Source organism: Antedon bifida, chromosome 10, assembly GCF_963402885.1.
Source record: "Antedon bifida chromosome 10, ecAntBifi1.1, whole genome shotgun sequence".
NCBI classification, from domain to species: domain Eukaryota; kingdom Metazoa; phylum Echinodermata; class Crinoidea; order Comatulida; family Antedonidae; genus Antedon; species Antedon bifida.
In genome coordinates this window covers 4092864-4226258 of record NC_136235.1, presented here as the reverse complement: position 1 = coordinate 4226258, position 133395 = coordinate 4092864, and the positions used below count along the sequence as shown (strand labels likewise).

The 133395-nt window shown below is 32.9% G+C and overlaps 9 protein-coding genes across 16 annotated transcripts; 5 read left to right on the top strand and 4 right to left on the bottom strand.

Moving 5' to 3' along the window:
* Nucleotides 1-316: 316 nt before the first annotated feature.
* On the bottom strand, nucleotides 317-44189 carry LOC144853948 (putative E3 ubiquitin-protein ligase HERC1). 4 transcript variants are annotated; one of them, XM_078711816.1, is made up of 71 exons: nucleotides 44168-44189; nucleotides 42308-43268; nucleotides 41954-42040; nucleotides 41269-41457; nucleotides 40632-40799; nucleotides 39819-40056; nucleotides 39506-39649; nucleotides 38912-39039; nucleotides 37240-37384; nucleotides 36792-36963; nucleotides 35936-36070; nucleotides 35686-35851; nucleotides 35331-35456; nucleotides 34200-34400; nucleotides 33926-34078; nucleotides 33364-33694; nucleotides 32964-33173; nucleotides 32403-32576; nucleotides 32086-32203; nucleotides 31188-31402; nucleotides 30754-31005; nucleotides 30266-30348; nucleotides 29986-30091; nucleotides 29525-29661; nucleotides 29132-29350; nucleotides 28507-28627; nucleotides 28014-28248; nucleotides 27634-27803; nucleotides 27067-27234; nucleotides 26337-26440; nucleotides 25849-26142; nucleotides 25460-25699; nucleotides 24732-25194; nucleotides 24274-24460; nucleotides 21744-22930; nucleotides 21260-21526; nucleotides 20809-20976; nucleotides 20398-20626; nucleotides 18886-19013; nucleotides 18556-18716; nucleotides 18059-18353; nucleotides 17729-17917; nucleotides 17390-17558; nucleotides 16837-17113; nucleotides 16329-16506; nucleotides 15859-16156; nucleotides 15391-15602; nucleotides 14805-15008; nucleotides 14383-14513; nucleotides 14056-14258; nucleotides 12867-12969; nucleotides 12435-12593; nucleotides 11710-11982; nucleotides 11212-11571; nucleotides 10850-10975; nucleotides 10472-10610; nucleotides 9805-9986; nucleotides 8623-8778; nucleotides 8362-8484; nucleotides 8013-8115; nucleotides 7518-7762; nucleotides 7125-7212; nucleotides 6725-6867; nucleotides 6338-6507; nucleotides 5958-6200; nucleotides 5461-5632; nucleotides 4874-4954; nucleotides 4628-4780; nucleotides 4334-4467; nucleotides 3873-4044; nucleotides 317-3632 (listed from the first exon to the last, which is right to left on the bottom strand). In XM_078711816.1, the coding sequence occupies exons 2-71, from the start codon at nucleotides 43247-43249 to the stop codon at nucleotides 3450-3452; spliced, it is 14625 nt and encodes a 4874-aa protein (XP_078567942.1). In that variant the 5' UTR covers nucleotides 43250-43268; nucleotides 44168-44189; the 3' UTR covers nucleotides 317-3449. The 4 variants fall into 4 exon arrangements, with proteins under 4 accessions (XP_078567942.1, XP_078567944.1, XP_078567945.1 ...); XM_078711818.1 differs by having other exon boundaries at nucleotides 17390-17555; XM_078711819.1 differs by having other exon boundaries at nucleotides 20398-20614.
* A 349-nt stretch (nucleotides 44190-44538) lies between these two features.
* Nucleotides 44539-48678, bottom strand: LOC144853954 (protein ABHD8-like). Of its 2 annotated transcripts, none has more exons than XM_078711831.1 (5): nucleotides 48548-48678; nucleotides 47232-47874; nucleotides 46924-47094; nucleotides 46075-46285; nucleotides 44539-45706 (listed from the first exon to the last, which is right to left on the bottom strand). In XM_078711831.1, exons 2-5 carry the CDS (start codon nucleotides 47795-47797, stop codon nucleotides 45563-45565), a joined length of 1092 nt encoding a protein of 363 aa, XP_078567957.1. In that variant the 5' UTR covers nucleotides 47798-47874; nucleotides 48548-48678; the 3' UTR covers nucleotides 44539-45562. The 2 variants fall into 2 exon arrangements, with proteins under 2 accessions (XP_078567957.1, XP_078567958.1); XM_078711832.1 differs by having other exon boundaries at nucleotides 48598-48663.
* A 585-nt stretch (nucleotides 48679-49263) lies between these two features.
* LOC144853932 (uncharacterized) lies at nucleotides 49264-64926 on the bottom strand. Its single transcript, XM_078711801.1, has 12 exons — nucleotides 64791-64926; nucleotides 61383-61466; nucleotides 59920-61080; nucleotides 59411-59508; nucleotides 58614-58829; nucleotides 57055-57142; nucleotides 55943-56064; nucleotides 55088-55193; nucleotides 54411-54592; nucleotides 52117-54129; nucleotides 51244-51343; nucleotides 49264-50608 (listed from the first exon to the last, which is right to left on the bottom strand). Exons 3-12 carry the CDS (start codon nucleotides 60877-60879, stop codon nucleotides 50441-50443), a joined length of 4053 nt encoding a protein of 1350 aa, XP_078567927.1. The 5' UTR covers nucleotides 60880-61080; nucleotides 61383-61466; nucleotides 64791-64926; the 3' UTR covers nucleotides 49264-50440.
* A 266-nt stretch (nucleotides 64927-65192) lies between these two features.
* Nucleotides 65193-68183, top strand: LOC144853962 (bis(5'-nucleosyl)-tetraphosphatase [asymmetrical]-like). The gene is made up of 2 exons (XM_078711841.1): nucleotides 65193-65637; nucleotides 65853-68183. The coding sequence occupies exons 1-2, from the start codon at nucleotides 65529-65531 to the stop codon at nucleotides 66158-66160; spliced, it is 417 nt and encodes a 138-aa protein (XP_078567967.1). The 5' UTR covers nucleotides 65193-65528; the 3' UTR covers nucleotides 66161-68183.
* A 3724-nt stretch (nucleotides 68184-71907) lies between these two features.
* On the top strand, nucleotides 71908-81313 carry LOC144853951 (basigin-like). Of its 2 annotated transcripts, XM_078711824.1 has the most exons (7): nucleotides 71908-72048; nucleotides 72651-72950; nucleotides 73496-73645; nucleotides 77104-77379; nucleotides 77822-78130; nucleotides 78335-78470; nucleotides 79621-81313. In XM_078711824.1, the coding sequence occupies exons 1-7, from the start codon at nucleotides 71970-71972 to the stop codon at nucleotides 79676-79678; spliced, it is 1308 nt and encodes a 435-aa protein (XP_078567950.1). In that variant the 5' UTR covers nucleotides 71908-71969; the 3' UTR covers nucleotides 79679-81313. The 2 variants fall into 2 exon arrangements, with proteins under 2 accessions (XP_078567950.1, XP_078567951.1); XM_078711825.1 differs by lacking the exon at nucleotides 73496-73645.
* Nucleotides 81314-83551: 2238 nt separating this feature from the next.
* Nucleotides 83552-96781, top strand: LOC144853953 (muscle, skeletal receptor tyrosine-protein kinase-like). 2 transcript variants are annotated; one of them, XM_078711829.1, is made up of 7 exons: nucleotides 83552-83699; nucleotides 86525-86833; nucleotides 87116-87391; nucleotides 88059-88346; nucleotides 88699-88722; nucleotides 91168-91300; nucleotides 91586-96781. In XM_078711829.1, the coding sequence occupies exons 1-7, from the start codon at nucleotides 83645-83647 to the stop codon at nucleotides 91641-91643; spliced, it is 1143 nt and encodes a 380-aa protein (XP_078567955.1). In that variant the 5' UTR covers nucleotides 83552-83644; the 3' UTR covers nucleotides 91644-96781. The 2 variants fall into 2 exon arrangements, with proteins under 2 accessions (XP_078567955.1, XP_078567956.1); XM_078711830.1 differs by lacking the exon at nucleotides 88699-88722.
* An 814-nt stretch (nucleotides 96782-97595) lies between these two features.
* LOC144854798 (potassium/sodium hyperpolarization-activated cyclic nucleotide-gated channel 2-like) lies at nucleotides 97596-102305 on the bottom strand. The gene is made up of 9 exons (XM_078712783.1): nucleotides 101763-102305; nucleotides 101281-101476; nucleotides 100584-100814; nucleotides 100133-100282; nucleotides 99647-99865; nucleotides 99192-99338; nucleotides 98756-98999; nucleotides 98128-98383; nucleotides 97596-97753 (listed from the first exon to the last, which is right to left on the bottom strand). The coding sequence occupies exons 1-9, from the start codon at nucleotides 102245-102247 to the stop codon at nucleotides 97678-97680; spliced, it is 2004 nt and encodes a 667-aa protein (XP_078568909.1). The 5' UTR covers nucleotides 102248-102305; the 3' UTR covers nucleotides 97596-97677.
* A 532-nt stretch (nucleotides 102306-102837) lies between these two features.
* On the top strand, nucleotides 102838-108500 carry LOC144854799 (hydroxylysine kinase-like). 2 transcript variants are annotated; one of them, XM_078712785.1, is made up of 5 exons: nucleotides 102838-102900; nucleotides 105570-105884; nucleotides 106482-106618; nucleotides 106965-107148; nucleotides 107509-108500. In XM_078712785.1, exons 1-5 carry the CDS (start codon nucleotides 102888-102890, stop codon nucleotides 107973-107975), a joined length of 1116 nt encoding a protein of 371 aa, XP_078568911.1. In that variant the 5' UTR covers nucleotides 102838-102887; the 3' UTR covers nucleotides 107976-108500. The 2 variants fall into 2 exon arrangements, with proteins under 2 accessions (XP_078568911.1, XP_078568910.1); XM_078712784.1 differs by lacking the exon at nucleotides 102838-102900 and adding an exon at nucleotides 104326-104342.
* Nucleotides 108501-109926: 1426 nt separating this feature from the next.
* Nucleotides 109927-130762, top strand: LOC144853961 (GTP-binding protein Rit1-like). The gene is made up of 5 exons (XM_078711840.1): nucleotides 109927-110158; nucleotides 113184-113240; nucleotides 122459-122532; nucleotides 129929-130120; nucleotides 130352-130762. Exons 1-5 carry the CDS (start codon nucleotides 110077-110079, stop codon nucleotides 130586-130588), a joined length of 642 nt encoding a protein of 213 aa, XP_078567966.1. The 5' UTR covers nucleotides 109927-110076; the 3' UTR covers nucleotides 130589-130762.
* The last annotated feature ends 2633 nt before the right edge of the window (nucleotides 130763-133395 follow it).

The window sequence follows — 133395 nt, the reverse complement described above, 5'->3', positions numbered from 1 at the left end:
GCTAAAAGTACAAACCCCAAAGCATGTCTGGGAGAAGAGAGTCTATGAAAAAATTTTCTGATATAATACAGTATTATAGATGCATGTAATCTGTAAAATCTTGTTCAATAAATAATGACTTTGTTCTTGCTGTCAACATAGGCCAGTATTCACTGTCAAATAATCAAAACATTATTTGTGGTATTTACAAGTCCCATTTGACTGTCAATCTAGACCGATATTATAATACTGTAATTCGCTGTCAGATAATAATTTGGTAGAGATCTTGAAATAACTTTTTGAATAATCCCGCTAACAACAGACAGACAACACACGTGATCGACATCCTTGGTGGAGCTAATGACAACTACAGTACTACAGTTTTTACTCTATTAAATGAAACATGAATCATTTGCACAAAAACTGTTTATTTGAATAATATGCTCATTGATATAATAATAAATATCACTAATTGCACCAATACAAAAATAATTGACATTAAATAATAACAAGGGAACTTAATGAATGGAAGCAGGGTATAAAGCAGAAAGGATAGAATTGTCTCCATTTCGTAGGGACAGAATGTTAACAACTAAACAATCATTGTATTGTATTCATTAATAATAAAAAACATTTGTTATAATTTATATTAACAAATTGCACCTTCATAGAAATGCATTCTTCACTTGATATTAAAGAATAATTGCACATCAAAGGCTCAAATATAAACATCCTTATAGTCAATTTAATAAAATCATTAAAAAATATCAATATTAAACAAATTTTTATTGATTCTTTAAATGATACATTTTATTTATACAGTATATATTTTTGGAAAAGTAAAATTAGTTTTGTTTCTAAAGTTTTATTATTACAATAATCATTAAATATCGGTTTTTATACAACTATGTTCTTCATCAAAATTTTCCTCTAAATAAAATTTTTTTTTTTCTGTATAAGACTTTTAAAACTAAGGAAAACCACCTTTTTTTCTTTAAAAAAAAACAGAATCAAACTAAACAAGTTTAAAAATTCAAAATGTATAATGGTACTATTAATGGCAATTAAGAATGTTTCATATTCATTCGGTATAAAAATACAGTAGAACCAATTGGGTTATTTCATCGAACATCTATTAAGGGGACAGGTTCCTGTGAAATGAACAGGGAGGGAAGCAGGGACAGTGGAACCTTTTGGCCACTACCGCCAACCTTTACTTAGGCAACACCCCTATAAAAGGAACACTACTATTAAGAGTAATACTGTACCTTAAAAAATACTACAGTCCCACCTTAAAACTTTACTTAAATAAAATATAGTAACTTTCATATATTATTATGCATATTGTAGAGTGGGAAGCTTGTAGTAATGTAAGTTTTGGAAGAGATTCTTGTGTCTTCTAGTTTCTTTTGGGTCAATTGCCAGTATAAATAAACTACTTTATATATTAACAATAAAGATATAAGCTATTTTACATCAGAATTAACATTTCATTGCAAAATGCACTAAAAAGCCAACAGACAAATACCGTTTTTTTATTTCACAATATAAAAATACTTTTTTTTGGCAGTTTTAACATATTCAAAGGTGATGTATGTTTTGTTATTGATCACATTTATAGCATAAATAGTATATCAAGTTTTCTGGTAGCAGACACAAGCCATACAATAGTCTACTTACTTTACTTATTTAGGGATACACAGGTACTTACAGTAATACAAAACTAGGGCGAGCCAATTGGTAGAAATATATATGTATATTTTGTTAGCACTTGCATTACTCACTAAACATTTTAGTTGCCACACCCTTTTTATACATACATACTGCTCTCGTTTTCAGGCAAACTACTAGTTGCCTCAGCCAGCTCTTAAACTGGACATAGAATAACATGCGATAACAATCAATGGAATAAAATGCCTAGAAGCTGAACCATTTTAATGTCGATAAAGTAATTCTTAGGGTTTTTTATAATTCCTTTATTGAGAACGTTTTAACTTTTTCCTTTATATGCTGGTTTTTTAGTCTTAGGGTCAAAGAGAAAAACTCACTACAAAGAATTGTTAACTTAAGTTCTAAATTAATAGGTTGTCAACTTCGTAGTTTATCTTCTTTCTGTGACATGCAAACTCTAGAAAAAAGTAGAGCTATTCTAAAAAATATTAACCATGCCTTGTTCAGTGATTTCGAGCTCATGCCTCATGGGCGTCGCTTTCGATGCCCGGCATGTAGAACAAACCGGAAAAGGAATTCGTTTTTGCCAGTGGCTATTCGACTCTTAAATTCTTGAACCTTGACTCTTTTTTTTTTTCTATTTTGTACTGTGTATTGTGATATTTTGTATATTTTGTAAGATCATTTTAATCCAGACCTTTTTATTTGAATTGCCCCGTGTGGGATGATTAAAGAATTTTGAATTGAATTGAATTGAATTGAATTGAATTGAATTGAATTGAATTGAATTGAATAGACAGCATGACAATTCTACATTTACTCATACCATTTCTCCTATAGACAGCAATACAATTATTAAATCAGAAGCAGGCATAGTAACACCACAGTACCCTTTATGTAACAATACTTAATCAACACTTTTGATCAATTATTTCTAGTTAACATACAACCTAACGTCTGAAATATACTCAAAATAATGGAAACACGCATTTACTATATTCATTAAATAGTAGTAGTGGAGTATAGTTTGGTTTGATCTAAAAAATGTTCATATTACATAAATATAAAATAAACATATGTCAGCCAATATTTATCAAATTTTTTCTCAAAGCAAGTCGCACCATTACACATGTTTTAAAATGAAAGATGATAGTACATATCATCGATGCAAAGGAAGGGCATGAACGCTACAGTTTTACGTAGAAGGTGATAACACAGTTGTGCACAGACGTAGAAGTGGAAGAAATCTGGTCCCATGAATAATGTATGAGCAAAATTATGCCCATAGTTACACACATCATAGCTTTGGTTTGGTTTCATCAAATTGCCAACACATTCTCTCTTTCTAATAAACTCCTGAGGCATGCCCTGATTCTGTGATGCATGACACAGCATACTGGTGATGACACATCTTGTCAGACACATCCTCGTCCCAGTTAGTTGCCAATGCAATGATTGATGCCACAACTTCTGTGCTATCCCATTACTCACTAAGTCAATATTTGTCTTCATCTTTTTCTTTGAAATCTTTTAATTGTCCATGTCAACTTTGTGAGTAATTTGCATCTAGGTCTATAGTCTAAATACTGTCCCTTTTTATGTGACCATGTTAGCAGCAGACACATGGGCTATGTTCAGTTACAGCACACAAACAGTCAGATGGTTTTCAGACATAACTGTAAATGTAAATTACACCACATTAGAGAAAACCTGATTCACTTACCTCCCTCCCCTGATGTAAGCAATTATTAGCATACATTAACATTGCCAAAATCTATGTCAGCAGAGATATCACCTCTCTAGTCATCTTCAGACAAATGGCCCGAGTCTGTGTTTCTTGACAACATATAATTGTCCATGTCAATTGATCTGCAGTTATTGATGGCGTAACGCATCTTTTCTGCCATCATGGCTTGGCTTGAATATGGTGGAATACGTAGTTGGAAGAAGCATGTTTGTGCTGTTGGCAGACCATCGGCACCCTGAAGAAAAACACAACGAAAATAAATTAACACCTGAGTGTATGCTTGCCATTCGACTGCTTAATTACACTATTTGGTAATAGTTCTACTAAACGGACAAAATGAATGAATCTACATGCTTGTTCGACCTTTTTGTAAACATTTTGAGAAGGTGGAGCGCTGCCTTTTAAAAATATTCTCACCATTCAACTCAAACATTCTTTATTTGTATACTGATCAATGTGTCAACAAGATTCTTACCCTATCGACACGCATGATTTGAAATCTCTGTGATATATCTGCTATATTACTTGGTAGTCTTGACCTTCCAGATACAAATCTCATGAACAGAATACGCTCTTCATTGCTAAATTCTTCTAATGTTTTCCACAACCATTTGATGAGGTGATGATTCTCGTCTAATTCACGATATCTTTGTTTAATGTAAATGAAGGAATATTAATGAAAAGTAGAATATTTAGGTATACAAAAATAAAAAATACAAAAGATTAAATGCATTAAGTATTTGAGATGCATATAATACCACTTCCACATCGACTAGTAAATCTTTTTACACACATTGGGCCGTCAAAACAGAGTTTTGTATGATGTGCACCCTAGTGATTTCATGGGATTACCTACTTTTATAGCTCTACTGTAATGGCCATCATATTAACTGTTAGGAACCTTCTCTGTTTTATAATAAATAAATTTGACTTTACCTGACCACTCTTTTCAGCATAGGAATGGCAATATCTGGCATGCCACATACCATTGAGTCAAGTTGTACTGGTGTCAGCAGCGATAACAATGGAACTGGTATGATGTATGACATTCCTTCACGTACTGCATTTATCTACATTAAAAAAGCATATAACATAATCTCTTAAAGACTCGTTTCTTGTGAGTGAATTTGTTGGTGTTCTGACATAACTTATTGTATAAAGTGACTATTCATCATGTGGTTTAAGAGATAAAGACAATACCAAAACAAGTAAAGAACTCTTGTTGTTTACCTGTCGATCAACTTCATGAAGCCTGTATGCTAGTGCTCTCTCTACATATTCTTTCCTGTTTGCATATGTTAGGGGTATGCCACGCCCTCCACTTATGACTGGAACAAACCGCCCATCCGAACTTTGGCATTCAAACCAATACAATGGGATAACCTAAGAAAATACAGAGAATTAATTATTACAGTAGAAGCCTCCTGATAGAAATTACAAAATGAATCAACTTGTAAATTAATTGAATATTCTTACCTCATGGAAGTTCTCCTCAGATATGCCACTTTTATCAATATCTTTAATGTTTTTCAGTGCTTGCATAAAGAATACATCAACCTGGAAAAGAAATGTTGTTAAATACATTTTTTAAAGGAATCTATTATACACAGAATGATTTCCATTGTTATTAAAAAAAAAATAGTACTGTTAATGTTACATTTAGTTATTTAACACATCCAAAAGTTTAGAAAATATGTATCTATGTATCAAAGAGTTGTAGAGGCAATTGTACTATTTGCATATCAATTAGCAGGTGTTACATACAGCATTCTTAGAAAACCTTTTTTCTTTGTCTGGCTCTCTCTACTACGGACCGTTGAGCGAGCAGGACGTACTGTTACTATTACCGTATACTACATTGTTTGTTAACTTAACAAGAAACTTTGCATATCCTATACATGTACATAGAAGAAATAATATTAGTGAAATATATATGTATATAGTTACGGAGCCAAGTAAGAAGATACTGACGAGTTTTGAGCCCAACACAATACAGTAACAGTGGGTAAGTCATAACTCACTTAAGAGTTAAGATATGAATTATAAATTGTCTTAATATTTACCTCTTCAAGATCCTGAGGTACCAGAGGCATACCAACAAGCTGCTTCCAGACGATGGGTGCAAGGTGGAGATCAAGTGGTTTCTTAGTTCTGATGGCAACTCCAAGTAAAATTCCCAGGAATTTAAATAATTCAAGGTAATCTTTACACCAAGGAAGAGGATTTAAAAGGAATCTGTAAACATAAATATAAAGTAAGGTCCACTACAACGTCAGGACTTTTTCATTTCTTTTTGAGGGGTGTCAATATTCTGGGAATAATTGTTGTGTCTGTACATGTAAAGGAACTGAAATGACTCAACACAAACTTGTGTTTGTTTTATTGCATTAAATAAACATAACAAAGCAACTTTGTAAGGATTGAGTTCACACATAGATTTTCAGCAGACATTTTTCTTTGTATATTCTAAATTATTTCCTTTGTGTTTATACCTAATACACAGTAGCCACCATGTAAACTATGAAGATCATGCTCACTATTTTTTAAAATTTTAACTAACCTATCTCGATTCTGTCCAGCATCTGACGAGGAATTCGGTGTTGGTATTAAAATAGGTACAATCCCAGTCTCAAGCTCCTGACACATTTCAGTAATGGTATCATCAAATACACCTCCAGCATCATCAGCCCCTTCCCCTATTAATTTGACCTTCCACGCTCTTGATGGTAGTCTGAGATCAGCTGGGCGTATTTTGACAACCTGTTTGGCTATCTGAGTGAAGATTGGCTTAGACTTACGACCACTTAAAAAAAGATAGAAATACTAAATTACTATATAAATCAAGATAATTTTTACAAAATGAGTAATGCAATATTAAAGCAAGAACTACACAATACTTTTAAAATAGATACTGAGGTTTTTCATGGTGTTTGCACTTACCGTGTGGCTAGTCTCTTTACTGTTATCTGGGGTCCATAGTTCTTTCCTTGCACCATAGTCCTACCAATGGATCTTACCATTGGCAAGGTATACACCCTTGGGGCAAGCAATGGGCGTAAATGACCATCTAGTAGGCCGTTTGTACCAATATTATACGTCTTCAATTTGACCTATAAAAGAATAAAGTTGTAATATTGATTATATAATAATAAACACAATGAAAGTTGAATTCAGTTCAGTTTCAGATTTTATTTCACACATAAATATAATACAATACATACATTTTTCTTTTTTTATATATAAATGAGAGTAAGTAAGTAACAACAACTAATACTTCATTGACTCATCTGAATAGGGTGTTAATAATAAAACAGAACAATGGATCACCTGTTGTGGGTTGAGATGTAGAAGCCTCCAAGATGTATACATAAGATCTGAGAAGTGATGTAAAATTCTAAGCCTAGCTCTGACAGACAACGGTGAGCAATCACGCAATGTATTAAACCGAGCTGGTATACTATCAGGGTAACCTAAGAAGAATAAGAATATAAATATTAATATATATTCTAGACAAACTGAAATTTATGATTATAAATTTATGATTATGGTATAATTAAGTGTCTAAAGCTTTCGATTATTGGTTAGACCTCCTTAGGAAGAACAGTTTGCTTCCTTAAAATTAAATTTTAATAAAAAGTCCACCAGCTTTATTCTGATGATCAAGGCTGGTTATAATAATATCATTATTGGAAAAGAAGAGGATAATGTATGGTAAAGAAGTGAGTACCTAGCTGTAGTTGTGTGGCACTACCTGGTGTACGTTGTGGTACAGCAGGAGAGGTCCAAGCAGCAGAATGGTTACGCCCTGCCGAAATCTGTAATAATACAAACAATTTGTAAAAATAATAATTTAAATTCCACAGTAAAATATATTTTAATATTACAATTAATAAAGTACTATGAACTATTTTTGCATTATTGGATTTATTGATTGATTGATTCAAGCCTGTGACCTCTCAATTACAGAGCACATACTAGGTCACCTTAATGATGGTCATGATGATGTCATACCACATTTGGGCACATCACACTTTTTTATTCAACTAGTTGGATAGTGTAGACAGAGCTTAACAAATAGAAATGTATATACATAATATCAAACTCAAAACAACAATATTACCTGTTTGATATTTTTACCCTGTAAAACAGTTACCAATACTGGTTCTCGGACTGTATTAGTGTGTCCTAGGCCTAACTGGCCCTCTGAGTTAGATCCCCATGCCCACACATCACCAGTACTAGTCAGGGCTAAAGAGTGTTCAGAACCCACAGCAATGTCCTCTATAAAGTACCCAGCCAAAGCTGACACCGCCTGGGGTCGGTTAGTAGGACGTGCTCTACTGTCAGGGAGACCTAGTAGACGATCTAAATAAAATAATTTAAATGATAAATGAAACATAAATAAAATAGTAGTGTAATGCGAAAAGTAGGTAAGTAACAATCCTTACCTTGGAATTATATCTATAAAGATCTTTGACAATGTTTTAATTTGTTTCAAAGTTGATGAGGCTGTCACAACAATAAACAGTGTTTATGAATATCTATCAAAAGCTTGCTAAATAATTACACAAACAAGTTAAGGAGTAAACAAGTTACTGAGATGCTAATAACCAACCTTGTCCAAATGTAAGAACTCTTCCATCTTTAGTAAGCACCATTGAAAACTGTGTTCCACAACAAACCTTCTTTATTCCTACATTGTTGAAACTTTCAATTTTCTTGAAAAAGAAGAAATATTCATCATTTTCATTGGCTGCATGATTTAATCAATTTAAAATTCATAATATTAACCAAAAAGCAATGTATTGAAAAATGGCAATTCTCTACGCTTACAACTGGTATCACAAACAACCCATATAAATCTTATACAATATAATGGTTACAATAATTTTTTTACATATAACATTTACAGTGTTCTTTATGAGAATAAACAATTAACAATAATACTTAATATTGTAGTGTACCTGAGGAGTTGACTTAGCGGTACAGTTACCAAGTCCTAACTTGCCATAGTCACCATCTCCAAAAGCCCAAACAGTGTTCCCGTCTGCTGATACACATATTGTGTGGTTTAGACCGCAAGATACCTAACAATCATGTCATTTGTTGATTAAAAAACATAATATAAAGAGAATAATGTTAAGTATGGTTCACATGCTTCGATTATGATGATTAGAAATGTTTGATAATTATGCATAAAGCAGGAATCTTCAAAACATTCTTACCTGTCCTATGGCATACTGCTCAAGTGCCGTTACTCTTTCTGGGAATTTCTTGTTCGATGTATTACCATGTCCTAACCTTCCATAATCCCCATTTCCAAATGTAAATAGTTTACCATCAGCTGTTACTACAGTAGAGTGTTTAAATCCACATGCCATCTAACAAAACGATAAATATTTGCAACTGTTTTTATTATATAAATATACAATAAAATTTGCTTTTAATTTAGCGAATTAATATCTACAATATACATAATTCAATATAATGTGTCTGGTAAATTAAATTACACAAACCAACAGTGGTGGTGGTAGTGAGATACCTACCTATCTGCATACACACTACAAATATCATTATTCTCAATAAAACATCCCTCATAAGAAAACTGTTCATGTAACAGTCAATGTACGTCAGTACCGTAAATCTAATCTAATTGTAACCCTGGGTTATTATTCTTTGATCGTTTTTAGGGTGGTACTATTAGAGTAGTGGGTTACTATTACTAATCTTAAATTAGGTACCTGAAAATTAGTAACCCACCCCCAACTTTTCCGGTCAGCAACTCATAGTAAAATAATAAAACAAATTTGGTTGAACTCTAACTTTATTTAAAAAAAAAAAAAAAACACCCAATCCTCCCCGACTCCCAAGATCAACATGCATTATCTCCTTATTTTCAAAATACGGCTGCATCATAAACGACCAGTGTTCATAATGAAAAATATAAAATAAACAAATTTCTATATAAAAGTGGAAGTAATGAGGAAAAGAGTCCGCGAACATGGTGGTCCTGGTCGCTACTTGTGGCTGAAAACAGAACAAGGGTTGTATTCAAATATCCTTATTTTGAACTGGAACAATAATCGAGGCATAATAAGCTGGAGTACGTACAAATAAGGATCATCGACACTATCACATTGTGAAAAATGCCTATTTTAAGGAATACATCGTGTTAAAAGCAACAAAAATGTTTATGTTAGTGTCATTTTCTCAATAGTTTTTGTGACACTAATAGTAACCCCCATGGGTTACTATTACAGTAGTGGGTTGTTATTATTATAGATTGACTTATAAGGTGGGTTACAATTAGAAGGGGCCGGTTACTATTTAGAGTGTGGGTTACTATTAGAAGATTTACGGTATGCTACAAACTTACTTACTTATGATAAAAACTATTCACTTAATACCTGTACTACTTCTTCGCCTTGTAACGATTCAATCTGTCTTGGGCGTCGTTGACGGTCGCTATTACCATGACCTAGCTTGCCATAGTCGCCGTCACCCCAACTAAACACTTCTCCACTTTCAGTTAGTGCCATGGAATGTCCGTCAGAACCGCAAGAGGTGACAAGGTGAGTCACAACAAATCCTACAAAAAAAATAAAATCAACAATCTGCATAGACAGACAAGATACAACAGAAAGGACTCCTAGTCTTGTTTTATAGTGTTCCATAATGTTGTAACAAGTACAAGATATGTTACAATGAACTAGGCCTAACAGAGTATAGTTATCATAGGTTTATTCTACCATGTGTATTGATATCTTAGCATTAGTGAGAACTTACTGTTTACCTAAGAGCGTGTAGCGCAATATGTTGGACGTTCAACTACTGATCGTGAGATCGAGGTTCGAATCAAACTCTCGCAGCATTACTTGTATCCTTAGGCAAGATACTTGCCTTTGTCTCTCTCCACCCAGGTGCATAAATGAACTTTGCGCTGATTACTAGCTGCATTAAAGGAGTATGTTTCCATACGTGTTTGATCCAAAAAATGACTGGGGTAATAATGTTAGCGCTTAGAGGTTTTACAACATTAGGCGCTATATAAATCCAGGATATTATTATAATTACCTTGAATGGCAGAAATGACGGTAATAGTATGCAGGTCATCTGAGTTTCCTTGGCCAAGTCTACCGTAGCTTCCCTCTCCACATGCTGACACTGTTCCATTTGGGTGAATTACAAACGTACAGTTTTGACCACAGACAATCTGTATAAGAAAACAGAGTGTGTAGATTTCTAAAGTTTGTTTCTCAAAAATTAGAAAATTAAATAAACAACAAATAAATGAACAACATTGTAAAAAATAGTTTTGTTAATAATAAAGGTTATATAGAATAAAGATGTTTAGCTATAGTAGTTTAAAATCTTTTAGTATATTTTCAGTATATGAATTTAATATGACATACGGCTCATAAAAGATAATGAAAAATAAATATATAGTTATACCTGCTGAGAATGACTAAATGATGGAGTGAGCGATGGTAGAAAGGTACTACGACCAGATTCAGCTAGTTGCCCATGACGACCACTGCCCCATAGGTATGCATCACATTTACCGCCAAGCTGCCAATCCTGAAAAAAAAAATCGCTTGGACTTTAACACACACAGCCCTCGTTGGCTCCATTCACAAGACATAAATGTAGATTTAGGCTGCTATTCACAATGAGCTTGAGAGGTTGAAAATGTTATTATTTTTCTTTATTTTGTAAATATACATCATTTATGTAAATTATTTATGAAATAAAGTCGATTGTTATCATCATACATGCTAATCAATATATCAGTGTCAAAATAAAGAGCATTTTACCTCAGGTTGTTGTGTAGCCCACATCATAATTTGTTCATCCATATCCAACGACCAAGCTGAATTATCAGTTGCTATGTTACCATCTGAACCCAATCTACTGCTCTCGTCATCTGATGGAGCTGCAAATTCATTTGGGAACTTACTACGCTTCATCAATGCTTCCATGGACCTGATTACGGTGCAGTATGAAGCCAGCCAGCTCCATTCTGAATTGGTGGTTGATGTTGTGATAGATGGTTTGTGATGAGGTGGTGTTGGTACATGATACAAGACAGCATCTAGGTTTAAAGCTACTGCTAATGTACAAAGATACTGCAGAAAACGACTATGAACTAACTGCTCGCCACAAACAACATACATCTGAGAAGATTAAGAAAATTAATTAATTAAGAAGATAATTATATATCAGTATTGCACAACCTAATGTTTAAAAAACAAAAAATACAAAAAATGTTTATATTGGAAAATATATCCACAACCAAGATAAATGTAATATACCTTCTCATAATTATATTGTTCTTGTAATATCCTTGGCAACATTTTAATCAGCGCTGCCAGACACGGAGCTTGATGCAATCCCACAATGCCTTGCTTCAGCAGTGCCATACAAGACGCAGCATATACATGATGCTTTGTGTAAGATTCTTGGTTGTAGTTGATCAGGATGACATCTTTGGAATGTGCAAAGGAAGCTGCAATACCTGAAGCCCCACACCAGTTGATGCTCTGGACTGCACCTGGCCCACAGTATGACTGCAGTACAGCTCCAGTCTGTTGAAACATTTAAACAAAGATCAATTTATTTATTTTACAGAATAGGTAATATTGTACTTTCATCTTTACCAGGAACACTACACTGTATAATACAGTATTTCTAGAGTCTCACGATTTATTTATTTATTCACAATATTTTACCAGGGCACCCCAATCATTTAAAAAGACTAGTCTCGCCATTGGGATAAATAAAATAAAAGTAACAAACATGATACACAACTTAAACTAATATTAAAGCTACTTTAAACAAAAAGTAAGTGAGGCTAGTATAGTACTGGTTCTGGTTATGCGACAGAGACATGGATTTAACCCCAAACAACACTATACAACATTTATTTTCTAGAAGAATATATAAATATAACTAACTACAATGATATAAAATGTTAGAATGTAAACATTAAATATAATTTGTTTTTCTGAGGACACATTGTGTAATTGTGATTGCTTACTTGAAGAGACCAGATAATGACTTGTCCCTTTGCACAGCCACTTGTCACCATAAGACCATCTAGACTGAAACTTAGTGACTTGATCCTCTTCAAATGACTATGTGTTTGAAGCACACATTTGGCACATGGTTCAGGAGTTAAGAAGGAATCATTAAGAGTCTGAAATATTTAAAAAATATGGTCATAATATAAGGTAATGGACTGAAATGACAGTACAGAGAAGTCGGTAATGATGCCCTTTTTGTGTGATTTGTTGGTTTTACTTGGTAGTCAACAATGTATGTAGGATGGATCCTTAAAGTTTAAATAGCTTTTTAAAATGGGTCACATATACAAGAAATTAAAGTTACACAAAACAATAGCAAGAACAACAATGTTATAATGTTATGTTAGAGCATTGATTTATTTGATTAAAGTAGATTTTTGACTGACCTGTTGCTCATGGCTTAGTCTTGGTTTCATGGTGTTGAGGAATTTAGATGTGTTACCTGCTGTTGGTACAATCCACACAGAAAGAGAACCATCTTCACCTCCACTACAATATATCAAAATAAACTATATTTAATTCGTCACTATGACGAATTATAGGTTATATGCATTGATTTAAATAAAGATAATTGATTTTCAACAGATATATTGATTTTGTCAGAATCTTTAATTATTTATAATATATGAAAGATAGGAGCTTGATAATGCAAATACAATAGGCGGTATCACAATCCGATCAAAGATCCCTGTGTGTATAATGTCATAAACCACTATGTTACATAGTAATAAAGACATAAGTTACCTTTTCTCTAGATTTCATTATAAATCCTGCGTATAATCATGGAGTAATAATTAGATTACTCCATGGTATAATCTATACACTAAGAAATAAAATTGAACAAACAATACGGATAAAAAAAATCTTGTTTTGTTTCGTTTCCTCGATCTTGGTACCTTGAATGCTAAAGACGCGAGTTCAGACCACCGAGCCTTACACAACTGACTCCTCCGTGTATTTACTATGTAGTAACCACTTTGGTAGTTTATTAAATACCGCAATGAATCATAATTTTTTACTATGATGAAATCTTTAAACATTAACACAAAATTATGCACTGTCAAAGTATATACTTTTAACTTTAATATATGAACAATTTAAATAAGAAGGTTAATGTTAAGTTTGTTATTTTGGTCCAAAAAATGTCAGTTTGTTTGATTGTCGAAATTAAACATTTTTTATTTAATATGCAATTAATGATGACGTAATCAACCTTTTTTTCTCTTAATTTCATAATAAATCATACATATGATACATACATTTTAAGAAAATGAAATGCAAAATAGTGGTTCCCGAGCATTCTGACGATCTATATTAATTTTAAAATTTAACATATTTTCACCATTTTAACTTACATGTGCGTTTTGACATGCTCGTATAACATGGTTTCAAGTAGAAAAGTGAATAAAATATGATGAAATTACTAAAGAAAGGCTGTAAAACAGAAATCGGCAAAAAGAGTGCTAAGGAAAGAATAAATAAATAAAGATTCTGACATAGTTATACGTGCAAATCATTAAAACTTTGATAGGATTATATCCCATGTATTGCAGTAAGGCACACGCAACAACTTACATTGCTAACATAAGATGAGGATTGTTACACATGGCTGGTAGTTGGCACCACTGAAATGCTGTGACACTAGAGGAATGTTGTAGACTCCAGTCCAGATTGTAACCACCACTAACCTCCTGCCAGATCTTAACAGTGTCATCATCAATGGCACTGCTGGCTAAAAGGTGGCCTGTTACATCCCATGATAGACAGCTAATTGAAGTCTAAAGAAGATAAATATGATTAGAATCAGATAGAATCTCTTCCAAAATCTGGACTGCTTGTTTTGTAAGATAGTTACACAGTTAGTGAAAAACTAAAGCTTTATTTATCAAACAAATGACTTACTTTGTGAGCTTGTATAGGTCTACTAGGATCACATTCAAATGAATCTCTACTACACATATGTATCATACCATCCTTATAACCGACTGCAAATCTTTGATCTTCATCATACCATGCTAAACAGCACACAGCAACTACATAATACCAACAGAAATTAGTTTTAGAAGAAATATACATTAGTTCTTTGGGATTACCCCCATTAAGGGGCAAAACAGACAATGGGAAATATATGTTTTAACACTACAGCGAACCCCTTTTCAGGGGACACTCCAATAAATAACCGTACCTGATACAAATACATTAAGAAAATGGTTTGACTTTAATGACAGAATATATGGCAAATTGGAAGGAATTTTAAGTTGTTTTGTCTTCTTATATGCTAGTACATAATAAACATTATTATCAAGAATGTGCAGGAAACTAACCATCATCCCTGTAGCATTGCTCTAGCTCAGTTCTGTGAAATGTTGAATGATCAATAACCTCAATGACAGCAACTGACCCGTCTAGTCTGCCTACCAGCAGTGTATCAGTGCACATGCCAACTCTACCGTCCAAAAGGCCTTTCTCCTGTGGCCAGGTCACTGCTGTCACTATATTGCACTGGACATCAAGGTACCCACGGTTTACTGAAGTTGAAAATGTTACAATTTATTCCCTTTTGAAGTACAAGTTACATACAAGTACAAGAATTAAAAACAAAGAAAGCAATTAATGAAAATTAAGCAATTAATGAAAATGGACCAGAAAAACTATTTTCAAAAGATGCACTGGGTTCTTTTAACTTTACTAACTTGACTACTTTATTGTTGAAAAATAAGCTAAGCTTATATGTCCATCAATATCTTAGGTCAGGTCATATTGCAGACAAATTGATCAATAATGGATGATTACTGTGACCTTTTGCAAGACCCACAGTCAATTCCACAGAGGCATATCGTTCAACTTTTTACCCAAATATCAAGTTTTCGACAGGAGCTAGCTCAGATAAACTGAAAGAACACTACTTACCACTAACAAACCAAATATTCAGCATGTTATCCAGTGTTCCAGCTACAATCTTTCCATTTGAGTTGATACATAAATTGGCTATATCTTGGCCTTCATAATCATCCAAAGAGTATTGACTGTAATCAGAACTTTTACTAAATATACAGGTTTGTTGTAGGACATAGGAGGCTTTACCAGACAGCTTCCATAGGCGCACTGTGCCATCATATCCACTGTAACAAAAGAAAGCGCAAGGTAAAATGTCAACTGGATCTTCTGACCATTGTGAAGAAAAATTAACAAAATTAGTTGACATAAATATTGGTACTACTACTCCTTGGAGAATTACAGCTTAAAAGCTGGGTGAAAATTTAGGGCTGTCCTGTGCGTAGCTGTCCTGAGAGGAGTTATGTAATCTGGGCAGTATTTGTAACGAAATTCTATGTTACTGAATGAAATACAGTATAATAATATATAAAATTGTGTTACCTCGTTGCAAGCAGACCTTTCTTGTCATTCCACACACATTTTGTGACTCTGTTTTGATGAGCATCAAGCCTGCTGACATGAGCTGTAGGGAGACTGCTTGGGATGTCAACAAGCATCCTCACATCCTCATGAAATCCCTTAGACTGTACAGCTAAGCTCTTAACAAGTTGTTCTGCTGCCCACTGCTTATACTGAGCTGCTAGCCTAGCTGACAGGCAGCATGCAGCTAGGGCATTAGTTAGATGAAGGGGTCCGAGCTTTGATTGCAAGTTTTCTTTATTGCACAATTCTGGTTTATCTCCTTAAAATCAGATTATTAGACATTATCAATTAATTATTAATTCAGCTACAGAAAGTGTTAAAAGACAAGGGTGCCAGTATGTGGACTAGGATTGGAGACTTCAATGAGGTTAATTTATGGTTCCTGCTGGTGACAATAATAATATTACAATATTAAACAAAAGATATACCTTGTGATATGCTGTGTAAGGTATTTGTTTCAGCAAGGAGGCCCACAAGAGCTTGAGTGACAGCAAAGCTTGGTGATGTCAGGGCTTTCTGGTCAGATGTCGAAGCAGCTTGCCGTGAGGTATTTCTACCAGTGTTGATGGCAGAGGTGTTTAATCCACATGCAGCCATCATCAAATCCTAACGTTTAAAATACAATATATAGTCAACAATTATGTATGTTTTTCTGTGTATTTTGATAATTATGTGGACATTTCATAGCTAATCATACTTAAGGGTTACACTTTGTTGGGTCCCAAGGGTGTCCCTTAAATAGGGATTCTACTGTATCGATCATCAGATGTTATGTTTTAAGCATATTTATTCACTTATTAAATATTTCATTATAAAATTTCTTATAAGCTTTTTTTTTTAATACTAAGATTACAAAATCACTGAGATTTGACAATCATTTCCTGTGATGTCTGTTCCCTACAACAATAGTCATGTGACATCTTTGGTGTAGAATACCTGTGTGCACAACTGAATAAGGATTTTAGATGCATTCTGGTTACATGAACACAAGAGACCAATCACAGAGCTTAAGCAAGATAAACTTGATGCTGATCTTGATACACCATCCTGTATACTGTCATTAATGCTCATGTTCTCTGGGATTCCTGGCATGTTTGAGATGACATTCAGTTCAGTTCTACCAGCTGCAGCTAAGCACATCAACCGGACAACTAGACGGATGTCAGCTAGGCCTAGCAACTCTAAATTCTTTGTCTGATCACTTGTTGACCAACTGAAAACAAATGTTTACGAAATGGAGGTCTACAATTATAAATATATTTATAGTTTACAAGATTCAACACACGCTTTCCAATATCATTTTAGTCTACTAGCACATCTGTACTTTCACCTAGCCGATCACCTGAAGACGTATGGTGATTAAGCCTATTAACAGTTGCAGCTCTATTCAAGGGTGACGTTAAGTTTTTAAAACGTTCTTCAATCATTTTATTTTTAGAACTCGTTAAAAGCACTATATAAATATGACAATATCAACATTAGTTCTTACCTGACTGAGAGTACAGATAGTGCCCTGATGATAATAGCTCTTGCTAGTAGTACCTGCATTGTAGCAGCTGTTTTTTTCAATGCTACAGTTCTGTCTTGAGCATTGGTTAACACAGCCACCTGCTCACCCAGACTCACTCGCCAAACTCCAGCCTCTCGTCTGTTTCCTGCTTTGGATGAAAACATAATGATACAATAGTGTCAATCAATGTTTATGAAATATACATTTTTTGATTTTTAATTTGAATTACTTTTCCTTTATAATAAAATTCAATGGAATGGCAAAAAAGATCAATAAACCTTTGATTTACCACTCTAACAACTAACAACTCTTACTTACCTGCATTATCTGCTTGTGGTACTGGGTATTCGGAATGTATCGTTTTAGCACCAAGGGGGTCATTTTCAGTAAATTGCACAGGATCAGCAACTTGGTGGTTGGAAGACAGGCCTAACCTCTCCATAATATTCTCAAATTGCTCTAAACCTGATATAGGATCTTCATCGACAGCTGTTGTTTCAAAATCATCTAAGAAAAAAATTATTTAAAAAAAAATTGTACGTAAATATATTCAAGTAAATACATATTACTAATGATGTAGCTTTTAATTATTTAATTGCCTTAGTTTTTTGTTCTCAAATTAAGAATAATTTATAAATTACAACTTACCATCAATTGTTCCTTCTGGGGAAATGTTAAAATCAAACATAATTTTCTTTGGTAATCTGCGTCCAAGGTAACTTTCACGACAATCACGGCACATCAAGTAATACGGGCAACCTGTACCGCAAGCGCCACCAAACCAACCACCAACATAACAACCGTTACCACGGTATCCCATCTGACCGCAAGCCTGGCCACAGCCTGCATGATGTATTTTCATATGACGGTTGAAATACATGGTAGTTGTTCCACAGAGTTCGCATGTCACACTTGTTTCTCCCTCCTCCCCATCATTGCTTCGCTAAAATATAATCATTATGAATAATTACTTTTATGACATATATTACATCTCAAGAAACATGTAGCCATCCATAGTTGTATTAGTGAACCAGTAAAGATTCAAGAATGTAATATTTAAGGGGTTACAGCATAACCCTATAACTAGCCAAATGTTGTACCTAAACCATTCTCTTTATATACAAGTCTGTAATCGAGAGAGTTACCTCTGGGTCCCACAGGCCTTGTAATTCTTGATCTAAGGATGAGAAATCTGCAGAGTACAAATCACGCATAATATCCTCATCTAGGTCCATATCCTCATCTTCAAACATCATGTCTTGCTGGAAATGATCTTGAAGTGATGTAACAAGATTTCTGGTTTGTGCTGCAAAAAAATTATTTCCTTTACTTATCTTTATTCGCCATTGCGATTAAGTTGCTTAGAATGGAACACCTAGAAAACTCTAAAGCGTTTTGTTTTGCTAGGCAATGTCAAAGGGGTATTACCACAACATGACGATTTGAGTGGGTTTTTAAGGGGGGTTCACACTCACCAATGTGTCTTCCTCTCCTTATCATTACACTAATTGTTAATGGATGCGAGTTATCAAGAAAAGGCACACGACCAGCTCGCCCCGCTGCTGTCTCATGGTTGCCTGGATAATATTCTTCACGATCACTCCTTAAAGAAATCAATTTCAATGCAATGTTTGTAAAGTTGATATTTTATAAGATTTAATTAGCTGCTGATGCTATTTTTATACCGAAATAAGTGATGTTTGCATCCATGAGATTTTAATTGAGTTCTTGGCAGATTTATTTTAAAACTTTAAAAGGTATTACTATTACAAATACTGATTCAAGTTCAATCCACTCTCTTAGTCTTAAATTGTGTTGGATAAAACGGTACCTGGATAATGGGGATGCAAAATGGAAAGTTTTTTTAACCACAGAGTTGGAGGCCATTGGTGAGAAAAAGATATTCACTTCTAATTTTTCTAAAAAATCTCCTCTGCTTACAAAATTCTCTGAATTTTATAGAGATATACTGCTAGCCTGGATTGTATAGCATTATTCACCAAATCCAGGTACAGCAAATGAAATATGTAGTCAGGTACTTTGGAACAATTGCTGCTTGCTTAAGTTAAGAGAACCTTTAATATCCAAAACTTGTGGTGGAATGCAGGTATCCGTACTATTAAAGATATAACTAATTCCAAAAGATCTTTCCTTAAAATTGATGTTCTTTTGTATGGTACGATTCTGCATTTTATCCCAATGAACTGGAAGGTAATTCTCAATGAAAACCAAGAAATACTTCACATGTTTGTGTATTGTAACATGTGCTGTCCTTTATGGATATTTGTTGAAAGCCTGAACTAACAGGAAATTTAATTAATAATAATTAATTTGGGGACAAAGGCTTGCCAAGTATTGCAAATTCTTTTATTTTTTTAACAAAATATTATATTTATGCTTGCAGAATAAAAAATAATGCACCTTATTTTATATTAAACAGATTTTAAGTTTATATTAAACAGATTTTAAGTTTATATTAAACAGATTTTAAGTTTATATTAAACAGATTTTAAGTTTATATTAAACAGATTTTAAGTTTATATTAAACAGATTTAAGAAAATTATAGATCTTGCTAAAGTGTGTAGAGGGTTATAGGTGCTTTATTATTTTCTTACTTTACTTATTTTAATTGTAATTTTGCTTTTGTTTAAATGTGTTTTTTGTATCTATAAAAGATGTGGAACACATTCCAATTGGGGCTATTTTTTTATTTCAACCCCAAGATGGCCATCATGTTGGATTTCAAAATAGTTGGTATTTTGGAACATAAACCTCATAATAACTGCAATTTTGGACCACGTAGAAAAATTATTTTGGTAAAATATCATGACATATAGATCCGATGGTACAATTTGTATTACTAGTATATGGTGGCCATATTAGATTCATTAAAATGGCATAGTTGATGTATTTTATGTATTTGTCAAATAGTTTGTTTGTCCTTAGTTTGTATTAGGTTGAATTAATAGATAGAATATGTACTTACTCCTCCCAGCCAATGGCTGAACTCTCACGTTCTGCAATTGGTGCAATAGGTAGCGGGTCTGATCTGTCCGATTGCAAACTGGCAGCAAGAGACGGAGGTGGAGTTGTAAAATCTGGGCCATCCCCAACCTCTACACCATCTTCATCATTGTATGGGTGTTCCACCATCCATGATACAAGTGCATTGATGCGTTCAATATCACCATCTCCAGTAGAACCTTGAAGAATAACTGAGCATGATACACCTTATATTTATTATGGATTTATTAAAGTGTAAATCTGTTTGCGAGTTGTGTTGTTGTTGTGTTGTGAAAACTCAAAGCAACTCAAAATTGACTGAAAAACAGGATATAATATATATAATACATTGTAATTATGAGACATAATATTAAGATTAGCAAATAGAACATACCGTTAGCTAGCAATGCTTGTTGTATGTGATTCATTGTAAAGCCCATATCGAGTAAAGATCTACTAATATTAGGTGGTGAGTTCATTAATATAGACTTTGTACTTGAACTCCTTACTCCTCCTGGGGTTAATGGTCCTCTTGCTGGGCTTGGTAGAGGGGCAGCAACACCTACATAAATAATAAAGATAATTCATGTAAAATACTATTACTAAAGATGAGAAATCTGTTAGTGAAAAAAGTCAGCCATATTTTAACACACACAACCATAATAGCAATAAAAATGACAGCTTTGCATCAGGAAACTTTGTATTACTCGCTTTTTCCTTGGGTCCCACTTGAGAATTACTTCTCAAATGCAAGTATTAAGTACAATTTACATCAAAGTAATAACAAAAACATAAATAAAAACGTAAATAAAATTGTAAATAAAAATGTACAAATAAATACTTACCAGCATCCAATTCCAAAGGAGATATAGGTGGAGAGCCTGGGGGAGTAGGCAGTGGTCGGTTGGCTCTTCTGAGCAATGAGCTCAATGAGGCTGATGCATTGGTCCTAGACAAGCGTCTGACGTGTCGCATAGGCCCAGTAGTAGAACTTGCTAGTTTTGAAATGTTAAACGATGAAGGACCCTCTGTCTGTGCTGTTGGGTTCTGGCTTAATTTATTATCTTTGGTATAATCACTTGAACTACTACTGCTACATACATCATTACCAACTACACAATAAAAATTAATATACAATTTCATTGAACTGAAAATTAAAGTACAATAAGCTTGATGATGTATTGCCGTTTAATTCTAAAATATTTGGATTTATCTGGCTTGAGCAACAAAACACTTTTAGGCACTTTTAAATTCACTACACTAAATTGACATATTATCATTTCTAAAAGTGTCAAAGGGTGTGAAAATGGTGTTATAAATGCTACTGACCTAATTTTGACTCTCCTTCCTCAGAATGTAAATAAGGACCTTCGGCAGCCATCTTCAACAAAACTGAGTGTGCTCTCTCTAGTTCGGCTAAGCTGACAATTCTCTTGATGGGTGCTGGCATGACCGCTCTTTTCACCATGTGTCGCATGATTGAACGTAGAGTCTCTTGAATATCCACTGAAGATACCTCTTCCTTTTTCTTTGTCTTTCCTTCATCTGATTCTTCATCCTTTTTTTCTTTCTTTTCACTTGATTTTGGCATTAGTAAGACTTCAGCAAATTTACCTGAGCCTATGATAACACTTAAACATTTCAAAGCAGCGACCTGAATAAATGCCTTTTTGACAGCTAGCATTTCGTTCTCAGCTTGTCCAGTTCGTTCATTCAATTCAAAACTTGTTAATCCAGGTATTTCTTTAGTTACTTTATCTTTCATTTTATCCCCAGATGTAACGTTTTCAACACAAACACATAATGGTTCTTTAACTAAAGTGTTCTGTGAAGATGATGGCGATTCATTAATTTTTTTTTCTTCTCCAGTTTTTAAAACCTGGTTCTCCTCATTCACTGAAATGGTATTTAGTAGTTCTGTCTTGACATTATGGTACACAGCTTCAGCAATTTGGCTTGTGACACTCCGTACCATCTCATGACTTTCCAAAGCAGACGTCGTACCAATTGCTTCCGTTCTTTCGTAAGCACTCACTACCTCAGCAATGTTATGGTCAGATTCACTACACAAAGATAAAGACTTTGCAAATGATAAACCCTGCAAATCCTTTGATTCACACCCTTCAACAGAATCAGTTTCCGTTGCGAATCCAGAACTCTGGGATCCATCAGAAGTTACTGATATGGAAACATCAGAGAATTTCTGAGAAAGTTGAGCACCAAGATTTGTTGATGGTGGTCTTACGAATTCCTGTTTAACATTTTCCGATTCCAATGCTGAAGCTATTTCCGAATCTAAAGATTTTTCCATCTCATCTTGTTCTTTGTGTCGTTTTGCTCGCTGTTTTACTAATTTTGCTTGTGTTTGTGATTGTTTCTTCTCAATTTTGATGTTTTCATCAACAATTCCACATAACAATAAAAGGTTTGACATGATTTCTGCATTAAGGCCTTTAAAAGTTGATGCATCAAATCCAACAGACTCAATAGGTTCTAGTCCTGAGATTGGTGTATCACTGAAAAGACACCAATAACAGTTAGCCTAACAAGTTTATTTAAATTTTAAAATATTATTATTATTATGTAAAACGCACTAAAAATTACTTTTTGTAATTCTCCGTCAACACCAAGATACTATTATAGGACATTTGTCACGTCGTACATCAAAACTCAATAATGTTGGGATATGTTTGGACATAGAAAATAATCAGTATTTTTTTTGTGGAAAAGTTCTTGTAAGTTGGAAATCTTAGACTTTTTTGAAGTTCAGTTTTAATCCTAGTGTTTTGACAAACCTATGTTTAAAGTTGTGCAAATGCACCACCTTTCGTGAAACGACCAATTTTCAAACACAGCCGTCTCGTAAGTGACCACCTCCCTAAATCGACCATACATCGTAAGCAACCACCCTCATAGTGACAACCTCTCTTAAGGGACTGCTTCTCATAATCAAACACCTCATAATGAATACTACCTCTTGTAAGGGACTGCTTCTCATAATTGACCAGCTCTGGCAAGCGACCATCTCTCTTAAATGACCACTATGGTCCCTTACGAGGTGGTCCTTTAGAAGTGGTGGTCGATTATGACAAGCTTTCCCTTATGAGAGGATATGGTCGCTTAAGAGAGTGGTCCTTTAAAAGAGGTGGTCACTTACGAGAGGTAGTGGTCGTTAAGAGAAGCTGTTCCTTAGGAGAAGTCACTAACGAGAAATGGTCAATTATAAGATGCGGTTCCTAAACGAGAGGTGGTCGATTATGAGAAGCTGTCCCTTAAGAGAGACATAAAACATTGCAGGATAAACAGACAAACTTTGTCAATATATTGGCCAAAAAAATGTTAAAGATTTTAGTTATGGTTAATTTAGTTAAATGTAACACCATTATTTATCCAGTTAAAGAGAGCTGATGAACAAACAGACAAACAGGACTGAACTCAATTCCAAGATTTCCAACTTTCAAAACAAAAAATATGACAAAGAGTCTAAGATTTCTGAACGTTTTCTCTTGTTGTTACGTTAGTGGTTAAAGTTTGTTACGTTAGTGGTTAATGTAGTTTGTTACGTTAGTGGTTAAACTATTGTTACATTAGTGGTTAATGGATTGTTACATTAGTGGTTAATGGATTGTTACATTAGTGGTTAATGGATTGTTACATTAGTGGTTAATGTTACATTAGTGGTTGATTTTTGTTACGTTAGTGGTTACTGTTACATTAGTGGTTGATTGTTACACTAGTGGGTGATACAGACCACCCACCCTTGGATCCGCGCCTTGCTGAAATGGGCCAGAACACCAAGTTAAAAAAAATGGTGCCAAAATCAAAGCAAAGAAATTAAAATCAAACAATCTTTATTTACCTTACGGTTGCATCTGTGTCTTCCCATTGTACCTTTGCCGATGTCCCTCCTTCTTTCAGTACCCCTAACAATGTGGCTTCTCTTGATGTTTGTTTGTGAATGCATCTACCTCCCATTCTAAGACCTTGATCAACTCCACCTATTACTGCTAATACTGGCCACAAACTATTGCATAATGTGTTTAAATCTGTATTGGTGAAGAAAGAATACAAAATGTAAATAATAATGATTGTTTGTTTCACAGGAAATTTAGTGTCCCCTAAATAGAGGTGTCCCAAAAGAAAGATTTTACTTTATTTTAAATGGTGGCACAACGGTCAAAATTGCATGCAATATCACTTTAAAAGAGGTTAATAGAAATAGAACCAAAAGTAGCACCAGTAAGTGAAGAGATAGGAACAGCCAAGCATGAAGGGAGAAAAAAAAAACAATTACAATATATGAAAATTTAACTTCACCTTCAACTACTTTTTTATCTTCTTCATCATCATCCTTTGATTGTTCATTTTCATTTTTACTTATTATGTCTGACATTTCTGCATCTGATTTCTTAATTCCTTGTTTATCTTCCGACTCAGGTTTTCGTTCATTCAGTTCTACCTTTCTTGTACCTTTTTCACTGTCGTCATCCTTAATAGCGGCATACAAATGCCCCAAGTTACTCAGTCGGGAAATAATCATAGAGTTAACCACTCTAGACCAGTTGCTGTTCCGTTGTAGAGTTCGTATCAAAGATATATTTGCTTCTGCCATAGCACACGCACTCGGGGCACAGAAGGGATCACCTGGACGCAGGTCTCGTGGAGCCCCTCGCACTTGCATGTCGCATACTTTAACCTTTTCTCCTGGGTTTGTGCTATAGAAGACAACCACTGGAAAGAGTTCACTGGCATCTACATCCTCAAATGCTAATCTTGGCTCCTATAAAGAAAGAACAACTATCATTTTTCTTTCAAACTGGGTTTGTATGATGATAAATTGGAAAATGACTCTGACATATGACAATCAGTGTGCATGTTAATGTGTTATAAGAGCAGGAATTGCCAAAACAATTATTTGACTGAAAGCTTTGCTCAATGGCATGGCACTTAAAGAAACTACTTGATTTGAAAAATATTTCATAAACGTATATCTGTCTGAACGTGTAAAAAGTAACACAAAAAACCTGTTCAACAGGCAGGCCTACCTCTCCATTCTTGCCAAATGATACAGTCCTTGCTTCCATGTCTAGCACACATGTTATGGTGTCTCCTTGTGTGAAGCCAGGGAATGTGATAGAGTGTTCCCCATTGTGGTACAGGTTACCACTGTAAGCCCTGTATAACCACATGTCACCAGTGTTGCGATGGCTAAAGTCACGCACAGGATACTTGGACACTCCTACGCATGTTCCCTCATTTCCCTTGTTTTCCTTCACAATTACAAACTAGAAAAAGGTAATATAATGTAGTAGGGTAAACTCTAACACCATTAAACGATGGAAAAGTCTCATCATCTCAGTTACAAGTTACAACCCTAGCACTAGGTCAGGATTGAACCCTGGAAGACAATGCATGGTACATACAAGTTCCTCACCTTCCATTGGTAGCAGCCACTAGTTATACCCGTTACAGCTAAACCATAGCCCCTTCCTCCAGAACCATGCACCAGTGTGTTCCCTTCTTCAACGGTGCAACAGACAGCCTTTTCTGTATCAAAGAGAACATCTTGCATTGACTGACTACAAGGGTCTTCCTCTTGAACATCTGGGCTAACAGACTTTGCTACTTGTTCTGGCTTCTGCATCTCTTTAAGAAATTTTTTCTTGGCAGTGGCAATAGGTGTGGTCCACATGGTCGCTGAGATATTTGCCAACAACTCCTCAATCATCTGGTAATAAAGAACAGGGTCAATTACTCATACATTTTTATTTTATTTACCTTGTTCTAGGGTTTATATAATTGTTTCTTGAACAAAATAATAGTAGTAGTTTATATATACCTTTTTATTAATTCAATAAATGTTATTCTCCTTTGCATTCATAAGTAAATTATCTAAAATACATGGCAGAAATAAAAAGTTACCTTTGATTGCTGAATCTTGTTTAAACCAGCAGAATTGGATAATATATAATTCAACAGGTGTAGAGCTAGTAGTCTTGTTCTAAGGTTTTGAATGTGAGGTAAAGCTGAAACAGCAAATATTTAATTGTGATTGAATATGACTATGCTAAATGACAACAGAAGATATAGAATGTCATGGAATGGATAGGTCTGAAAAGCTTGAGATGAATGGTGGAAAAGAATGAAGATGACTTGCTTGGGAGTAGAAGAGTAAGAGGACAACCAGAGATGACATGTAATGAAAGAAAGTATGCTAAAGAAAGAACATATGACCAGCATAAAAATGAATGACAGCAACCCCTTATAAAATAGTGAACAATGATAAGTTGTACAAAATCATTAAAAATCTAATGTTTTATATATATATATATAACACCTAAATAAATTCCTTTCATTTGAATGGATAATTGTGGGTCACATGGTATGCAATAGTACGCACTATTAAACGATCATTTGATTGTACCTTTTTTCGTGTACGAAAAAAAAATCTGTTAGAGTTTGGAAAATATTTTTTTTATACTATTGCTTTTGAAATACAACAGCGCCACCGCCTCGTTGAAATATAACTTTTCATCATTCACCTCATGCCAGTATTTGTACCATTACACTCATAAACATTCATTATTTGTTTACTATCATATATATTTAGAAAGATGAATAACTTGTTATGTTGAAGAATAGATAAATGTACCTGTGATCTTATCCTGTCCAGTAATATGGAGCAGTAGGGTGAGCCATTCACTACAAGCCATCTTATTGGTCAAAGTTAATGATGACGATGACACACGATGTAGGAATACCAAAAGGTCACCTAATGATGACTCGGCCATACTCTTCATTTTCTTGCTAACATGAACACCTAAAATCAAATATGCTTGTTTTTTATTCTTAGAAAATAAAATGCTTGAATTCGTAAAAATAAATACAATAGAAGCGGTCATTTTAGGGGACACTTTTCTGTTTTCAAATGAGGGGCAATATATGTTAACACTACAGCTAGCCACTAGGGGTTCTACTGTATGCTAACAACTTCAAAATGTTTTGATAATTATTGTTCTTTTTATTTTGTGACTAGAGGGCCAAGGGTTTACTGATTTATATTACTGATCCAGGCTTCCCTCTTTAAAGAAGACTAAATAGATATAATTTAGTTAATGGAAAAACCATTTTGTGACTATAAAGTAATATAAAAAATTCTCTGTATATCCTACGTTGAATTTATAACAATGTTACTATAGTTAATACAAATAAAGTGTACCTTTCTTGCTTGTATTCTCTTTGGTACCATCTTGAGAAGATGATGTGTCCCTAACTTTGTCTTCTAATATGTAGGTCCTGGAAGCCATCTTTACTAATCGTATCAATTGGTTGTAGAGCAGTTCTACCACTGCATTTATCACATGTTTTTCCAGCTTTTTATCATGAATTCTGGAAAAATAAAATGGGAAGTGAAAAAAAAACCTGAAAAAAGGCCTCATTAATGTTTCTCAAAGACCTGAGGCATTGTGGCAGTGGGATGGTTAATATAGGTCTTGGTGTTAACATTCTTCTTCAATTCAGATAAATAAGTAATTCATTTAGTTTAGTGTGTTTTTCAGTGAAAAATGATTGGGTATCATAAAATAACCAAATAATTACTCTGTGCTAATAGCAATAATCTGTAGCAATCTGGTACTAGCCACATGTACAATTGTAGAGATGTGAGACATAGAGGCATCAGAAGAAGACACTGGTCTGAGGTTAGATGTCTGTTGATCACACAGTTGTGATAGTATCATTAATACGCCACTGGTTACTGCAACAGTGATATCTGCAGGCTGGTATTGGACACTAAGAGCACAGAGTGTTAGAAGTATTTGCTTCTGACGAGCACCTGGAAATATAATTAAAGGTTTCTTTACCTAACTTTCATTTCATTTTTATAAATATATTATATGTATATTGAAAAATAACTTTAAATTCAAAGGACTGGAATATTATTTGTTGTCTATCTATGCTGTTTGGTAAAATAGATTTGTTGAAAAACATAGCACGGATCTATTATATGTAATAGTTACCTAAATAGGAAACACAAAATGTTACAAAAGCATTAGCTTTACACATATAGAAATAAAGAAGAAGAACTAAATACCTTTACCAGCTTTGATGTCTTGTTCTTTAGATGCTAATGTAAGAGCCAGATGTTCATAAATATGGTGTGCTACTTCTTGTATTTCTTGCTGTACAGAGGAATTAGCAGAGTGTATACCATCCTATATACAACAGAAACAATAGTATTAGCAACTAATATCAAGTGTCCCCTTAATAGAGGTGAATCCTGAATATGGTTGGCTGTAGCATTAATAAACCTATATTGTCTATCATTCGATACACATGAATGTGTCCCCTTGATAGGAGAGTCCTCTGAATAGGGGTGTCCCAATGGAGGGCTTCTATTTCTATAGCTAAAATTGTACATTTGAACAGTGTCACATGACATATCTACCAGGCATGACTGCACATCAATACATGATTATATGGATTATGGCAATTTAATAAAAGGCATTAAGAAGGTAGTTTGGTTGAATCAAACAGAAACATACTGGCTTTCCCACTGAATATATGGAAACCTTAGCTATGGTGAGCTAATTGTTGCACTGACATTTTATTCATGATGGCTGTAAGGATTTGAGTAAAATCATTTACGAATTTATCCAGACATTTTATTTTTCAGTTATGTGGTGTGTTACTGCAGTAATACTACTAAATAAACAAACCTGATAATGATATAGCTGATTCGATTCAGGTGTAGATTCCAAAGGCAGTCCAAACTCAAAGCAGCCGCTAAGAAACTGTAAATATACAGTGCTGAGAAGGGGCATGGAACTGAACGTAGGTGTGAAGCTACTAAATAGGCCTGGAAGAACATCCTTTGCTTTAGTACTTTCACCACCATGAAGCAACGCATATATCTGATGCAGAGAATCTAGACGAATCTAAATATACAGAATTTAAAACCATGACCATTTATATGTAAGTATAATTAGACTAACTTGGACAAAAGATATTGGCAAATCATTAATGCAATCTACGGTAATTAAGGTACTTAAATACATATATCATCATTGCAAAATGTTGCTCTTATTTGATATAAACATTTTAATAATTACCTCAGCTCTACTTTGCTGTCTCTGCATGGCTGTGATAATCAACTTGGGGTCAGTACACGACCCCTCTTCTTCAAACTTGGCTGATGATGAAAACTCACTACAAACAAACTCACATATTTCTGAACAAATGTCATTAACTGAAATATTAGAAAGGAGGTTGTATGCAAAGTAATTGAAAAAAATAATTGGTTGATTGTTTTATTTCATATGTTAAAATATCAAACTTGGACAACTCAAAAAGAGAAAAAAATGGAACAGTCCACACTTGACCATGGTACTATACTCAAATCATTATCAGATTATTTTCAAAGTATGCCCTTACAATAGCTAAAATGCAGTGTACTCGCCCATTGATTCTTTACATTTAAACAGTTGGCAAGCTAGTTTATCATTTGTCAGCCAATTCATCCTTATCATTTACAACTTATATCAAGTTATATAATTACAAATTCAAACCCTACCTTGCTGCACATGTTTCAAGTCGCACTTTTCTGATCGACCTTGTACCGTATTACTTTTTTCAGACTTGTACTGAGGTTGGCTATGATCACTTTTTGAAACTGTTGCCTATAAATAAATAGAAAGCAGTTCAGTTAGGAAAGCATTTATTTAGCAAATTTCAGGGTACAATGCGACTTCAATATTTTTTTATTTAATTGGCGCAATATAACTGTTTGATTATTATTATACAAAAGAGCACCACATTCAAATTTCAAGTAAAATTTATTAATTTACATTTACCAATTGTTGCTCATTATTCTCGTCATATTGCTCTTCCGTTTCCAGTTCTGAATCACTAAGTGAGTAATGCACATCTGCTTGGTCTACAGATAAAACACATAAACATTAATAATATCTTATTCTAAAGGTATTAACCATTGGTACAAACTATATTTCTCTATATAAAAATAGATAATTATTTATTTACTTTATAATTGCAAAGTGCGACAAAACATAAATTTTTAAATTATCAGTTTTTGAAGGTGCAAGTCAACTAAAGTCCATAAGTCATAGTAGTCAAAGTTCAAAATTGACCAATTATAACAATGTATTATAAATGTATTACTCCTATATACTGTACAGTATATATGTATTATAACCAATTTATTGAAGCAGTCAAATTAGTTTATTCTCCTGGCATCATAAACACCTGCTAAATCTGAACAGGTTATGCAACGAAAATTAAAGAGGAATGTTCCGATTTGTGAATTGGTTAATGTATTACTAACCTTTGCTTTTTTTTGTTTGGTTGTCTTGGTTACTAGCCCCACTATCATCTTTCTGAATATTAGTTTTAGGGATAGACGAATTGACAGCCAATAAAAGAAATGCTGCACGTTCTATTACACATTTACAAGCCTCGGAGAAGTTACAGCTATCTTCGTCATTTTCCTCGTTCACTTTCTCTTCCTTTGGTGGCGGTTCCTCCTCCCGATTTTGTAGCTCAAGGGCCAACGCATGTTGCTTTTCTGCAATTGACTCTAAATATATTGGGCGAGAATTAAGTAATGCTGAATTTTTTTTGGAACAGCTATAATTATGTGTAAATTGTATGTATATTGTTATAATAAAAATATTGCTAGATTTAAAAAAATAATTGGTATTATATATATATATTGATTGGAGTGGTGTGTAAGAGTGTCAGTACCATTATAAAACTTACTAAACATTTGTTTTATTTTAAGTTGTCCTTTTGGTCTGGCTTCACCTTCCTTTTCCTGTTCACTACACTTTGCACTGCTAGCTGTGTCAGACTGCTGTAATGTCTTGCTGTATGTTGCTCCCCTCTTGTCATGCATTCTTGTAGTGACCAGAATTCTACGCACTTTGTATACAGTCCAATATATCTCAACCAGGGCACTGGAAGGAGCTTGCTTGCTGTTTACATTCAAAAACAAATTAATTCAAACTAGAATTTAATTCGTCAAATCATGCTCTAAATTTATCAAAATGTCATTTTAAATTTTTAACACGCAATTTTTGGGCATGACCTTGTGTATGCGTACGTTTTATAATATTTTTACCCTTGACCTGAAGTTTATGTATAGTTAATTTGATTGATTTGTGAGGACGAATTATGAAGATATGATTGATAATGTGATTTCACAAAACAGCATATAATTGACCTCACAGACGAGTGATCACGCTGAAAAGCTTATTAGGATTAAGTTCCATTATTTGAAAGATATTGTGACATTTTGATAATTGACATTTAACTTTTTGAGATAATTGTTACACAAAATAGTGTAGAGAAATAAGCAAAGAAGGTGATAAATAAGGTGATCAATAACAATAGGTGATCATTTTATGCTAACTGATCACCTAATAATTGTTAAGTTGTATACAAATGTTTATAAAATTGCCTATCATGTTAAAAATAATGTAGAAATAGCAAGATAAAATTGAACATATATTCACATAATAACACATATAAAGAATATTGAAGCTGTGGTATGAATATTCTTCAAACAATAACATTCATTCTACAGCACACAGCATTTTAGACTTAAATAATCAACTTTAAAACAATACAATAATATACAGCATAGATATCACTTTACCTTGAAGATATATCAAGAATCGGCTGTCGACAATGTTTGAGAAGACAGGCTAGCAAGCATTGTGATGCGCGGTCTAATAGAGCATGCTCAATGTTCTCCCCTTCACTACAATCCCAATCTGAATGTATAAATTATCGATAAAACAACATTAAAAAATTAAATTATCAAAAAAAGAATCAAATATTAAATATTAAAAAAGCAGCTAAAATATATGTATTTTAATTCAGCAGCAATGAAATGACAACAATTTTTAATGGTAGCTTGTCACTAATAATATATCACCAGACATAGGCACCTATTTATATATTATATTTTACCTTTAGATTTTGCATATGAATGCATCTCTGTAAACATTGTATTGCCAGGCTCTCCAATCTTGCCAACAGCGAGATCAAGTAACTTCATCAAATCAGGTGCTACTTCAAATTCAGAGGAATCATAATCATCGTCACCACTGATTACTGCTTCACACACATGACTCACCATTTTCTCTGTACATTTGAAGAAAAAAACAAAAACAAATATGAGGACACGATTTACAATATCTGAAAAGTAGGTTTAAACGTAAACAAGATCTAAGCTTGATTAATCAGATGGGTGAATTGTTTGGGCTCATAATAGGGATGCTTGTTAAAATGGTGGTTATTTCAACATTTGAATTATTTACATTTAAATGTAATGTTATGAGAAGATAATAGTAATAAAAGTGTTATGTAGGCATAGGAATAAAGAACAGGTCAGAAGGCAATTATTCCATACCCATACTTCATATTTTTCAGCACATTACAACCTTTCTCCTAACTTTTCTTGAAACAAATATTTTGATAAAGAATTTAAAATATATATTCTTTCTGTCAACACACTATATTTGCACATACCTAACTCCTTATTACTGGATGATTCTAGGCCATCTGAGAATAGTTTACTCTTGAGCCAAGTAGTCGTCTTTCTTTCCTCCTTAGAAGTTGGCATCCACACCAACATTCCTCCAAGACATCTTCCAATCACCAAACTACATGTACGCTCAAGATCCACTAACCACACCCATGATTTGAAGGGCTGTTGAACACTGGTGCTTGATGGATTACCTAATTTGTAGAATCCATGATTTGGTTACATTTAAACATATGATATATAACTGGAGGGAAATATCAAGTTGTACATAAGGGAAAGCCTCATTAGTGTGTAAAGAAAAGCAAAGGCAAACACAATCTGACGGATTATCTGACCATATTACTTCCTAATTTGACTCTATAGCTTCTTAGGAATCACATTTACCTTGCATTGGCCATTCCAACTCCTGCTCTTCCAACACAGCAGCTGCTGGCAGTGATCTATTCAGATGGTCAAGTTCAGGGAGTAAGCACAACAGATGGATTAGCAAAGGTCGCGTCACAGTCACAGGAAGCAAGAGAAGTGAATGGAGTATTAGTGACAACATTGCACCAGCAGCAGAATTAAAGAGAACATCTTGTAACTTCTCTCTGAGGGCATAAGATACTTGACAGTGGTTCTGTTGTAGTAAAGCTATAGACCTCTGCAGGACCTCGACAGCATGAGGTAGTAGAAGAGACAGGTGCTGCTGAAGGAGTCCAACACAAGAGGCAACCTATACAAAACCATATTCAATTAATTGGTAGCTTACCTAAACAATACTTATAATACATATATGTTTCGGTATTCTCATACATCATCACTGAATAAACTGATTAGCTAAACACAAGATTTATTTATACAAAATAACACATATAATTTCATTTTGTGCCTTTGTGCATGTATTATTGACTTGAGCATCAGTTGTTGTCAGTACAAGATATCTGATAAAATACATTAAACCTACCCCTTCTCCTGTGCTGTTGTAACAATAAGCCAACAGGTGTTTTTGAAGTGATGATAGAAGTTCTCGCAGGTGTGATGGAGGGGCATACTCTTCATGTCGTACCTGCTTTTGACTTTTATCACTGTTCTTCTCCAATTCACCAAAAGCTTGCTCCTAAAAATTGTGTTTCCAACATTTTAGAAATTAAATTGTCACTAATCATATTTTTTTTTAAAATGTTAATCTTAATCGTATTTACAATACTACAGTGCCATAAACACTATTAAATACTTACAGTGTGATAGCCAACATTTCTTAGCAGTGTCTTCATAAGTACTTCTGCTAGATGTGTGTCTTGTCCATCCATTAGCTGATAAGAAGCATCGGTGCTATAAGATGCATCTACCTCAAGGTCAGTAGGAGATGTGAAGCCGAGTAAAGATGCTACATGTATATTCTCTTGAAGACTAGTTAATATGATACCAAGCTGCATCCTCTAGTTAAACAAAAATTGATTGAAAATAGTAAGAAACTTACAAGTTACTTACTCTTTCAGTATCAAGGTATCTATCTTTTAGTTTTAAAATAGGATTTATTTATTCCATGGATGTAAGAGTGTTGGGCGGGGGACACTTACAGCAGAATCTTTCACCGTAAAGTTTATATTCTTCCACCCAGCTTAATGTAAACACAGCAATCACCCAAGAAAACTCTGGGTAAAGAAATATACTGTTTTTACCAACTTTTATTAATTTATAACCCTAGATTTCTTTAGACAGTGCTCTCAGAACCGCCTGCCAGACGTCCCGGGGCAATTAAAAAATCATGTCAGGCATTTAGAATTTCTCTACCCATGTCCCAAAGGGAAACCTAAAGTATTTTTCCAGACATCAACAAAAAGTACGTGAATAGAAATTTCCCACTACTTCAAATATAAATAGAATTTTTCAACGATGAAAGAGGCACCGGTGAACTACTAGTCTTCTAATTACAGTAACAACGTTCGTCTGTTGATCGTACTAAGGATGACGACCGAAATCAAAGTTTGAAATATGCAATTGTAAATCATAATAATGTATCTCTATAATTGTCATGGCTACTGTAACTAATTAAAACTCCAATTATTAATGTTCAAAATCTAGATATTGGTATAAAAAAAATTAATTAAATGAAATGTGGGCAAGTTAAATTATTGTCGGGACAACATTGTACAATTCTGCGAGGCCTGTTGGATACATTTCCAGTCTGTAGATAGGAAGAGGATAGAATGAGACAAGAGAGTCCTTAGAATATAATTCTGACATTTACAGGGAAGTAAATCTACGTTTTATAAATTAATTGTTGTTATGAGACCACCAGATTGCAAGGCAAAAGGTGAAACCATGTAAATTCCTGCGGGTAGAATAAATTAAAGAAATTTAGTTACCTGTCCTCTAGATAAACTATCCCATCTATCAGGTCCTTGAGGTAGCAGAGTATGAAGAAGCTCCATTCTCTCTCTAAGGGGTGGAAGCAATAAAGGTGCTCCTATAGATAGCGTTTCATTTACAGCCTGCAGAAAAAAAAAAGAATATAAATACTCTTTTAATTAAAAAATAGTAATTCTGAAATAAACTATGGTGCTTCTATAGGTTTAAAATTAACAAACATTAGTTTAAGTTTAATAACTGGTCAACGGAAAGTTTTAAAAATATTTTATCATCCAGAATTCAAGGTCTTATTTTCTTACACAATTCATTAAAGTAGTAATACATTATTAATAGATCATAACAAACTTTTACCTTCTGAACACAACCTGGGGTACTTGAATCCATTAGCCTAAACAGAAGATGTCTAAGTGGTCTGGCTTGGTTACCAAGGATACTAGCTGCAACACCACCTGCTTGTGCCAATTGGAGATGAGTACACAGTAATTTTAGGCAGAGCATTACAAAATGATGATGTTCCCTAAAAAACAAACAATAACAAGTTAAAAGCTAATATAAATTCATTTAATAATAATTTTAAATTGTTGTCAGTGGTTTAGTTTACCTTGGAGTGGGAAATGGAACTGGTGGATGTGTTTGGTCAAAGCCATCGCAGTATCTTTCAAGGAATGACCGTAGATGACTGAATGTCCCTTCTTGAAGATCTACACAAAACGGCCTATGCCATGCTACAACTTGTCTAGAATAAAAATCAAACACACAAATCCTTTGAGAGATAATGATCATTATAAACTAGACGAATTATAGGTTATATGTATTGATTTATATCAAGATAATTGATTTTAAAAAGATATGATTGATTGATTTTGTCAGAATCTTAAATTATTTATAATATATATGAAAGATAGGATCTTGGTAACGCAAATACAACAGCATGTGAAAAAATGAACGTCAAAATAAAATAGCCAACATAACGTCTTCACCGAGTCTGATTGTATTGAGTTGCATATTAAACGAAGCCAATGAACCATTCTATATGTTGACGCGAACATTTACAGGGCTTACTATATTGAAAATTTGAGTATTTTGAGGTTAAAAATGACGTTTTGAAATGAAAATGAAGCACGAGAAGTCGTCTGTGCTGTGCTTGATGATGATGGCTCGGATATTGATGTCGATTACGATGTAGGCCTAGCTAGCTAGCTCGAAAGAAATTGATGAAGGCCAAGGCAGCCAAGGTGGTATGGACGTGGACTCCTCAAAGTATCTATGCCTAGGTCTAGTAGGTCAGCGCTAGGCTACTACTACTATATTAGCTAGTTTGTTTATTCTCGCGTTGATAAAAAAAGAGCTGGCAAGCAGGAAATACCTCACTGAAATGTACTGGCAGTACAGAACAATGGGCCAATAAACATCCGGCAATCAATGGGTTAAAGTAGTTTTTAACATAGAAGACTTACCTATCTGTTGGAAGTGCTGTCCAAACAATACTATGCGATGTACCTGCTGATATCTGATGAACTGTTACACCTTCTAAACCTACCACTTTCTTGGGACGTGTGATTGGACTAGTAGTGTGACTTTGTCCACATTGACCCATTGCATTGTTACCCCATGCATATACTTCATTATCTATTAAAGAAATTATGTCACAAGATTAATAATAATCAAATAACCTATACAAAAATTATTGCCATATCATTTGATAGCAAGCTTTTGATTTTGGATTAAAAACATTCTAATTTGAATGCAACGAATATGGTTGTACTTTGTGTTTGATTTGATACCAGATTGAGGATGACAGTTTTAGGTACAGCACCCCTATTAGGGAACAATTTGGTGGCTCCTGAAGGTGTCCCTTTAATAGTGATTCTACCATAAGTCACATACAATTAAAAGCACACATACCGTGGCTAAGAGCAAGACAATGGCTATCTCCCATTGATATATCAACAATCCTAATTGACTGGAGATCTTCAATGACCTTAGGTCTAAGGATAGTGACCTCTGATGATCCACACCCTAATGTTGCACCATGCCCCCACGCATATACCTAAAAGACACAAAAATAATTAGAATAGTGTATACCAATACATTAAAGATGTGTGTGCATTATGCATGATGCTAATTAGGATTGTTTACAACTCGTCACGGTTGAGAAGGTGTTTTCACACAGATCGCGAGGAAGTTTTACAATTATGCATACAGAGTAGCCAAACAATATGTGTAATGTAACAATATGTGGTCAAGGACCACTTCATTAAACTTTGGAGGCAATCCGGACCACGGTCCCAATTCTGGACCACTTTTTAGTATCATTTTCAGACCTGCTAGTGCTAAAAGATAGAGAGAATTTTCAAAAGCCAGCGAGCAGTCTTAAAGTAACAAGTAAACTGAAATTGCATTTTCTTGAGAAATACTTGTCCAAAAAACTTCATTTTTGTACAAAAGACAGAGTTATAATTTGTGATTTGTAATTTTAAAACATAATTTGATTTAATGTACAGGTTTAAAAAACTTATTTCTTTTCAAATTCACCCGTTTGTTTTTGGCGTACCTGTTCTATTGTTAGTCAACTGAAACTATTGTTAGTTGAAAGGCTTGTTACATAACCATTACACCAAACTCGCATACACATACTTGTAGTGAAATTAGCCTAAATCACATACAGCATTAAGACACACACACATATATATATATTAGATGTTTCACCGTTGTATACTAATATCCCTTACGAAGAAGGAGCCGACGCATGCATTTTAAATTATGGTCAATCTTTGTTCAAGTACTTTCACTTTGTTGCCCGAACGCTCTGCTAACTTTTCTGGCTGTTTTACACTATTGTTTTGATAGCTTTTCGCTTTTTTTTGTATCTTCATTGAGATCCAGCCACTGATACCCACAGCTTAGTCATTTTTTTTTCCTGAAAAAATTTATGTAGAATTTTACAGTAGACGGAGGTATGCATTCTCGGAGTGCATTCCTAGTTTTATGTTGAATTGCATACATTGGCTATTCTTCCAATATGACAAAATGCTCGAAGCGTGGTAGAAATACGAACACGTTATTCAAACAAGCTCTCGATAATGTTGGAATGGCCAGACAAGCCTTCATTAACAACTCCCGCTTGTTTTGAATCGGCATTTATTTATTATATGCCATCTAGAACACTCAGAGTTACAGATTAAATTTTTATATTATGTATTAGGTTTTGACAAAAGGTCAAAATACAAAGCTTTATAAAATCAAATTCTGCATACTGTAATAATAATTCTTATTTTTCAAATTTCTTCAGAGATAACCTTTGAATTACAAGGTTAGATGTATAAACAGTATTAAGTTTTAAGTGCATGTGAGTTAAAGTTCAATACCATATTAAATATAAGAATGAATCAATCAAATATAAAACAAATATTTTTTAATTGTCTAATCGTGACCCTGGATAATATATAGACAAACAAATAAGCTTAACAAGAGAAAGAAAAAACAAACAAAAAAAGTTAACACAAAATAAATGTAAGACTAATTAAAAGTCTTGTGAAACTGAAAACTACTCTTTTATGTACTCTATAAAACTAACCTGCCCTGATGCTGTGAGGGCCAGTGAGGATTGGCTACCGCAGCTAACTTTGCGTATGAACATTCCAAGCAATGCTTCAATCACCTTGGGTTTGTACACTCTAATGGTATCACCATGTCCAAGCTTACCTGAAATGATGCAATCAGTATATTTGTATTACAAATCTCCCTGTAATCTCCAAAATAAATGGAAGAATCTTAACTTTTCAGTGAAATACTGGGTTCCCCCCAATTTGTTTCAGACTGTTGTTTACCAGTTAGGCCTACAAAACTAAGCCAATCTAGGCTAGGCCTAAAGACCGTCCACGAGAGGACATTCACCACGAGCTACTTAGGTAGTGCATTGTTTCTCTCTTTTTATCATAAATTACGTACAAACGTACATCTAAGACAAGGAATAACCTGGTTTAATGTTTTTAAAGTAATATATATGCATTATTTTTACAAAACGTCAAAATTGTAGCAAATGGGTCTTTAATTAATTAGTAAATTGATACAATTGATATGCTTTTTACAAGAAATAAATAAAAGCATTTTTTTCACCTATTTAAAATGTGATCCCAAAATTTCTCTTGTTATAGTTTTTTGTTCTTACCATTATCACCACCACCAAATGACCACACAGTTCGGCCATCTTGAGAGACCGCTATTGTGTGAGAACTCCCACACAGAACTTGACCAACACTACTGATGTCTTTGACCAGAGTCGGACAGTTCTTACTGTTACTATCTCCATGACCTACACAAACATAAATCATAATTTGGTTATTTTAAGATCGTAATACTTTACACAAAAATCCTGATTACAGGATAGAAAAATCCAGGTTTTGAACCTACAACCCTGGGATTGTTAAGCAAGCATGTTAACCATCAGTGCCAGGTTCTAGGCTAGTAACTGTTTTTCTTACCTAATCTTCCATAATCTCCTTCACCCCATGTATACAACTGACCATCATGTGTAATACAGGCACTATGGCGGTACCCAGCGGATATCCCTACAACAACCTTGCCAGTTAAAACGCCTTGGATCATCTTTGGATATTTCTGTGTAGCTGTGTTACTATGGCCCAACTTTCCATAGTCACCATCACCCCAACTAAAAACTTGTCCTTCTGTGGTTAGGGCAAGGGTGTGTCCATCTGAACCCTGTAAGACATAAACAATATATTTGAATGAGATCAATACATTTCAACACCTTATATACATTATTATGCAATCATAAATAGTTTAATTTCTAAACATAATTGCTTCAAAAAGAAATTTGGATATTAATAGGCCTGTCAGACTTCTTGTATGCTCACGTGCAGCCAATTATATACATATTTATTGTATGCGAGATATTTTCATAGTTGATATTGAATTGATCACTTTATTTCAGAATAAATATTCCATATATACAACAAAAATTAATACAAAACAGAAAATCACACTAAAATAGGACATTTGAATATCGTAAAAATTGATTTATTATTAATCAAAAAATTAAAAGTTCTAATAGTTTTATATATCATATTTCAAGGAAATCTTTTTTTTTATGCATGCATTGTCTAGTTTATGGAACAATAAATTTGATTTATCGATGTCAGCATATTTTGTTAGTGCCCTCTAAATAATTGGCTTAGCTTCCAATTTTTACCAGCAAAAATATACTATTGACTGGCTAACATAGTTGAAATATAGATGGCCATGAAGATGGCATGAATTTAAACATAATACATTACCTTTGAAGATGAGACTTTAGTTATCATATAGTTTTCAAAATTGAGTGTCTTAAGTTGTGTTTGGTTGTTTGAATCTCCTAGGCCTAGTCTACCATAACTGCCTTTCCCACATGCTTTCACAGTACCATCACTATTTGTCACAAATGTGCAATACTGGCCAGCTTCAACCTGAAAAAGTCAAGTTTCATTTAAAGTGGTGTCAAGGGTAGAGATGTGTAAAGGGTGGGGAGGCTTGTAAGTAAGTGGTGTCATGGGTAGGTGTGTAAAGGGTGGTAAGGCTTGTCAGTAAGTGGTGTCATGGGTAGGTGTGTAGGGGGTGGGGAGGCTTGTCAGTAAGTGATGTCAAGGGTAGGTGTGTAAAGAGTGGTAAGGCTTGTCAGTAAGTGGTGTCAAGGGTAGAGATGTGTAAAGGGTGGGGAGGCTTGTCAATAAGTGGTGTCAAGGGTAGAGATGTGTAAAGGGTGGGGAGGCTTGTCAGTAAATGGCAACCAATTTTTTGGAGAGGCTTGTTTTCAGAATATATTTAAAATGGATGTAAAGTGGAGAAATGTTTCAACATTTATACATGTTTTTTTTTAGTCAGCTTATCCACGTAATATTTCCAATGCTATGCGTAAGATCATTGGTGAGTAATTACCTGTTGTGGATTGGCAAACGAGGGTGCTAATTTAGGCTGAAGGATCTTCTCTTGACTTCCTTCTGCTAGTTGGTGACTACTATTACTTCCCCACACATATACCTCAGTCGTTTCTGGTAAGATCACATTGCTAGTTTTCTCTTCAGGACAAGTGCAGGTCCTAGCATATTCTGACCCAAGGCGAGTGATCTTGAAAAAAAAAATTAATACAGTATAAATTATGAAGGTCAGATTATCTGAACAATGATCCATGTCTATCATAGCTTTTGACAGACAGCTCAATGCAAATGTGCCTAAATGTTCTTTTATCCAGAATCCTAATTGAAGTGTATGCATATTGCTCGTGTGCACTTTAAAGAACCTAGTACATCTTTCGAGACGAGTATGGGGTTACCCCGGTGTACTAGTTCACACACACACTGTCGTGGACAGACGTAATGGCGCCGTAGTTGGCTGCCGATGACACGATGAGAAGAATGTTGTTGAAAAGGTGTAACATCTAAGTCCACATCGCTCTGATCTTCATGAAATAGCGCTATATAAATGTCGCATTACATTACATTATTAATTTTACAATAGAACCATATCAAAGGGCATCCATATTAGTAACAACCTTACATAAATAACATATTAAAAAATAGTACATGTAGTAATGAATTTTAATTTGTATTAATTGCACACTCACTTCTTCCAAGAGGTATAATGCAGCTTTATATAATGGACACTGTCCGGTATCTTCTAAACCACTTGTTCCTCTGTCAGTCAAACAACCCTAAAACGAATAACAATAACATATTACACACATTTTGGTATTAAACCTAATTGAAGAAAAATAAAAAAAATATTGAACAAATATTATTAATTAAACAGTGAAAGTAAAGATTATTGTTTAATATCAAAAATTTAAATTAAATATTTTCCCCCCTAAAATAGTGTGTACTGTAATTCTGAGTAGCAATTGAAAACACAATAATTTTATGTCAGTTTAATAATTTAAAGCTTTTTAAAATCTACTGTAATATTTATGCACTAGACTTACCACAGCTTTTCGCATCTGACAAATAACATTTAGATAAAATTCATATGAAATACATCCTGGTTTATAGCACGTAGAAGATCCATCAGGAGTGGTGGTTGTGGTCGCAGTTGAAGCATTTAAAGCCATCTCAATCCAATCCAAAAGAAACTGTAAAGATCCACGTTGTACTGCCAAACCAAGTATCAACTCCGACGCCAACTGTTGCCCTTCAAGATCAGCTCCACAACTGGGAACAGTTGTCGACTTCAAAAACCCTGTTACTTGTTTCAAACACTCGATGCCCAAGTTTGGAATTTTGCTTTCGTTGGCAAGTGAGAGAGGGGGTAGAGTAGCGACAACATCAATAGCAGTTCTAAGGACATCGTTACATAAATTTACTTGAGGTTGACTCTGTTGCAGTGGCTGCTGTTGAAACCAGTTCTGTCTAAGAAGAGCAAAGAGTAAACTTAGACCTGTGCGTACTCCCATTTCGACAAGAGCGTCTGTTCCAAAATTAACCTTTTGAAGGCAAGCTTTATCATCCACTTTGTTTGATTGCGACTGCTGTAACTTCTGTTCTTGTTTAACTTTTTCCTTATCATGAAATTTACTTGATATAGCGTAAAATACTCGTTGAAGGATGACAAGGCGCTTCTGAAGTCCCGAAGCGAAGGGAGAATCACTGCACACACTTCTCGCTAAACTTTGTTGATTATTTAAAAGTGCTTTTAGATAATGTTCCTGTTCTTCAAGGGATGGTGTCTCTCTTTCAAAATCTGGAAGATGTGGTCCTTGTAGGTGAACGCCTTGTCGTGGAAGACTTGATATTTCTTTATTTGTTTCCAGTATTTTATAGAGTTTCTGGACACCATCTCGGCATGTGATCTCTCTCCAGTCTTCCATAATCCAGGAGGAATTGAGATGCTCCAACCATTTCAATTTAACAGGCATTGTTCCCGCCATTTTAATTCAATAGATTAGCCTGGGAATTGACAGTAAGTTAAACATGCTGTTAGTACACAATTTATTAATGAACATCTAACCTGTTAATTATTAAATATCTATAGACATTGTAAGAAATTTTATAGGTATTATCAATATTTGTTTACATATAATTTTTTTACATTTTTTATTTATTCAACTTCTCACTAACACTGATACTGTGAAGGATCGGGACCAACAGGTGGTAAACACCTCTAAAAACGGTCCAGTCACAATTGCACAGTGACAGTGGCTGTGTTTGTGTGGACTACAATTATAGTACACCATCCTCCTACTCGTCTCGAAAGATGTACTACTACTAGGTTCTTTAAAGTGCACATGAGCTAGATTTCAAATACGACCAATATCATCGTATACCCACCTCCTGGGCCTACCTAGCCTAAATACTAATCAGATCTAGTACTAGGCGGCTTTATAATTAAATTTAGACTTAGTTACGCCTAGGTAGGGCCAGACCTCTACTAGGCTAGCTAGCCTAGGCCTAGGCGGAGAGAGACGAGGCCTAGGCCTAAGTTTACTTTTCTATTAATTTATTTAAAATTAAATTTAAATGATTCATTTATTGAGACATTTGATATTTATAAATTAGGGGTACACTAGAAATAGTGAAAATCTATCATACTTATATAATTATAAATAATATAAAGCTAGAGCCTAGCCTAGGCCTCCATCTAATAATACACCACTCCCTTAGAGGGATAGAACCGGATCCGATTCAGTTATCAAGGCACGTCGACGTTAAGCCTAGCCTAGTTTAGTTAGCTAGGTTAGCCTCGCTGTGTACTCTACAAATGCTTACTAAAACTCTAGCAAAACAAGTTGTTTTTCATAAATCTCAAGAATAATTTTAATAATGAAATGTATCAATAATTTACTTACAAGGTAGCTTATGCAATCTCATATTCATACAACCCTACAATTTACAGTCTTTGACAGTGAAACTATCATCCGAAAACAGAACAACAAAACAGCAGCTGCAGCAGAACAAAAATCTGAGGAGAAAAACTGAGGGCGACATTTTAGGCACCACCTTTCTCTATCAATTTTTTTAAATAATTAATTACCGTATATTTTATTTCGATTTTTAAATAATCATATACCAATTTTATGAGGTAAGCAAATTCGATCCAAGTTCTGCCCAATCTTTTACAAATAATAAAAAAATTATAATACTGTATAAGGTTTAATCATTTTTTAAATAAAAATAAATAACGATACCAATAACATGTGTATAATACATTTATTAAAAAATCGCATTACATAACAAAAAAGAATATATATATAAATTTTCTCCACCCCGTAAATTTGCATACTTTGGTAAATTCATTTATAGACCCTACAATTACAGATAATCTCTCAATACAGTAATCGTTTGCAATTTGTCCATGAAACAATCATCTATTCACTATATGAAAATATTCCAAATTCAAAATTGCATTATATTTTATAAATATACTGTAATATTATTGATCTATTTTTTCATTTTTCAAGAATATCAGATTATTTTGTATTAATAATTTACTAAAATCCCAATGTACAATATTACCTAAATATAAACATTTGTTTGCTAAAAATTGTGAAACACTAAATACAATATGAAGTTGTATAGTAAAATGTGAGGTACAATTTGGCTTTTTTCTACTTCAAAAATTAATATTAATATACTACATATGCAATACAAGAATATACAAAATTACTTTGTGCGTTAGTTTTTGTAGTCAAAGGCACTAATTCTGTACAAAGAATATTATGTTCTAAAATATGATTGTATTTTAGAGATGTATATTGTGTGTGATTAAAGGACGATACAATATCATACTAAATAAAACTTTTACTTTAAGCAGAATGAAAAAGAAAGAAATGGCAAAATCAGTGCTCCACTTAAAGCCAACTCAGACAGTGTTGTATGATGAGGCCGGACGAGTCATCTTGTCGGGAAAAAATTAAACATGTTTAATGTTCTCCCAACGACCTAAAAACTACGCCCGCGCTATCTCAAGAGGATCATCTCATCGGGAATCAACTCATACAGCATCAATCAAGACGTTTTGTGGGGCCTCATAATATGACACTGTCCAAGTTGGCCTTTAGTCTCGTACTTATATCAGAAAGCATGGACTGCGTTCTTATCCTATAATTTATGATTTGCTGGTGTGGTAAAATGCAGTGTATGTCATCTCACCATATGAAATAACTTTAAAAAACCACAGTACTAAAATATATTTTATAATATAATATATATAATATTAATAACTCTGGTACAACACATAACATTTAAAATGTCGGAACGCTCTGTACTACTCTTTCTGATGGGTTCTGATTGATGAAATCATTGATAAGTTCATTGACCTCATGTGGAGCCTCCAACATCACCATGTGACCTGCTTCTACAGTTTTCATTCTACAATCACAAAGTGTCTACAAAAAAAAAAGAAATTTGCAAAAATATTATTAGCTAGCTGGGGGAAGGTATGGGTGTTTGGAAATGATTAGGTCCTCACAAGACCACCTTTGGTTGGATGGTTTCAAGGCTGGATCTGGTCCTACCATAAGGTGAAGAGTGAGGGTGTTATTTCTGGAAAAACGCGCCATGAGTTAGGCTAGTCGGCCTATTTATCCTCACTTCTTCTGCTGATCTCTAGTTTGAACAGTACACTCAAGAAGAAGGGGGTGGGAGGAGGTGGTTTGCTAAAGGAGACCAGAAACATCAATAATTTAACCTTGGTTTTGCTGGATACAAGAACACATGAGCCCTGAAACATTTATTTATTTTAAAAACAACTAACCTCTATCATTTCATGTTCTTCATCAATGCCAATAAATCGATCTTGTGTGCCATATATAAGCAGAATAGGTGTGTTTAATGCAGCATGGTAGTTTCTGTCACCCTCAGCCCAATCCTGTCCATTCATCATTGCATGGAGAACACTTGCAGAAGCATTAAATGAGTTATTTTTGTCCAACTTGGCTTGCTGAGATGGATCTTTGAAGGCACGCCTATGGATTGAAAACATTTGATAATTTATAAATAAAACAATTGAATAATGGTTAAAACTTTTTTTTAAAAGTGCTGAATCAATTTTTTTAAAAAAATATCTTCAAAAAATGAAGATAATAATATAAATAAATTCAGAGTTTGAACATGCCATTTTGCAGTTTTAATCAAGTTTTGATTTCACTTGAAAAAGCCAATTTTACGATTTTCTGCTTTAAAATACAGTTTTCAGGTATATAATTGTTTATTTTTTAATCCATTTTTTGGTCAAAGTGAATAAATATTATAAAATGTCATATTTCATCAAAAAAATCTATAACAATTATTTTTTTTCAGATGGACAAATATATTTAAATATTCTAGAGGCATACCACAAATTGTAGGGAATTAATGTCCCATCTGTATCTTGTGTGGTCTTATTTACATTTAATATTGTTCAACATAATCAAGCACAAAAATAAACATCATCATATGTACCAATAACAACTCACTAATGAATCCATTAATAGGGAATTTCAAGGTTTCAACAGGATTACATTTATATTTGTTCAACAGTATCAATACATATATTAAAAAATAATATCTAAAAATAGATAAAATTCATAGTCAACCACGTAACATTAACATTGTAACAACTCACTTAATGAATCCATTGACAATCATCGGCTTTATACAGGACAAGATAAAAGCTGGCAAGCAGAAGATCTGACAAGGCTGTGGCTTTAAAGACTGTGGACCACCACCACTAATTAGTATCACCTTAGATACCTGATTGCTTCTTTCATGAGCTAACTTTACACAGAACGAAGATCTGCAAATAAAAATAAAAAAATCTTGCATCATAGTTAATTATAGAAAAATAATTATAATCACTCAGTGCAATCCTATCATATTATACTGTGTCATAATCAATAAATCAATCAGCTAAATATATAACATAAAACATACCCATATGAGTGTCCAACCAGAATATTTTCTTCTTTGGCGAATGCATCAAATAGTACAAGCATATCTTCTGATAATTCTGAGAATGTATACGCTTTTTTATGCTTAGGTGCACTACTCAATCCGTGACCTAATAAGTCTGGCACAACTATTTCATAATTTTCCTGACAGAAATACTCCACTTGATGCTTCCAGAGCTTGGCAGAACCTCCAACGCCATGGATAAAGAAAATCACAGGATTGGTCGATGAGGCAGAAGCGTTTCCAGCATGATTGACTATTTGTGACTCTGTGACAATTTGGTCTATGACTATATTTTCAGATGAACACCCATAACTGCATTTTGGAGGAATGTTTGATTTAGATTTGGTAGTTTTGATGGGTTGGAATAAGCCTTTTGATACACAATGATGATCAGGTGTTACGTGTTGCACCATTATGTTGCGTCCTTCTCGTATTTCAATGTTTAATATATCACCGTGGACTGATCCAGCAGGATTCACTTGGTTTTTTCTACGCCATTGATGTCCATGTTTGTGTCCACTTTCGTCTTGAAGCATAGTTTGCATCCCTCATCATACTGGTGATGTTTAATCATTTGATTTGATCTGATCGGCAGTTCTTCACCTTTACGTATATTAAATATCTATCAAGTACAAGAGAACAATTTTTAAAACGATTTTCTGAAAGAACACATTACAATTTATTGAAACCTGTAAGATAAAATGAAAACACAAATTATTATAAAATAGGAGATAAACATTTATATTTACTGTACTTAAAAAATAATACCGATGGAGGTTTAAACAAATGTCAATAGTATATTGTTATAGAATTTCTATATTCAAAATTAACTAAAAATATAATGAGCGTTTTCATTAAAAAACGGAGATAATACAAATTAGCGCAAACAAAATAAAACGTGACCGATTCAAACGTAACTAGGAGGCCTAGTAATATGATAAAAAGCATATCTAGCGGTGCTCCATACAAAATACCGGATATTGATTTTATTGCGACCGATTTCATCCGACACCAGAGAGAGGCCTATACACGCTCCTAGCTATTAATTAACAGTGTCCTGGCTGGGGAGCATGCAGAACTAGGCCTAGGCTAGGCCTAGCTAGGGCCAGGCTAGGCATTACTGTAGTTTGAGCTTGAATGGGGAGAGAGGCATTCACTCTCTCTCCCCACTCCACCTCAGACTGTCCTGTGAAGTGTATGAGATGAGCAGAGGACATGCTATTTTAGTAGTAGGCTAGGCCTAGGCCTATAGGCTAACCTTTTTAAAGCTCCATCGAATATATTTATATCCCTACCTGATAACCTACTAGTAGCCCAACATCATCATTCTCGAACTACCATTTACATTGTTACAGTAACAACTGTCATGAATAAATTATGAGCCATAAATCGATAATTGCTTTGTTTGTGTTCATCATAAATGTTGGTGGTGTGTGTGGAGGAGGCCATATAGTCGATTGTTTTGTTTACCGGCCAATCAGCGGTGGCGCCAGACTCTTAGCAACAGTGTAGCAATTAACTTATAACTAATACCGGTATTAATAATATTAAAACAAAATTACTATTATTATACAGTATTGGTGTCTGGCAAAAAAAATAACGTAAACTGCTCATGAATCTATCATGTTTAAAAAAACTGTTGGTTGTTTGACACACTGATTTCAAATATTAATAAATTCAGATTATTGAACCAGCTATGAAGATATAATAAAAATAAAATTTAAAAAAAATAAATATCAACATAGGCTATACATAAATTGTAATATTTTAAAGATTATTTTTTGCTGAAATATGTGTGTATTATCAGTGTTGAATCTACGGATTAAAAAAAACATGTACAAGTTATGCAAACCAAAAAAAACGACAAAAAAACAAATACACTTTGATTTTTTAATTGAGGACAATAAAGTTATCTTGTAAAGAATACCTATAAATAAAATTCAAACATATAACCAAATATCTATTTAAATTTCTTTGTAGAAAATAAAAACAAATCACAAACCAAAAAAACGACAAAAAAACAAATACACTTTGATTTATATTTAATTGAGGACAATAAAGTTATCTTGTAAAGAATACCTATAAATAAAATTCAAACATTATTATAACCAAAATATCTATTTAAATTTCTTTGTAGAAAATAAAAACAATGAAACAAGTATCCTATTCTTTCTTTTGTGACTTTCGACAACCAATACCCTAGAAAATTGAAAGTACTTCTAGTAGTAGACTGTAAGGTCACAGACCTTGAAAAAACATCTTAAAAACAATCTTGTAATTTTAATTATGTTTCATGTGTTGCTTCTTGGCTTATTCGATTTGGAAACCTTGTACTATTTTTATTTGAATGGTAATCTGTACTTTTCCATTCGAATAGTCAACTTAATTCATGTTAACTACTGCAAGTTTGTTTGTTTGTTATCTCAATGCTATTCAACTAAAAAACAATGCTTAACGTTAAAGTCACAAGCAAATACGCCAAATGATTGAGCCACAATATTTGAATACAGTAAACATGTTAAAGCCATTGGTTAATATCACTATGACCTAAGACGAACACAACTTTCATTCTGATTTCAAAATTATAATTTTGTATTGTTCATTAACATGTCATTACCAACCATATATCATAAGTGCAGCAGTCACTAAGGTGCTCTATAAAACACAAAACTCAAACTGAAACTATACTTTATTTTGAATACATTTTTTATGTAATTCGGTAACATAAACACATCTTAAAATGATCCAATATTGTATATATGCATCCATATTCTAAATTCAATATTTTCTACACAATTGTCCTGAGTAATTTTCAAGATGAATTTTCAATAAAATTCTCAACTTATATATCAAACTAAATTTCTCTTATCTCTCTAATAAGGCAACATTTCAATTCAAGGCTTATTTCAAGAAACTTTCCATATACGTAGCTACACATCACAACATCTATCAACGTTTATGGAAGTTCAAGTAGATAGTACAGTATAACAGTTTTTTAAAGTATTGCACACGGTATAGATAAGAACAACAAGAGAACCTTTATGTCCCTTTAATATTGGTGTCTCCGGATAGGGGTATCCCGAAGAAGGTCTTTTAGTACTGTAGTTGAGAACAACTGAAGTTCTGTAAAAGGTAATATTGGTCTTTATAGAACTGCAGTAATAAATGGAATGATAAGTTTGTTGTGTTCACTGGACAGTGAAGTTACTATTGAACGATGAATCGATTGTGTCTGAAGGCGACATCTCTGGACTAGAGAAATTGTGAAATGCCTCCATTTGCTCCTTGAATGTTTGAATACGATGAAGTTTAGTCTCTTGTAAAGCCCGAGTCAGCGTTAGATACTCATAAAAATCCTGTAAAAATTAATAATAATTAATAATATATTAACTGTCACCTTTTGGTTCCATTTCTGTGTTAAAATTGGGTACCCCTGGGATCGCTAAACAATCTGAATAAGAATAAGAATTTTGTTTTCTCATTATGCAATAAAATGACATAATTTGACCATCACATGATAGACCATCCAAACTGTCCCTTGTGATTGGTTAACTCAACTAGAAATTGTGTCAAAGTGACATTCAATCTCAGGTGTTAAAACATAGTTATTTCATTTCATTTTTATTTAATTTCTCAACCAACAGTGAACTTATGGATCACCACTTACAGGAGGGAACACAGACAAACACGTACACATACAATAAAAAATATTAAACTAAACTACTAACAATGTTGCGAAACTTACGGAAATTATTACTAAAGATATCTAACTCAGGGTTTCTTAAATAATAAAACCATTTTTTATATTCCATTTGTTTCACAGCAAAGTTTTATTTCCAGAGGAAAGGTACCTAAGGAATGGGGCCCCCAAAAGGAGGGGTTATACTGTATATTTTACTAGCAAGTGGAGATTGTTTTGGATGAGTACAGTAAAAATTGTGCTTTAAAACGTTTAACTACTAAACTGAAACAACATACTAATAAAGCATACCAGATTTCCCTTTTTGACTTCATTCAACAAATCTACTTCTCTGTCACAGAGACTTCTTATTTCCTGAAGCTGTTGGGAATGTGTTAAAAACAGCAAATTCCTGCAAAAAAGTACATCAGTTTGAAATTATTATTTAATTTTATCGGTAATATTGTTAATAAGTTTACTCATGTCTGTTTTCTACTAGGTGAACATATTCATTCATGTCTTAGTTAAGTCGAAGATGCTCTCCAGATGGAATGCCATCCTGAGATGAGTAGTAGTAATTTTGTTTATTTTATTTATTTCATTTATATGTAATTTACTTTCTATGGACCAGAGTTTCCGAAATAAAAGATTGAATGAATGAAAACAAAGCATCAGTATACAGTATTCAATTCAATTCAATTCAAAATTCTTTAATCATCCCACACAGGGAAATTCAAATAAAAAGGTCTGGATTAAAATGTCAATGATCTTACAAAATATACAAAATATCACAATACACAGTACAATATAACAAGAGTCAAAGAATTTAAGAGTCGGATGGTCACTGGCAAAAACGAATTTCTTTTCCGGTTTGTTCTACATGGCGGGCATCGAAAGCGATGACCATGAGACATGAGCTCGAAATCACTGAACAAGGCATGGTTAATATTATATATATACGAAAGGTCTGTAGAGACACAATCAAAATGAAAATCGCAGCCTATTCACTCTGGTAATCAAAATAACAACATGGTAAATATAAATGTTTTCTTTAAAAAAACATTGGAATTGTGCAAAGCTTCATATGGCATTGATGTGTACTACTAGTATTAACATCACAACACATGAGGGCAACAGTCGTTGAGAGTGATGACCTACAGCATGCAAAACAATTTATTTACTTACTGTGCCTTCTCAACTGCTGATTTTGAACGTAGATGTTTTGACCGATGTAGAGTAACTGATGTTCTTCCTTCATTCAAATTCTTCTCGGTTTCCTTTGGAACGAACTCTGTAGAATTGACACTACTAGATGTATCCTGTCTCATTTCTTTTACTGTTTTAATTTCAGTTATTTCTGATTTAGTCGTTTCTATTGCATCTTTTTTTTTATTAGAAAAATTAGATACACTAGAGATGTCTTCTAATGAAACTTTTTCTTGGACTATTGGTGAATTGATCTGTCTGTCCATTAAATGTTGATAAGATTTGCTTGAAAAGCATTCTTTTACAATTGGTGTAGACTGATACTTTGGTAGAGGTTGCTTACGAGCGGTTGACTCGTTTCCCTTTGCCTCGGAACCAATAGCTTTTAAAGACTGATCTGATGGTGATTGTCTACACAAAGTCGTATCATCTGCCTGTATTGTAGAATTATTTACTACAGGATGCTGTTGGCTATCTTCTTTAGTCTGTTTCATAGAATTTCCATTACTTTGTAACTGGTGTAATTGCGGCTCTTCTTTTGTTTCAGAAAAAGTCTGAAAGCTTTTCCATAGACTAGATTTCATTCGTTGTTCTGCAAAAGTAGTCAACTTTACTGAATCCTTCTTGACTGGATTCATAGCTTTTGATAGCACTTCCATAGCAAAGTCCAACTTTCTTGCAGATAAGGTACCAGTTCTTAAACTTCTATAATTGCTTGGTGTAGGGAAGGTGTTTGCATGAGTTAGTTGGTGATGTTTGTCTCTTTCCGAGGAATTGCCCTCTGCTTTGGCAATGCTTTGGTCATTTTCTTGCTCTGCTGAAAACGGAAGATTCTCCATGTCTTTCTTATTTTTGTTTTCTGACTTGAAAGCTTTGTCTTCAGGCGAACTTGCTAAATACATTTGTGAATGGTTTGTTTTCTTAATTTTTCCTTCAGGAGAATAATTTGATAAATCTACTCCTCTTGAATGAGCTACGTTGGCATTAAAATCATGTGATTTGATTGGATGCCTGGTAAGAGAATCTGTACTCACAGAATCAAAACTGGATTGTACAATTTCCCCCAGTGACATCAAGCTTTTCTGTCTCAGAACAATTGGAGAAGTCAGAAATAAATCATTATTTTCATTTTGAGTTTTCTTTTCTTTACATACTCTCGTAATTTCTTTATTTTCCAATCTTGCGGAATATAACTGGTCTGTTAGCTCTGGGCTAAGTCTGACAAAAGAGGTTTTCAATGATTCATCGATTTCTGCAAGCAAAGCTTTTGTCTCTTGCTTACCAGATCTGCGAGAATGAGACATTACTTCTTTAATTTTGCCAGAATTATTCCGCACATACCATTGTCCATTACCAATGGAACTCTGTCTTACTTCATCATATGATTCTTTTTTAATTTCTTCATTAGTTATTGCACTATTTTCTTGTATACCATCAGTTCGATGTCCATTTGATTTCAGGAGGTATCGCTCGTTCTCTACATCCCAAGCTTTGTTCCTCTGGTCTGGTGTTCTAGGAATCTCTGGCTCTTCATTCACAATTGGCTGCCAAACAGGCAGTGTGCTCTTTCTTGAAGTAATAGAATGTGGATGTTCAGTCAAGATACTGAAGCTCTTCTGAGACATATCTCTACCTTTAGAAGATGTAGATGTATTGAAAAGATCCCTTTGGGAATCTTGACTAATCCTATTGGATCTTTGGATTTTCTTTGAAGATACTCTAGATTCTCCATTTCTGGTTCCCTCATATTTCTGAGGTGTAGTATAATGGTTTTTATCTTGCACATTGCTTCTCACATTGCATGGATCATCCAGGACATGCTTTGTCACACCAGGTTGTGATTTAGGCGTCACTATATTTTTTGAAGACTTCATTGGTGTTGATGTTGTTCCTGGGGTAAATGTGGTAGGGGTCGGTGGATGTGATCTAAGCTTTGTTATTGTCTTTGGTGTATTTCCACTTCTAAGAGGTTCTTTTCGTAACTCCTTGACTCTAAAAAAAATTGTTTATTGATTTAGTAAATAAAATAAAGTAAACATAAACTAAACCCAATGTACAGTATAATACCCTTTCATAAAAAAAGAAAGAAAAACTTAGGAGATTACATACACTGAGGCACACACACAAGCATGCGTTCAACTTCAGAGGCGATATGAAAGGACTAAAAGTAATGAGAATGTGTATGGGACATGTTGAGAATATTTTACTAAAAGATGAATGAATAATCATTTGTTTCCCACCACAACTACAATACAAAAAATATAAGTAAGTACCTGTCAGCGTATCTAAGCGTATTTAAAGTATGCTCAGTTGAGCTAATATTTGGGCTGACATTTGCTATCATACACGTCCGAGAGTTTCCAATAAACGAATCTTTTAGCACTTGCGTAAGTTTACTCTGTCGAAATGGTGTATGCTTCTGGTCTTGGTCTAATGCTCGTATGCACTCTTTCAGCTAATGAATGAAAGAGAAAAAAAAAACGAATGTTTACAACATATTTTAAACAATCATTAGATTGATTGGTGATTAATTGCAGAACAATTTTCAAGATCAAATGAATAAAAACTGTAATAGCATAGTTCAATCAACTTGCTTCATCTTTCATACAAAGATGATAAATATCAAAATCCAACTGCTGTTCTTTATGAATACAATAGAGAGCTAGGAATATACATTGAATAATTTGTTCAAGTCGTCATCCAGCTATTTAAAATAAATTTTCACCCGATGACATAATCCCAAAACAGGTTCAAATGAACATGTCTGTGATAACAGAATCCAAGGCCGTCTCCTGGACCTAGAATCAACCAAAGTGGGTCCACCAACCATATGACAAAAATGGCCAAACCAAACATATGTGAATATAATATAATAATAATATAAGTCCTAAGTCGTCGTTAGGTTCCCTTAACATCGCACTGTACAATGCATTTTCCTTGATTATCTTACCGCAAGAAGACTGGTGTTAATCTCTGCACCTTCTATTCTAGTAATTTTGTCTGGGTCTACTGTATCACATGCTCTCTCACTCCCAGCTAAATCGATGAAAGATAGTCTATTTGAAAAAATATGAGAAAAAAGAATTTTTACTGTGAATAAATTAAATTTAATAGAGGTTGTCCCAAAAGATGAGGTCTACTGTAGTTCAATACTACCTTTTTAAACATGGCTAAATGTCCCCAACTTACCAATGGATAATTTATCTACAAAGAAGCATATGAAGAACCTACACACCTTTATTCAGGTAAAACTTTATTCTTTATTGAAACACACTCATCTGTGATTGTGTTGATGTGTTTAATTGAGCGGACATTATGTAACAAATGCACAGAAGCAATGAACCACAAAGAAAATAGTCTTTATATTGAAATATGGCTACTAAATAGATTATTGTTTTGTAAATCCAAGTACAGTAGAACCTCCATTTTATGTACGGTACGGGACCGAAAGGCGTACGTAAAACAAGGGATTCGTAAAATCAAGGTTGACCTTAAATTGACCCCCAAATACGTAGATCGTAGCTAAAAAGGCTGTCGTGTGTGCCTACAGCATGCAGGTGGTCACTAGCTTAGCTAGGCCCTTCCTAGGCCTAGACTAGCAGGCCAAGCAAGATGTGAGGCCTAGAAAAGTACAGTATATACAGGCTGTGCGATTTAGTTTAAATAAAGTGTTATAAATAAAATATTCTTTTTATTCTAATGTTCTTGTATTTTCTATCAATAAAAACAGTCCCTGCTGTAGGGGGGGGGGGGGGAATGCACATGAGTTCCTCACACAGCCATGGCTTTGTGCTTTGGGACATACCTGCCTATGGGACGTTTACTGGGATCTTTAAGCTCTATCTGTAAGACAGCATGTGACCTTGATGAAGAGGAATTCACCCCAGAACAACCTTTACTTCTTATTCTATTACCATGCTCAACAACCTGACAGAAAAACAAATTAATATCATTATAACATTATAAGCACACATAATGAAATAATCAGCGTTGCTTTACATCATTACATACACTTGAAATAACTCTCTTGAATTGGAAACCGTATGTTCTCAACTCAAAGCAGACTAAAAACAAGGCTAAGTATCGTTTAAACTTGGAGCATACTGCACTAAAAACCGTGTGATTCTATCACCTGTACTATATCAGTCTGGGGCAATTCCTATCTTGGCTTTGTAAGTACAATGATAACATTTCACCATTATTAATAATAGCTTATCTCTCCATGCACCACTTAAGTAAATCGGCATAATAGTGCTAGAAAAGCCAAAGCAAATATTGTACTGTATGTTGTTTCTCTCATAAGCATATGTTTTTGTTGCAAAATAAATAAACATTTGTGGTTTTGATGCTTTTAAGCATCAAAACCTAAAAAAAAATGGAATTAGCAGACATACATACATTAATAATGTTGACTCATGTGGTCATGAGCAATTGAGATATATGTCTAAGGATATCAAAACAATGTGACAAAGTTATAACAAAAAGAGAGATGTGAAGGGCGTTTAATACATTGGAAGGGTAAGACCAATACATTTTTAAATTCATCGTTTGTTATTTTTCCTAGATTATGGGAGCAACTTCCGAATGAAATTAAACAATGTGCTACAATTTTTTACTTTAAAGTCCAACTCACTAAACATTTTATCTCAAAATATTAAATTATTAATATTGTTTATTCAATGCAGCTTATTCTTAATTGGTGTATATCATTTAATAACTTTGGTTTTGTTTTTAATTAATTTGTACTACTAACAGTAGTTTTGTTTTTTGTATTGTATAATTAAATGATGGAGTAAGAGCAGTTTTCTGTTTGGGCTCATGCCTAGTATTACTTGCTCCTGGCAAGATGAAATGTAAATCATACTTTTTAAGAAATTTTGCCGAATAAATATTATTATTATTACAATGTTATATTACCTGTAAAAGGCCATCGGCGGACAACACATGTACTTCTTTAAGTCCAACAATGTTAACGCGATGATGGGCATCCTCTCTGGCATGCAACCTACAAAAGAAAAGTGACTAACACTTCAACAATAATTCCAGCAAGGCGATTTTTATGACATTATGTTGAAAATATTTTTAATGCAACCGAGCAGAGAAAGATGGTGATTTTTCATAAATATTTGACATTTTTGTTGTCCCCTGTGCTATTTTGTACTGACAGATTCTGATCAACACTTGGCTATTGGTCTGAATTTACAGTAGTAACTACTGTATACTTGATTTACTTCAGGAATTTAGTTACATTAAATTATTGAAATAATTTTAAATTAATGTAATTTTAATTTCAAATTGACATTAATCTTTCAATTGTAAAATATAAAACAGTAGGTTATACTGTGTGCCTACAATAGATGAATAAATACAACAAAAAGAGCCAAAGAAGTAAAAAAAAAAATGAAACTTTAAGTAGACTAGCCTAACAAAATGAGGTTGACAACCAGAAATATGCCCCTGGAAACCTCACTGTTACTTCATCCAGCGTTAAATATAAAATTCTAGCTGTCTAACTGTATGTACTTACCAGGGTCAAATAAATGTTTACTGCTATATTACTAAAATAACAATACAAGTACATTGCATTTGGCAGGTGTATTGATATAATTGCAGGTAGTACTGTAGATGCATAATGATATCTTCATTAATGAAAGGAAATTATTAATGCGAAAATACTTAGGTCTATTGATTTAGATGAATTGTTAACTACCTACTAATATCAAGTAATATATTTATATACATTTCATCTGTTAATGTTCAAGCTTAATCGTCCGTTTCCTTTAAGCATAACTGAAGACTACAGTAGTTTAAGTTCATCTAATATTCCTAAAGCACAGCAAGAGAAGTCAATTAGTTACAGTAATAACAAACACGAGTCTACAGTATTATAATATATAATATTATAACTATCGTTTAAAGCCAAGCAGAGAAATTAAATTTAATATAAACGAGATCTACTCTAACCCACTACTAAATTTGTTAAGAACCTATAATCATTCAAACCAGGATATGATATTAGATACAGGAGCTACACCATACTACATACTAACCGTAAACATTTCCTCCATATGACATTCAGGAAGTTGTCAATTAAACAAATTATTTTGCTTTTTATAGCTTCTTTACACTCTAGTATAGTATTTACATTATTTTATCATGTTTACATTTAAACTTGAAAAAAAGAAAATGAAATGTGATAACGATTCATTATCAGGTTCGCAAGGAAGTAGTTTTATGCAAATTTTCTTAATGATCATAGACAAAAAACTAGATACAGAATAATAATTCTGTGGGATAATATTTACTCATTTTTTATGTTAATACAACACAATAATAACGAATTGGGATAATAAAATAGGAGAAAGAAAACCTGTATATTGAACGTAACCAAATTACGAAACCTAAACACTTTTATAGATACAGATAATAAAAGAGTGCACTTTGTAATGAGCAATAAACTCAATATACCAACCAACCTTTGTCTGTTGTTTAGTAGATCATATAAATGACCACAATAAATCTCAAAATAGCTGGTCCAAATAGCAACATCACTACCTAGTTCACCAGACTGCTGTTGTTGAAATATATCGTGGGCAGCTAGCAGGTATAGCCCCTTCACCTTGTCAGTTCCCATCATGGTGTGTGTCTTTCCAGCACCCGTCTGGCCATATGCAAAACAAGTTGCTTTACCCCTAAAAAGAAATTAATGGTAAAATGTAAATAAATGAATAATGTAATTATAATTGTTCTCAAGCTTAACTCGTAACTGTCCTCTACAGACCCACGGCAGCCAGCAGCGCTAATACAATTTGTATACATTATGGAGATATATTTTTGTTTAACCAAAAATTTAGAGAAATTGCATTTTATTGAGAGAAAGGGAGATGACACAAAATATCGGGAGATAAATGATGTTAAATGTCAAGCTATTTGGCCTTACATCTACTTAAATAACACACTCAAAACATTCTGGGATGGAATCTGCATAATCAATTTAAATCTATTTTTGTAACACTAAAAGACCATTTGAGCTGTTTATAATTTAAATAGAACTTGTATTAATCTATTCAATTTTCCAACGTTAGTAACTAATTTGATGTTAGCCAACAATATTTTCACCTGGAAAGCATGCACTGCTAACAATTTATGTATAAATGTGCAATATAATTTCGTTTCTTAACAGGGGTGTCCCAAAAGAGGGCTTGTACTCTATAATACAGGACAGTATTTCAAGCAAGAACATTATATTTACAAAAATGAATGAATAACATACTTGTTGAATACAGTTTGAAGGAGTGGTCTGGCTGTTCTATTATAAACTTTTTCATTACTGGAACTTTCATGAAAAACCTCATCAAAATGGAACTTATGCTGTGAATGAAAATAACAATGCTGGTAACAAAATCAATATTTGTTTTATTGTAGTTTTTTTTCATTTATCATATTTTATAATAAAAAGAATATTTTGTATAATTTAGAGTTGTTGTTCTTTATTATTTCTCCATGGTATTACGTAGCCAGTACAGTATTTGCCTGAAAATTGACATTTTGTGAATCTACCACACTGACACCGATAAAACATCATTGAGTTTGGTGGTAGTATTTACATACAAATTAATAGAGTTGGGTGGAATTGCAATACTCAGGGATAGTGGGCAAATATGAAAGCAGGTTGGAGATGAAAGTATAATAGTTGGGCTTTAATATACAAGAGCAGGGTGTAGCATATTTATCATGGGATTATACCAGAGCAGAGCATTTTGTTGCGGGCTTATACCATACCTCTTGCACAAACTTGCTCAGGTTCAAGTTTGTTTTCACTTCATTAATGATAACACTTGATTGGCTCGGTACTTCTACTACATTCACCTCATTGTTTTGATGTTCTCTTCGACTGACTGGTCTTTTTCTAACGCATACAATTATTTTAGGCATCCCTACCAATGACTTTAACTGCGTTTCATGAAATACAAGTGTATTAAACACTTTATTTTGTTTAGATACATTTTTTCCGGTTGGTGACTGTTCATTTCCATCTGGAACACCGTAATTATATCCCGTATTATGATCTACTTTGCCAACATAGTTTTGTTTTTTCAATTGCGCTATGTTTACTGCAGAGAGAGTAGGTACAACTGAATCATCAAAAAGTTCTGAATCAGACACTGACCGTCGAATACTTGATGCCTTCTTTCTAACATTATTTACCTTTAAATTATTATTTACGGATTGCGAAATAAACAAAACTCCTCCAGTCTTCTCCAGTTTACTTAATGTTTTTGGTGATATATTTTTCTTTGATTTACGAGCGAATGGTAGTGACTTGCTGCGTTTTGGTGTAACAAATCCTTTTAATTGTGGTGTCGTTGGTGATTCTTTTGGTGTTCGAGATGGTACTCTTGCAATGCCATTCCTACCTCTTTCTGGTGTCATTGGTAGTGGTAGAGTTTCACTCAATTCCTTTTGTGATACTTTAACGCTTTGTCTATCATTTTTACTCAATGGTGAACTATTTGACACATCAAAAGAATGTTTTGAATTAGCACGGTGAACATTTTTAATTATTTGAATCAACTGAAACAAACGTTTTCTGTCCTCCATCTTGTAAACACCAAACTGCATGTAATCCTCCATTGTAAGCATGCTCAGTGCTTCTGAGTTGTCAATTCCAGCTGATTTTAACTGCGGATAGTACTGGTCTAATTTTGCCTCATACAAGCAGTCATACAGACAAACAGACATGGTGGTGTTATTATTGAACACAATAGGACTTTATCACATATAGCCTATAGTACATACTTGAATTGGCAATATTATAACTGGATGCCTGTATCAACTCTGCATTTTAAACATAAAGTCAGCAAAGTAATCTCTTATGATTCATCAGTTTCATTTCAGATATTTTCTTCTGTGAGGTGCTTAGTGAAAATCTGCATCATTTGACTGGAAAAAGAAAGGTATGGTAAATAAGATTACAATACAAAATATAGATCATTCTATTCACATAATAAATCTATGAATCCACTCAACCAGAGAGAAATTCTGAGCCTTTGGAAAACCATTTCTTCATGGAAATAAAAAAATGTTATATTATTAAATATTTAAATTATCTAAAAATTATTTATCTAAATATTAAAAGATTTTTTCTATAATCATTAATTATAATTGTTATAATTATTGGTAATGTTTTTCATAGTTAATGTGTAATGTGTCCATGATGGTTAAGTACTGGCTTAAATACTTACCATGAAGAATAGATCCCATAAGAAAGGATGTGACACCATCAGCTAGTTTATCCACAGAGGCAGGATACAAAAACACTGAAGTCTCTACAAGTACAAAGCGTTATACACTGAGATCATGAACAAAAGATGCAATCAATTCTACACTCAAACAATACAACAACAAACAAAAGATTGTCAAACAATAACCTCTCAGCTCAGCTGTACTTTAAGTGAAATATCAATATTTTTAAGCTAATTAATTAGGTCCATGATTTCAGAAATACTTTTTAATACAGTAATATAATTTGAAAATGAATTTACATAAAATATTAGAACAAAATGTAATTTTTCATATCACATTAAATCCAACAAACAAAATCCACCAGAAAAAGATAAGCAAACACATTGTATAAGCATAGGCCCACTGTTTAATCGTGGTGTAAGCTTACACAGGTTATGTTATTCAAAGATGTATTGTACATCCCCCAAAAACATGAAAAATGAAAATTATTTAAAAAAGATTTGGAATATAGGCCATTTTGCAGTTTTAACAATAATAAATAATAATACTTCTAAAGGAAAAAAAAAACCAAAAAAATAATGTACAGTATTTACTTATTTATAAAAAGTTAAATTCAACCAAAAACTTGCTAAATATAACTACAGTAGGCCTACAATCGGATACATTTGATTAGTTGCTAGAATATGGGACGCACCTCAAACAGTAAAATGGCAATTGCATAAGGTATAATATTGTGATGATTTATGAATTGTCAATACTGCATAGTAAATACACGGAGGAATCTTTCTACATGTTTTAGTCAGTTGTGTATGGCTCGGTGGTCTGTGCTCGTGTCTATGGCATTCAAGGTACCGAGATCGAGCCTCACCTTGGGTAACGAAACGAAATAAGATTTTTTTTTATTATTCGTATTGTTTGTTCAATTTTATTTCTTAGTGTATAGATTATACACATGATTTATAATGAAATCTAGATAAAAAGAAACTTATGTCTTTATTATTATGTAACAAATGTGGTTTATGACATTATACGCAGAGGGATCTTTGATCGGATTGCAATACCGGCTATTGTATTTGCGTTAGCAAGATCCTAGCATATATTATAAATAATTAAAGATTCTAAGAAAATCAATATATCTTTTACAAATCAATTATCTTTATTTTAATCAATGCATATAACCTATAATTCGTCATAGTGACGAATTAAATCTAGTTTTTATTATTTCCGTTCTATTATTTTACATCACTTTTAACCTGAAATATCATTTTTCTATCTTCGATGTCATCTTGTTTTTAATATCAGTAGATTAAAATTTTTTATCTAAAGTAGTTTTTATTAAGAATTTAACCAGCACGGATGAATGCGTTCGTTTCTGTTATGATGATTGATTCTGGAATTGCGAGGTGAGAAATTCAGTTTTAACTTCAGTTCGTCACTTAAAGATGTACTGTATTGTCCTCCTGAAAAATAATTTTTTTAAATTTTGGTTGTTAAATTCGCCATTTTAATGTCTGATAATAGTTATACACTTTGACCAAAAATTGGATCTAAACAAAATACATTTACCTGAAAAAATGAAATTTAAAGCAAAAAATGGTCAAATTGGCTGCCAGCCAATGAATTTTTGGTTGAATTTAACCATTTATTGTGTTATTTTATTAGTGAAAACATTATTTTTTTCATTTTTTTTCTACGGAAGTTATTAACTTTATTAAAACTACAAAATAACCTATTCAAAATCTGATTTAATTAATCTTCATTTTTCATGTTTTTGGGGGACAATACATCTTTAAGTTAATACTGAAGTGATTAAGGATAAAAACGTTATCTTATAACTCGACTACAGAATTTTACTGAATAGATTTTATTGTGAATCATTTATCATGAGCTTTTTGAACACATAGTTTAAAAAAGAGCTAAGAAATGCATAAATGGAAATAATAATCTGCCTAGAGTTATGGAAATGTATGATGATCGAATGGAACAGAAAAGAATTGCAATTATGAACGATGATACTCATCCACTCTGTCCATCCTTCGTGTTTAACCAAACTGGATGTAGACTAAGAGTACCATCAAGGTTATGGACAGCACGGTACCGACTGTCGTTTGTCCCACAATGCATATTTAAATACAATGACGACAAACACAAATAATTATATTTTCGAACATCTGGGAACACCTAATCGCATTTATCCTCTTATTAATTTTTGTATTTTGTAAATCCTGTATATGCATTTTAGTCTGTATATGTTTACTGTACTGTGTATTTTACTCATGTGTTTTTTTACTGATTTTATTCTATTTTTATATTAAGTTGCCATGAGAAAAACCAATTTCAAATCTTTCGTTGAATTATTTGACAACAAAGTTATCTTGTATCTTGTATACTTTATAGTCCCTAATATTATCAATATTCTTAAAATATCATTTTTGTATTATTATCTTTGAAAATCTATAATTAAATTGATCATGATTATATTCACAATTAATGTGAGGAGTACATGCGTTGGTTTCTGGATCAAAAATCGAAAGACTCAAATCAAAATATTTTTATAGATTCTGTAAGTAAATGCGGTGTTATCATTGCTTGATTGTACGATTTTCAGTTGTATTTTGTGCACACTAGCATTTCGTAGGGTCTTCCTTGGCTTTTGCGCACACGGTCTTCTCTCTGTCATGGTCTTATCTCCAGAAACACCCATCAGTAGAGGGCGAGATTAAAAAAAATTATACAAATTTGTTTTTTCGGTATTTAGAATATTATTTTTTGTTTTCGGTTTTTTTTTGGTTGTTTATGGGTTGTTTTTGGTTATTTTTGGTAATTAGACTGACCGAAAATTAACTAAAAACATAATGAGCGTTTTCATTAAAAACACCTAGAAATGGCGATAATGTGTATCTAGTGCGCCCCATACAACTTAGCGAGACCAAAATAAAATGTGACCGATATCAAAAGTAACTAACATGATAAAAAGCTTTTCGCGTGCCGCTCCATACAAAAAAATATCGGATGTTGATTAAGATTTTATTGCGACCGATTTCAAGCACGACCGATTTCATCTGACAACATTTGTTTTCGGTATTTAGGCCTAGATTTTTTTTCTGTTTGTTTTCTGTTTGTTTGTGGTTGTTTTCGGTTATTTTCGGTAATTAGACTGACCCCTGGGCCCGCTAGGCCTAAGGCTAGCCTTTTTACTATTAGGCCGCCTAACTTCCATACCAATTATAGTATTGTTGGCCTAGTGTAGTATAGGCCTACCTAGGCTAGTAGGCCTAAAGAGGTAGGCCTAGGCTAGGTCTAGACTAGCCTAGTTAGAGGCCTGGCCCTAGAGGCCTAGGCTAGCCTCTAGCTAGCTAGGCCTAGTAATAATAATTAAAAATAAAATAATTTACATTTTTACTAACCTTACGATTATTTACGTATTTTACGTTAATCATAGGCCCACCTTGTTACTACTAGCGCTAGCCTAGGCTACCTAAACTGAGATAAGCTAAAGTGCCTCCATGGCTAGGCTAGCCTATGCTAGGATTACTGTTATTATTATTACTCTTAGCTAGGCCTAGGCTAGGCTAGAGTATGGAGGTATATGTTGTTATTAAAACATCCCGCTCGTGTAATTTAACAATAGTGAAAGACGGTTGATGATTGGTTACAACACAATTAAAATTCACATTTTCTCTATTCTGACCAATGAGATACTTCGTTGTAAACAATTTGAGAATTATTTTGGCCGCTTTCATTTGTAGTAGAGGGGTGGTTTCTGCTTGAATAATTTACAGAGAGATTGAGGGCAGCAGCCAGCAAATGACAAAATTATAAACAGGTGTCATCCAATTGCATTGCTATAAAATAAAATTATTTCCATTGCTATAATATAATAAGACGTTATCAGCCTGAATTCTCTATAAAACATTATTTTTATGGCGTGGGAATATTTCTGAACTTATCCGGATCTTTATAACAGAAAAAAGATTCACATTTTGTATGCGGTAAACTCTTATTTTGCTAGGCTGTAAACAGTGTAGGTAGGCCACACACAACAGACAGGACAGTTGAGAAATACGGTGTTTTGAAGCCTCTCTGCTATTTTTGACTCTGATCTATTCATATCCTAGGCCTAGCTGTGTAAAATTTCGTTCGCAATGTCTATAAAAGCTGGAGGATTAATTGTATTTCGTAGAGTACAGAACAGTATACAATACCTTCTACTCCAAGCATCGTATGGTGATAATCATTGGACACCGCCTAAAGGTAATTTTAAATCATCTCTCCTGCCCTGGTAAATTGCAATGTATGATCAGGGAGTTGAATTCCCTGGTAGGATTTAGTTGTCATTGATTGTCAATATTTAACTGTCCCTCCAGCAACTGTAATAGTTCCGAAAAAAAAAAATCCAATTTGGTTCCACAGTTTAGTTATTTGACTAACCTTATTATTTTGTATGTAATAATCATTCAATTTTGTAGGACTTCTAGAAGATGGAGAAGATTTTAAAACGGCAGCATTACGAGAAACAAAAGAAGAAGCCGGGTTTTCAGATGACCACTTGTCAATAATGCAAGACTTCGAAAGAACTCTAAAATATGAAGTTGAAGGCAAACCCAAAGAGGTTGTGTACTGGTTAGCAGAACTTAAAGATCCAAACCAGACAGTCAAACTTTCAAGTGAGCATCAGTGCTACAAATGGGTCTTACTTGATCGTGCATGCGTACTATCAAAGTATGAGGACCTTCAAGAAACGTTTAGACTGGCAGAAGCTCATTTATTGATGTAGAACTGTGTTTTTAAAAATTGTCTGCGCGAGTTGGTTGTATTACCCGTTGAATTACCATGTATCAAAATTACTATCTTGTATAAAAGCTTTATAATGACGCACAATATAATATTCTATCAAAACCAGTTTTGTGGATGTAAATTTTAACTTAATTTAAGTTTTAGTACATACATACATACCAGATGTTGAACTAAAGATGTTAGCCCTGATTATATACCAGATGCTAAGTTTAGTTGGACTAAAGAGGCAATAGCTGAAATGACATAGCATTAGAAATAACAATTGTTTATTAAATAACATTGTTTTTTTTATTTTAAAGTATTTAATGTTCATCTTTGGTATGTGTAAATATTACCATAATACTGCTGCATGCTGAATTTTGTTCAATATTGTCTAATACAATGGTTTTATATAGACGAATAAATTCTAAACTTTTTAATTTTATTTTTTAATGAAAGCTGGGTAATATATATATTTATCATAATGGTGATTAATTGAAGCAAAATAGTACAGTATTTAGTACAAACAAGTAATCAAATCTAAGGTTCATCTTACTAGTCAATTAAGGAGAGCTCACTAGATATTTTATCTTGTCATTTACCAATCAATATTTTTCATCTCATAAATAATGGTTTAGATAAGCAAATTAAATATTCATAACCGATGGTAATTAACTAGCTTTTGTTTGTTGTTATTGTTGTTAATTATTAAAGTAAATTGCATTATCAATGATGAAATTGTGTTGTATAGTATGGTTATGTCCACACAGTGACCTTGTTATGGATTTAAATATGCTTTTAAATTTGCAAGTTCAATATTAAGTCTACTTATGCCTTTGATTATATTTTAATTTGAAGAATGTTTTATTATTATTTCATATTTATTATTATTTCATATTTATTATTATTTCATATTCATTCGATCCCCTGAAACTGCTTTGATTACAGTACATCAGAATGGAAATATAGATCATAGAATTTCACTGGGCCAATTTGCTACAGGTTTTACTAAATTAATTTTGTTATCGAAAATAAATATTACAAAATTAGGCTATAGAATATGGCCTCTTGGTGCTCGGAACTGGTGCTATACTTTCTGGCAACAAAAATAATTATATTTTGTTTAATGTAATGTAACTTTGGTATAAGTGTGTCAATATTTTTTCACTTTTCTGAAATAATATAAAATCATAAAATATTGAATTGCATGAGTATATCAATTGAAAATGTTTTATTTTAGGTAGTTGAATATTTTTGTTTCTGTTTTATGTTTCAGTTTTGCTTTCAACTTTACCGATAACACACAAGAAAGCTGTATATTTTCATAATTTAATTATTATTTAGTAATATAATGTAGTTACGGTAATTAGTAAAAGTAAATTCAACTAAGTACAATATTTATAATGTACATGTGTGTATCATGTTTTGTAGTACATTTAATCAAATTAAGGAATTATTTTACTCTGTCGAAATATCTAAAACAAACTATTAACATTGAACTGCGGTTAAAGGAAAATTTTATTTTGAATGGGCTTATCTAATAATATATTAGGGTCGTAGTCATCAGTATGGTTTTCAATATGACCACTTTTGACGGAGAACACATAAAACTCATCAATTGATTGATTAATTAATTATTTATGAGATTTCCCAACAAGAATATCATCTTTAAGAATTGTTGCGACGGGTGGAGAAGAGGTTTCACAACTTTATAACTCCAGAATACACATATAACCACGCCCTTGATCTTGCTTGCTTCCCCCTCGCGACGACTGCACCAGGTCTCGTGGCTGTTGCCCTGTATATTCGCTGTGCCTTAATTACGTCTATACGTCTATTATACATTTCAGATCTTTAAAAAGTTATATTTTATTTCTTTTAAAAGTGCTACAGTATATTCAGAAAATGTTAATATTGTATCATAAACTGTATTACGTAATGCTGCTTTATTCCACAATATAATTAATGGAAAGTGTCATGTTGTTAAGTTTAAGTTGTGCCTAAATATATCAAATATCAATTTATTGCAAGTGTTGTGTTTTTATTTTGTCCTTCCATGCTTTATTTTCAACAAACAATAGACAGTTAATATTGATTAATATAATTATGATCTAAAACGTTATTAAATTAATCAAATACTGTAGACTTCTACGTGGACAGGGCCCTCTTCCAACTAACCTCGTGGGCGGGGAAATCCCTAATGGAGGAACTGCTAACATAATCAAACAGATATTAAAAAGTAGTTGATAATTTAATTTTAGCTGTCAAAATGAGGGAATGTGTAGATCTGCCCCGAGTCTCTTCAAACTATCGTACCTCCTTAAAATGTAACTCTTTTAATGATAACAATATTAATCATCAAACTAGAATTTAATTCGTCACTTTGACGAATTATAGGTGATCATTTTTATCATTTTACTGAAATTAATTTTTTTTAAACATGCACGTACGTTAACATACGATCGGAAAATGTTGATGTATGCCATCCTATTATATGCTTATAGTGCTGAGTTGTGCCTATATGCCATATACAATATGTACAGTATATACTGTATATCTATATACAGTGTAGCATAGGTGAAATTACGGGACACACATGTTCTAATTTTTTGGCATGATGACGTTATCAAACTAAACTTTAAGATGACAATTTCGAAAGATAATTAATTGAGCAAAAAAATATAAGATTTGGAAAAAAATTTGGCACGTAGAAGCGCTGTGCGCGCTCTTTGAATTGTGTATAACTTTGACGAAAAATATGAAAAAACTACTTTTTCACTTCAACTGGCCATATGTTAACGTCACAACATCCGATAGGCTTAATTTTTATATGAATTAATATCTACATTTCATCAGCTTTCATAATAAATTATAATCATCAAGGTAACCTTCAATTCTGAAGAGCTGTAAGATATTCAAATTTACTGCGAAGGTGAAATTACACGGCCTACGTTATTCAAGTTTTTACGCGTGATGACGTCATTAAAATGAAGATAGTGTCAACTCATGATAAAGATAATTAATTAAGCAAGCACATACTGAAAGTTGTGCGAAATTCTGTTGAATGTGATAATCTACACAAAAAGATAACAAATCCTAATTTTTAAATTCAAGTGGCCATTTGATGACGTCAAAACATTTTGTACGTAAAGTGTGTACATGAATTCATATCTACAACTCAATGGCTTCCAGAATAAGTTAAAAAAATCGGGGGTCATCTTGCATTCTGAAGAATTATTTTCATTTTAAAAAAGACCTATTTTTCACCATTTTCAGAACTTTTGTAAAATTAATATGCGCATTTTGTCATTTTTAACGTGCTCGTATAGCGTTATTTTAAGTCGGAACTGACTCAAATTTGGTGAATGTACTAAGGATGGTGAGTAGAATGAGATTTGTAAAAAAAATTCATATTTTTTACGCTTTTTAAGTATCGCGCGCGCAAAAACGCATTTTTGCGCAGTAATTTATTGAAACACGCAAATGGCCTAATTCATGCTCTAAATTGATCAAAACTTAATTTTGAGCGTTTTAAATTTTTAACGCGCGATATCACGCGCATGAACCTACGTGCGCGTGCGTTTTTATTTGCTAATATTTTTACCCTTGATCTGAAGTTTACGTGTAGTGAATTTCATTAATATGTGATAATGAATTTTGGAGATATGATTGATAATGTGATTTCGCAAAATGGCGTATAAATGTCGTCACGGATGAGTGATCACGCTGGAAAGCTTATTAGGATTAAGTTATATTATTTGAAAGATATTCTGAAATTTTTGTAATCATTGACATTAAACTTTTTTAGATAATTGTTACACAAAATAGTGTACAGAAACAATAAAAAGAAAAAAAATAAAAAAAATAAAAAAAATAATAATAAAGATTTTATACAATAACAATAGGTGATCATTTTATTCTAAATGATCACCTAATAATTTATTCATATTCATTCAATGATTGTATTCTTTATAATTCTTACAACCAACAGTGCAAGGCATCAATTACAGGTTGATGATAAAATATACATATAACAAGGCCAACAGCCATAAGTCGCGTGCTCTCAGAAAAAAATGAACTTTCAAAAAGTACAGAAAAGCGATAAAACGCATAGTGATACCGGACCGACAGACAGACCGACAGACCGACCGACCGACATAGTGAACTATAGAGAAAAAGATAACATTTATATAATAATATCTTTCAAAATACATTTAAGTTGCGAAGGGCCACAGCTGAATATCTCAAAAATGTTTTGATAAAAGATATATATTGTAAAAATGCTTGTTTAAATTAAAGATAGATTTGGTATAGGCCTCATTAAATAGTTATCTGTCCATTCTTATCTGACATGAATAATTGGTTTGTTGGTAGTAGTTGTTGCGCTGTCTTTCGACAAACAATATGTTAATGATAATTTTTAGTAGGCTTAATATAACCGGGATGAGTCACTTACTAGCCCTTGGGCTTTTACAAGGAAATTATAGCCTACTCGACCACAAACAACTAGTATAGAAGGACATTTATTGCAATGTTACCACCAAGATATGCCACTTCCTTCATTTTTAATTTAGTCTATTGTAAAAATGCATGTTGAAATAAACGGGGGTGTGGAGTGTGAGAAGTAGAACTTAGGATGCGAATTGTCCCTCTTCTGTCGTCGCAGAGCTTGACATTTTTGTAAATTAATGTTTTACAGTTTTGGTGATTTTCTGCTGCTTCCAAAAAACAAAAAAGTATTAGTACTCTCAGTCCTAGCTTGTTTCAAACCTCTCCAGATTTTTAGTCTACAGCTCACTATGTCGGTCGGTCAGTCGGTCGGTAAACACTAACTAAAATTTGAGCACGCGACTGCAGCCATGTATATGGCCTTGTTTTTAAAAGATATTGTCCCCCTAAAAAATACATTAAAATAAAACAATTGTTTATGTTGAATATGCTATTTTAATGTCACTCAATAGTTATATTTTTCTTTCTATTATTCTAATGTTCATTGTAAAAGTTCTCACCGCCGGTACATCAAAGTTCACAGTTTTTCAGTCAAGTTACATACCCTTTGCAAACTACAGAAAAATAGCGTCGTATAACCAGTTGGTAGGTTATTAAATCTACGTCCTAAAGGGGATTCCCCACTCTTATATTAACAACGAACTATGCGTAAAAAGCGTCCATTGCCCCGTCGTCGATTCCCAATTGTGTGTACGTCAACATAGGAAAAACTGTAAATGTAAAATGTAATCAGTGTTGTAGATTCTACAAAACTGAGAACATTTCACATATAGCCAGATCAGTGTATAATTGATAACAAGTTTCAGTATCTGAAACAATTTCGCGACCCATCAATTTTGTTTTCTCGACTCAAACATTGGGTCGCGACCCATAGGTTGCGGAACGGCGATTTAAAGCAAAAAATACCTAAATTGTCTGTCAGATTGGTTAAAATTAACCGTTTCTTTTGTCTTTTAAATAATTATTTTTTTTAATTGTTTTCAACAGAAGTGAATAACTTTATTAAAACTGCAAAATGGCATATTCAAAGTCTGATTTTATTAATCTTATTTTTTAGGGAGGAGGGGGCGACAACATCTTAAATGGAAAAAAAATTCTTTTACTTTGAAATAGATATTTGAGAGGATTAGATTACTTCGTGTAAAGTGTATTCCTTAAAATTGAAGTTCGCCCTCTATTAGTTTTGATACTCAATAACAGAGCATTTAGTTAGTCTCCCAACTGCTTGCTTAGTTGTTGACGTTGGGTAAAACATAAAATTGCTCAATACCAGCTCCCTTGTTTTTACCGTTTCCTTCACAATGTCTTCCTTTAAAACAAATAGTGGCTTTTGGATCACAATAATTAGTATATGTGTAACTGTTAGTCAAAGTCAAATTGGTGAGTTTTAAGGGTGTTTTTTTGTACTTTTTAACTTAAGTTTTTATAGGGCTACTGTAGTCGGTAATCCCTGTAGTCTACTGCTGCTGCGGATAGAGCATAAACAAATTGGAAGCTAGGCCTAGAGGCCTAGTCTAGTACATAGGCAAATTCTGAAAAACACTACCAGGCCACTTGTATGTAATTTTTTTGTCTTCATAGACTAGTAAGGTAAACTACTAGCAGTAGTAAACACTAAAAATGATAAAAATGTTTGCGGTATCTATAATCTAGGCCTCGATCCTATCTATTTTAATGATATTAAATTGATTGCGTAATTTTACGTATCTCCTCCGAAACCGCTGAATGGTACATGCTCTCATTTGGTACACTGATGTTTCTTGATGGGTCGCACACGATAGGCTATCTTTCCTGAATTATAAGGATAAACACAAAAAAAGGCAAATAATAATTTAACAGTAAATTGACATCGCAAGTTGTACACATATACAATTTTTTTCTTTTTTTTAAAACTTACAACGTCTTGAAGAAAAAGGTCAAGTAGAACAATTAAACAAATTGAATGCAAGCACATCTGATAATGAATTTATTTTTGTTTGCAGTTTGTGTTATTGAACCATTAAAATTAGAGCTGGACACAGGATCAAGTGGCATGCTAACGTGTTCATGTCAAGGCACCACGGCAACGGATGAAATGTGGTGGTGTCAAGACAACCAGGAATGCGACAAACAAGCAGCTATCGAAGCTGACCCAGCAAACTTTCTAACGAGTAGTGCTTTCAACAATGGACTTCTAGTCGGCGTTCTCACTGTGTTGGATGCTCAGTCACGGCACAGTGGATTATATTATTGTAAAACAAAAGACGGTGGCAGTTTTGATGCTTCAATCCAGGTATCAGATGGTAAGTTGATGTAATAATGGACTAATAATTATTTCTACAGTACATGTAATGGATAACTGCAATTTATTTTCCCATGCCTTGATAATAAATACTGTATAAATATACTGTATATAATATCATAAATAATTAACTCCAAGCCATTTCATTTTTTATATTTCACACCATAGAAGTGCCACAGGCTTTGACTTAAAAATCGTTAATATACAACAATTGTTTTTAAACAATATTATTATACTGTACCTCTCCTTTTTGAAACACTACTAAAACGGCAATGACAAGTTTGACAACCACTACCAACCTCTATTCAGGAGACAACATCCCCCCACCCCATCTCTATTAACTAAAGTACAGTACTAAAATGTGCCAGTACTCAGGCTGTTTCTGGAATACATGCGACAATAGACATCTTGAAGCAGAGATCTGGCAATACATCAAAACAGATTATTTTTGTTTTTTTATTTGATTTTGTAAATTTAAAAAATGATTCATTTAGTCACATCATCATCATCAATATACTGTAATCTAGGACATTACATCCAATTTAGGTGGAGTATATAAACCAGTTAATGAAACGGAAGGAGGTGGTGAAGAAGTTATTAAAGAAGTTGTTGTTATGAGCAGCAAAAACCCAGAAATCATAGCCTCAGAAAAAACGCCAGTAACAACAGATGCAAAATCTGGTGGCTTACATCAAGGTATAATTTGTACTAATTTCCGTGCATTTATTAATTCATTATTATTCGGTGGTAGTGTACAGTAACTAACAACACTTTTGCACACATGCAAATTCTTTTTGTTTTGATTGTATGTAACTCTATTCCAAACCAGTTTTGATTTTTGTGAAAGTTTGCTAATGTTATGATTTGTTAATTTTTAAATTATATTATATACAGAATTATATATTATTTAAAATGTTCGGGTGGCTTCCATGCATGCGGCTTTTGGCCTTAATGGAAGTCTCCCTGGTCCTTTTGTATATTTTTTGCTTTGTATTTTTTTTCTTTTGGATCAAATAAACTGAGTTGTGACTTGTGTGTGTGTGACTTTACTTTACTGTTAGTGTCACCCTTCTTACAATGGAAACAATCGCATGTGATTACTAATTATGTAAAATTATTTTACAATACTTTTACAAAATGTGTTTGATATTTTGTCGCATGGTATTGTGCAAATTTGCAGTAAACATTTTAGATTGTTCTTTATTGTATGAAGGTGGTTTGTATTAACATTTTAAACTGGTTTTAATTTTGTTATTGGTTGTTACTGGGATTTCTTGCAAATAGCACAGAGCACTGGTGTCTATCCCTATTTAATTCACTCTTTGCAGATCTTTATTAGGACCTGTTTCTGCTGCCAATACGATATTTATAAATTTATACCATATTTTGGGTACCTTTTTTTTTGCTGCCAATAAAAAATACCGTATATTTTATAGAAAATTAGACCCTAACCCCTAACCCTTTTCTGTAAACTTTTTACACATGGATGGATAATCTAAAGTCAACGAAAGTAAGGAACAACATCACAACATTTGCAAATAATCTGTTGGGAAAACAAATACATGTATTTCGGGAAAATTAAAAAGGAACAAATAGAAAGCAGAGGCTACAACATCGCAAAAGATACGGTAACAATGGAGGAATAACTTGTCCCCAATTTGAGGAATCGAAAGGCAGGTTGGGTAAAAAAGATGAATTTTAACACGACCACTCAAGATTACAGGGTACTACAAAAAATGGTATAAAATATACCGTATTTTATACCATATTTTTATACCATATTTTGAGGATATGCAGCAGAAACAGGCCCTTACTGTAGTTGTGTTATTGTGTAAGGAATTTGTTTTATGTTCTAAATAATATATATAACAATTAGACTTTTTGTGTGTGGGTTAAGTGTAGCATTAACAATAAACTAATAGTAATCCTGATACAATACAGTGTCCTTGTCACAGGTGGATATTATAGTAATAACTAGCGATCTTTATTTAAAGTACTATAGTAATTGTGCTTAAGATTGCTGGTCATTTTTGTACAGTAAATTCTAACTACTGTATGCTCTCTTCTATATAGTACTGTTATTTTTTTCCTTGGGGGTTAAGATTATTATATAAAAAATGTATTTGTCGAAATAGTTGCCATGGCAATATATTTTTTTGATTTACTGTATAGTATACAGTAATGTGCTTGTTTTCCAAACCATAATATAGCATGATTTGTTATTCTCAGATCTTTCCTTTATCCTTACTGATAACAAAAGAGTTCCTGTGGTGTAATTAAATTTAATTTCCTGTATAATTTAAAACAATGTAGAATAAATATACTGGATTTTGTCAACTACCTTTGTTATTGCCAAAACAACACTAGTGGATTCAGTGCATTTAGTAAAATGTAAATGTAAAAAAACAATTGAATGTTTTGATGACAAAAAACTCTATTTTAGTGTAAATGAAAATGTGTGTAGTACAGAGTACTATCATGAAGTAAAGGTACTATGGATATAGAATGTATCTATCTGTCTGTATCACATTCTATTTCTACTCTTCTCATAGTATAGCCAACAATTCAAATTCTATTTATTTTGTTATACATTATTTAATACATAAAATAATTGTTACGTAAAATATAGTTATATAACTATTAAAAGGTGTGTACTGTTAGTCATTTAAGTCAGTTCAAAGACTAAATTTAACCCATCCCTATAAATATGATATAAAACAAAATAATCATAGTGTGTTATTAAACTGGTTAATACAGTATGTAGTTATGCTTTTGATGAGGTGGGTAATCCTTAACCAGATGTTACATAGATAACTATTTATACCAATCTATTCAGTATTATATTATATTCAGTCATGCTAGCCATATGCTATTCTAGCTTAGTGTTCAATTGATGATTGATATCATGGAGCTCCATGGTTGAAAGTTACTGTATCTCATAGCAAGTATCGATGCCAGTGAAATATGTTACACTTTTCTGGGATTTTATTGTTTTTGGGTTGTTGTGTTGTTGGGTTTAAACAGGAAGGTATGAACAATTTAGCAGATTTGATTAAACTATGTCTTTTTGACTGAGGCTAAAATTCTCTAGACTGAGTTGGGTGGATATTCTTTCAGGCATCCACATTTTGTTTGGATGGGTGTTAAAAATAGTCAGGTCTGGGTAAGTCTCATCTCATCCAATATAGAAATAAAAAACTTTCTCATGTTCATTATACTGTACATCAGTAATACAACCTTAGGGACTTTAGTAAACCACATTGAATTGCAGTTAAAACATGTGTTCTCTGCAGGTACTCTGTTTAAAGTATGGCTACTCACGGTATTCATTTTTTAGCTGGTACCGTAGGCCTTATGCATCTGTAGTATTCTTACATTTTAAATAAAATAAGCATAGATTGTTATTACTTTCCTTTTCTAAATTTAAAAAAAATGTTTTTAAGGTCTAATAACAAGTATAAATAAATGTTGAAATGTCATTGTACGTCATTCATTGCATTTTGATTGCCCTTTGAACTTTTTTCTATTGTCAGTTCAAAATGGGGCAAAGATTATGAATGCTAAACTATTAATTGCATTTTATAGTCATGTGCATGCCAAGTGGTCTGTAAATCCTAATTGTTAAAGATGTATTGTCTCCCTGAAAATATAATTCTTAACACAATTTTTGTTGAATATGCCATTTTAATGTAACATAATAGTTATCCACTTTGACCAAAAATTGGATCGAAAAAAAATGTATTTAACTGAAAAAAAAAAACTGTAATTTAAAGCAAAAAATTGTCAAATTGGCTGCCAGCAAGTGGGTTTTTGGTTGAATTTAACCATTTATTTTGTCAATTTATAAGTGAAAACATTATTTTTTAATTATTTTTTTTCTATGGAAGTGATTAACTTTATTAAAACTACAAAAATAACATATTCAAAATCTGATTTAATTAATCTTCATTTTTCATGTTTTTGGAGGACAATACATCTTTAAGCCTTTTATGAGCAAAAGCCCTTTGTATTTCCTAGAACTATTGTAAATTTAAGGCAGGCTTCGAAATTGTTTAAAAGAATTTTTTTTTAAATACTGAAAAGCTCACTCTCTCGCAGGAGAAGATAGGTAAAACAGTTAATATTTATTGTCTCTTTTTGTTTTCTTTTTTTAGCCCCCTATATTCAAATGACACCGAGTGAAAATCAGGTAATCACAACTAATGAGGACATTGAAGTAGAATGCAGTGTAATAAATGCTGAAGCAACAGACATCACCTGGTACAAGGAAAAAGAACAACTACACACGGGAGGAAGCTATGAAATATATGGTAACACACTTACAGTTAAATCACCTGGAAGTGACCAAGCAGGCACATACTCATGTCAAGCTATTGTTCAAAATAAAAACGAATCAGCGTTGCAATTGGAACGTTTTATTACACTCGGAGGTAAAGTCTTGTTCATTACTGAATTAAGCTTTCGGCTTTAGATAGTGAATAACCTTAAAGTCTTCATAAAAATAGTTATTGCTCTTCAATCAGTGCATGTACAGTACCCACCACCCATAGTACCTCAATATGATAGACAGTATGTTGTCTCCTGTAATGTTTCGCCTCATTCAATATAACAGTCTTTCAACTGTTTTCCCTACTCAAAATTAATTTTCAGTAAAGTTAATGAAGATGCAAGATTTGATGATGATTTGGTTATGTTTGATAATGCCATTTTTCGATAAGCATACCTGTAAAAAACAAACCACTTTAATATACAAGTGATCTGTCTGATTAGGTTACCTGTTGAATAAAGAATGTTGTAGTAGTACAATAATTCAATTCAATTAATAATATTAGTAGTATAGTATTATTAAATATAGATTATATTCCATTTCAGAACCAATTACTATAAAAGCCACGGAATCCGTGAAATACACAGAAGGTGAAATTGCTAGAGTGGTGTGTATAGCAACATCCAGCCCTCTACCAACTGTTTCATGGTTTTTAGATGGTTTAAACATCACAAATGTCATTGCGCAGGGCAACACTAGCCACTACCAGGAAGTGGGGCGTGAGGATGGACCACATGGTTGGAAGTCTACTCTCAGAGTTTTAGATCTGTCATTTGCTGACGCTGGTCTCTACAACTGCTCAGCATTTAACGGTGTCGTTCATGAGTACAGGACTATTGACCTCAAAGTTCAAGGTCAGTAGAAACTTATTGTTATTAATTTTGAAAAAAAAAACTTTATTGTGCTAAAGCGTGGCAACTGAAGCCAAAATACATATCAAGTAAGATCTATGTATCTTTCTTAAGTTGTTAGACTGATTAATTTTTGCAGTATTGTTTGCATTGTGTCTATAACAAGAGAAGATTATTTGTGAAATAATAATATAAATTTTCTTTCAGATCGTATGGCTGCTGTATGGCCTTTCCTAGGCATTGTTGGTGAATGTACATTTTTAATTATTGTGATTCTTATTCATGAAAAATGCACTGAGGAAAATTATGAAGAAGATGAATACAATGAAGAAACAATTAAAATGTAAGGCTCTGTCTACACTATCAAACTTGATGTGACAAAAAAATGTGATGTGGCCATATATGGACATGATGATGTCATATTACTACCATATTTGGACACACTTTTTTGTCAAACTAGTTTGATAGTGTAGACGGAGATTAAGAACATGACTTTGCAATTAATTTTAACAAATTAGGTTTGAAATATTGAATCACAAACTTTTTTAAAAGTTATTTTATATGTAGTCAGTGTTGTTTATTATGTGTTTGTTAAATGAATAGTTGCACAATTTTTTAAGAATAGAACATTTAGTACTTCCATTAAAACAACTAACAATTAACAACTACTGTATTATATTTTTATACCTGGGCCTGTTTAAAAGAACACTATACATAATAACTTATATTAATTTATACTAAGCTAATGTCTATATTATATTATGCCATGATTACATGCATGCATATGTATGTATCATGTAACAGTTGTTGGCCTATGTGGGTTCATTTAACCTTTCTGCTTCTGTTTCGAACCTCATCTGGTATTTGGTTGTCCTGACAATGGTATTCCCTAACTTTCTCTCTCGCGCGTCCCATGTTATAATTTATGGTCTACTCGTCTATTTTATTTATTTATTTTTTTATTTATTTATTTATTTGTTAATGTAACTAGTTTTAGTGGGCCTCCTATCACAAGCCCTTTGGGGTTTCTTGGAGGTCCCTTTCATCGTTTAAAACATGTTTTACTCCTCACTTGTTTTTGTTTATGAGATGAATAAAGAGATTTATGTTATGTTATGTATGTAACACTATTTGTTCTGTTACACTGAATATGCAAGTTCACATTGAATGTTGATTATGCTTTCACTAAGCCAGTAATTGTACAGTATGTGAACATAAAATGATAACGTGATAAGCTTAATCACAAACATAATTAATGTAAAGTTTAAACACACAACCAATCAGCATTTGATTTACTATCTCCAAGAAGGCTTTACACACAACCTTATTGGCTAAACAACTCATTAGCATAACTAGGTCATTATCTGATTTCTATGTTAATGATTTCTATTTATCATGTGAAATGATTATGATATATCCTGATAATTAAGTCACAATATTTCATATGAACTTGTTAATGAGAAATATTAATGTATTTTATATTTTTGCTTCAGAAACAAGAAACATGACCCAATAAATGATAAAAATGATGTACGAGACAGAGAAAACTGAATACACTCAAGCAACAGCAACAATAAGCTGCAGGAAATATATTTTTACAAATAGCAATAATATCAACTTCTGTTTGTGAAATTTAGAATCATATTATTACTATTGTATTATAATAACTCTTTTGATATTTCTTATAACTACCCCCTTCCCTGTTTTTCATCATTGACCTTCTCACAGAAAATGTAAAGACCGTTTTGATATATTACCCGTAATTGATAATATTAGTTATCAACAATAATAAATGTTTAAAATTGAAATAATTAAGATCATTTGCATGATTTTTAGTTACAACCTTCATTTACAAGAGCACTTTTGTGGATATGTGTGCTGTATAAAGTCTTATTATTATTATTACTACAATCAATGAGGAGCACAGATTAAAATTGTACAGTAATGTGAATAAATACACCCCCTTTGGGACATCCCTATTAAGAGGACACTTTCCTATGAAGCGAACCATTGGAAATATAACCATAACACTTATTCAAGAGAAGAGCACAGTAAGAGGGCACTGTCCAATTGTGTCCCATTGTATGTAGAACTTTTGATTCAATCCAATTTAAAATACTACAATATGGGGTGGGTGTGTAAGCTATACTGTATAACTGTAACATTGTTGATAAAGAAAAGAAATAAAAGTAGAGGAGTGGTTTATTTCACTTTTGTTTTGTACTTTTGGGGGTAAATTTAATTATTTTGAATTTTAATGATTTAATGTTACATACTTCCATCTTTTGGAATATGTTTTGTGAAATATTTTTTTGTGAGGCTTTTAACATTTGTGTTATCGGATAAGAATTCAACTCACTAACCGAGGAAATAACGTTTAGAAGACAAATTAGCATGGTAACTGTATACCTGTAAAAGATAATCCTCTCAAAATATCTTTTTAATGTTGTACTTATTTCAACTTCTGTCTTATTCAAATCCTTTTTTTCATGTTCAAAAAGTTACATTTACAGTTTTAGGGTTATGAAATTAAAGCTGAATTTAAATACTGACGTCAGTGGGTATGTAATGTTGTATTGTTAATTAACGATGCAATATGAATAATGTATATATAAATATAGGATGAAAAAAATAACTAATAATATGTAAACTACGATGTTCACCATTTTCATGTCATACATTATTTTAAATGCAATGTTATACAGTAAACTCATTCTTAAACCAGACACCTTTGCAGTTTTTTCAGAATGCATTATACTGTATAGTATACAAATAATGAATATTTATGAGTGCAATGGTTCAAATAATTGCATGAGGTGAAAGATGAAATGACAAGAAAGTATTCAGATGTGTTATAGTAAAAGTACAAAATAACTTAGGACTTTTGATTTAGTGTCCAGTTTTCAGGTTGTCTGGTTTTCAGAGAGTTGAACAATGATTTGTTTTTATCTTTTATTGATATATTTTTAGATATAAACTTGTGGTATTTTTATAATAGTTTGATTAATATAGCAAAATAAGTTGATAATGAAGTTTGTGTATAATTAATAATTTGTTATATTTGTGGGTTAACATTTTCTGATGTACGTAAAATCTGTAATAAAAAAATAATAATTTGTTAATAGGTTCATTTAGATCAGATAAAAAAATTAATAAACTTACATTTCATGTGATTGAAACGTTAAATGTAAATGTGTTTGTCATTTTCATCCAGTTCTGATATACTTTTAAACTACATTAGGCCTATTTTAGTACAGATGTTTTTTCAAATTCTGATGTAAATGTGGGCCTACTGGATACCAAAGATTTCTCAATCTTTTATAAGCATTATAACCCCCAATATATAATTTTTTTTTGTTTTGTATAAAAAATAACTTTATAATTGTAGACATTGTCGGGCAAACAAACACATTGTGATGCCGCCAGTTACACTCTTATACATTTACATGGAGTATAAATTTGTTAAAAATATGTCAGAGTCAAGCATCGATCGATAACACTTTCATCACCGGTGAAACTTTTATCAATGCAATTTTCAACTTAATTGGCAAACGCGCATAAACGGCGTTAGTTACATAGTATTTGATACAATTTAAATAAATGAGCAAAATATTTGGTCGTGCACAACCATAGAGATAAAATAAAGCTTTTCGCGCCGCAGCTTTAGCCAGCTATTTTACCAGAGGATTACTCATTCAGAAGCTATTTCAAGCGGAAGCTAATAGTTCTAGAGGCTGACAGTTTTGGAATTTTGTAAACTGGTCGGGTCATGCTCAAATTACAAACCCAAAGGCACGTATGGGAGAAGAGAGTCTATGAAAATATTTGCTGATAATACAGTACTGTAAAATCTTTTAAAATAAGTAATGACTTTGTTCTTGCTGTCAACCTAGCCGGTATTATAATAATTCACTGTCAAATCAGTCAAATACATTTTTTTGGCTGTCAATCTATAGACCGATATTTACAATGACTCCCATGTGACTGTCAATCTAGGCTGATATTATAATAATTCGCCATCAGATAATCATTGAATTATAATCAAAACAGTCCATAGTAAAGTTTTTGTTTGTAATTGGATACAATTTGTTCACACTTGAATGTTCCTGTATAGCACCTCACTGGCCATTTATCACTTGTTGACATCAAGGCTTGATGAAATGACCCCCAGACTTGACCTTAGCAATTGGTTAAAATCCACCTTGGTGGTATTATTTGCTTTGAGTTCAGCATTCCGCAACCGCGACCCATGATCCTATTTTTTGGGAATTTTCGCGACCCAACATTGCGTATTTGATCTTACAGAAATAAGAATCTTAAAAATATTTCAAACTTGGTATGTTCAATATCGATTACCCCATCAGTAGTGCGAAAGAAAAAATATTCAAGCCACATCAGTGATTTTAATAACTTACATTTATAAATACTTATGAAAGAACATACAATTCAAACACAAATTTAGCGATTAAAAAAACATATGTTAAAAATATGAACGATATAGTAACATATTGAACGTATAATAGTAACCTATTGAACGTATGCTACCAAATTTCAAATGTGTAGGACAATTATTTTATGACGGTAACAATTTAAGTGTAAACAAGAAATATTTCTTACAATAAAGGCCAAGTCTGGGGGTCACTTCATCACGCCTAGATACTTCAAGTGTGAAGTATTCTATTACAAACAAAAACGTCAATGAACTGTTTTGATAATAATTCAATGATTATCTGACAGCGAATTACAGTAATATCATGGGACTCATAAATACCAGAAAGCTTTGGGATTTGTCGTTCAACCGTTAGATTCTTTTCCCATACGTTTTTTGGGTCCAGCAGCTGGTACCTATAAATTATAGTCGAGAATCCTTTTTCGCAAAAATGTCAGTGTCTAGTACTATAACTGCTGCTTGCTTTATATCTGAATGATTTATCTCTTGTGACGTAGCGGACTAGAGCAGCAGCGTGAAAATGTATTGGAATATTGTATGTTCATAAATATACATTTAAAACGAACGCAAATTACTAAAATCATTTTTTTTTTTGCATTACGGATAAATTAACCGATTTGAACATATATACCAAGTTTGAAATATTGTTTAATTCGAGAAACATTAGTATAGTTATTTCGCTGTGCTCCATTGGTGGCAGATTGGGTCCACTTGAGCACAGTGTATTAACATACGAATATAAAAATTCAGTGATTTGTTTCTATTTTATATTACTGTGCTCCCCTTTGCTAAATTTGATCCACTGGACCAGTTACCGTAGTACTATTTCTATTTCGGAAGTTAATAAGGTCAAAAATGGTGCTCCGTAGAGAAGTAGTAGAGAAAATGCTCCATCGTCACAGCACAGCAGAAAAATGAACAGAGCCCTCTACATCACGGATAAACGTGAGAGTTTCCGTCATATCAAGGCAATGTTCATTTTTGTAGGCGTTGGGGAGAAGTAGTAAGAGTAGTGGCCTAACCTAGCTGGTAACAATTTTAGTGAAAAAAAGAACAAAATAAAGACCATGAAACTCATATTTCTCATATTACTTACCTCCATCACAGAGGTAGTATCTCAAGGTAAGTATTAATGTTTTTTTGTCTTATTTAACCTGTCATTTGACATTTTGTTCGTATATTAAAAGGCATATAGCCTAGCTAGGCCTAGCTACTATTGACAGACGATTGGGGCCATACATGGACGATCGGTGCCGCCAGACTTTTTTTTAAAGACGATCGGGTACAAACGCGTGCGGACGTTCGGGCCCAACTTGTGTGGACGTTCGGGCCCAATATAATTGGACGATCGGGCCCATTATAAAAATAACGGGAAGACGATTGGGTCGACGAAAACGAATTGGATTTATAATTGTTCACCATAACATATTATTATATAGGCCTATTATGATTACCCTAAGGGCCATTATTTTTTTTTTATACCAAACAATAAAATTAAAAAACAAATATTCATTTAGGCCTAGGCTAAAAAATGGATTTCATTTTCTCCCTTTGCCAAACAATTGCAATAGTAGATACTAGGCATATAGGATTACGATCGAAGCGGCCACTAGTTCAATAACGGGAATCTGTATAAAACGCCGCATGCGCTTAATTAATTGATTGTCATTGGGTTGTAATGTATAAAGATTCGATAGTATGTAAATGAGATATAAAGATTCGGCAATACCGTATGTAAATTATTAATGCAATACTGTATAAAGATTCAATGGTATGTAAATGAGATATAAAGATTCAACAATACACCGTAAGAAACGTTGGTTGAGTTCAACGTTATTTTTTCCCTTCACTACCAATATATTAAAAGGAGAGATATAAAGATTCAATAGTAGTACATAAATGAGATATAAATGTTCAATAGTACGTAGATTATGATGCAAACATAAATTATTAATGATTCGATAGTCTGATTTTCCGAGCATATTTCTTTCCATGTTGTGCTGTGCTGCTGCTATTATCTTTTCCATTTTATTTGACAGTGCCCAGGTCGCAGCTCCATATGTCATGGTTGGTAACACACATTGATTAAAGACCTTTTTTTTTTAGGCTTAACGGTATTTCCCCTCTCATGATGTTCCTCAGTTTTCCATATTGGCACCAGCCCAATCTGATTCTCCTCTTTATCTCCTGTTCTTGATTCTTTTCAGGCTAAATCTCTGCCCCAGATAGATATATTCATTAACTTCATCAATTTTATTGCCATCAACAGTCGCAGATCCATGAGGTACCATGGAATTTGCCATAACTTTTGTTTTCTTCATATTCATTTTCAATCCACAACATTTGCAAGGTCTTTAAGCATATCCTCCACTTCAATGATTTGCTCTTCTAGGACAACAATGTCATCTGAAAACCTCAGATGATTACATTTTTCTCCATTGATATCCACTCCTTTATCCTCCCACTCCAGTGAGCGAAATATGCCTTCCAAACAAGTCAAGCTGTAAACAGTTTAGGCTAAATTGTGTCGCCTTGTCGGACACCCTTCTTTATGTGGATTTTGATTCGATAGTATGTAAATATTAATAGAATATAAGATTCGATAGCATGTACTGTAAGTTAATATTAAAATACAAATAAAATATACATTGATTTATCATTGGCAGGCAAACTTAATTTATTATAGAAATATAAAGATTCGATAGTACATGATTTTTCGCTTATATTTATTGGTTTGACCATACTCCTTTAGCTGTAACTCAACTCGCCATATGCCATGGCGTTGAAAACAACAATCAAAGATTAAAGCGCACATGGCGTTCCATACAAATGACGATATTAAACTGGCGGCCGCTTCGACCATACTCCCATATATACAGTTACCACCAAATGACAAAATGTGGTGTTGTTTCTTTAGCTTACGTCACCTTTATTAATCTAATAATTTTCTATATCTTTTTTAATTGCACGTAATGGCTACGATTAATATTATAAACATTGTTTGCCGAGAACCCAATTATAAACTATCTAATGGAATGGATTTACAAACGATACACTTGGCTATCGGGCCCAATGTTAAGACTATCGGGCCCCAACTTCTAATGCACTTGTCAATTGTATGACCCACTATACGACCCCTGGGAGAGGTGCGTCATTTGTCCGGTATGCGTCATACCTTATGAAAACCATGACACACCCGTGCATCAAAAATGTGACTTACCTTTAGGTGACCATGACACATCCTTTTTGATGCACTGTTACCATGTTGTTTATGATATTTTGAGTGGTAAAGTGATGGACATTGACACACCATCGTTCATTGATTTGACATACCTTCTAGGTTTTTTGACGCACCACTGCGTCAGTAATTATTTGTAAATGACACACCTCTCCCGGGGGTCGTATTGTGGGTCATACAATTGACAAGTGCATAAGACGATCGGGCCAAACGTATAAGACGATCAGGCACATAAAAATATGGGCCGTTCGTCTCTATGATGGCCCTGATCGCCTGTTCACCGCCTAAATTATAAATAGGCTACTAGAATAGGCCCCTAGGCTAGGCCTTAGGCCAGTCCAGGTGGATAGCCTAGGTGGTAGGGGTAAGCCCTCTATGCTATCTCTAGGCCTAACACAGCATAGCCTATACTAGGCTAGGTAGGTCTAGCTAGATTGAGGCCGGATGGAGCCAACTAGGAATTTTGAGGCAATTTGCAAATTACGCAAAAACAATTTGAATTTGCATACAAAAGTTACGAGCAATCTAACAACTTGCAAAATGCAAATATTTCCTTGCACCATTTGCTAGTTTTGCTACAGTAGGACGATGTGAAGCTGCACCTGAGCAATGATTAGATTCATTATTAACATGGGGTTAAAAGGCACAAAACTTACCAGTCTGTATCTAAACTAAACATTTTATGTATGGTACTTTGTTTTATTCACAGGTGGTGACTGTTTGATTTCTGGGAACGATGCCTTTGCAGAGGGAACTAGCCCTACATTGACATGCTCTTGCTCTAATTCCGATGCTGCTGTGGAGTTGTGGTGGTGTTTTTCTGAGGCAAGCTGTAAGCAAACCGAAGGTTTAGAGGTTGGTGCAGACTATGATATTAAATCTGACTATCAATCAACTAAAAGGGAAACTATCAGTGAGTTGACTATAAAGAACATTGCAATTGAAGATGAAGGAGAATACACATGTAGGTCAACCACCGGGAATGGCTTTTCACATTCAATTGTGAGTGTTTTTGCAGGTATGATTGCTTGGTCTTTTAGTATTTTTTTGATCATCTATACATGTAAAAGTATAACATTTTATACAAATTCACATTTTACTTTCTTATCACCAACTGGCCTACCACATACGCTTAATAATATGTAGTCGATTTTATTCTAAATCTAAATAAGTAATTTGCGTATAATCAATATGATAATCAATCATAAGACTGTTACAAGTTCCTATCTTGGCAAGACAAGCACTGTTCATAAATTGTTTTGGTAGTGTATAAAAAAAAAACATGAAGGGTTTTTTTTAGATGTGAGTACATTGGATCCTGAGGGTGATGCACAGTTAGAATATGGTGAAGATATGACATTAACCTGTACAAGTGATCCATCCAACACTATTGAATGGACCAAAGATGAAAAAACTGTTTTAGATCAAGGTGACAACCCTGTTGGTGTAGACGACGATGTTGTGAATGTGAAGGGTGGCATTTTAAAGATCAAAGATGCCAATATCAATCATGCTGGTTTATATCAATGCAATGTAGCGAAGAATTCTGAAAGAAAGAGATCTGTTGAATTGTGGAGTAAGTATCACAACAAAAATTACTTTTTAATCTACTACTCTAGCAAAGCGCGTGTGGTGCATTGTGTTTTGGTCGTTCGATTACTGATCGTGAGATCGAGGTTTGAATCCAACTTTCGCTGCATTGCTTGTATCCTTAGGCAAGACACTTTACTGACGTTTGCCTCTCTCCACCCAGGTGTATAAATGGGAACCCGGTTAGATCAAAACACAACTTTGCGCTGATTACTAGCTGCATTATGGGAGTTTGTTTCCATACGTGTTTGATCCAAAAAAAGTGACTGGGGTAATAATGTTCAGCGCTTAGAGGTTTCACACCATTAGGTGCTATATAAATCCAGGATATTATTATTATTAAACCTTTGCTGGTTGTAAACAATCTAGTACTCAAATTTTGTCAAATTATTTAATTTTACAATTTAGTTTAATTTACAAAAAAATTTACAGATGGATTTTTCCATGTCATATAGTTCCCCGCTCAACTTTCTGTCTGTTTCATCACCACGTCCATATATGTGCATATCACATGTTGTCACATAAAGTTTGGTAGTGTAGACCGAGCTTTAAACTCCCTATTTATTGGCTTAAGTGAAATAATGTGATTAGGTAATACCACCACATGTGCTCATTACCATTAATTAATCATCAAATATTTATATATTTTGTAGCAAAGATTGACGTAAAAGCTGATCTGTCTGTGAAGGTAACCGAAGGTAAAGATGCAGAGATTAAATGCGTAGCGAGGTCGTATCCCCAACCAACAGTCACTTGGCGGGTTCCCGGGCAAAATCAAACAATAGAAGGTACAAAGGGAAACACAGATGACGACGATGATACATATACGTACACATCCACACTCAAGATTATGGATGTTACACAGCGTCAATATTATACCTGTATAGCCAGTCACCAATTTACTAATTCAACTGAGACAGATATTCTCTTACGTGTTAGAGGTAAGTTGGTTGAAAAGATTTATTGGATTTTAGTTTAGGGTTATTAGGGAAGTTTTGATTTGCAACAACCAAACTAAGTTATGTCAATTCATTGTGAGCATGCAGATAAGTAGTAACATGCTTCGGCGCTTCCTACCTTGCCACAGTTTCGGTAGTTTCTAGGTTCAGACAATGACTGGCGACATATCGATTGACCTGACCTAACTTGTTCCAATGTTCCAAGGCAAATTATATTTCGCTTTCCTTTCAACTGTGCATCGTTATAAGACACCTTAAATCATTTTTTAAAAATACAAATTTAGAGTAAGATTGTAATTCTTGTTTAAAATTGTTGCTATTTTGTATTGTGTAGCAAAAGAACATCCATTGCATAGAGGTAAGGAATCTATTACTGAATTCCAAAATATATCGATTAAGGCCCATTTACACTAGGACGATAACTATCGACGATAAATAGACAAATGTGCATTTTTCATACATAAAACAAAAGAAATATAAACACTTTTCATTCTAGAATTGTAGAATAACCATCTATGCTTCCTTTGATGAAAATTATATTTTCATACGTCCAATCAAATGATGTCATGATTATTAGTAAGAGAAATAATATTGTGACAATACAACGATTTTATTGTTTTTATTTATCATGACGTCATTTGATTGGAATTTTAAAAATATTATTTTTATCAAAGACAGCATAAATGATTATCCTATAGTTCTAGAACAAAACCCTTTCTAATTTCTTTTGTTTTATGTAAAAAAAATGCCTGCTTTTATATTGATCGTTGATCGTTATCGTCATAGTGTAAATGGGCTTTTACCTTGGATTGAAACATCACAAACCTCCCAACTTGGACAAATTAAATATCAGGGCGACATATATTACAAAATGTGAACATATTGGCATCCATTATACTGTAGTAAACACGGATAAGTCAGGTGTGCAAAAAGGTGGAAAATCTGTTGCCAATTCATTATTTCACTAAAACAACAAATTAATTTATTAACCATTTTACAGACCGATATCATATCAGTATGTTTTCTAATCTTTTATCTTTATCTTATGAAATTATGATTTTGTTATGCATTATGGGGATTTTTTGTTTATTAAAAAAATTGGGAGAAATTGCATTTTAGCAGGTGATGACAAGATATTAAGGAAAAAACCATGATTATCGGGAGAGTTGGGAAATCTGACATAGTATGGTTAATACATTAAGAAGGTGCAATCTAATTTCATCCAGTGAATTACTGTATATTTAATGTACATTTTAACATTATTATATTTATATTATTATTATCAATATTGTAATTATATTATACTTTCACGCAATAATGCTTAAAGATGTATTGTCCCCCAAAAACATGAAAAATAAAGATTAATAAAATCGGATTTTGAATAGGCAATTTCAGTTTTAAAAAAGTTATTTACTTCTGTAGAAAAAAAATCATCAAAAATAATTATTTCACTTATAAAAGAACAAAAGAAATGGTTAATTTCAATTAAAAACCATTGTCTTCCAGACAATTTAGGTATATTTTGCTTTAAATTACATTTTTTTTGTGGAAAATGTTTTTTTTTTTGATCAAGTTTTTGGTCATAGTGAATAACTATTATGTGATATTAAAATGGCATATTCAACAAAAAAAATGTAAAAAAACTATTTTTTAGGGGGACAATATATCTTTAAAAAATAAAAGTTATTGATGGCTGCAACAATAAAATAAAGTTCATTTTTCATATTAAACAATGTCCACAAAGTTGTTTTGGCATTTTTACCTGTGGTGATATTAATATTATACCACTTCAATTCATATTTTAGGAGGAATTTTCTTTTAAAAGGATATTTAATTAGTAAGCATAATTTAATTTTTTTGAAATATTATTTTACTGTAATACATAAATTTATTTTACATTACTTAATGTAATAATTATAAGGTTTGCATGGCAAATAAATACTGGTAAAGTAAAGCTCTGTCTACAATATCAAACTAGTGTGATGTGCCAAAATATGGTAGTGATATGACATCATGGATGATGTCCATATATGGGCACCCTAGTTTGATAGTGTAGACACAGCTTAATTAAGGGTACACTATGACAGATTCTCAATTTTATTTTATTTCTTTTTTGGAAACACATGGTATATATTGCAAACCTTACTTAATAAGTATTTATTCAATTATTAACATTTAGACTGGCGATTGACAGTAGGTTGTAAAATATAGAATAAAATGTAAAAAATATAATAAAAAATAAAAAAAAACCAATACGCTATGTTTTATGTTAATTCATTTTATATTTGGTATTTTAAGTATGCTTTTTTACAATTAAAAAGTATTTATGTTCATAATTTAAGAGACACCCTACAGTAGAGTTTCCTTAAGTTTCCCCAGGTGTATAAATGGGTACCCGGTTAGATCAAGACACAACTTTGCGCTGATTACTAGCTGCATATATGGGAGTATGTTTCCATAGGTGTTTGATCAGGAGATGACTGGGGTAATAATGTTCAGCGCATTGAGAGCTTGCTTATATGCGCTATATAAGAATGAACTATTATTATTATTATTATAGGTGTGTCTCCTGAATAGAGTTTATTGGCTGCTGCAAGATACTTTTCCCTCATACATCATGAGAAAGCGTCTCATTAATACAGATGTACAAAAAGAGAGGTTCTGCTGTTAATTGATTTCAAAGCATTTAAAAACAATTATTATAGCAACGTTTATGTGAGGGGCCTAATCATCATAAACACATATTGATGACTACACGTACATATTATTATTGTTATTATTTGATAAACTTTTTTCTTTACAGGCAAGTTGGCATGGCTTTGGCCATTCCTCATAATTCTTGGTATAAGCATAATTCTAGCTGCTATCTTTGTAACTCTACATTTTAAAGAAGGCCGTGATGGTGATGAAGAGGAAGATGAAGAAGAAAGTCCAATGTAAATACATGTTTACACACGCATTAAGTCTGTTTCACATTAGGCGAATTGAAATTATTATGTGCATACTTTTCATTTTCCCATCTGCCACTTTCTGTGATAAATGTTATCTTTTCAAAAAGAATTTGGGGTGTTATTTAGGGAAAAGTGCCTTTAGTGGCACTCTGTAATTATTTAGTTTAGTTTTTGTTGATCAGTTTTTTTGTTCGGAGATAAGAATATGATAATGTATGACTAATTAATATCTTTACTAAGTGACATTTGTAATTATTGCTTTTCTTAAAGGATATCTGGAAAACCCAAGAACATCCCTGCTGCTACCCCGGCTGACCCTGATGCATAGGCATTCGTCCCCTGATGCTAACCCACATTTATAGGTATATATACCCCTGTTGCTGACCCTGATGCATGCTGTATGCATATACAGTATACCCTGTTGCAGATATTTGATATTTCTTGTTGTGAATGCTGATACCTAGGTGCGTGTTGCATTATTTCATTTGTTAACTATCTATATAGTACTGATGATGATTTTAGATTACTATGTAGTAGGCAGTGCAATGTAGAATTAACATATTTACTCCATTTAGTTTAGGAGTGACTAAACTCTATTCAGTACATTTTTCAGGACATATATATATATATTTGTCCTTTTCTATAAATTTTGTAATAACAAAAGTAGGTTAATCTTTGTACAGTTTATACTGAAACTGTCTTTTGTTGATGCATGATGATAAATGCTTTGTGTACAGAGTAACGATATCAAACATCTGGCATATGTGCAGACAATTATATCACTAAATGTTGGTAATAGTTGTAATAAACTATGGGAACCATTATGAGTGTAGTGTCTGTACAATGGTAAATGTATTGTTTTTATTAATTTGTATTTGTGTACAGGTACTGTACCTCCATAGTTAATCTATGTAAAAATGGTGATCAAATTTCAGGTGATAAAACAGGATTTTCTAATGTATATTTTGTACACTGTTTACAACATTAAAAGAATGCATTGTTAACAGGAAATGATCTTTCTTAACATTATTTGATAGATCTATCATTTCCTTGCCTACTAAATTAAGTGTGTTTGTACCATTCTACCATGGGGTCCACTAATAAGTTTAATAAGATAATAGTAAAACAAATCATGTTTCTATATAGAGTTTTTGTTCATCTTCAGCATTCAATTGTATATTGTTTGTTGACATGGATTCTATCCTATCTACTGTAGGATCCAGCATTCACACAAAATGAAACATGAAATATTATGATTATTATGATTTTAATAGCCAGAAATATTTGCAAAGCTTTTGGGCAACACTAGCCCTTCATCAGAATTTATATAAATTATATTTCCCATGAAACCATTATATATAGAGAGGTGCCCTAAGGCCCATTTATTTATATATATTATATATTTCACAGTTCTGTGTGAAAGGGGCTTACTGCACTATATTCACTGTCAACATTAGTTAACAACTGAATGTATTAGTAGATTAGTAGCACAGTTTATCATACCATAGACACTACACCTGAATTAAGATTTTATCAATGTAGTACTGTTATGTGAAAGTTGCATTTTAAAGGTGGTTTGTACGGGCATTGCAATTTAAAGATAAATCATGCTTGCACCTCAAATTACTTATGGTTTATGTAAAAGTTATTCAATATTTTTTAATCTATTAAAAATTAACAGTCATTATATGGTCTTTAAATTTTGGAAATTTAAAATTTGCTTAAAAAAAATCATCTCTAGTAATATTGTAAACAATGTATTAGTAACGACTAATAGTACTAGTGGCAGGTGTGCCCCTAGAGCTATCCCCGGATCTGCTCCTAAAAGACATTTTTCAAATTAATTGCGACATTTCTCTAGGGCTTAAGGTTGGTTCGCACTAGAATGCAACGCAAATACATAAGTTCTAACGCATGTGAGTTTACCAATCACAATCAGTTTGGATAATCCACCTTTTGTAATTGGTGCAATTACTTGCATTGTGTTTATGTTACATCCTAGTGGGAAACAAGCATTATGAATTTCACAGTGTACTGCAGTTTTAGATATTATTAGATACTGTACCTTTAAATTTACTGTTGCTATAATGAAAAATAATAGAAGTAACTATAGCTGCTATTTGTTTAATTTAATATATCCTGCCTGTAATATAAATTATTATAAATCATGTAAAAAATTATTTATACATGAGTTATGCATTTTTTAGTATAATTGATAATACGTTTGCATGTAATTGATAATTTATTTTTCAAGTGTTTTGTAGAATGATTTTTATTTATCAATTTGTCACTGAATTCACAAAGTGTTTTTCACATTGTGCTACTATGTGAATCTCAATAAGTGGCAACTTTAAAGTAATAACTAATCTGTATACAATACTTATTATATTTATTTACGCTTACTTAATATGGTATAACAGTACCGGAACTACTTTCTTTTGCGGTTTTTATGGTAGGACTTTATGTAATATATAGTTTTAAAAGTTAGATAAATTTATAGATTCAGTGATAATTTATTTTAGAGGGGAATTTGAACCTGACAAAACATCACTACATATTGTTTACTATACTTAAAAATAGCTGGTAAAAATGTTAATATTTTTACCAACTTGAAACTATTTCCAGGCTGAGTAATTGTTAGGGGATGAGAGCCTATGTTGTTGTTAGCTGTGGTTGGTGCATGTTGTTGCTTTCACATGCTGAGTCTTATATAGTATGTATCTAGATAAAAAAGATTATTTAATTTTTAGAACACTTTTCCACTTCAAATGTACTTGTACTTATTAATAGTATTAATATAATGTATATTTGTAATTAGTCAGTTTTCATGTTAGAAATGTACTTTGGTAGTAATTTTTTGTATGTGGTTTTAACATTTTGCCTTTGGACACATATGTTGTGGTACTAAGTATTGACTGTAATCTTATATCCAGCATCTACTAGCAATTTTTGTTTTAAATGTATTACTGTATTTGGTTGGTTGATGTCTTCATTCTTTTTTTGTCTAACAGCATAATTTTATTATTGGTCCCCTCCTCATGTACAGTATACTGTAAGTGCACACATAAATACATAAAGAATATGATTATCAAAAGCAAGCTTTCTACATAACAGGCTAAAGAGTGAGCAACATGTTACGTAGTTGCTATAGTAACTGTAGTAGAACAATTTTGACATGACCCCTAGTAGTATGTTGGCACTGCTCCTGATAATTAGGTTGTGTACATCATATACAACAATACATTATAGTTTCAATCATGGTAATGGAATTAACTTTGTAGTAATCAATTGATATATATTACAGAATAAGACATTTACTATTTAAAGATGTATTGTCCCCCAAAAACATGAAAAATGAAGATTAATTAAATCAGATTTTGAATATGTTATTTTGTAGTTTTAATAAAGTTAATCACTTCCATAGAAAAAAAAACGAAAAAAAATGTTTTCACTTATAAAATGACAAAATAAATGATTAAATTTAACAAAAATTCCATTGGCTGTCAGCCAATTTGACGATCCAATTTTTGTTCAAAGTGGATAACTATTATGTTGCATTAAAATGGAATATTCAACAAACATTTTTTTAAGAATTATTTTTTCAGGGGGACAATACATCTTTAATAAGACAAAGCATATTTCAATATACACGTGGTGGGGCTTATTTATAATACATTCCGAAGTTTAATGTTTTAAAAATGTATTTCTTAGTGTCTTGATATATATATGTGTTGTAGGGAGCATTCAAATGATATTGCAACATGGGATTGGTTTTGCTATTTGTTATTGAAAATCTTAATTATAAGATGACTCAGGAAAAGTACAACACTTCAAATTTCCCATTCTAAATGTGATATGGAGCTTTCCCTTTGTGACGACATTGTCAATCTATTGTGCAACATGTTTCAACACAGTTTTAATGGTTTCCAGTCCAGATGACAACCGACGACTGGCTTGTTCCTTGTCGCAAATCAAAAGCTCCATATGGTGCGACTTGTGGACCTTGACGTTTATAACGGTTCAAATTTTGTAAAACAGTGGTTTATAAAGATCTATCAAACTAGTTTGCAAAAAAAGTGTGATATGCCCAAATATGGTAGTTATATGACATCATCGTGTCCATACAGTATATGGGTACATCATATTTTTATAAAGTCATATAAAGGTTGATGGTGTAAACAAGACTTTAGAGTTCTTGGCTTTTGTTTTAAATATCAAATATTCACAGTCACATAAATTTATTATCCATCAGTGTCGTTAGATTCCCAATCTAGATTCAATGCAAGTATGTAGTATAGGTGTAATGTAAGAAATTTGAACAATCACAAGAAAACATATCGGGTGATCCATTGCTTATGGTTGATTGTGGGGGATCAAGGTTGGACACCTTGTCAGTGCCACCATTTTAATGCCGTATGGTCAATAACCAAAATTAGTTCTAGAATTGCCATTGTAGTTAGAAAGCTCTCTATTATGATATACAGTATAACAATATTTCGAATGCTATCAACATTGTAGTACAATTCTACTGAAAGTGTTGCTGTTTTTAATTAAAAGTACTGTGGGGGTTTATGCTCTTTGCATTATGGTGTTTTGTAATAAAGTATACAATCATAGAGGTATTTGATTATCTCTATGAATTTGTGCACACTTAAAAGATAATTATTGCTTACTGACAGATCATTTTAGGATTGAGTACTATCTCTTTGAGTATTGCTCACTGACGGATCCTCCTTTTAGGATTGAGTACTATCTATTTGAGTATTGCTCACTGACGGATCCTTTTAGGATTGAGTACTATCTCTTTGAGTATTGCTCACTGACGGATCCTCCTTTTAAGATTGAGTACTATCTCTTTGAGTATTGCTCACTGACGGATCCTCCTTTTAGGATTGAGTACTATCTATTTGAGTATTGCTCACTGACGGATCCTTTTAGGATTGAGTACTATCTCTTTGAGTATTGCTCACTGACGGATCCTTTCAGGATTGGTCTCTTTGAGTATCGCTAACTGACGGATCCTCCTTTTATAATTGAGTACTATCTCCTTGAGTATTGCTCACTGACGGATCCTTTTAGGATTAAGTACTATCTCTTTGAGTATTGCTCACTGACGGATCCTTTTAGGATTGAGTACTGGCTCTTTGAGTATTGCTCATTGACACTGACGGATCATTTTAGGGAGGATTGAGTACTATCTCTTTGAATGATTCTCACTGATTGACACTTTTTAGAATTAAGTAATCTCTTTATGTAACGTTAATTCAGAGATCCTTTAGGGTAGAGTACTAATCTTAGTAGTACTCGCCGGCAGAAAAAACAGTTCTGGAATAATTTTTTTGATAACAAATCTTGTGACTTAATACTGACTTTAATTAAGTACTTGTGTATTATGTAATAGCCTTATTATTTTCACAAATTATGCATATTTAATATTTGAAGGAATAAAGCCTCTTTGAATTCACATTCACTTTGTGTTCTCTTTTGTATCATCGGTTTGAAATAATCATGCGTAAGGCAAAGCGTTATCCACGACAAGATATACCAGGGAAGATTCCTATTACATTGTAATGTCATCCGTAAAACCACATAGATATCCGTGTAGCGTCTGGTGTAGTCCAGAATAACCCCGTGATATTGAAGGGCATTGGCGGCTTTGGTGGATTCTTTTCCGAGGAGAGTATTGATAATAGCCTTTGCCAAAAAAATCATGCCAGTCACTCTCTTGTCTTTCTAATTAGAAAGTCACTGTTTGTTTTATAAAATGTAATCAATAATTGTCTTCCTTGTGGTGTAATTCAAGATTGCTGAAATTGATTGTGTGGACAGCAGTAATAAGTGTTACATAACTAGACCTTGAGCGATTATTTGCGAATGTTTAAACATTATAATGAGAAAGTTGCACTGTATTGCTAACAAAATATTTAAAAAAATCAACCTCAACAATATGGATTTTGGGTCATGAATCCGATTTACAATGGAGTCCAAGTCAATTACAGGATGGATGACATATATCATGCTTTTAAGTCTCATTCGAGGCTAGGGAGTGGAGGGAGTAGAAAGAGTCATTGGGTAGGCCTACAACCCTGGCACCCAGTCAAGACGGCAAGCAAATTAACGAGCATTTGTTGTGTCTGCATGACAAGCCTCTTGAAAGTAAAAAACAGTGAGAAACAAAGTTGATTTGTGTTTTGTTATAGGCCTAAAAATAAATTCAAGTTTAAAATAAGTTTATGAAAAAATAAAATATAGACAAATACGGAAGAATCTACATTGTATTTCTTTATTATATCATTTCGTATATTATTGTTGAATTATGGTATTAATAGCTGTTTGTATTGGTATTCGATTTTCAGTTTTCTTTATACCGTTTCGTTTATAATCATTGCTTCAGTTACAGAGATGACTTTCTCCTCTTCTTCCTCCACGTCGTTTTCGCTGCTGAAATACATAGATATTAATGTTAATTATAAACTGAAGAATTTAGGTTTTGTTTTCTCACTGAGCAAATGATTTCAGCAACAGCGCATATTAGTTCGAACTGAGAAAAGTACTTAAAACACCATTATACTTTATCGTTGTTTGCTCGACCTCCTCTAGACAGCAGCGTCTATGAGGAAGATGCGAAGCTGGTTTCTGTCAAATCTGGCTCATGTGCACTTGAAAAGACCCAGTGAATCTTTCGGAAGAGTATTAGGGGTTACCACGGCACGGTGTACTGGTCCGTCTCGGCCCCTGACTTTGTGGACAGTTGAATGAGGAACCCACACTTTATCAAATAAATTCACCCGAATTACACATTATAAACTTACAAGTAGTCGGCATCGGATGGTACTTGAAATAGAACGCTGGCGTTTTTTGACGATGAATTTGTGTTTTTACGTATGAGACTAGCTGATCTTCCGATATTTTTTAGGCGTCTGATTGCAATCTCCTCCATAGTCTTGCGAACTGATGGGTATTCTTTGACAACTTTTTGAAAGTTTTCTACTGACAAGGAGAATAGGGAACAGTACGTCTCGGCACGGATACTTGCTACTCGTCGTTCTCTAGTGAGCAGACAAATTTCTGAAAAACAATTATGTAAATTATATTTAGGAGACCTGGACAGAACAGTCGAATGAATGAATAAACGAACCTGCGCAAAAGACTCCACATCTTTGGAATCAATTCACCTTTACAGGTTCATTACAGGTACACACTTTGTTTGACGATCTTCAGACCATCTCAATTGCTATTATTGTTATTGTTACATATTTCTGTACAATTCAAGATCGTTGTAAAGCTATACATTATACTAAGTGTTCCGTTTCACGTAACGGAAGATTTTAACAAAAACGGCACTGTCTTCCGTTCCGTGAAACGGAACACTTAGTATAATGTATAGCTTTACAACGATCTTGAATTGTACAGAAATCTGTAACAATGATAGTAGTTTACCTCCGAAGTATGAACCATCAGACAGTGAGGTAGCAACTTGGCCTTCTTGTGTGAGTACATCCACTACGCCTTGTTGTATAAAGAACATACTTTCACCAAATGTGCCTTCACGAACGATGTAGTCACCCGGTTGGAATACTTCGTACTTCAGATTCGTTACAACTTTCGTTACAAAGTTTGGATCTGCGTTCATAAAAAACGGAACTGACGAAACGAGAGAACGGCAGTTGTAGTTTGCAATAGTCTGCAAATGAAATGGAAAATCACAAATGTTCAGAAAGTGAAATATAAAAGATCCAATGATCATTTACGAAATAAAAGACAACGCATAGAACCAATATGGCTCATGGTCATTAATGTTATTATTGTAATCAGCTAGGACGTAGCCGGGCTCTATTTGCTAAGTAGTTATTGAAAAAGACAATTTGTGACTAACCTCTTTCAACACTTGTGAAACTTCTTCAAATATAACTTCTTCATCAAACATTTTGCCGTGGTAACGGTATTCATAGTAATCGGTTATCTTCTCTCTCAATTCTTTTGAGAGTTTGCGATTTGCCATATATTCTTCCACTTGCTTAACCTAAAAAATGGACACATAATATACAGTAGTAACATTATGATATTATTATGTAATGTCATCTATTCATCCTTTCGGTGTACCATGTTAATAGAGAAGGTACATATTATGTCTTTAATTATAGTAAAAACGCCGAGCCAGCAGAACGAGTAACACATGCACATTTACAATGCCGCGAGAGGCCAGATTCCTAATGATTGGACAATACTTTTCCCACACGTTTGAGAGGCCACTCCATAAAATCGCGATGCCTCTCAACTTCCCATAGACTACTAAAGGATTTCTGATTGTTTAAATTATTGTTACATTACCTTTTCTCTATATTGACGACTTGATGAGTCCATGGATTGAATGATAGTTGTAGCATGGCCAATGAACAGTGCGAAACATGTAGCACCAGATATCATACTGATGATCGTAAGCCATACGTCACTCATACTCTGAGGTGGAAACCTACCGTAGCCAATACACAGCATATGTGACATTGCCTTGAATAAAGACCACGTGTACTGGTCAACCCATGAAGCGTTCTTTAAAGGGAACACAAATACGTCACACATTTATTTTGTACATAATGTTGCATGTTATTGAATTAATCTTCCATGGTTTTTTGACAACTGCCTCGCAAGACCAGCTTAATTTTATATGAAAACTGGCAGCAAAAGATACCTTTCACTTGACATTCACTTCCACTGAAAATTACACGCGTAATAAAAATGGGATCTAACAAATTGGTTAACAATAAGAGCATGTTGTAGGCCTAATTATGACGTAGAATTGTGACCAATTGCTCTTACCTCCAGATTGTTAATAGTAACCCATGATTTGGCTGGATAGTCTTGAAGCTTAGGAACCAAGAACTGTAAGCAGCCATTCCAGTGACTGATAAGCACCATCATGCAGACTAAGTTGAAAATGCGAATAACAGCACCGGCAATATTGAAAGTCTATGAAAGAAATAAACACATTACAGTTTCATAACAAAATAATTAAATATGTAATGTAAAATGTAGTCTTTACACTACTCGAGATTGTTACCCTATTGATACTAGCCTGGTTTTCAAATGTTAAATTGTAAAACCTTCTCAGTACAATATTTCGGTCATTGATACAACATGATGATGATGAGAAAACGTATAAACGCTTATAGTACAGTATGAATACACTACCAACAATATAGGCCTATCACTAAAACCATACAGTAGATATAAACGTGGTCTCTTTAAATGGAGGAGACTCAGTGAATACCTGTTCCCAATGTCTTATAAACCGAACTAAACGAGACAGTCGAAGTAGTCGAAGCAAACTAAGTAATTTAGCCATACGCAGGAATCTGAGAGCACGTGATGCTTTATAAATGCTCTCGTTGCCTCCTCCCATCAGCAAAATAATGTAGTCCATTGGCAAGGATGACACCAAGTCCAAGAAAAACCAGGATTTTAGATAATTTTTAGCTATTTTCTTTGGATCTAAGATTACCTACACAAAAGATGGTGTTACAACAATAGTAAATATATACAGTTATATTATATAATGCAATAGTGCAATAGTAATAATATACAGTTATATTATATAATGCAATAGTGCAATAGTAATATTATATACAGTTATATTATATAATGCAATAGTGCAATAGTAAATATATACAGTTATATTATATAATGCAATAGTGCAATAGTAATTATATACAGTTATATTAAATAATGCAATAGTGCAATAATAATTATCAGTTATATTAAATAATGCAATAGTGCAATAGTAATAATATAAAATTGAAAGTAATTATGCGCCAATCTATAAATTTAGTATATTCGAATAAACAGACTATGCGGATCAAGGATTTATTTTTAACGGAGAGCGCTCATGAATACATAATTCCATTTTAGCTGTCAAAAGGGGAGAACACGCTCCCACTGCGCTATCCCTTGATCCTACCTTTACCTACCAGTTCATTTCCGTCATGATTTAGAATTCCTGTCCTAAAATTAAAGAATATATCAGTGATAAAAAGAGTATCTGATACGCAGTTAATGACGATCCACTGTAGCCCAATCTCCTCTTGCTTGAAAAACGTAATGCTGACAGGAATCGTTATCAGGTTAATAATCAAGATAGCGATCATCAGGAAGTCCCAATACACCCTGTTAAAGGCAAAGTAAACATTATAATTACATTTATAGGATAAAAAGGCTTATCAATCACAATCAATCTATACCAAACATTCTTTCTTATTATGAATAAATCGATAAAAATGACTTTAAATTATTTCAAATGGCCTAAGTTAAATTTCTTTTCCCCATTAACGATCATTCATTCGTTCGTTCGATCGTTCATGTATTCAAAAAATTGTCTTTTATTATTCGTTTTTAGAAAATGGGGACCTTTTGTATGTCTATTATAATTAGACAGTCAAGTGGATGTGATTACCTAAGGTTGCTACATGGATGTATGACTAATGAACCAATGGCCTGTAGTCGTTTCTTCTCCATTTTAATCCCCTTCTGGCTTCCAAATAGTTTCATCGACAACCTATTATCTGTCGGCTGCAGCATGGTACGGATTCGTTTCCTTAAGAAATTTGTATCTGCTTGTTGCTCATTGTGTTCACACATTTCCGATTTGGCACGGGGAACTCCGAATAATGATATACTTTCCTGTACAAGCAGTTTAATATTATTTAGACGTTCTTTATTTGGTTTTGGTCCTGATGGTGATACGTTTCTTTTTGAAGGTTCGTCACTGAATTTTACCCCTACTTGAGTGCTCGCCATGCCCTGCGATGGTAAACCAGCATCTTCGGCGGGTGACGCTTTATCAACATCGACGGTTTCAAATGTTTGGGGATTTAACCCACTTGTGTCATCCGCCATCGCAACTACCTCTATATCTGGACTTACTTTGTTAGTAATCATTCTGTATTGTTATCTGAAACTTGTATAAAAGCATCATTTCTCGTCCGTGTTGTTCTCGGTGAGAAGCGCCAGAAGACAATCTGTCGTATCGTTCACATCGACCACTATGGCAACAAAGCAGACAATGCAGTTGTAGCGTGTGGGTACGCGTTACTATGTGTTACGTAATAATAAAGATGCTGCTGCTCTCTCTAGTCTTCTCTGCGCGCGCAAGATAGTACTAACTACGCACTAACTACTTAAACTTTGAGTAGCATGGAGTAGATGACCACAGTTACAGTAATTAAAAAACCTTTTTTACTTCAATATACGACTAATAATAATTACTTTTTCAAAAACCATATGCCTGATAGGCCTAAATGTGTATAAATGTTTAGATAACCCGAACAGATTATACTGCATAGCCTAAAACAAAGTAATACAAACTTATTCAAATAAAACTTTTGGGAAAAATTGTATATCCTAATAATATCAATAATAATAATAGTAACAATATTGATTTTATTATGGGACGTTTATAATAATAGACGCCGCCCTCTTCATAATAATTAGTACGTACAGTACATGGTCGGTTGGTCATGAGTTTCCATACAGCAGTCATATTTGGTAAAACGGCTGTGTGTCCAGTAACTAAATCGAAATGGAAACAATGGGTAAGTCCTCTGTATAAATGATATTCAGTGATTATAATGCTAATAACATAACCTAGTCGTCGGCAGGGTAGAAATATAAATATAAATGGCTCTGTTATTGAAATCGTAAATAATTACAAATACCTAGGTATTACCATTGACAATGAATTAAATTGGGCTGAACAATGTAAAAATACTATACGTAAAGGAAATACTGTATGCGACTGTTCTGTCTTAGGAAACGTTAGTTCATAATTATGGCATCAGGTCCTTTGATACTTATCGTCCTTATGATTCTGTTACCGATATGGGTAGAAACACTATCAGAGGACATGGTCCAATTTTATGGAACAGTATTGATGCTTCTATTCGTAATTCATCATCTGTCAAAGTATTTAAAAAGTTGTATAAAAATAATTTGCTCTTAACTTATCAATGAGTGTTACAATTATATGTTTACATTTACATTGTTCTTTTTCTTTTTTGGTTTTATCGCACTATATTTGAGTTCATATGCCAACATGTTTAGCTAGTATTGTCTCGTCCCGTGCTTCAATTATGTTTGTATCATGTATTAACTATTTTGTTAAGGTGGCCAAATACTGTACGAGCTTTGCTCTTTTTTGGTAATCCTTCCATTTTTGCATATATTCATTACACTTATTTATATTGGAAAATAAAAACTGAAACTGAAACTGAACTGTAATAAATGTTTAGTGGACAAGTCAATATTAAATTTGTTCTACTCATCAGTGGTTGAAAGTGTCATCGCTTTCTGCTGTGTTGTATGGTATGGAAAATGTAAAGAAGAAGATAAAACTTCTATCCAACGCATCGTGAAGAAATGTGGACTAATCACAGAAATGAATTAGGCCTATTCGCTATATAGTAATTATCATAAACTAGAGACCCACCAAAGTGTCCCCTTATAATAATGTGCATTCGGAGTTAACCATAGTGTCCAATGAAATATTTTACCCCTGATGTGTTTGGTACTTGCCTATAATTCTCGACTCTAGAATGAATGTGCATCCAGGAAGGAATTTTTCCTTCATAACATAACAACCAAAACGTCAAGACATTTCCACCTATACAGTAGGCTAATTGATTTCCTTTTGGAAACGCAGGGACCACAATCATAACCTTACTAGTACCTATATGTATGATAGAGGAAATACTTTCATGTTTTGAAACTCCCAGTGGGCTTACCACCACTTGAATTGAATGCATTACACTGATTCAATTGAAATCATCCTGATTGGATAAAAATGACGTCATAAGATTCTACGTTGTACTCCATACCAATGAAAAGAACAGTTTTTAGTTTTACTTAAAAAATAACATAACAACAATTTCTCACTATTTAAAAAGATGAGAAATCACCTAGAAAAAAAATGTTTTGGTGAAAAAATCGAATTAAATTAACCCAAGCGGAGTTAACAAAGGGATGGATATACTGTACTGTACAATATTGTTATTTTTAACAGTAGAGATTGATTAATGCCTTGTTGTTCATCATGGTTAATTAAGTACGTTTAATCGATTAATTTAATTTTTTCACCAAAACATATATATTCTGAACAATCTGACACCAAAATGTACATTTTGGTGTCAGATTGTTCAGAATATATATGTTTCTATTCTGCTTAATAGAAGATTTTTCCAAAAAATGTCAGGAAGTACAGTTATTGACCTGTTAAATACATAAAATTATAAATTTGTTCAGTTAATTGTATAGTTAACTGTATATTTATGATATTATTTTGCAACCCACTTTTGAGCACTTGTCGAAGATGGCTGCTTGCATGTGCAATTGAACAAAATATACTGAACAAAGTTGAATAGATTGTCCTATTTGAAGTGAGTCTAGAGTATGCAAATGAGAAATGAGAAATTGTATATACAAAAAATACCCAATCTCATCTAATTAAGTACTTAAATGAAGTCTTCCACACATTTAGCAATAATGTGAACTGATGAAATCCAGTAAAAGTTTTGTTTTGGAAAGTTAGTGTTTCCATCACTTGCGTTTGCTGTTGCATAACGATTTTTTATGTTGCTACATTTCTCTTGAAAAGGGCCTTCAATTCAAACTGAGGAATATTTCATACTAATGTTGCCATAACAACGACTGAATGGGGAAAAGGCATTGAAGATTTCTGTCCTTACATTAACAGCATTATTTTCGACAGGATTGGATTATAACAATTAATTGATGTCCGCTTAAAATGATAATCATCGGATTCTGATAATGTCTGCTTATATCCATGATATGACACGCACCTCACAAATATGTTACTCTGCACACAATTGTTATTTACAAGGCAACATTGATTTTGAATGATTTAATTGGAATCCACTACCTTTTTATTGACTCGATAATGATTAATGTATATGATTTATATTTGCCTGGTAGAAATTAACATTTTTATTCATAATGGTTTGCCCATTTTTCGAAAACATTATTTTTGTACTATAGTGCAGAGATTTTGTCAAACGTGGCACTACAGTATACAGTCAGTTATCTTGCATACTGTAAGTTGTAATACATAAAAATACTTTATATATGACACAGTATACAGTGATTTATCTTGATAACATAATTAATAATAATAGCAGATGTTTGTATAAACAACCACCCCAACCGTGGACTTCTCTCTAACAACAGCTTGAATTGTACTTTATTCCAGGTATTAGTCAGAAACCAATAGCAAGAGACGAAGACATACAAGGGATCTTAAGTGATTTGTACGATCTTGATGCAGCAGTCATTGAATCACAAGATAGTTACAATGACCAGGTCTTTTACATTTCGACACAGACCTCTCCAGAACAGGAGTACATATTAAGAGTGTTCAACCACACAGATTCTAAGAAGGCAGAATTAACTCAGATTATTGATGTGTTGGTGTGGTTGAATCAACAAGGTGTCAACTGTCCAAAACCACTTAAAAACAAGTATGGTGATTACGTGTTTATGAAAACATTGTCTAATGAAACAAATGGTAGGAAAGCTTTCTATTATTACCTCCGCCAAGGAGGTTATGTTTTCACCCCTGTATGTTTGTGTGTGTGTCTGTCTGTTTGTCTGTGAACAGCCTGGAGGCCAGAGTTTTCATCCAAATCTGGCCAAATTTGGTCACAATGATCTATGCCCCAAAAGCTTTGTAGTGTGCAGTTAGCCTGTTTACACTTAGAACTTAGAATAAAAAAAATAAAAAAATATATATATATTCTCCGGGGACATTTTATGTAGGGGAATTTTACAGTAGGCGGAGGTTTGTACTCTCGGAGTATTCTCTAGTTGTTACTGGGACAGATATATTAAAAATATGTTTTCCTCTGTAAAAATGATAAATAATTGTTTAATAAAATTTCATTCAGACAATTAAATACCAGAGACATAATAGAATTGTGTGGGTGTGTGTGATAATGTAACTAATTAAAATATTCTCATCGGCCAAGTTAAATTTAAACATAGACACAAAGAAGTATATTGTATACTAAATGTTTACAGTACATCTTATAAGCAGTTACATTTGTGTTAAAAGATTATTATTATTATTATTATTAAAAAAATATTTTGATGGTTTAATTTTCAGGAGTATTCATCCATGGGACGTATGCTGTTTGTCTCTACAACTTTGTTAAAGGAATTAAACTTATGAATGTAGAATCTACTGATGACGTGATCTATAAAGCTGGACAGTATCTTGCTCAACTTCAGATTACCCTTAAGGTTGATTTTTGCTCACAAATATTAACATTGTCTTCTTTTAAAACTAATAAAATTGCTTGTGCTTAGCTTACCTGGATAAAACCATGGCAATAATGCTTCTCGTTACCACTACCCAGAAGTGGGAGATTCCATAGTAATTGTCATAGATAAAAAGAATGCTCCTCCTACTTATATTATAATGATCTTTAAGTAAGAGGAGCTTATTATCGTTATCTAAGTTAGTAGGATGTGCCAATTGTCATTATCTATAAGCAGGATTATTATTAATTTATTATTTTTTTTTATAATTTCTTATTATTTTAAATCATGTTTATTTAATTATACTTTTTTTAAATTTGTATCTCAGGGTGTAGAATTTCCGCTTACAAAACAAGTCGATTTCTATTGGAACTTTGATTGCATTAAAGATATATTAAGAGACAACCTTTTCCAGGAATATGTTAGACATTCTGATAAAAGAGAGCTCATAACTAAGACATTCAAAATGTTTGTGAGTGATGTTGACTCACGGAAATCAGAATTTGAAAAAGGTGTGTGTCATTTTAAATTTTGAAATTAATCTTACCGTTAGTAAATATATAGCACTATAGTTTTAGCGGGTGAAAAAAAACATGAACTCAACAAGGAGCCGCTGCGTATGTGGTTTAATCATGAAATTAAATATTGTCCTTGCATTACAATAATTAATATTTATGCAATACAAAAAATGCAGCAAAAGCCCTATTAAATGGAGACAGTTTACGGGACCCAACAATGTGGTCGTAGTGCTACGTTTCACAGAAAAGTGTCTTATTATGGGATAGGAAGGTTCGCTGAGAGGATTTCCCAGTGTTACTTTATTTAAAAGCAAAAAGAAGTAATTTTGTTTCTGTTATTTGTTTATATTTCAGGTCTTGTTCATTCTGATTATAATGAAAGCAACATTCTTGTGGAAAGTTTGCCAAATTCAGTTAATGGAACATCAAAGACATTTATTGTAGGAATCATTGATTTCTTTGATCTTTGTTACAATCCACTTGTTTATGACGTTGCTATAGGCCTTCTGTACATGATGTTGATGCGCCCTCAAGATATGCTGACTGCAGGTGGACACTTCTTAGCAGGTTATCAAAGCAAAAGGTGTTTAAAAGACATTGAGAAAGAGGCGATCGTTAAGACAACTTCAGCCAGACTTGCTCAGTCTTTAGTGTCAGGACTGGTCTCGTTCTCCAAAGACCCAGAGAATATCTATCTTTTGAAAACACAGACGTCTGGCTGGGACTGCCTTAGTATGCTGTCAAATACACCGGAACAAGATATTTGGAAGACATGGGATAGTTTATTGAATGAGTATCAAAGCACGAATAATGAAACTTGAAAACCTGGCACACAGTATGATATACTTGAGCACTTTTGTGGATATGTGCGATGTATAAATCTTATTATTATTATCTATTATTATTATTACATCATGTAAAACAAAGAAAAACATGTTTTAACACTATGACTAACCCTTATTTAGGGAGGTACCTAAAATAAGGAGACACATTGTGAGGTCAGGAGCCCGTTAATTTGTATTCTTATCCTTTCTCATTCCTTCTAGCTGCCCATACGCCATTTCAGCCAGAGTAAATACAAATTACAACTTTCGAAATTTACTTTTGTGCTTTTGAGTGATTTATTGCATTACAATGTACTGCTTATATTTTTAATTGTTTTAAATGTGTTATTCATTCTAATATCCAATTACAATATTTTATGATAAGAAATGTTTTAACTATACTTTTTGATTACTCTATAATTAATTTTCGTATTCTTTTTTTGCTAATTTAATTTTACATGTGATATAAAGAGCCGCGTTCACAACAATAAAGAAAAAATAAGAAAATAAAGTAATAATATTAATTCAACAAACTTAGATTAAGAAAACAAAAATAAAATCAAACATAATAGAAGTATTGACCTGGATCTCATTCAATTTTCATGTTATGTTCCTTATAGGCTATAGTTCAAGGTGTACAATGTTTTTGCAGTTAGCTTCGTCTATTAAATCCGTTGATTGATTGATTATGTTACTGTATTTATTCTACATTACATGAAAGCATTGGTATTTTATAAAAGTGAGGTAAAGGTGAGTCCCGTGTTCATTCCGAACGTAGGGGAATGAGCTGTTAGGAGCTCATTGTACTAAGCCTCGGCATTATGTGGTAGGGTGGCCAGTTCCTTTCCACGCCGCCTTTTTCTCCCTAGTATTTTCAACCAGGTACTCATTTACAGCTGAGTGGACTGGGAGTTGTCGGGAATTGAACCCGGGTCTATCTGTATGACAGTCAAGTGTCCTAACCACTCGGCTATCCAAATTTTATATTATACTGTAAATATTCGAAATTACATTCCAATTTTTGGCTTGTTTTTTTGTGTTTCATGCAAAGAATGTTTGAGAAGTCTTTACAGTAATGTTTAAGTGGTACAATTTTTGTTCAATATTGTTTGCTATAATTTTACTTTTTTTTCTCCTCTGATTAATGTTTTACAATAAATTTTATTTTAATGATACATAGGCCTAGACATATAGATTTTACGATCGATAAAAAGGAATAAAGTTTCTTACCAGTTTAGGCCTACTACTTTCAGATTCTTCGGCTGAACCCCATGCTGGTCGTGGTGGAATAGAGTTTAAAGCTATGGAGCTACTGTGTTTGGAGTTCACAGAATTATACGTCCCCCTTTCCACCACACAGGCAAGTCAATGCATCTGGTGATGCGGTGGAAACATGCCACAGCATTGAGGTCGTTTCCACGACATTACCAGAAGTAGAAAGAGGACACTATGACAATAGTACTGGTTCAGTCAGTGTTTTTTTCTGTGGATTCGATCTCGTAAATTTTATGCTTAGCGCCCTCAATTTTAAGAACACAAATACACGTCAAAAACTAGTTTTATTTATCATAAAATGTTGATTAAAACAAATGTAATTGATTTGCTTAAATAAAAAAACAAGCACAAACTGAACTTTCAACAAAAAATATTTAAAAAAATACCAATTTAAGGTAATCTAAATTTTAAATATTATTTGCATAATAATTATACGCTTTGAACAGTTCTATCAGTTCTATATTATGAATATTATATTGACTAGTCGTGCTTATTCGTGTTTAAATAACTACAAATAGGAAGCATGATCATCATGAGTAAAACATTGTAGGCCTAGTATTATTTTGTTTGTGCCGCATTGTACACTTTGGGTGGAGTTCCCCTGTCAATACAGAAAACATTAATACACATGCGCAGTAGAATTTCCTGGTGATTTTGTGTACATTTAGTACGTCGTCTGGTTGGTGCTGGATGGAATAACATTTGAGATAGTGCCAACCGAAGCAGAGTGTGGTACGGAATTCTCGTAGTTAAGTAAAGACTTAACTCTCTTATTTTGCGTGCTTTTTAGGTTGAAAAGGCAGTTCCACAGAATTCCACTCAGATGGAAGAATTAGCGATGACAAAATCTGGTATTAGGATATACAAAATTGTGCTGCTAGGCTCCGGAGGTGTAGGAAAAAGTGGTAAGCTAGCTGAAACCACCATGATTTGTCTGTTTGTGCGAGCTTGTCAGCCTTGTTGGTGGTGGTTCCATGTACGGTATTGTTAGCTAATAGAGGGCTGCACATTTTTAGGCATAACTGTATTACCCTCAATTCCCACATTACCTTCTAAATAGTTGTGTTTTATATATATTTTTCACCTGTGTTGCATGGCCTAATCTAAACTAGGATAAATAAGGCATACACCCATCATCCAGGTTTTACACAGTCAGTGCTCTAAATTGTTCAACATATGGGTTGGCCAGAATATGAATAAAGAAATAAATGAGAACATTGTGAAGAACTGTCAGTCTACCTAGATAGTATTTAGGCCTACACTAAAATAAACTTTTGTAAATATTATATATTTTGTATACTCTAGCTACTGTACCTATCGATTTCAAATGATTAAATAAACGGCGTGGCTAAAGATACGGTACCGTATCCTAACTTCCGTTTGCTAAAGGTACAGTAAAATTGCATTACGTCATAATCAGCTAATGTGGTGCTGGGACGTGTGTGACGTCATCGTATAAGGACTTTGGATTTTTTTTCATATTGCGTCTGTAGAGAATGCCTATCGGCGGCGCCAGGCTGCATGGATGTGTGCGCTGATTCTGTGACTCAGCCCCGGGGGTAGACCTAGCAATGTTGAATCCAGAAGTTTAATAACGGGCGACAACGTTGAAATCAGCGCACACATGCAGCTGGCCCCAGCCTGGCACCGCTTTCCCTACTCAAACAAACTCATATGAATGAGGTTATAGTACATAGTAGGCCTCTTTTGAATGGTTTTCTGTATTCTAGAATTAAAATCAACATGTTTTGGCTTTTCAATAATAACAGACGTAGGCTACATTTAGTTTTTGTCACACACGACGACGTTTTTGCGATATGAAAACAAATCCAAAGTCCTTACACGATGACGTCACACATGTGCGGCATCCCCACTGGCTGATTATGACGTACACTGTAATGCAATTTTCCGTACCTTTAGCAAACGGAAGTTAGAATACTGTACCGTATCTTTAGCCACTGTGTTAAATAAAAAGGTCAATTTTTATTCAAGAGTGTGCACCATCCACATTATACTGTAGGATGTTCAGAAACAAGGCAAGTGCAACTAAAAGGAGGAAGATCCAAAATATTTCTGATACATAATTTTCGAACTATGCTTACAGGGATGACGAACAATTGCCCCATAGATAAGTTCAGCATTTGCATGGAGTCTTAAAAAAGTCTGAACAAAGTCGTATGAGAAAAATTGTTTACAATTATAATGTCAACTTTGTTGGGAGCGGGAAGGGTCTGAGGTCGACAACCATGTACAAATCTGTTCGCTTTCATATCATTGAAATAAATCATTTAAAATTCATTGTGATTCAAACAGGAATTAAACAAAATGTTTTTTTAAATAATAAAATAACTATAATTTGATAATAATAATATAAAACAGGACAGATATATACTGTGTGATATATTAAAGCTACTGTATTTCTTTAGTGTAGTATTATGATGATAATAATAAACTTGATAACATTTAATTGCCTCTATTTTCATGCAAAATAACATGATAATATAAAAATTATATTATAAAAATGAAATGTTTTGGACATCTGTAAAATGTGGACGTACTGTTATACATGAATTCCCATTTAATGTTTACATTCCACCAAAAAATGACCTTTGCAAAATATAGCTAATTATATGATATCAATTAAAAAAACATTTACCTTAAGATGAACTTTAAATTGCTGCTAAAAAATGAGTAATTAAATTTAAATTTTTGTTTTTGTACACTCTGTAAATACGAATATAATTTAATGTATACATCCATAATACATCGCTTACTAAAGTGAGATCTATAAAAAACATAGCTAACAAAATTAATTATGAACATATTACATGCTATATGAATATTTAATATTCTGCTCAAAACAAAAATACTGTTTGGTAAGTCTGCATGTTTCCTAGAATATTTTGGACACTTGTAATACGAACGCACAGTACTGCTATTAAAGTTAGTATTAGTACTACAGTATATTTACATTCCTAATGTAGCTAGTGATATCAATTAAGAACTTTTTACATGAATGTTTAATAATTGTCTACTAAAAAAAACAACAAAGAACGGAATAGAATGTATGTGGGAATGAACTATTGTTTTGATTTAGCTTGTTGTTATGTTCCTTTGTCCCTAATTATGCATACACAGTCAATTTTAATTAAAAATATTGATTTGTCAAGAATAAATCAAATACAACCGTAATTTTGGTGTCAACAAAATACAATAATGCACACAATCTATTGATCTTTTGATGTTACTATTGATTACTGTAAAGTGCACCTTCTAAAATTGCACTCATTTTTGAACAATACAAATTTGTGGGTTTGGTATTATTAATCCATTGTTTATCAAGTCTATTGTGTTTTTTTTGTGCATTTTTAAGGCCACCAGGTAAATTGTAGAATTAGACCATCAGTACAGTAGATTGTAATTCATTGTTTTAAAATAAAATGTATGCAGAACTCATAATTTGACTGAGTGAAAAGGGCTGTCTATGAAATGTTTTTTGTGAGAGGACATCCCTGATAAATGAAAGGTGAAACCCTTTATTACAAGGACACCTTTAGAATCTAGTGTCCCCTTTAAATTTGGTTGTTCCTGAATGGGCGTTATACAGTAAAACCCCTCCTATGGGACACCCCTATTTAGGGACTTCCATACTAAGAGGACACATTCCCATGAAATGAATGTGGGGAAATTTATGTTTTAACCCTACAGTAAACCCATTTTCATAAGACACCCCTATTTAGGGGACACACTGTTGGGTCACGAAGGTGTTCTACTATATATATGTAAATTTCCTCCAGTTCTTTCATGTCCTCTTGATATGGGTGTCCCCTGAATAGGACTATAGATTTGATATAAATTATGATTAAAATTTCTAATTGATTTTTCCAAAGTTATAATAACAATTGATATAAAAATGTTTTTTGGTTTCAGCTCTTACTTTGCAGTTTGTAAGCCACAGTTTTTTAGACTATCATGACCCAACAATTGGTATGTATTGCATTGTTTTTTATACCATATATTGTAATAATAAATTAATACTATGAAAATAGAGATGGTGTATTTATTCGAATAAACGCCCTGTTCAGGAGGGATTTTAGGGGCTGTATATTCGAGGAAGGCGTATATTTGGGAGAGGAGTTTTTTGTGTGTAATATGGTAACATGTATAATCAAATAAATACTCCCTAGATATACAAAATACATCACAATTACAGTAATATCAAGAAGTGATAAAATACTGTAAAAATTATGTATTAAATTCTTGGTATTAAATTATAGATCATGTCAATTAATAAATTATAATTGTGTTTATATGTATGTGGCGAGGTGTTTATTGGAGGAAATAAATAAATGCCTGGAGCGTTTATTCGAGGAGTGGTGAGGGGGCGGGCGTTTACTCCAAGTGATGTTCTACAGTATGAGGGAATTTATTCAAGGGAGGTGTTCATTTAAAATATATTCAAAAATAAATATGGTAATATGTTTACCAATTTTTACAACCAAAAAAGAACTTGATTTTTTTTAACCAAACAAACAGAAACTGATAGAGGATATAAAATATTTCTTGATTTAATTCAGACTCTTTGGTTATTTTTTAGGTTAGGAAAACCATGACATGTATGATGTTGAATCCACGCCTTAATTTATCATGCCATTTTCTAGCAAAATTTATCTCCTTACTGTATTTATCACTACTAAATGCAGATGATGCATTTAGTTATTCCAAACTTAATTAGGTACATTCTGTATCTCTTGGAATTGAGTACTAGATCCAAATTGATAATTTATTATTTTTCTCTACTTTCACTATATAAACAAACATTTAATTAACTGCAGCTTCATTATTTTTTTGCTTTACCTTCCCTATATAAACGAACATTTAATTAACTGTGCTTCATAAAATACTGCAAATCTTTGATCTTGCAACAAGAAAGTCAAGTGAAATAGTGTTGTTCTAGGAAATTGAAATCCCAGGTCAATCATTTTAATTGCACTTTCTATTAAGAAATCTTCGCCACATTAATTTTTTATACTGTAATTTTTTTTATTACGGATAACTACTGTAATTGTAATTTTCTGTGTTTTACTGCATAGTTGATTTTGGTCTCCCTTCTTGTTTCCTTGGGCCTGAATAATTTAATTTTATATATATATGTGGAAGGTTGTGTCTGCGTTAAACTTAGCTGCCTCACCAACACTGAATTGACTGTAACTAGCAAAAAAGCAAACATTTTTGGTAGAGAGTTTTGTACATTACTATTTTACCCATTACAATACTGTCCTATTGGATCAACAAAAAAGATATTCAAAGAGAAAGAGATTCAAATTTTATCGAGTACAATGACCTTATTTCATATAGGGTTTATTTTTTTCTAAAAAAGTTAAATTTTTTGATCAGGCAATGATTTATACTACTGTATTAATATCAATTGGTTTTTTTCATAACATTTTTCATTCACAACAAATTATGTATGGTACAGTATTATAGTAATTATCATATAATTTATATTAAATAGTGAAAGCTAATGTATGTAGGAGGAATGTTGCAGTACATACTGTAATCCTACAATCACTAAATACTAATTTGAGTAGGAAACTCATTTGAGTGGAACAAGATAATATATTCTGCATAAAACACTGTAAATGATTTACATAGACCTGTATACTGTTCGCTGTTTGACCACTAGCAATACCCAGTCAATCGAATAGTAAGACTAATTTTGTCTATAGTACAGACTGTATTAAGTAGAGGTTGTAATTCAGCTGTTCCCAGGGTAGTCAATGGCCTGTTTTCATTGGTCAGTTTGCTCTACGCATTCTGTGCTCTGTATGGACAAAAGATTTTATTCATTAAATACAGGGTTGAATTCTGCACTAAAATGTCACAAGATAGGATGTTTTGGCCTTAGAATAATATAATACAATCTTGAAAATTATAATTTAAGATATTTTACAAATATTTTCAAAATTATTGTCCCACAAATGCTACACTACTGTAATTAATTTTAATTTCAATTGTTTTAATTCCTAGAAATTTGAGTTATTTATAATTAATTTTCACTTTCTATTTTGCTAAATTATAATACTGTTAGCTGATACTGTTAACTGTTATAATTCAGCTTTTGTTTAGCCACACCTTCTATTATTTAACCACTAATTTAATTAGATGTGCCCCACAGTACATTAATCAACCACTAATTTGATGCTGATAAGATGTAGCCATGTTTTCTATTTTAGCTACGAAATTATGCTATCATACAAAATAATTATAATGAGATGTTGCCACACCTTCTACTGTTTAAGCAGACATAGCCACGCCTTCCACTGTTTAATCAGATATAGTCACGCCTTCCACTGTTTAATCAGACATACTGTAGCCATGCATTCTGCTGTTTAATCAGACATAGCCACGCCTTCCACTGTTTAATCAGACATAGCCACGCCTTCCACTGTTTAATCAGACATAGCCACGCCTTCCACTGTTTAATCAGACATAGCCATGCCGTCCGCTGTTTAATCAGACATAGCCATGCCTTCCGCTGTTTAATCAGACATAGCCACGCCTTCCACTGTTTAATCAGACATAGCCACGCCTTCCACTGTTTAATCAGACATAACCACGCCTTCCACTGTTTAATCAGACATAGCCATAGTCAGTAAAATTTAACTACTAAAACAATATTATTATAAACACATTTATTTCTTGTTTTAACCGATTATTGCGGAGCAGTTTTGAGCTGCCACACAAATAGCGATTATTGACCACACTTTGACCTCTAGAGTATGACAACCCTCATTCACAAAGCATGCTGTTTATTTGCACGACGATGATCAGCAAAACAACAAGATGGACCAATGAGATAATAACAATCAAATGTTCATTATTGTTTTGTGGGGGGAGAATTATAAAGAGAGACTTTAGGATTCTGCGTTACAAGTACACCATTACATCCCACCAGTCCAGGCTAACGATGTTTTACATGTCCTTTTTTAGGCCTGTCTGCCTAGAAATAGCCTAGCTAGGCCCTAGAGTAGAACCAACGGCGAAACAAACTTTTCTCGCCAACGTGTCCTTATTAATATCCATCATTATTCTGTTGTATGTGGTACGGTAGTAGGCCTAGATGTTTTTTTACAATAGCTTTACGTAAGAGTTCAATTTTTAATCCTACGATAGGATGTAAACAAACCAACTCTCATCGGCCTTCCATAACTTGAACTGCGCTGTGGGTATGGATGATGTGATTTTTAAAAACCAGATAACCGATTAATGTCGGAGAAAATTTTCAGTTGCAACACGGTCAATTCTGTGGTTTGTGGTACTTAGGAAAATTGATTATTTTTATTTTTTCAGCAGAAACAGACCCTTTGAAATGCATTTTAAAAATATAGTCACATCTTTTCCATTTACTATAAAACTATTTAAAAATGTTATAGAATGTACATTTTTTTTTCAATTATTTTTTTTTTAGTTTTAAAAAATCTAAATTATGGTACCTGCATATTTTTATGGAAATGTTATTCTTGCAGTGATTGTTAATTTATGGATAATGCATGGAATTATGCAAGAAAATGATAATTAACCTTTTTCTTTTATTTTGCTATGAGATTTAATTTCATACTGAACAGCTTGGATTGTTTTGCAAGCCAGAAACAACAAAGAAAATAAACCAAAATGAACAATAGGTCACTTGACTGATTTGAAAGTTGAACGCACTGTTGTTAGTTAAAGCCTACATGGTTAATACCATTGTATTGTACTCATATTATAATGAGATTCCTCAATGGCAAATAATGAGTATTTATTGTGTTGCATATTGTGATGAGTTAGGCTTTGTTTTCTGCATTATTTATTCGCAAAGCAACCCTGGGAATTTTATGACTACTACCAGTGCCTGGATACAGTTATTGTTAGTTGGATTGACTCATGTAATTAATATATTACTACAACGCGTTTCTGTACATATTATTATAAATTAACATTTCTATTCTGTACACCTATTTAAGATATTTATATTTTTACCTTTTAAAAAATTCACAAATAAAAAAAAAATATATGCAATTAATTTAAAGGTGTTTCTTTACATGTATATTATAAATTAATATTTCTATTATTATTTGACGGTTTTTAGTCTCCATTAAAATTAAAATGTTTGATCTGTATGCATTATTTTAATTATTATATCTAGTTAAGCTATTATCCATTACCGAATTGTAGGTAGGTAAAAGATCTGCTTAAAATTTGTTTAATTTGTATAAATGATTTAAGCATCACCACTGGCAGAATTAAGTAATTTGTACTTTAATAAACAGTAGTGGAAATAGTGGACCAAAGTCACTATTGTAATTATACTATCCAACATACTTAATGCAAAAATTAATATGTGCTGCAGGAGCCGCAGATATAAGGATGTTCATTGAGCATTAGATTGTTTAATGTTATATACCTGCTTTTATCTAGAATAGTTACTGTACAGTACTTCCTTCCAATAATTCATATTAACAGACCCAGAAAAGAATTATTTAGTTGCTTTTCAGATTTCTATTCCATACACCTCAGTGCTTATGTTATTTAGAGAGCTTTTCGATTTTCTAAGACCTAGGAACTAGTTAAATTGGGAGTATATAACCTGCTGTAAAAAATTATTACAAAATTGCAAAACTCTTGTGTCCAAATAGTGTAGGGAATGATGCTGCTTATATAGGTAGCTGCACATAATATCTTTGCAGTCTGCATTTTTCGAAGCACAACATTTGCTCATATCAATGAAGGTTACGGTACATAGTAGTATGTTCCAATGCAATAAACATTATAATATTCTGTGCATTACTGTTGATCTTGAAGTTAATTATATTTCAGCATTGCATTATGTAGACTCCTTATTCAGCTAGTAATGTTGCAAAGGCAATTTTTGCATAGCATACCAACAAGGCTATTAAGTAGTGTTTATCAGCTCATTAGATTAGCCTACCAAAGTCCTTCAATATTAATCCATTTCGTATTCCAAAGGAATATAAAAGAGTAGATATTATGACAATGCTGCATGTTTATAGCCCTTTTCAAAATAAATTATCAGAGAGTTTTTAAACCTATTAATGCTTCTCCCTCATCATATCCTTGACAACCATACTAAAGGCTAAATCCTACTCATCTTAATAAAAAAAGCGCTACTGTAGTTGTTGTTAGATGCTACAGAGGGGCGCAGTGGGTAAAACCACTTAGGAAGACCTACCTAGCACTAATACTCACACAAGAAAACTATACTCGAAAGAACTGTTTTTTCACATTCACACCATTACTTTTATACATCCATGCCCTAGACTAATATCTACAGTACCTATACATCCTACATTCATAAACTATGGACTAGTTTTATGATGATCTTGTTAGTGATTTTAAGACCTTATATGATTCATTTCTGATTCCCTGAAGTAGATAACTTCTTAGATTTTTATTCCAAGGTCTGTAAAAATCAAAACCTAGAAAAAGTAATAAGGATATGATAATTAAAATTAAATTTACATTGTTTAATTCCTAGTTTTTGTTTTCTAACTGTATTCTAATTATAGTGCAAAATGTACTTTAGCTGGCTACAGTATATTTACTACAAGGACGCAACACAACAGTAAACAGATTTTGAGCAATGACGAGTGGTGGCTCATTATTCCAAGAAATCATGTAGGCCTACTCCTCAAAAACAAATAAAACATCAAAATTATCTATAAAATTGGCAAATTCTCAGCTGGTGCATCTTCCTATATAAAAAAAAATAATCAAGCTGGTTTGAAAAGGTTGTTTATCAACCCTATCGGTGGGTAAAACAGAAAAGGGATAGTATTTATGCAGGCGGCTTTGTGTGGTTTGAGTCAACTTCACACAAAATTGGCACTAAAAACAAAATAAAATGCAATGTAAAGTTACAATCATATTATTGTGTAATCATTTGTTTTGGTAATCATTTGTTTTGCATTGAAACTTCACTTGTGTGTCACTAACTCACTAGGATACCCATTGCATGAATATAAATACATAGTGAGAGTTGATTACCAAGATATAACTGCTCAAAAAATTACTAAAAAATTTTAAAAGTATCTATAAAATTGGCCAAATCTCAGTTTTTGCATCTTCATATATAAAAACTCCCTAATGCTGACAAGTTAAACTCTAAATGTTGTTTAACAACCCCTCTCAAATAGTTGGGGGAAAATATAAATAGGGTATGTCAATTAGTTACAAAGATATTGTGTCTTAAAAATCTTCAAAAGTGCAATTACAACTAAATAATTGTAATTTTTCAGTTTTTCTCACAAACGAAATACTTATTTTTAAAATTTTGGATAAATGTTCACAATATACTCACAGATAAAAAAGATAATTGCATTTGAACAAGGACTTTTAAAGATATTGGCCCATAAATGTAACTCCAGACCTCAAAAAGAGTAGTGGCCACTGCTCAAAATTGTTTGTGGAGAACTTTTGATATAGTGTGGGTAACATTCATTTCACAATATCAACTTTCAAAATGTAGGATCCAAGAGGTGGGGACGGAATCCATTTTCTAGTAGGCATCTTTTGAGCTACTGGTTATGGCCTATAGTCCTATTTGTTTAAATACTGTGTAGTTAAGGCTAGCACTCTAGAGAGTAGAGTAGTATATAGTAGGCTATGCTATAAATAATAAATTAATATTATTACCAGAATCCGGGCTCAGTGTAAACGTACAGTAGCTTTAGGCTTACAGTATTATTCTACATTATAAGCATAGACTTTCAATATTTAAATTAACTTAAATATGCCTCCATGATTATAAGCTACCGTATGTGTTTTTTCATATTTCAACAATAAACTACAACAAAGGTACAAGGAAGGTTCTTGTTTTCATATACCTTTTCACCACCAATCCATTGGAATATACAACACTGCAGATAAATATATCTGGAGTAGCCATCCCCATCCCGACAGCCGCGGAAGGCAGCTTTTCGCAAGTAGGTAGTAGGATAAGTGTTGCAAATGAAGCCATAAAAGGAGTATTAGTATTCTTTCAGATCTTTGAATACGTAATCCCTGGGTCACCTGCTAATAAAAGGACACTTTACTTTGAAACAAACAAGTAGCACTAGCAGTAATTGTTTCAACACAACGACCAACCCCTATTCATAGAACGCCTCTGTTTATATTTAAGGGACCCGTTGTTGAGTCCAAAAAATTGTACATTAATAATAATACCTGAAACAAAATAACAAGGATAGACAATGCGTTAATAAACTACAAGGTAGAGAAGTTTTGAATTTTTGCCATCAATTTATTTCATTTACTTAATAAATAAATTGTTCTTGTGGGAAAACATATATGATGTATTAAGAAATAACTACTTTATTCTATAGCTTCTTCAATATACAATTGTATACTGTGACATTTAATAATTTATGTATACAAGTCTGTCTGGAATTAAAACCAGTAGTCTGTGGCTTATGTATTCATATTGTTGGAAATATGAAATATATTTTATTCAATATACAGCTCGCAGTATATTTGATATTGGTTTTTTTGTTCTAAAATTGTGTATATAAAATAATATTGTAATAAGGTCTTTCTTATGCCTAGCCTGAATAAACTGTCAATAGACTCCTCTACTCGAAGAAGGGGATATTGAGGGGGTTATGAAAATAAGACCATTCCATTTCATTGATAGGGGAATTATACAGTAGTAGGATATTCAACAAAAATTCTTCGTCTATTTCATATCAATTTTATCCTATTATTAAGTTTAGTACAATTTAATTCAGTGCAAACTGCAGTGAGCGCAGCTTTCACGCTCCAGCAATTTCAATGCAGACTTCGAATTGCAGTTGTTTACCACTTGAAGATTTGAACGCTTCCATTATTGATAGGGTAGTCATATTATAGCGGTGTCATGAAAACGGGATCAGATAATTCAAACACAAACACAGTAAAGCAATGTTTTTAATTCATATACTGTACAAATGGTAAATATGTGATAACTGTTGTTACATATAACCCTATGTGAACTACTTGTGTTACAGTTACAATCTGATATATGGAAGTTACCAGGCATATGTGCGTACAACTAATCACGCAGCAAAACCGTGTGGATCTGTCTTGCTAGTCAAATTTACATGGACACCCAATTGTTTTTGCATTGAAGTTTTGTGTAATTATATAAATCAAAATTAGGATTTTTAGTTTCCTCAATATTTGAATGTATATTTAGATGTGATAGTTGTATAGCCAATTTACAATCTGGTTGAAGACCTGATAGTCCCACGACGGACATGCAATATAATTTTCCTATCCTTTCTACAGGCTTCTGAAATCCTGTTCATTAAATCATGTATACAAAAAAGGTTTTTCCAATGTCATTTCTCAACCAATAGAATTAATGTTATATCATTTTCATGAATATTCATTTAGAAATCTAATTCCGCTTGAACCAGTGAAATCCCAATAGTAGTTTGAAGTATGGGTGGTTACACTATAAAAGGTAGCAAAATTGTGATAAAAAAACTGGATTTTCATATTTAAGTGATGGGATTTATGAAATAATATGAAGCTTTCATTTATACACATTTTACCGTTTAAACCAGGTAAATCCAATGATTATTAGTGGCGAAAATTGTAAAAAACATAAAATCACCATTTTTCGACATTTGTAAAAAACATGCTGAAAAATGGTGATTTTACACAATTTGGCCACGTTTCACGGTGTACAGCGCGTGTGTCGCTTATTTACAAAATAAAATTGATATGCGTACCTGGATAAACTGACATTGGCCTATTCTCTAAGAAGAGAGCTACAACTTGAATATATAAAATCTTATTAAACACTCTTATCAGATAATGGTACATTTCATGAACCCTGCCCTCAAGTGGGAGCATGTGAGAGAAAAGTCTATGTCAGTTTATGTTATATTCTTTTCTGCATAGTGGATAGTGAATACTTTTTTCACATCAATTTATTTGAGTTTATATAGTAAATTAAAAATACAGAGTGGTCTAATGGTAAGAAGGTATCAGTCAGCAGAAGACCCTGGTTCAAGTCTCTGAGATTGTTTTTTCTTCATATTTTATGTTTCACATCAATTACAATGAATCATACTGCACAGTAAATAGTCAGAGTATTAATACTTGAATATTTTACCTGTAGCTTTAGGCATTATTATTATAATTAATAATTATCTTTGCAGAGGATGCATACCAACAACAAACTGTTATAGATGGCGAGTCTGGTCTTTTAGATATTCTTGATACAGCAGGCCAGGTAAGTTTATTAATTGAATTAGCAGCCTTGTGGCTCTTAAATGCTTTATGCACAGTCAATGTTTAGTGTTGCCATAGTGATGCTTCATGGAAGTAGTGAATGGCTTTAGTGTAGAACCTTGGTGATTGCATAATAAAATAGAAATTATTGTAACATAATAATGTGCAGTTTGTTGGTACAGTTTGATTGATAACGTTGCCACGTTCAGTGCAGGAAATTGAAAAGAAAAATGTCCAGGAACAAGGCCATATACATGGCTGCAGTCGCATGCGCAAATTTGAGTTTGAAGTTCAAACGACCGACATATTGAGCTGTAGAGTCGCATTTGCACGCAACTAAAAAGTCAGATATGACATCTCTATTACCAAGCCAATCAAATCAAGTTAAGTTCCTGAATTTTTTTTTTAATAAAAAAATTGTTGAGCATTCAGCTTTATGTGTGTATCCTATTGCTTTAGAACTGGTTGAAATTGTCCAAATTCTAAAAACCATTCTGAAACTGGTTTCCGTGGAGCAAATTTTAGCTGCAACACAATCGCGGTCTCAATTTGAAAAATACATGTTTATCACGCAGTCGCTGAAAAATGTGACTTTCCGGTCTGAAAACCAATTCTAAACGTGAGAATCTTCTGTTTATATAGATTGGGCACTAAGGTGTGTTAACAAAAAATGAAGGGGGGCGTTTATTAGGGGCGGGTCGTTTATTAGGAACAATATGGTACATACAAACAAAGTAAATACTATAGTTGGCAAAATTCTTTTTTGCCAAGTAACAAACACACTTGATCAATTACATGTACCTCCTTGGCGGAGGTAAACAACTGTCAAAACCAGTTTCCGAGAAAACCGTTTTTTTTTTATTTTTCAATAGAAACATGCCCTAATAATATGCAATGAGGTAGAGCTTTCAAGTAAAGTAACATACTTCATATAATGGTATGTGTATAATAGTATGGTGCATAAACATCATAGCTTTGGTTTTCATATTTAAAAATTTAATTACCTTTAAATTCACTCAAGCAAGGTGATAATTGCCATTTATTTTACATTATTAAAAGTGTCTTCTCCCTTGACAGTGACAAAGTATTCATGAAATTTTAAATTAAGTTCAGTTTGAACTTGAAAATTATTATATCAAATAAATATTTACTTTGCGTTTTATAGAACAGCTAACAGTAGGGAAGATGGGAATTTATTGAAGGAGAACTTTACTGTACTAGCCCCAAAAACTGCGAAAACAATTTCTAGTAACACATTTTTAAATAAATCATAAAAAAAAAAAATAATGATTTTCATTTTATTCTTTCTTTCTGGATTCAAACTCAAGATCTCAATGCGCCACACAACCTCATATTACTACAATACTGGGTTATCTCTCTTTCTGCTGATCATATAATACAGTATTTAAATCAATCAATCAATCAATCAATCAGATTTATATAGCGCCAGTATCCATAATAATGTTCAAAGGCGCTTGACAAAGTTAAGCAGGAAATGCCTCTGTGTAAAAATGGGTTTTTAGTCGTGTTTTGAAAGTGTTGATGTTTTCAGATGTCTTTATGTCGATTGGCAGTTTATTCCATATTTTAATTAAACACTATGATGAGTTTTTATAGGTTTCCATTTTTTTCTACTAGAATAATAATAGTAATGATAAGAATGTATTATATAATGATTTATTTTAATTTTGAAAACTATCTGAAACTAAATCTATTTTTTAAAAAGAAAGTGAAATTGTCTGTAAATAGAATTAATTAAGTTAATTAAATGTGAATCAATTTTAAAACCAATGTCAATTTATTTCAGCTACTATAACCTTGTGTACAGTATATTGCATTATCTTTTCCTTCAAATGGTGGAGTAATAGTGTCAGGGCTTGTGAGAACAGAAACATTTATCTATTTGTATGTTGTGAGGTGGAATAGTGTGTGATGATAGATAGCAGATTTTAGGGAAATTCCCTGATTTTAAGATGCGTACTTTCTTTATTAATGTAGTGAGTGTAGTTGGACTATTCACTTTAATTTGGAATTGTGATAAGACACAGACACTGAATAAAGAGGAAATAAAATAAAGTGAATTAAAAACTTAAAATCCATTTAGTGTTAGTTAGCTTTTTCTAGTTGTCCTACAACCATGGTACACAACTAGCAAAAATAATAACATTATTATTGACGTGACTCAATGAATTATCAACGGGTAAGTTGTTGCTAATTTTGGTGACTTAGGCCAACTTCATAATCTTATCGTTTTCCTTTATGTTCTTGACCATGACACCCAAGTGAAAGAAAGTGGGGTTGCTGATGTGCTGATAACATCACTGTAAAATTATAGTGCGATTCCCTGAAGGGTATTTAGACTCTCTGCATAAATGTGAAAGCAGTTTTAAGACCTTGGCATTTACAGAAAGCTCTGCCAATGTTTTTTTTTTTCGCACCGCGCCTTTAGGCAGTTATAACATTGAGAACAGAATCATAGAGACTGTATCATCGCGAAAGCTATTTTACTAGGATTGACATTTTTGGGATTTTGTAAACTAAACTAATTAGGTCCATGTTGCTCAACCCAACGTACGTCTGGGAAAAGAGAGTCTATGAGGGCTCACGGTTGAACGATTTTGGAATCTCGCCCTTTGATTGGTTGACGCGAATCAACACACATTGCGGAAGAATTTTCTCATGTGTGAAGTCACATTGTCTGATGACTGTAACGGGAAAATAATGTATTGAAATTCTTTGAATGAGGTTAAATAAACACTCTATTTTTTTAATAAACATGTATTATCATATTTCATTGAATTTTACAATGTTGATATACAAAATATATTATTAAATCTGTAATTTTATCTAATTATTTTAACGAAAAATGGCGTAATTCTTCTGACTGAGGGTACGTGGCTAAAAATGATTATTTCGGCGATATTTTGAAAAATACAAGTCAAATTTTCATAATTCGTTCTTTATTATAATATTGATACAAAATAACAGGTAATGTATAATTTGTTTGAAAAATATTAACTTTTAATGTTTCATCATCATTATCCCTTGTAGTATGGGAGTATGCCTAATGCTCCTACCCTGCAATATGTACATTACTATAGTTTAGTTTATGAATATTTTTTCGTTCTGTACGGTAGGTCAGACTATATCACATATAATGTTTACTACTGATTGTTAAACAAAAATAATAGATAATAAATCATTTTTTGTGAAGAAAGAATAATTAACTGTTACGTCCAAAAGCGGTGTTTTTTGTAAGAAATATTTCTTGTTGGATATATGGGATGAACACACTACACTGCATTTATTAGCTATATCCTAGTATTAGATACTGTTAATGGTGTCACAATAACAAGTGTTGTATCTAGAATTTAATGCTATACTGCCTTTGCATGTAGTACTGAATGGAACGCCTCCTCTGCCTTCAGTTCACATTTATCATGCAGTACACACCAATGGTCATGCAGTACACACCAATCGTCATGCAGTACCCACCAATGGTCATGCAGTACACACCAAACATCATGCAGTACACACCAATCGTCATGCAGTACACACCAATGGTCATGCAGTACACACCAAACGTCATGCAGTACACACCAAACTTCATGCAGTACACACCAATCCTCATGCAGTACACACCAATGGTCAGGCAGTACACACCAATGGTCATGCAGTACACACCAATGGTCATGCAGTATACACCAAACGTCATGCAGTACACACCAATGGTCATGCAGTACACACCAATGGTCATGCAGTACACACCAATGGTCATGCAGTATACACCAATCGTCATGCAGTACACACCAATGGTCATGCAGTACACACCAATGGTCATGCAGTATACACCAAACGTCATGCAGTACACACCAAACGTCATGCAGTACACACCAAACATTATGCAGTACACACCAATCCTCATGCAGTACACACCAATGGTCAGGCAGTACACACCAATGGTCATGCAGTAACACCAATGGTCATGCAGTACACACCAATGGTCATGCAGTATACACCAAACGTCATGCAGTACACACCAAACATCATGCAGTACACACCAAACATCATGCAGTACACACCAATCCTCATGCAGTACACACCAACCATCATGCAGTACATACCAAACATGCAGTACACACCAATCGTCATGCAGTACATACCAATCGTCATTCAGTACACACCAATCGTCATGCAGTCAGATATTGCGTAATTTATACCACCACCACCTATCGACAAAATCGAATATTACGTGACGTTTATTAGACAGCTGTAAATCTAAGACTATTTAACATGATATTCGATTTTGTTGATAGGTGGCGGTATAAATTACGCAATATTTGACTGCATGACGATTGGTGTGTACTGCATGACGATTGGTGTGTACTACATGACCATTGGTGTGTCTTGCATGACCATTGGTGTGTACTGCATGACAATTGGTGTGTATTGCATGACAATTGGTGTGTACTGCATGACCATTGGTGTGTATTGCATGATGTTTGGTGTGTACTGCATGACGATTGATGTGTACTGCATGACCATTGGTGTGTACTGCATGACGATTGGTGTGTACTGCATGATGTTTGGTGTGTACTGCATGACGATTGGTGTGTACTGCATGACGATTGGTGTGTACTGCATGATAAATGTGAACTGAAGGCAGAGGAGGCGTTCCATAGTACTGTACCTTAAAATTGATTCAACATTTGTTACCTTCTATCAATGGTACATAGATGTATAGAAAATGTCAATATTTCACAATTAAATTTCATTTATAGATACAAAATATTGCACAAATGTGAATAAGTTCAGTGTTTTCAATTTTAAAACCTTTAAAACATATTGTAATTGTACAACTAGTTTTTATGTCTAAAAATTTAAAATAATAGAAAGGTATACCAAATTATGGCGGGTTTATAGATAAAATAATTTAACTAGAATATTATACACTGGCACAAAAATTCTTTATGTTGACATTGAGTAGTATTACTTGCAGTTGAAAATCATAAAAACATATTTTATATCAGAAGAAAAAATATATATTGAATGTGCATCTCATTTAGGTAAGCATACAGCGACCATAATATAAAGCTATCTGCAGCTCGAGGCAGACACTGCACGGTGTGCATCTCATTAGTAGACATCCAGGGACCATAATATTAAACTGTCTGCAGCTCAGGGGCAGATACTGGGTACATCTCATTAAGTAAGCATCCAGGGAATGAAGCTGTCTGCAGCTCGAGGGGCAGATACTGCACTGTATGTGCAACATCTCATTTAGATAAGCATCCGGGGACTATTAAATATGATGCTGTCTGCAGCTCGAAAGGCAGATACTGAACTGTATGTGTATCTCATTTAGTAAGCATCTAGGGACCATAATATGGAGCTGTTTGCAGCTGAGGGCAGATACTGCACTGTATGTGCATCTCATTTAGGTAAGCATCCAGGAACCATACAGTAATTATGAAGCTGTCTGCAGCTACTGCACTGTATGTGCATCTCATTTAGGTAAGCATCCAGACACCATATTATGAAGATGTCTGCAGCTCAAGGCATATGCTGCACAGCTCATACTTATTGTATGTGCTAAATGCCTTACACATTGGAATATGTATCTACAATTGTGAATTTCTCTATACATTACATACAATTAAAGAAGAAATCCCAGTCAATGACAAATTATTAGAATTACAATAATAAGAATATTACTTTGATGTTTTTGAAATATAAAGCATTTATATTATTTATTATAAGAAGTATACAAAACAAATAATCTACAATCCAATAGCTTCCAGAAAACATTTTAATCATGAGTATCACTTTTTATTCTGACGAGCTATAACAGATTAAAATTTACTGTAAAAATGAAAATAAGTGACCCACATTATTTACATTTTTAGACATGATGACGTCATAAAAATTAAAATATTTAATCATGCTAAAGATAATTGATTGACCTAGACAATATTCAAATCTGGGTGGAAATGGAATATAGATGAGCTTTATTTAATGTGATGAGCTATGACGAAACAGACAAAAATCATATATTTTATATTTGGGTGGCCATATAATGACGTCATAACATCCGAGAGGTAAACATTGTGGATAAATTCATATCTACAACGTATCTACTTGCATAATAAATTGTAAAATATCTGGGTCACTGTTGATCCTGAGGAGCTATAAAAAAAAAGTTTGCGCACACAGGAATTTTTAACATGCGCAAAATGTCATAATTGGCGTAGAAAGTTGATTAGAAATTAATTTAGAAATTTTAAATGTGGGTGTGCGCGTAACTTTGTGTAGAACATGCCATTTTTAATCCACAGAAACAAGAAAGTTTGCCCTTGATATGGCTTAAATTTTCCCAAAGACCGAGTAGGTCAATACGTGAGGCATCCTAAATTGCACTACTTCTAGGTATCAAAGAAATATCATACAATATTGCTTCAAAATACCCATCATTTTATTAATAAAAGAATAATTGAATGCACACCCACATGCCTCTGTAGTTGTTCGTATTTTGTCTCCTCAATGCACATGCCTGTATGATCAGCCTATGACATAGCTGCTACACCAGTTTTATTCACTCTTTACATTAGCTCGACAAATTGTGAATCTGTTGCCATAGTGATGAACTTGTTATTTTAACCTTTAAAAGTCAAATATACAATTATATAAATATAGTGCTGGCATCTACTGTTTAGCAGCAATGCTACATGCTAATGACAAAGGGTTTGTTTTCTTGTATTTCTATTTCTTTCTGTATTTATGTCTAAATTAATAATTGGGAATTATTAGTTGTTGTAATACTGTATTTACATTTAAAAACAATTGCTTTATAGATTTATTAACAAAATTCATTGTAAGCTTTGTAAATTTTCAATGATTGAAAAAAATATCTTGTAGCTTAATAGTCCATTGGATAAATTCTTCAGAATGACAATGGTGGAACTGATGATGGGACGGTTCTTATACTGTACCACTTCGGCTACGCATTTTTAATGTGTTTGTTTTTAAATGTTGTCTCTATTTGGGGAAAACTGACTGTTTAATCATGTATTCCAGGTATAAATGGCAGGCATATGTTGTTTGCTGCAACAACATGTGTGTACATGTAATCTTTTCTCAAATTTGCTTACATTGCTTTATAGTCTTCAGACATAGCATGTTCAACAACTACGTGCCATTCATTCCTGTTGTGAGCGGATCCGTCTCAAGTGAGCCTGTGTAATTGAATACATTTTTCAAATCATCCTGTATCATTTTAATCCATGTTTTCTTAGTTCTCTTCTAATGAGTCTTTTTATTTTCTTGTTATTTTCCTTTAGAGCTAATTTCATGATGACTATACCAATTTAGTCTTATGTATAAACTTTGAACTCTTTTAGGCTGAATTCACAGCAATGAGAGACCAATACATGAGAGGAGGCGAGGGATTTATCATATGTTACTCAATAACAGATAGAAGAAGTTTTGAAGAAGCTGCTGAATTTAAGAAACTTATAGAACGTGTACGCAATACAGATGATATACCAATTGTACTAGTTGGAAACAAATACGATTTAGAAAACCTACGAGTAGTAAGTTAAATTTGTTTTTCCCCCGATTTTTTTTTTAGATTAGCTAGCCGATTCTCATGCAGTATCATCGCAGATACTAAAATGTATTAAAAAAAATAAATATAGGTTTTTAGTATGTACTGTGTATACAATATATTATGCTGGTCCCAAATTGTTTATTTTTTATATTTTAAATGAGACAAATATTAAATGAAAAAAAGAAAAGAAATATTAACACCATCACTTTTGTAGGTAACCCTTGAAGAAGGCCAAGCGCTTGGTCGTGAATTTGGTTGTCCATTTTTTGAGACATCAGCAGCCCTTAGACACTTTGTTGACGATGTCTTCCACACATTGGTCAGGGATATAAGAAAGAAAGAAAAAGCAATAGCAATGGAAAAAGACGCTAAAAAGAAGAATAAACACAAACTGAGGAATCTCGTACATAGAGTGATGCGCAAACAAAAAAATGGAACATTGAAATCATGAATAATGCAAGTAAAATTGACTTAAATCATGGTGCTTATGCCGGGGGATGCGATGAGACAATTATCAAAACAACAAGACCTAAATAAAAGAAAAAGATCACAAAATTCCAGATAAACTAAACAAAGCATACAGTATATACAACATTTTATAAAGAAGAAATCTCCTTTCGAATTTATATTTGGTTTGAATTTTTTCTTTTTTTTGAAACTTGAAGGAAACAGCCTGACAAGAAACATGACGTAATTACTCTTGACTATATAAAAATTGAATAATCTGACTATTGACGAAATGACTTGTACAGAAATAGTCCTACCCAAAAATTTGAATATTTTTCTTATTTTAGGTAGAATATTATGTTTTTAAGATGTACAATTATGATTTATATTTTATTACATATTTTTCATATCAACACTTATTAAAGTTTCTTAATATATTTTATGAAAGACTGATATGTTTTAAGATACAATTATGATTATAATTAGTACATTTCATTATTACAATTTGCATACTCACAATGTTATTCCATTCATTCCTACATTCATAAACTCATACTCAATAATTATGTCGAAGGTCACAATTTCGGTAATGGTAACTACAATAAGATTGATCTCAAAAAACTCTTAAAGCCTGTTACATTAATATAACATTGCTCAATAATATGTAACTTATGTATGAATAATTGATTTTAATTATGTGCTTGTATATGTTTTAACATGAATTCACATGTATAATGCATTATACACTGTACATTCATGTATTATGAAATGTATGAATGACATGTGAATATCATACGTAAAAACCAAATTTATGTTTTGTTTAGAGATTATGATTTGGCCAAATACAGGGTGTATATTATTTATTATAATTTAGTTAGATAGACTATTAATAGAAATAATTGTAAAATAAGATTATAGATTATTTTAAACCGGAAATCATCTGTCGTTTTTTTAAGGACCAAAGATTACAGGTTTTAAAGCAAACACTATAAAAAACAATTCCCGGAAATATAATTTGATCATCTTGAAAAGTGGATAAAACATTTAATTATTATTATATCTTGTCAAATGCGTTTTCTTATTCTTTAGGAATTGTCCATTTTACAATGTATACACTACATACCTATGTCTATTAATCTGTGAGCAATTCTTTTTCACTATGCCGCGATATTATGGTTTGATTGCAAAAACTATAATAACGTGTCATGTACAGTTGTCTACAGGATGACTTGCAGTGAGTATGTATAGTATTCTACAACATAGAAAGCCAATCCTTGATTTTTTTGTGATATATCCAACAATAAAATGGAATGAAGGGATGGATTGTGAAATTAAACTATTTATTCCATTCTATAGATATTATAATGTTTGGTATTGATTATCAATTTTTTGCTCTTGGTTATTGATTTGTACATTTTGCATTGATAAACTCTTATAGCCGTCGACCACTATGGGCGTCGACCACTATGGGCGTCGGCTACAATTACCCTTGACTTTAGGTTCTGAGGTTAGGAAATACTTACAGTTATAAGGTACAGTAGAATAACGCTGAATCTAACGTTATCTGGATAATGAGAGAAGGCATGATTTAACATTTGAATGTTTACTTAATCAGTCATCGGCAAACCTCATTTCAGATTAAATTCATATAAATAGATAAATAGATAAATTGGTTAATGTAAAATTGTTTAGATGAGCATAATTTTAATGCTTAATATTTTGGTTTACACCGTACTTAAAATTGATATGTGGTAATGGACAAAATAGTTATATTGTCCCCTTGAAACACTTTTTGAAAAGGCCAATTTAATGTTATTTAATACTTATTCTCTTTTACCAAACTTAAATAAATTACCTTAAAATATAGCCAACCCATTGTTTGGTAGACAATATGTTTCTGGTTAAATGTTAAATTTATAAGCAAAATAATTATTTTTCTTAATTTTTTTTAAAGAAAGTGAATAACTTTACAAAAAGGCCTATTCAACATTTAATTTTATTTAATAAAATTATTCATGTTTTTGGGGAACAATATATCTTAAGAGACGATGATTGGCACATACAGATGTACAGTACCTTTCAACCCTACCAATAAGTGATGTATTATGTATATTTGAGATCTTGCTTATAAATGTATACCTAGCAAGTATAACAATGTCTAATTTTTAATTAAGAAGAGGAATTTTAATATACATTTTTTTTCTATTTGTATTTTGTTATTTTATGTACAATATTATTACTTCCAATATGAAATCTATTTATATAAATTTATTGTAAGAAAATGTATTTCATATTTATGTATAAAAGTATCCGGATTAAAGGAGTCCAAGGGGGTGGGGTTGTGATATGATGGGTGTTGACATATTTTTGTTTAATGTAAATTTTTATATCTTTTTATACTTTATTGAGACGTCCATTGCAGTGTGATTCAATTCAACACAGTATTCACACACAGTGCATAGTTGTGCGTGAAACTTACCGATGATGATGATGATGATAATAATAATAATCAATATTGCTAATGGGTGCTACAATCTTAACAAATCACAAAGCATTATCGGTATTAATTGGCACGTCCCCCACCCCTATTGAATCGGAATTGAGAGTTGCAGTCAAATGGGAGTTAATTTAGATGAGCATAGTTTTAATACTTAATCATTTATTTCAAGCCATACACAAAATTGATATGCGGTAAAGAAAATTGACAAAATTTAATATTCCAAATGATGTAGCCCAGCATTATTTCAAGGAATGTTGTTTGTGAGTGAATTTAGATTACTACTACTAAACAACACTAGATCACAGTGAGAT

What these genes read in the sequence shown, in the direction of transcription:
- LOC144853948 (XM_078711816.1), bottom strand. Translation starts at nt 43,249, where the DNA reads ATGGCGGGAACAATGCCTGTTAAATTGAAATGGTTGGAGCATCTCAAT. An exon ending in AGGAGATTATGGAAGATTAG is followed by an intron (nt 39,650 to 39,818) that starts GTAAGAAAAACA and finishes ATGTTTGTGTAG; the next exon opens with GTCATGGAGATAGTAACAGT. An exon ending in ATTATTGCTATTAGCACAGA is followed by an intron (nt 27,804 to 28,013) that starts GTAATTATTTGG and finishes TTATTTTTCCAG; the next exon opens with AATTCATGATAAAAAGCTGG.
- LOC144853954 (XM_078711831.1), bottom strand. Translation starts at nt 47,797, where the DNA reads ATGCAAACTATGCTTCAAGACGAAAGTGGACACAAACATGGACATCAA. An exon ending in CTGGTTGGACACTCATATGG is followed by an intron (nt 47,095 to 47,231) that starts GTATGTTTTATG and finishes TTTTATTTGCAG; the next exon opens with ATCTTCGTTCTGTGTAAAGT. An exon ending in ATTGTCAATGGATTCATTAA is followed by an intron (nt 46,286 to 46,923) that starts GTGAGTTGTTAC and finishes TTCAATCCATAG; the next exon opens with GCGTGCCTTCAAAGATCCAT.
- LOC144853932 (XM_078711801.1), bottom strand. Translation starts at nt 60,879, where the DNA reads ATGTCTGTTTGTCTGTATGACTGCTTGTATGAGGCAAAATTAGACCAG. An exon ending in CTTCAAACTGTATTCAACAA is followed by an intron (nt 58,830 to 59,410) that starts GTATGTTATTCA and finishes ATTTCTTTTTAG; the next exon opens with GGGTAAAGCAACTTGTTTTG. An exon ending in CTACTAAACAACAGACAAAG is followed by an intron (nt 57,143 to 58,613) that starts GTTGGTTGGTAT and finishes TTTCTTTTGTAG; the next exon opens with GTTGCATGCCAGAGAGGATG.
- LOC144853962 (XM_078711841.1), top strand. Translation starts at nt 65,529, where the DNA reads ATGTCTATAAAAGCTGGAGGATTAATTGTATTTCGTAGAGTACAGAAC. An exon ending in TCATTGGACACCGCCTAAAG is followed by an intron (nt 65,638 to 65,852) that starts GTAATTTTAAAT and finishes TCAATTTTGTAG; the next exon opens with GACTTCTAGAAGATGGAGAA.
- LOC144853951 (XM_078711824.1), top strand. Translation starts at nt 71,970, where the DNA reads ATGTCTTCCTTTAAAACAAATAGTGGCTTTTGGATCACAATAATTAGT. An exon ending in ATCTGGTGGCTTACATCAAG is followed by an intron (nt 73,646 to 77,103) that starts GTATAATTTGTA and finishes TTCTTTTTTTAG; the next exon opens with CCCCCTATATTCAAATGACA. An exon ending in ACGTTTTATTACACTCGGAG is followed by an intron (nt 77,380 to 77,821) that starts GTAAAGTCTTGT and finishes ATTCCATTTCAG; the next exon opens with AACCAATTACTATAAAAGCC.
- LOC144853953 (XM_078711829.1), top strand. Translation starts at nt 83,645, where the DNA reads ATGAAACTCATATTTCTCATATTACTTACCTCCATCACAGAGGTAGTA. An exon ending in CACAGAGGTAGTATCTCAAG is followed by an intron (nt 83,700 to 86,524) that starts GTAAGTATTAAT and finishes TTTTATTCACAG; the next exon opens with GTGGTGACTGTTTGATTTCT. An exon ending in AGAACATCCATTGCATAGAG is followed by an intron (nt 88,723 to 91,167) that starts GTAAGGAATCTA and finishes TTTTCTTTACAG; the next exon opens with GCAAGTTGGCATGGCTTTGG.
- LOC144854798 (XM_078712783.1), bottom strand. Translation starts at nt 102,247, where the DNA reads ATGATTACTAACAAAGTAAGTCCAGATATAGAGGTAGTTGCGATGGCG. An exon ending in GTCGTCAATATAGAGAAAAG is followed by an intron (nt 99,339 to 99,646) that starts GTAATGTAACAA and finishes TCCATTTTTTAG; the next exon opens with GTTAAGCAAGTGGAAGAATA. An exon ending in TGATGGTTCATACTTCGGAG is followed by an intron (nt 98,384 to 98,755) that starts GTAAACTACTAT and finishes ATTGTTTTTCAG; the next exon opens with AAATTTGTCTGCTCACTAGA.
- LOC144854799 (XM_078712784.1), top strand. An exon ending in ATTGTCTAATGAAACAAATG is followed by an intron (nt 105,885 to 106,481) that starts GTAGGAAAGCTT and finishes TTTAATTTTCAG; the next exon opens with GAGTATTCATCCATGGGACG. An exon ending in AACTTCAGATTACCCTTAAG is followed by an intron (nt 106,619 to 106,964) that starts GTTGATTTTTGC and finishes TTTGTATCTCAG; the next exon opens with GGTGTAGAATTTCCGCTTAC.
- LOC144853961 (XM_078711840.1), top strand. Translation starts at nt 110,077, where the DNA reads ATGGAAGAATTAGCGATGACAAAATCTGGTATTAGGATATACAAAATT. An exon ending in CGGAGGTGTAGGAAAAAGTG is followed by an intron (nt 110,159 to 113,183) that starts GTAAGCTAGCTG and finishes TTTTGGTTTCAG; the next exon opens with CTCTTACTTTGCAGTTTGTA. An exon ending in CTATCATGACCCAACAATTG is followed by an intron (nt 113,241 to 122,458) that starts GTATGTATTGCA and finishes TTATCTTTGCAG; the next exon opens with AGGATGCATACCAACAACAA.